Raw genomic sequence first — 144,179 nt, forward strand, 5'->3', positions numbered from 1 at the left:
GAGATTGATACATTTACATGTGGTTCATTACACTCTGGCCACGTGTTAACCTGTATAATTCTTCTACTGTGGAAGAGTAAAGAAATTATCAAACAACTGTACATGATCTAAAAACCAATTTCAGACACCCCAGGCACCCACGTGTGATTCTTTGAAAGAGGCTGAAATATTGCCACAAACAAAACCAGCCCCTCAACTGTAACTACTATACAAAAATAGGCAACAGAGGTTTGAGTGTGGTTGGAAATGGTTTCAGTTAACTGCTGTTTGTATTTTGATGCAGATAATACAAACCCTTTTACACAAATTAGCATAGATAAGCTCAATAGACCAAAATGCAAGAGCTGCCTGGAAAACCACTGTTCTTCAGAATGAAGAAACCATTTACCATTTCCTAATTGAATGCTTTCAAATCAAGAAAAAGCAAATGCCTCCTTTCAAGACCATACTTAAAAATTTTGTCAATAAAGTTCATGTAGTAGTTTTAGATTTTTTTTTTCTATAGCTGATGATCTGCAGTTGTCTAACACTATCTTGATAATATAAAACATTGTACTATTTATAGGCTTTATTGACTCCTGAAAAAACAGGGGGTAATTTTTTTGTTACAAAATTGGAAACAGTTACAGGAGGACAAAAGAAAATTATATGAAAATTTACTTCAGCATCACACTTTATAATAGTTTTTTCTGAGACATTTCATCCCAGATTGGGTGCCTGTAAAATTTTCTGCTTGCTCTGTCCCTCCCAGCATCAGAGACATCCTTGCTCTGAGCTCTTGTCACTGCTTCTGTTAATGATAAAATTGCCTCTCACTCTCCCACATCTTTGTCTTCAAGACTATTTTCGCTGTTCTTTCTGAGCTAAAAAGCCCTTATTCTGGCTTTGAAGATGTACCTGAAAATCTGCCTTTACACTGCAGAACCTACTATCTGCAGTGGGTCTTGCTTAACAAATTCCTCCCACCTTAGGCAATCCTGAAAATCAGTGTCAGACGTGAGCAGACATAGGAAGTCTAAGCGATGCCCTGCAAATGATCAAACAAGAAATGAAAACCCTCAATCATATGAATTACCCTTATAACAAGAGCACAATTTGGTGCCTCTGTAACAGCATACAGACTATCACAGGAATAACCAGTGCTCTAGAGCATGTACTCAAGAAATTTCTCTTCTCCTTCACTGTAATACAGGACAAAGCAGACTTCCAAAACTGTTTTCACCTGAAGTATGGTCAGAGTATGGATGTGATGAAAAACTGTTAGGGTCAAGACATCAACAAAGTTTGAGGAGAGAGTGGTCATTTCTGCAGACGACAGGAACATCCACAGTATCACTCATTACAACTGAGACATTAAGTATTTAAGCAAATTTCAAGTTATTACGACTCAGAATAAGCCTTCAAATGTCTGTGCATTAGCCAAGACCACATAATCCCATTTTTGTCTGACATATAAGACACTAATCATTGCTGGAGACGTGGTATGGGATTAGGTAAGGTTTGGACCTAATCCAAGATGTATTTCCTATATGCCAGCTCAATTTAGTTTTAGCTTTTCTGCTAACCCCCTCCAGGGTGCCCAGAAGCAGAGCAACTATTGCCAGCATTTGTTTTAACTTGCAGCCTTGAGACTAAAATGCTCTCCAAGACACACAAACAACCAGTGCATCATATAAGGGTCAAGAATCCCCAAGGAAGAAACGTATCAAAATATCTCCCAGTTTTCATATTTTTAAGCACTGCAAAAGGAAAACAGAGAAGAGATCAAAACTTTTAGAAGTTCAAATGTGCTGTCTGAACTATACTTACTGATCTGATAATGTTTTCTGAACACTGAGTTTTTCATGCTGGACTTGGATAGAAAGGGCAGAGACCTCTAGCCAACCTTTTGCACCACCAAAAAGGCTGTTTAGAAAGACATCAGGATTTGAGAATCCTGGGGAGATCCAAGACTGTCTTTTCCAAGCATTCCAGTATGATGGGTCAGCATCCCTTCATACACTTAAAATCATAATAATCTTTTTCTTAATAATTTAATAATTTTAATTTACTAATCTGGAATGAAAACATTTACTCAAGCTAATTTTCCAGGTTTAAAAATATCCATAAAGCACTAAATTCCACCATTCAAGGGGTTTTTTTTGTTTTAAGTAATTACAAGATTACAAGGACTGTGTCAGTTCTAATGACACTACAAATGCTTGGCATACCAGTACTTTTTTTCCTCTTCTCTGATCAAGCTGTGAAAAAAAAAATTAAAAACAGAGCAAAGTCCTGATATCAAATAAAAACCTCCTATTTGATCTCCTCCTACTATTTGATCTCCTGGAGCCAGACTTTCATCCCGTGAATTATTATAACATGGCCAGCTATTGTTCAACTAATCCAACACCTCCTTCATAGCAAACCCTTGAGATCCAGCATAAATCAGCACCCAGAACTATGAAAGAATTCCTGGGTAACCTCTAAGTCATCAACTCTGTTAGAAATAAGGAATGTGACTGAAGATAACAAAATATAAGCAAGGCCTCACAATATTGTGCTTTTCTTCCTAGAACTTTCCTTTATCATTCCAAATTAACCAATTGAGACAGTATATTTTTTCCCTTTTGCGTGCCTTGTTCATCTAGCCTGGTTTCTTCACTGCTTCTGAAGCTGCTGAAGCCTTATCTTCACCTTTTTTGATACTTCCCAACTGCTAATATACTTCACACATCTGCTTTCCCAGAGTAACAGATGTTGTTGCTCAATGAAGACAACAGTCTGTATGTTTAGGCTATGAAGTGCAGAAAAAGCATTTACAGCTCGTTTCTGCTTTTTCTCAGTAGATGCTTCAAAAATATAGATTCTGCAAATAAAGTGTATTTCCAGTTCTTGTGCCCAGGGTTTACAAAGCAAATCAAACTGCAGTGGACCTAGATAATTCTTGCTGCTCAAAAGGGCAAAAAAAGCATCTTTCTAATTTATAAAAAAAATTATTGTTTTAGCCCTCGAGTGGCTGATAATTACATGTAATTAAATCCACTACAATTATTTGATTTTGAGCAGGATAATAATTTATGATTGTGTTTGTATATAATTGTATTGATGTGATTCTGCTCTATTCCTTCATGCTCTGGTTTTGGGCCTCCTTGCTCACTAACATAGTGCAAACATTTAGCAACAAAATATCTCCAAACTGAGACGGGGAAAATAGATTTCAGCTGGTGTCTAGCAACCCAGTCAGAGGAGCCCAGAGATTATCATTCTGCTCATGGTTTTTATTTCCTATTTCATGTTATTTTCATGAACTTCTGGGAATCCTGGGCAAATAGGCAGGACAATTAGGCAGGACAAATTTTCAGTGGGCATCAGGGGCATGAGTGCCCATGCCACAGTGCACTGCATCAGTAGGGGAGCCCAGAGACCCCCTGCTTTTGCTGGATGCATCACTCTATATCCCACTCCAGATATATCCTGGCTGCTTCTGGGACCACACCGCAAGTGAAACAGAATAGGAACAGACTATGTATTAACATGATCTACAGACACAGGCCAGCTGTCTCTTAAGTAGAGATATTAAAATAATATAAACAATGGAAATGTAGCACAATGCTCTATAAGACTGTCTTAGAACTCTCTGTGATCCCATAACTTAATTATCTAAATTTTTTAGAACTTTGCTGTTTGCTATTAGAGTTTGCATGTATTTGGAAAAAACTAATGTTTGCCCATTTGGGTTTGCTTAGCAGTTATAATAAGAACTTCCTCAATTTCTGTACTCCTTCTGTGGAAAAGATGTCACAGCACTCAACTGAAAATAAAAATATTTCTAGATGGTTGTGGATGTTTTCCCTTTATAGAAACTTGCTGATTTTCTCATTGTCACATTTTGAAGGCTGCCAGCCTTTTCCTATAATACATTTTGTAAAACTATTCCCCCCATCTATGTCATCTCTAACTCATTCTGCTAAATATCCACTTTTAAGAATATTGTTCCAACTTTACCCCCACCCTTCTCCTTCATTTAGTATTAGCACTTATGTGCTAGTTTCTGCAGATCTGCTGCAGCACTATTAATAATCCATATTTGGGTGAATTCCTTTGAATTCTATTTGTCTATCCCTCCCAGTTTTGATAGGAAGGGATAAAAAGCCTGAGAAAAATACACAAGGATGATCAAAATAATACACAGGTATCATTTTGGCAGAAGCTAACAGAGCTCCAAATACTTGATAATGCTATTTCAAACCAGCTTAGTGCATACAGTTTACACAAGTCTTCAAAGTCAGATTGTAATTAACTAATTCATATTTACTTATGAGAGCTATCATTATTCTAGGAGAGAATTATTTTAAAATATTAAACCAGGTCAATTATTTTTATGGCACAGCCAAAATCAAAATGTATATATGTTGCACCTACATGTTACTTACTAACCTATATTTGAATCTATTACATTTATGAAAAAATCCAAATATCAGACAGTAAATGCATCAAAGTTCACTATGACTTTCTCTGAAAATATATCCTTGCACTTGTAGGAGTGTAGAAGCTGCACCTTTCACATGAAAAATGATAACAAAATGGAAACAAAATACTGACCCCCACCTACACACTCTCACTGCTCTCAGTGGAGCCCAGCACAGATTTCCAGTATAACAAAATGCTGCATTAGCTAAACATTTTTATAAATATGGGTCGGGCCTGTACTATGAAGCACTTCACAGCTGGGATGCACTTGTCTCTAATTCTCTAATGAGGCAAAACTATCAAAGCTGGAAGTTTCTTACAGACAGTTTACCTTTTGTGATGACATTCTCTTGAACCTTAAATGTAGCAGCCTTTCTTTTTTTGTGGGCCTAGAGCTCTCCTCCAGGAATGGAAACATTAGCTACTGATGAAAATATTCATGAACTCTTTGTCATGCTGTTTTTATGGAAGGAAATTCCATCTATATCATGATCATGAACTGACAAGCAAACTAATCTTTGCTCCTATGTATTAGTCATATTTTCCCTTATGTTCTTTGTAGAGGAAGTGGCACACGCGTATTTAATTTAATTCTGTATAAATATTCAACAGGGCCTTTATCATACCACCTTGATAGCTCATTTGGCCTAATAGCAATTAGCCTCAGAGCCAGAAAAACAACCAATTTTTTACACTTAATACAACAGCATGTGACGTTTATCAGCACCCAGCCTGGAAGTGTATTGCTGATTTAAGAGCAACTAATCCTAACTCTGCACGTCTTAAGGAACTGGCCAATGAAAACCAGGATCTCTGCTTTTTTGTTCACTTCCAGTTACAGCATTCATTGATTTCTTTGCAAATTTTACTCATTATTGTGTACAAGCATTATTCAACTCAGCGTTCGAGTGATGATGATGCACTTGAATTCTGCAGTTAGGAAATGAGGTGATTAAATAAACTTAATGTGGTTAAATGTTTAATTGTGAAGAGTATGGAGTTGGAATATATTCTGTGCATGACAGTGATTATTATTTAATATTCAGAACAACTTTGTGACACAAGACAAATAAACAAAATCTCTCTAACATGCCCTCAGAACAGTGCCTGCAGCTTTCTGAAGAGATTTGTGTTTCCAGCGCACCAAAGACCTCTGAGACTGCAGAGAACTTCTCACTCTCATCTTCACCAATAGGACATATTTCTGCACCACTGTGAACATTACATTTGCCATTTGCCATTGCAGGGCAGGCACTTTCACTACATCTAGCTTCATCATTTTCTTAGGAAGTGAGGGAGAGAATCTTCCCACCTATTCTGCCTGTTTTTGGAGGACACACCATCCAGTTCTCTAGCCCTTCAAAACGTCATAGCTAACAGGGGTGGAAGGGAGAAAGCAATGACCATGCTGCTGCACTGACTGTGCATTGGATGGGGCACAGAGAAGCAGCCTTGGAGCTTCAAGCACTATCTTGAAACCTTTGGCTTTGCTCCTGCTTACCATTGCCAATATTACATCACTGCACTAGGACAGCCAGACCAGTTTTCAAGCTGCCATTGAACCAGAGGACAACTGAGTTCATCTTTCCCACCTGTGCTATTTATGTGCGGGATGTTCAGGAAGTGTATGCTGCACACTGCTCTATTTCTGACCAAAACATATGTTTTCAAGGCAGCCTGCAATCACATACAGCCTGACAGGGGGGAAAAAATTCTTACATAAGCTCTGGTATCACTTCCTGCAATACCAATTGGATTTGCCATAAAAGCTAGTGGTAGTGAGCTCAGAGGTATCAAAAGTGGGTTCAACAATCCGAGGAATGTGTCTGAGCAGCCTATTTCCATGATTACCCATTCTGGTCTGCAATGTCTTTCTTACGTGGGAAGATGCTCCAACTGTTTAACTTCATCTCACTGGAATGTGTTTTGCAAATGTTTTAATAAGTTATGACCCTACTTGTCTATGCAATACAGTTCCTCAAATACCTCAGCTGTTTCTTTCAGCTGTTTAAGCTGCAAATTCCATAACGCCCGTGATGTTTAGGAAAAAGGGAAGTTTATATCTTGCTAAATAGGGCTGTTGCTATCCCAGTGACAAAATCGCTGGATGGATTAATATCTGAAAAAGCTTTTTTTTCTTTTTTTTTTCTTTTTTTCTTAATTAGGTATATTTTTTATCTTTCATGGCTTCTAAAAGCCTCTCACACTGTACTGGATGTTTTCCACCTCCCACAGCACGAGTGTCACAGGAGATGTAGCCTGTTTGGAGATCTCAGCACATCTGGCATCTGCAGCAGCTGCAAAGATGTTCAAAGAGGAGGACCACACTACCTCCCACTCAACTGCTCCTTCCCAGAATTGGCATGGTGTTCCACTAAGGCTCAGATCCTAAGGTCTGGGAAGCTTTGGCATTCATTGGTTGTCAAGAAGCCTGTAAACCTGTGTTTAAATGGTTCTTGAATATTACCTATACTATCACAATAATTAGGCAATCATTTACCTAACAAAACCAATCCGAGAGAGACCAAAAGGCTAAATATAGCTTCAAATACAATTAAGGGGAAGAAAACCCAAACAATAAACCCAGTCTATCATGTTAATCATGTTTCAAGAAGGCTAGCATGAAGAGACTGATAATCATTTTGCCACTACATCTAATGGGTCTTGGGGGCAAAATAATTTCCTGGGAGGTTTGTCAGGTGAGCACTGATACTTAGAGTCACTTTTTGTCAGCATTTTTATGTTGTCAGTACTATCAGTTCTAGTTACTGCTTTTGAATACAACAGAGACTAATTTTAAAAATATTACAATTTCTAACATTTCTAAATAAATACTTCAGTATGATGTCTACACATTCAATACAATGAGATCACACCTTCAGCTATTTTCTCCCCTGGCAACAGATGCAGATCTGCTCTAGAGATAGTTTGAAATCCACCTTCAGGATTGGCAGTCAGCTCTGGGACTTGTAGTCATAGAGCTGGAGACTGGGAGCATGGCAAAGCACACACAGCAGACACAGGAACTGGACCACATATCCTTCCTGAGAGAGGGGGAGTCTCTGCCCTTGGAGGTGCATCTGCTTAGAGTAATAGTCTGACTAGGTTTTTCTGAATGTACCTTAGTTTTCCACAGACAGGAAAAACCCCCAAACAAACACAAACCACCACCATTTTACATACTCCAAGAGATCAATCTATGTAAGAAAGTAAAAAAAAAAAATGGAATAAGACACAAAGACCTTCAGGAAGGGAAGATCCTTTCATGCTCAACATAGGATCACTCAGATATTTTTTGAGTGCAACAGGCCCTCCAGGCCCTCTCTAAAATACCCTGGGCCAGTGACCAGCAGAACTAAAACACGAGTTGGAAAATAAGCCACATGCATTGGATTTAGAAGTCAGATCCATTTTTTTTTCTTATATTTAGAAGGTAGGATTAACCAGGGTTACAAATAAAAATGAATTAGTGGGAGCCTTGACATCAAGACTGAATGTCCCTGTGGAAGACAAACTCATGTTTAAAGCTATTTTTATATAGGCAAGTTGAGTTCTGTTCCATCCTAATAGAGAAAAAATATAATGGCCAAACTAACACCAAATTAAGTAACCTAATCAGATTTTTGACTTAAACACTATAAAATTAAAAGTACATAAATAAGTATGAAAATACTCACAAGAACAGCAGCAAGAGAAGTTATCCCTTGCTTTTCTGGCAGATGGAAGAATTCCTCAAGCTAGCTGAAGAGACTTACTCTAAAGCCTTTCCTGAACACTGTAGAAATAGGTCAGTCTAAAGAAAAATTATTATGTTTTTCATGATTTACTTTTTAACACAAGGACTTCTATTGAATTACTAAAAATAAATGGATATTTATCCATAATTGGGACACTTTGTCACCACAAAGATTACTCCAAGGACATAAATTCTAGCTAACATTCACTGCTCAATGGCTGTTTTTGTTTCTGAAGGCATTTCATCTAATTATGTTGTAGTGGAAGACCGTTCCGAAGGGTCAGCTCCCAAAATAGTTATCTAGATGTTTAAGATCATTTTAATGAATGTACACTTGTTTAGTCTCACAACATAATGCCAAGAGATTTTTTCATGACTGTTTTATTTTTCCCAAGATAAATTATCATCAGCTTTTTTCCTCTCTTTTTTTTTTTTTTCCTCTTTCAATACCTTCCTTCAGGTATGAGATGTGCAGGATGATTTTTAAGACTATATTTGATGCAAATTTAAAATTCTTTTTCAGAGATGAGATTAGACTTTTTTTTTTTTTTAATTTTTGAAAAAAACATTAAATTAGGTAAAGCATATAGACAGCTTTAATAAAAATCCAAAAGGCAGACTTTCTCACTAAGAGTATTTCTATTTTAGCACATCTATTTCTTTGTAGATGGTTGTTGCTTCCTTCATTATTTTAAAGATGTTGGAGAAAGGCTGCTGCACCATTTTTCTGACCAAGTTGCATGATCTTGCAACACCTCCCATGGTGTGTTTAATATCCAGGACTGCTTGAATCCTTGCAGAACACTCCATATCAGTTAACAGACATCCTTGTCCGTGGCATTACAGATGTTAGAACAGTCAAAGGTTCATCTCAGCAAGACACTAATAAAAACCATTCTTACTAAAGATAAGGCTTCTCATGAATAATGAAAAAAAAAATCAAAGTCAATTTAATAAGTTGTCTTTTGGCTCATATTTCCTGTCCCAGACAAGCTTTTCCTAATTTGGAAAACAGTATTTCAAAGCAACAGCAGTTTTAATATTAGTTGCATAACTTCATGGGAATTTCTCACTGTTGTGGTTGTGATATTCAGACCTATAAGCATCAAAAAAAAATTGCTTTTCTCACAGATGCCCATCCAGTTGCAACTGACTGCTTTCCCAAAGAATAATCTCTACCCCTTTCTCAGATTAATAAATAAACAGTTGTGTAAATTTACTAACTAATTCCTACTATAAGCAAGAGATTAAAAAAAAAAAAAAAAGTAATTCAATGCTTCCCAAAAATTGACAAAAAACATTCCAAACTCTGAATTGTTAGGATCAGTCTTCTAAATTCAGTTTATAGGTGATGCTTTGCTGTTGCCTGGATTTTTTATTTAAATAGCACTGCCCTGCCATCAGGAGACATTACATTAATTGCATTCAGCACTGGACCTCAAAGTAAGAGAGATGCTCTCCTTCAGCAGGACAGAAGATCTGGCACTTTTAATTCACTTTCTTGTGTGTCTTGAAGCAATTTAATCCTCTGTTTGCCCTTCTCTGAAGATAATCTAATAAGAAAATGAAGGTATCTTATTTGTAAACACTGTTATCATAAAGCACCACCTTTCTCTCTGCATTCATCACGCTACTGTCACAGTGTCAGCTGCTGGCATTCTAAAAAAACAAAGATTGATTGATCCTTTTTTTTTAAACTTTTATCCACTGCATGTTTTCACACTTGAGTGTTAGATGAACTGCAGATGGGTAGGTTCCAAACACAGTTATTCTGGATTTTCCTTTAAACAAATCAGAAAATGGCAAAAAGCACTTGAGCCTAGATCTTTGAAGGCCATGGAAATTTTCTTCCTCCCGTTGCTTTGGGATGAGGAATCCCAAAGGAATCATGTATCTAAGGCTGAATTTCTCTGAAAAGCCCTGTGCTTCATGCTAAAACTGTGACTCATTACAAACATTAGACTATCTTTCATCTGAAGTCCTAGTGATGTTCTCTGTAGTAGGTAACATTGTACCAAAGCCTAAACAAGGATAATGGTACAAGAAATTAAGGGTCAAAGTCTAAGGCAAGGGCGTGTTTTTGCCCACAAACCAGTCAGCATAACACTGATCTTTCCTAAGCCACCAGCCTGGGGTTTTCTTACTTGCCTTAATCTTTATTTTTAACTTGTACAGCAGAACCTTGAGCATTTCTTCAGGATGTCTAGCCAAAGCTGTATATGGAAAGACCTCCTCAAACTTCTGAACAGGTCAGAGACTTCCACATATTATCTTAATGTATCTTTATGTAACATGTGAGGGAATGTCATTCTGCTTTGGAGATACAGCTCTGTACAGCATCAGATGTTTTATTAACTCCTCCATATATTTGTACCTTAGGAACAGTGAGGATTATGGGAATCTTCTTCCATGCTAGAAAACCAGAGACACTGGGAAAATGAGGACCCATTGGAATACTCAGTGAAGCACCTGGGAGCCTTCAGGAAACACCCCTCATCTTCAGCACAGGCAAAAAGCAGCACAGCCTGCACTGAGCAGTGCTACAGCTGTGTACGTGGCTGATATTCCCAGGATGTCATCTTTCCATCTGTGTGGAAGGACACACCAGCAGTGTCACCCAGTCCCCAGAACTCCACTGGCTCACCCTGGGGTCCCACTAACCACTGCCCTCACTTCTCCCAGCAGTCTGTACCCAGCCACCTTCCCCCAATTCTCCTTTTGGCCATGGCAAAATTAATGAGAATTTCCTTCCTCCTTCAAAGTCGAAATATCTAATCTGTGAACTTCCAGGATCATTCTAGAATCTGTTACACATTGGTAATGTTTACTTCAAAAATGAATAGCATCATTTCCACTCTGGTATTACAAGTATTGCAGCTTTTCCAAGTAGTTAATGCCACAAATAATCAATTTTCATTTTTACCTTGAAGGCAACAAACTTCTTTTTGCCTCTTCATAGTTTTAATATCTTCCTGAAATGCAAGCAGCCATTTTCTCCTTAAAATTGCCATCAAAGTGTCACTCAGAGTGTGAAGACTTCAGGTCAGAAGCAAACCATCAGCAGATGACCTCAGCTGCCTGGAAGGGCACTGCTTGTTGTCTTCTTTCACAGTTCAGCACGTTGAGGTAGCAAGTGATACAATTTCTTCAAGGCAAAAAAATCAATATATATCCCCTCACAGAATCAAATAATAGGGATGAGAAATCAGGAGACCAGGGAAAAAAAAATGAAGGCTAAGAAGGTGGAAAAATTCTCAAACTGGAGAGTAGGAAAAATATGCCAAGTAGCTGCAGACTTGTAATGCCTGGTTAATAGGAAAAAGAGACCTGGAGAAGCAACTCAGTTGAGACCCTTATTTCCACTTACCAAAAAGTGATACAGAGGAGTGACTGGAATGATGAGTAACAGCTTTAAGAATTGAAACTACAGTATAGTAAAACTGTACTTATCCTTAAGAAAGTATCCTCTAAGTATACTAATATTGTTATTCTTAGGAAAGTATTTTCTAGTCTGATAGTCAGCAAGTTACCTTATCCACTGTGTGTAGTTCTCCCCTTGAGATTTGCTCAAAAACTCTTATTTCTCAAAAAGCTGTGGGTTTTGCTCCTTCCAAAGCACGAAAATTGTGTAGACCCATTCTTCCCTTATAATTCTTTTTATATAACTTTTAAAATAGAATATATTTTCAATCACAAGTCAAAATTAGAAATTGGTGGAAAGAGAGGAAACAGAGGCTTAACTAATTCCATGCAGGAAATTACTCTCTTTTTATGTCCGTCTTCAACACATGCAACTTTTAAAAGCGGGCCTAGAGGAAGTTGGTCTGATGAAAGGACTAATCTCAAGTCAGACAGAAACAGACGAGGGGAATTATCAGCTTTACATTAAGCACATTCAAAATACAGAGTAACACAGTTATCCATGCAGCACTGCTGTTTTCATGCCACATAATCTATCTAGAAACATATGTTAGAGGCATGGCTCATATTGCCTCAGTCAAAGGATGAAGCACAGAAGGAAGAAAGCAGGCAATTCCATTGAAGGAGATTTCCACATTTTTTCTCCAGTTTTACTGAGCACCAAATCCACCAGAAATTATCTCAAACCCACAAAGTAACTGTTTAACTACCCTGCATACTTTATTGGATGCAGTGCAAGAAAATAGTTTGTTTTTTTAAAATCTGGTTTTAAAAGACGAAAGCATCTAATACAGAATAAAATAAGAAAGCACCTAATTCTATGTATTTAAAAAGAAATTTAAACATTACTTATGTCAAAGAATTGCATGAGAATAATAGCATGCCTTTTTTTTTTTTTTTTTTTTTTTTTTTTCTTTTCGTTGAAGTAGCCCACAGATTTTGTGTTATAAAAAGATTCCTGGATTCTTGGGACACATTTAAAATAGTAACTTACCATAATCCATTTTATGCATTCAAAAATTTAATAATAGACCTCCCTTGAGTTGGAATTTCCTTCCCCCCACATCTAAAAAGGTTTTCAAATGAAAATAACCACTAAATCAACTCCTTCCACTTTCATGTGGAAGCATAATCAAATGCTTGTTTAAAAAGGAGTAACTAAGCATGCAGAAATGAAAGTGCTACCATTGCTCTGTCATTTGTCTAATAACTGTGCTCATAGACTAAAAAAAAATATTCTCTCGGAAAGAACTCAAAGGAGGTTATGCAACAGCGACAGACATCATCCTGTTGAAACTATTCATCTATTTTAGGGAGCTAAAAATGTGGAGAATTCTGGAGGTGTGTTAAGGATATGGAAATGCCACAACCGCAAGTCATTGGAACTGAGTATTTGTGATTGGGAAACATCAGACCTTGTAGAGCAGCCAACTGCATTTTTGAGGGGGCTCATAAGTCTCTACCTCTTACAGCATCATACTTGGTATAAAAGGAGGTGAGCTTTAAACAGTGTCCTGAGTTTACCTTCTTTCAGAACAACATGTACAGAACTGCTTTACCAGTGATCCTACAGAGGACATGGCTTCAGGTTTAACTTCAAGAACTTGTTCAGAAATTACTTTTAGTTCCCCTGGCCAAGGCTCTAAAACGTGTGCTAAAATGTTTTTTCCATTTGGGTACAAATTTCTGTGATTAATGTTAAGAGGAATCACAGACAGATTCTGGCACGGCTATTTTAACCCTGTCCTCTTCTTGATGTCATGTTCCTCATCCCAACATCCAGGGTCAGAACAGTCACAGAAGCCTGGATCAAGGCAAGAAAAGACCTTCAGGAAATCAACACCCTGAAGAACCTGCCTCTGACCCTGTGCTGTGAGTACAATCACAGGCCACTGTCAGCATCAGAGCACTGATCCCCCTGAAGTCCACTGCTCCTGAGCACACATCCAGCACTCCTCCTTTGCATTTACTGACTCAACAAGGTGTGGCCATAAAGGAAAACAACATCCAGCCCATTGCCAAGCAACTTGATTTCTGCAGAAAATCCTCCAAGGAAAAAACCAAAATTCCACCAACCCAGAGAAATAATAAAACAAGTTAAATATAACAAATTTGGAGCAATTGAAAACATAAAAAGCAGGTAAAGGAAGATGATCTAAATTCTGGAGCATTCATGGAATATGATCTAAATTCTGTGGCAAGCAGAAAGCAAAAAGTCACCAGTGAAGATGGTTATAATAAATTCTTAGAGACATTCTCCTCACACTGGTCAACATGAAAAGTTCAGCAAATGAGAAATGTAGCCATTGGCACAACATAGCAGATTTGTCATTTTTCTCACCTCTTCTTTTAAAACAACTTTCCAAGAACATCTACTGGGCAATGACTGAACAATCCCTTCTTTAGATTCCCTTCCTATTTATAGTAATCTATGCTTAGAAGTACAAGACATACTTTACAGATTTATTTTCTTTATAATAAAAATACTTCATAGTGTAATTTTGGTTCTGTGTATCAATATTGAGGATGCTGGAACAAAAATTTCTGTAGTTAGGAAAAAATCAAATTATGCACTCAACACCTGAATAGGTTTATGATTTCATCCTCCATAGCTGTCATAGGAAGCAAGGGAACAAACAATGCCACCTCTAAAATGTTGATTTTTGTCTCAAAATTTGATTGCCAGTGAAATTACAGAATTACTTAAGCTGGGCTGAGAGTCCGTGACATCCCAAGATGTTCCTGCAGAATAAACTGTTGTAGCCTGTTTAAAACAAAGGATATGAGATAACAGATGTATTGATTTCAGCTGCCTGAGAAACACAAAACCAATAAATAAGTCACTGTCTGATGGGTAAAGGAACATAATGTAACAAAATAAAAAAGTAAAAAAGTTTAAAATACACATTTTTTTTTAATAGTTATGGAAAATAAAACCATTTTAACATCCCCTTTCTCATAGTTTCTTAATGTATCCATTAAAACACTTGGTTACAAGGATGTTTTGTAGGCAGGAGACTGGTGCTACCAATGCCGACTAAACAGCTATTCCTCTGCACAGAAAGCTTTGCTATTTTGATGGTTAGTTCTTGCAGTGAAGGAGGAAAAAAAAAAAAAAAAAAGAACCCAAACACTAATACATCTTGGAGAAAGCTATTTAATCAATGGCCCAGCAGTCAGAAGTGAGGTGTCTTCCCTCAAGAGCAGATGGCCCCTTTCAGGCCAGCCCACACTGTGGCATCTCTACTCACAGTACCTTCCACGTACATCTGGAACTTTTCAAGTTCCTAAGAGTTGAGATTTTCCAAAAAAGAACTTTGTACTACACACTAACCAACCAGCTCCAGCACCAGGGCATCAAAGCTTCTGCACAGCTCTTTTTATCTCACCAGTGAATAGGTTAAATTACCTATGTGCAATGGAAAATGTGATTCATCCACACAATGAGACAAACACATTTGCTTCATTTAACCATAGAGGGATACAGAGAATGGACTTGAGTCGTCAGTGGTAAGTTCTTTCTGAACTCACTGAAGAGCTGGGAAAAGGACAAGTGACACTAAAAAAGTAGAAGAAAGATTATGATAGACATTCCAAAGGCATCATGTAAGAATCATGGCTCATCCTGTTTCCTATGCAGTATTGGGTCATAATTTAAATAAAATTTCTCAGGATGATTTCTAGGTGACTATAGGAACAGAAAGTTCCAAGTTGACACTAGTAGCTTAGCAAAGAAGTAATCTGGCAGATGGAGAAGCACCAAGATTGATTTTTATTTTTTTAATACATTATAGAAGTCTAATATAAAGCTGAAAAACACAGAAGATCTCTAGACAGAAATAAAATAGATGTCCACTGAAAATAAATTACTATTTTCAGGTACACAATTGTAAAAAGTCGATCTTTTTGTGTGTTAGGTCTCAGTCAAAGAAAAATAGTAAGTATGTGATTTAACACACACACATTATAACCATGTGTCTTGTATTAATATGGAAAACTGTTTTACAGAGTAAGAACTGACTCACATGGATACCAGCACACAGTTTCCAGAGGTGCCTGAGCATCACAAGTGTCAAACAGGGCAGTGAAACAAGGCTGCAAAATTTACTTGAAGTGTCACATGGCCTTGAATGCACTGCTTTACCTTCTTGTTTACACAATGGAGAGAGCAAAATGGTGAAAGCACAGGATTTGAAGATATAAAACTGCTATGGTCTGAAAGAGCAGCCCAAATATCTCGAGATTGGTCACCCTGGTTGTCAGGTACCAAAAATAATTAAATGACCTGGAGAAACTCAGTTGTTACGTGAGAGATATATAGCAAGTATTCTACTCAGAAACTGCCACCATAAAAAGGACAAGAATGTAATCATATGTTCAAGGCAAGGTTTTAATGCATAACTGAGAACAGATGTGGAAGCACAAGTGCAGGAAAAGAGCACCTAATTAGCTAATTGAAAAGCACATCCCCAGGCATATAAAATTCAAGTTTGACAAGCAGTCATAAGCTGACATTTCTCAATTTTTCAGTGCTTAAAAACTGCCAAAATTGAAGCATATGCCTTCTCAGTATATATACACATACTGCAATCATACAAAGAATTGTGGAATATTCTGGATTGGCAGGGCCTTTCTAAAGGATGTCTAGTCCAAGCCCCACACAATGTGAGTGGACATCTTCAACTAGATCAGGTTGCTCAGACCCCCACCCACTCTGACACTGAATATTTCCAGGGATTAGGCACACACCACCTCTCTGGGCAACCTGATCCAGTGTTCCAACATCTTCATCATACAAAATTGGTTTTATCTGGTTTATCTGGTTAAATCTACCCTCTTTTATTTTAAAACCATTACCACCCTATCCTACACCTAGGTTCAAAAGATCTGGTGTTCCAGAGCAGCAACAACACTGTATATATACTTACATTCTCCTGTTAATTTGGAAATCTTTTTTAAACGCTACAATGTAGTGTTAGAAGGTCAACAGAAGCATATTTAACTGCATGTATCATATCTGGGGCAAATTATTTGAGCTTCCAAAAATTCACTTATAAGAGCTACAAATATAAGGAATAGAAATATTATTAGTATTACATGGTCTAAATTTAAAAGAAAATATTTTACTGCTTAGCTGTTTTGTTGATTAAATACTTTTAAAAGTATTTAATACTTTTACTTCAGTCCAATTCAAGAAATCTTATATACCAAAAAAGGCTATTTCTAGCTTACAGCCTTTTAAAAGCAGACAGTTGGTTTTAGTCAGCTGATTTCAACTGAAAATAAATACCTTTTTTTCTGTATAGTTACATAAAATAAAGGTCTCTTCTGAAGCTTAAAAACCTATCCATTGTCTACAAAATTATCACTTGTTATTTACAGTATTCAGTACTATAATTAATATAAGTGCAACCTTTTTCTACCATTTCAATCATTGTTAAATCATTGCTAAAAATACATCCCACCATTCACAAGAGACATGGCAGACAATTAATGCTGACCAGCATCCCACAAGAAGCATAGCTTAGCAATCTCCTCATTAGCACTTTGATTATATTAGACATTAAGTGCTGACATTTCAACTGCTTAAATTAACAGGCTCAGAGATGGGCTGGTACTTAAAACTGACTGCTACTCTAAAGGATCTAGGATCTTCAGGCCATTTTTTTTGCCCCTCCTTGATAACTGATATATAAACATTATGATGGCCTTGATTATGACTATGCAATGCATCAACTCATAAATGTAAAATATCAACAGAGCAGAATGTTTTGGTAATATGTAGTTCACAGCTCTGTACCTAATCTCCATTAGAAAATAAAAATGAGCATTATTTATTCTATCAATTTTTTCTGCACCTTCAGTACTCTCAGCACAAAACCGCCCAAACTGCTGCTTGTTGCAGTATTTGCTAAAGCTGTGTGTACAAACATGCACTCATGTGTTCAGAACAGGTAGATCTCATGCAGAGATCTGGAGCAGAAACAAGACTTATTAATCTGAGAGTGATGAAAGAAATTTCTTTGTTAACACCCTTTTGCAAACAGTACAAATTTTTGACTATGAGGTAAGAAACTAGCTCTTTTCCACTGCAGAAAAAAAATCTGCTACTTACTAAGTAATTTTGCCTAAAAAGTGAAACACACGGTGAATTTAAGTCCAAGAAGCAAAAGTCAGGAAAGTAAGGATACAACCCATGATTAATTTCAGAAAATTGAGCCAGAAATACGGGATAATTTAAAAATGACTCAAATTAAAAGAGCAGTTTCAATCTGGGCTTTGAGACAAAGGACTAAATAGAATGTTGCAAACAGAAGACCTTTATTAAAAACGTTACAGGAGTCCAGCTCCAGCAGAGAGTTTGGCAAGACAACCTCAGGAGGCTCCTTACAACCTCACCTGTTCTCTAAATCTGATGCTGCTTGAGAGCACCAACAGTGAACTCCATTCTTAGGCAGTATTTGGAGTATTTGGAGCCTGGGGACTAGACTTTCCCATGCTCCTCAGTATTTTATGTGGATGTTGTTAATATGAGTGAGTGCTAAAGGAAGTAACTGTTTACCCTTTATCATTTATCATTTTTGCTTGAGGACTGCTGAATGGCTTTTAAAGTGAGCAAAAGACATCAGTGACTTTAAAATGCAGCACTGAGATAGATCACCAAAGAATAAAAGGCTTGAGAAAGTCAGGGAGTTCTTGTATGAAGAATGATCCATTTCTGGAATTATTAATTAATTAATTCCCTGCATTACAATTTATTAATAAAAAAGATTATAGGAATGAAACAGCACTCCAAATTTTTGCCATAACAAGGATCACTAATCAATTCTTGCCATAGCTGCTTACAGCCAATCTGGCTTCTAGCTAAACTCCACTAAACAAGGGTGCAAATGTAGGTCACAAAGAAAACTAGCGCTGCAAAAAGGCACATAATTTTGCAGAGGGCAGACTTCTCAGTTCTACTATGCAACCAACATAGGTAACTTGGGAAAAAGTGTAAAAATGGTCCTGTTCAGACCATCTTAAGATTCAAATGCAACACAGCTGAATTCTAAACAGCACAAGCTCCTGACAGGAGACCAACTGCAGAGCAGTGCAAAAACTTATATGCTTCTCAGAGCATTCAAATGGATATAGTTTTCCAGGAACATTGGAAAAAATCCCTTTTAAATTATCACATCCCTTCTGTGTTAAGTCTGCAGGACAGCATTTGCTTTCAATCAACTTTCTCTACTATTCATTTTCCTTTCTGTAGTTCAGAAAAATAAGTTTCCTCTCTCTAAAGCCAGACTTTGGAATAAACATGTATTAGCAGTAGCACAAGAGGCTAAGTTTCCAACATGCTGCTCCACAAAAGAATTAGGGAAATTTGAGATAATCAAATTTATCTTCCAACTTCTCCCCCATCCTTCCTGACCATGCTCCTCATCCAAATTATATAGCTATACACAAAGTTTTATTATAGAGCAAGATGAAGCACATAGGTGGTACATAACAAACATACTTTCAAGAACTAGTAAGGCTGTGACATACAAAAAATATGTAAACTACATTTTTCTCAATGACTGTTCAGAATCATTACTGAATATGTTAGGAGTTTGTTTGACAGAATTTCCATTCTGAATATACATAAAGATTATAAAATGAAACACATGACAAATATTCCTAAAACCCAAAGCCACTGCTGTTTATTTATATTTTTAAATATGATGTCATGTAACAATAACAAATACATCCTGGCATTCTTTTAAGTGGCAGATATCAGCAGGGAAGGAGTTTTTCTTCCCTCACAGTTTGCATTACAGCACTTTATTTTAATCAATTTATTTAGGTGCTTCCCAAGTTCACTTTCATATATTGTACATGTGTTTCTGAGTTATATAAACCTCAGTCATGTCTTTTTATCTTAAACTGGAAATCAAGCCAAATTTCATAGTACCATAAATCATCACTGCTACTGTCCATATATAAGTTTAAAAGCATGTATTTTTAATCTAGGCTACAGTAAAACAAGACTAGAAAGTTTAGATGTTTTTATAGACAAGGATGAAGGAATTTCTGAGGATGAGTTTTTTGGCAAGGAGGTTAATTCTCAGCACAAGTTCTCTACTCACCTCACTTCAGCACTATGGGCACTATCTCATAGCCTGCAACAAATGAACTTCATTTTATGTCATCAACACAAAGCAGAAAGCCATACAAGCCTTAGTGATTAATGACTCACCGTATAAGAAAATTGCTTATTTTTGTACGCCCTAAAAGGAGTGCCATTTGTAGATATTCTGTCATGTAGGGCCATCCTCAAACTAGCAGTTTTATCCAACCTTGAAGAACTTGATGCCTTAAACCTTAAACATGTATGCAATGATGCCTTAAGCTTTAATGATGCCTTAAGTTTTAGCTTTCATATTTTCAGATTCTGTGCTTCTTGAGCATAGTTCTGAGCCTCATATTAAGTGCCAGTAAGCTCTCTTCACAGAGTAGGTAGACAAAACAAATCCTTTTCCTGCTGAGGACCAAGGACAACTTTCAGCCCAACAGCATAAACCACAGTGGACTGAAGAGAGAAAACATGGATGAGACCTCACAACCTGAAGCTGTAATTGGACAATTAAACCCCAATATGCAAATAGACCAAAACTTATAAAAATGTAAGATCTCATGACCATTTTGTGACCATTCTTAGTCCACCTAGGGTGTAGCCCTGGTCAGGCTCTTGTCCTGACCAAGGTGGATCTTAGAGTCCTTTCAATAAATACCTACCTTATTCACTTGTTCTGTCCAGTCTCTGTTTCATGTCAGCCTTCCTAAGGCAGATTGACAACACATCCTTTCCTCCACAGAGAAAATTCTAGGCAGTATTTTACTCACCTTTGAAGTAGATTACTCAATAACAAAGAGTGGGGTCCTATGTCACAGCACTAGATTACATCTTGCTACTGCTACTCAAGGAATGACTACCCTCCCAGAAATAGAAGGATTCAGTATCTCTCAGCAAAGCCTGATGGCTTCCAAGAGATAACTAATTGCTGGAAGACTTAAAATATTCACAGCAGTAATATCTGAGGTTGGGAAAGTTTTGTCTATGGGTAAAAGTGTGCAACTTCTTACCACTTGTGACTCAGCTGACTTAAGGAACAGGACTTCACCAAATTGCAGACAGAACTGAATTCCCGTTTTGCTGAAGGTAAAAAATTCAATTATTAAAAACCTCATTGTATCATGTGTTGTTTCTTTGGCTTGTCCTTTTTATGCAATAAACCTGTCCTATAGATCTATGCCATTTACACATTTGACATGGGGCAGTACTCAACTATGGTAATACTGTTCTTGAAGAACAAGGCACATTTGAAAACTAATTTTAAATAGTCAGTACATCAACTAGTAAATTTAACAACCAGGTAAGAAAGCAACTTGATGAAATGACATTCTGTTTGCCACAGATCAATTGTCTCAGATTTATTTAGTCAAAGATATGATACAGTTACAAGCCCATGCATTTCATAAAAATCTGAACTTAAAATTTTTATGGAACAGAATTTTAAATAAAGCATATACAGATGTTTCTGGGTATTCAACTGGGCTGGTTAGAATGGAGAAATATTATTTGCAACATATGAGCAGAAGCATTGAGATTTTCATGTGGTCATTTCTTTATCTCTTCCTCTTCCACTCCACATCTGAGGATAAATCACAGCTGAATAACTCTATGGATTGAATCCTAGGCATAAGGTTATAGCTGAACTCATTTCATTTCCCATTGGCTACATATTTATAGTACATTTTATACCGTTATTAAAAATAAAATAAATAAAACTACATTTTTAAAATGTAGGCAGTATAACTACTAAAAAAAATGTCCTTCATCCATTTAATATGCTGACAAAATTAAAATTTCTGTCTACTTAAACTCATTTTTATGATTACAAGGTAGTTCTTGTAATTCCCAAATGTTTTTGAAAATTATTACCTCTCATAGAAAATTTGGGTATTTCTATGTAACGAAACCACTGGAGAAATCACAGAGAAGATAAAACAGATTAACATGAAATAAATATTAGAGACAGAATTTAAAAGGCACACAAATACTTCAAACACATACAGTTTCAAATCTTTATTGTTTTAAAATTCTACATGTCTTTTACAATTACAATAATTTGTTACTTAAATGACTCTTGTATGGTTAATGTACAATGAGTTTTTTCCTGAAACTCAACCATGAAATACAATTTCATCAATATGATTTTTCTAAATAGATTAATACAAGACTTCTGTTTTGTTGGGAAGAACTAGTGCTTCACCTTGAATAAACGGCACAGGTGTCTTCCCTTCAGAATCTGTGTGATCAATCCATCGAAAGTGCTTTTGAAGATTGCAGATCTAACTGACTGATTTTCAAAATCAGTCCATCAAATTACAAGGGTTTTTTAACATTAAAGAGCATTTTCATGTAATGAAACAAGCTGCAGTAGTTATTTTTATTCATCTACTGAGGCAAACTCATGTTGAAGAAAAATTATATGATTATCTGCATGCAATGAACACCCTCTTTAAATAGTTGATGAATTTTACACATATAAAGAATCTGTTAAAGAGTGCAAGTACTTTGATAATGATTTCACAAAAGGACATATGCTGGTAATAATGGTAACTAACATTTAACATCTAAATACAAGCTAATGTATATTTAACAGGCAATTAACATGGCAAACAAACCATGTTTCATGTGGTTGCCCTTCAAGAAAATGAACTCATTTGGTCCACACTCTTAAAGTTATCTGTGTAAAAAAATCGAAGCAGTTAGGGCCAGAGTTTTTGATGAATTTCTAAAATGTCACCTGTTAAAAAGTAAAAGCAGTACATCAATGACGTATCTTGTCACATGAGCTCAGTATAAAAAGATGGCCTGGGATCTGGAGCAATGAACGAGCACTGAAGGACAAGTCAAAAAAGAATGGAGACAGAATTTAACTAAAACTTTCTTGTGTTATACTTTCTTGTTCCATGGTACTGCTTTCACTCTGTAGAATTTTGTACCCAAAGGAACTTTGAATCTGTTTTGTGCCTAGAGAAAAAGAATAAAAAAAAATTAAAACGTGTAATTATTCTACTGATTTTTGTATTTTCAAGCTCAAACTGATTCCCACTACTCAATATTCAGGAACCCCTTAGGAGTCTGGCAAAGCTCTGGACAGTGTGGATACAAATACCCAACCCACTGCTTGTTCAACTCTTCTGCTTCCCCTACTCTTGACTCAAAAGGAATAGCAGAACTCAGAACAATTTTTATCTAAATTTTTACGCAGAGGGAATTTGTCACGATTGTTAACAATATTAAAATTGATTTTCTTCTCTATCAATCACAGATGATTTCTCATTACTATTTTCTTACCTTTTTTGCCTGGCAATATTCCTTTTCCATCACTTTTCCTAGCACCCAAGGTCTCCTAGATGCACCTGATGCTAAAGAGAAAACATATTTAATATTTTGCATAAGAAACTACAAGTACCAGGATATTACATTATGTTTTCAATAAATGCAGGGTTTTTTTAAAAAAAACTCAGTTTAAATAAATGAACAAACATTAAGTAGGGTCAGGTTTAAATACAACATTTTGGTGGCCCTTAGAACAATATTTTGCAGTACCTAGGCCAACACCAATTTTATCCTATTACAAATACAACTGGTGTTCTGAATTTCATTTTCTCTACTTCCCTGATGCAGGAATAGAATCAAGACAAGGTTTCCTAAATTGATAAGTCTTGATGTTTGTTTGATGTGCAGTTTTCTCAGATTTGAGGTTAACTCTGTCCTGCATTTGGTAAGGACTATAGCAAGCTGATCCATTTGAAAACAGACATGTGAGTGAACTAAGTACTCAGAGTAACGTACAAACCAACATGGCCTTTACTTTATGTATGTAAAAACCAGTAAGAAGAGTCATATTTCACACAGTTATGCATGAACTACTAATGCCAGAGTTCAGAAAATATTACATCTGGAAATAAGACGGGCATTCTCCCCTCATGTTTCACAGATGACACATATCCTTCAGCAAACTCAGAATCCAGTTAGGGCTTAGTGGTCTTCTGGAGACTACACAATTATTCAAAATCTATCATCTTTCATCAAAATAGTGAGTCTACTCAGGGAAATTATTTGACAGCTTGTGACATGCAATAACATAGAAACTTTCACTGATAATTTAGAATAAATACAAATTTTTATTTGATTTACATTCTCAGATGTTTTTACAAAGCTGGGAGCACAGGTGGGCTTAGAACAAACCATGATAGTTTACAGACATTTCCATGAATCCACTCCATGTAGCTCATGGTTTAGTGCAAAGCATTTTGCACATTTTTCCTCATTTAAAAAGATTTCCATTTAGCTAAGTTTAGATAGCTCCCTTGAAAATTAAGGGAGAAAAAAAGTAAATGTGCCATCCACTTGAACATAAAGAAATACAGAAAGTCTTCTCTGAAATTTTATAATAAATACCATTTTAATTTGGTGGAAAAACTACAAGCAAAAATATTGCTTTCAAATTCCCATATACTGTTGTCTACATTTTTTTATTTATTATTTATTCTGAGTAATTAAAGCAGCCTGATGGGAATGTTAACATGCTCTCTGTGTGTACCAAATTGGCATATTCTCCTTCTTTTTTTTTTTTACATCTTACTTTGAAGATGCAGATATCTTCCCCAAGCTTTCCAAGATACTAACACCTACATAAATTTTTAATTTAAAATGTTCTGCTTTGAAAAATATTTTGCATCAGAACAAGCAGCAAAAGCTACAAAGACAGCTGACAACTATTACGTGCTTCTTGTATTTATCACATATATACTTACAAAAATCACTTAGAAAGTTAAGAGGGTTAGAAAGTTAAGAGGGTTATTTGTATGAGGAGATAGTATTAGTTGTAAGAGGAGATAATAATTAGAAAAAAATCTGACACTTACCACACTCACCTGGTTTGAGATCCAATGCTGCAAGGGACTCTGAGTGCAAGAAATACAAGGTTGGACTAACAGTAAACAACACATAGTTGTCATGCCTTTCGTCCAAGATAATGAGAACCAAATCGCCAACCTGAAAACTGGGGAAAAAAATAAAATCACAGAATTTAACTAAAAAAAAAGCACAGAAACTTAAAAATACATTAATTACACCACATTTTCCCCCATGTATTGCACAAGACAGACTAAGTTGAATAGCAGCAAGACATTTCCCCTTGCTACACCAACTCATATACATTTCCTATTTTCTGAAGTCAACAAAAGCAGGCTATCCTTAAAAAATGTTTTTGAAATGTTCTACACTCATTAGCTCAAATTACTTTTCTCAAAAGTACTGTCAGTTTTCCTTTAAAATATAATCAGAAGTACATAACTAAATAGTAGCATTTCAATTTTGTTTTATTTTTATTCACTGGTACTTAAAGTAACTATCACTGTAGCAGTGTTTACAAACATTTTTGTTGTTTTTTTACTGAAGCAAATTCAAACACAGAAAAATACAGCAAAAACGTTCATGCAGCTTTCAATCTTAAAAGTTTAAGCACACAAGACAAAGAAGGGATGAACTGTTCATCTTTGATCAAATGATGAAAAGCCAAAGAAACACTGGGGTGACCGTATGTAAAAAGTTGTAAAACTCTGCTTCTTCCTGACACCAGGGTAACACTAGAAGCCACCAAGTTCTCAGGCCAAGTTTCAGTAACAGAATTCAAAGAACAATTTCTGTCTCCAAACTTCCTGTTCCAGGGTGTAAAGTGTTGCAAGGAAATTATTTACTCATTAATGAAATGAAGTATAAAATAGCTACAAATTAAGCATTAGATCACGAGGGAGCTCTAAGAATAAATATTACTACTTCTCTGATGATGAGGGAGGAAGTGCAAAGAAAGTGAAAAACTTCTCCATAGAAGGACATTACAGATACACAGTCAGTCAATTGATTAAATTCAGAGAAATTTAGGTCATCATCTTTAAAGTTAATTTTTTGATTAAATAAACAATACTCCAAACTTTTCTGCTCAGACTTACTATGAAGACAGGCTATATTGACTTAAAAATATCTCTACTGGACAGATGAATTCTTTTTTCGTATCATTTTCCTCCTCAAAAACTACCAAGACACTTGTGACAATTTTCAGATGCTAGAGGGAAAACAACAATTCTTCACCTGCTGATCTTGTTACAGCAAAAATGGAAATTGGTGTCATTCAGAAAACATTGACAGAAAAATCAGTGCAGCTTTTAATTCTCAAAGGATTTTTTATATTACTCAATTTATAAGCATAATATCAATTAAGAAGTTGTCTGTAGCTTTCACATTTTACAAGAAGACTTTTTTCCTGCAGCAATTCCACATGCAGCTGCTAATAGATTGATAATACTAACAAAATGTTTGAGGTTTCATTCTGTCAGAGCAAGATAAGAACTTCGAAGACTTTAGGAAGGTAAGACTTCTCTCGACATATAACACAGCACTATGTGTATTCAAGATGAATAGATTTCCTTTTTCTTAGCATGACTTCAAGGTTACAGATAAACAAAAAAGTAATCTAAAAAAAGCCTCAGAGAATTCTAAAAATCCCAGGATGAAATACAGAACTCAAGAAAGTCACTGACAGAGAATTCAAAAAGACCATTATATTGTTTATAAAATTTGATTTATGCTCAACTGGGATTGTTCAATAGCTGATGGCTAAATTATAGTGATCTATGCATCTTTTCACCACAGAGCAAGAATAGAAGAATTGTAATGTTAACTATACACTTAATTTACTGAAAGCATATCCATCTCTTTAGATGAAAATTAACATGTACTTACTCTCTAATTGCTATTTTTTCAGAATGTCTTGAGGATACTGATGACATGCTTTGGGACATCTACAAAAGAAAGAAAAGCTATAAAGTACTGGCAAGCTATGATGAAATATACATTGCAGGTAAGAATATGGCAAGATGATTTTTCATTGATTTCAAACAGTGCCTAGTCTTGCAGATTTTATATTCACTCAGAAAACCCACCATACTTTTGTCCTCCTGTTTTATAGTGGGTTTAGTTGTTTGTGATTGGCTTTTGGGTTTGATTAATGTACTCTTGTTTTTTTTAATAGCTACCTTTGATTATAAAAAGTTCCTGCATAACTAACTTCTCCCTCATTATTTAAAACTGGGAAGGGCTTTTCATATCAGTGCCAGTGAAGATTTATTCTGGGCATACACAAGACCTACGATAAAACTGTCCATTCTAACAGAGGAGTCATTGGCACTAGAAAAGGCTGATGGTTGAACACCAGGGATTAAATGTGTTTATTACAATTAAAGTCTAGATGTTGAGCTCAACATAGTCTCTCAGTTTTTCTACAAACTGCCACAAAATCTAAAATTTATTGTAATCAATAGGGGAGCATTCCCTGGAACAACACTGGAGTCAGATTTACTAAGACCAAACAAAGGTTCAATTCTGTAAGGTTTTGGACATCAGAATTATCTTCTATATGTATATTTGCCTTTAATTGTTTAAATCAATAAAATACTGGCAGATGGATCAACTTCAGTAGGAAAAGCTAGATCTAAAAATAAATATAAGTGCACAAAAAGTTTCTACAATAACTGTGATAACATGAAATGACAATGGGTAATTAATGCTACTTCTATCTCCAAAGGAATACCTATCCCACATGCAGGCAAGTAGCTGGGGAAGCTGTTCAGATGTAAATGTATCAGTCCCATTACCCTCTGATAACCTCCTTACAAAAGACAATTCATAATTGCTCCACAGAAATTCTCACTAGAGGTCCTTCAGATTTTCCATCCAACCATCCCTACTTCCTGGACAATCTGCACATGCTATTCAAACCTAGATTGCTCACATTTGAAGTTTAGCACATGATTTTTCAGCTGGAACTCAAATATTGTTCCCTACAGCGAATTTCCTTCCTATTGTCAATCTTGCCCCCTGCCTTCTCCAAAGGCAGCACCAGCCTGTCTCCACATGAGCTTGAAGCCCATTCACAGCTCATTTTCTTCATTTCTTCAAAGAATGGGTCCAAACTGAACGCAGTACATTACAGAAAGCTCTCAAATTCTGATGACATTTTCAGCAGTTTTCTTTACAGGATCCAACTTCAGACATTTTACCTTTCTTTCTTGAAAAGGTTGCAGCTAGCATGAAATTTGTCAAATTTGCTTAGACTGTTCACAAAAGTGTTTGAGAGTTCTCTTCAGATATATAGACCAGATATTTTCTTGCTGTTTTTTAAAACTGGAGTAAGTTTTAAGCGAAAACACAAAATAGCTTGATTTCTGTTTTTTCCCTGAACTTGTAACGTCAAGAAAAACAGGACAAATTAGAATGCTGAGAATAATTACATCAAAACCTAGTAAGGAATGTTTTATGAGTACAATTGTAATAGCCTTTATACAGAAAAAATGGTTCCCTTTCTCAGTAATTCATTTGCTGTAACCAAAATATTGTAATAATATTCTAAGTATTAAAAGGAGTTCCTTTTTGTTCCTGGTAGAAGTAATTCACAAGTTCTTCTGCAAAAGCCAGTGACCTATGAAGATTCTTTTTTTCACAGAGAATGCCTTCTGAGCTCCTTTTCTGAAGTATCTCAACAGAAATAAACATTGGTATTTAAGTGTTGTGATGTACATTTCAATTTTAGAAGTGTATTTGAAAGGAGGGGGAGAGGAAATAAGGATAAAGAGACAAATAATAAACTTATCTATGTAAAAACTCATTTTATAAGTAAGGAATTGAAAAGATATGAAGTTCCTATGCCCATTTAGAAATCGATTTTGAAGTGCTTTAGACACCAATGAACTGCTAATTTATCTTACATGGCTTTGCATTAATCATAATAAGAATTATCTTCTATTTGTCTTGTACAGTGTTTCTTCCATTTTATTTCATTCTAACATGAGAGATCAAGAGTCTGATTGAGGAAATCTGTAGAGAGGTTTAGAAAACTTGTCCAGGTGTATTTTGAGTTGCATTGTAAAAACTACACTTAAATAAATTCTGTGTACTTAACTGACATTCTGAATTAAAAATAATCCTCTAAAAATTATACTTTTTGATGTCTTGCAATTCTTTCTTAGGCCTAGTATGAAGTCTAACTTCCCACTACACAGATAGCAGTTCCTACGAAACCTCTAGGTATCACTTAACACTTAAAAAAAGTGAGATCACCATGGCCAGTCTAACCAAAGGATGTGCCTTTCCTATACACACAGGAAATTGTTTAATACCTCAAATCAAGAGCTGCTAGCAAGGATAAACTGAGAATAAATAAAAGGGTAAAAATTTATAGTACAGGAATCAAGGGCTCTCTGTCTCTAAATCATTTTTCCTTCCATAGGCATTTGCTGTATTTGAGCATTTCATATGGTAGCTGCCTGCATTTCCAGCTGCTAGGGAGAATTACAGTTTCACACCTTACAGAACTGGCAGGCCCAGTTGTCCCAAAACAACCTGTAAGTTATTGTTAACTAACAATTGTGCTTAAAGTGCAGACATATTTATATTCTTGTAAACTGTCCTTCAATCTGCTGCTGCTGAAAACTGAGTCATGGCACCCTGGAAATTAACACTCCCTTATACCCCAACTTTAGATGATCTGTGTTCTTTGGGAAGAAGTCACTCTCCAGTCCTGTGAATCTTTTTCCATGAGAAGACTAAGCTCAAGTACCTCTGGAAGGTTATCAGGTTACCTATTTACCACTTGCCTTTACACTTAAAATATTTTTTAAATGAATAAAAAAAAACATTCTTAGATTTTAATAAACTTAACATTTTTAAGTTTTTCTTATTTTTTCATGAGGCTTAAAAATGGATTGCACAAGTGCTTACCAATCTTTGATTTAATCTCTTATTTTCCTCTTCTTTCAACTGCAAAGTCTAAAAGAAAATCTTAATCTGATTAACTGGATATTATACCTTATACAATACAAACTTTTTTTAGGAAGTTCTGAACTAGAGCCCAACTACTTGTACAATACTACATCTTCCAGTTCTAAAACAATTATTAAAATACCTTTTGAACAAACACATGCAAAAAAATCCTTGAAATCTAGTAATTATCCTACTGCTACAAACCCCATTGCTAAGATTTTACCTCCATACTCATGCTTCTCTTTCAGTTAGAAAAATATGTCAATGACAGAACAGCAAAAAAAAGTAATATATTACTATGTTATAGCTTCTACCCATGACAAATCCCATGTAATCAGATGACAGAAAAAAGTATGTATGTGCTCATAGTCAGAAACATCCAGGCAGTTGCATCATACAGTGTCATAACCCATTAACAGAAAGCATTCCTGTTCTTTTTTTGGTCCCAGATTTTTATCCAAATGAGCCTAGAAAGCTGGAAGCTATTGACACCTTTTTTTAAAACAAAAAAAATCCACCTCAATTTTAAAAAGATAACCAAGATGAAGTTAGAGATGACTGGACAGTTAAAAATTACTAGAATCTGATATACTCCAGTGTTACTACTATGGGTTAATCCCACATTTTACAAAGAATACAGCCTATGAGGAGAAATTACCTGTTTTCATGAGAAACTTGTAAATCAATCTTAAATGCTGTCCAGCTGTTTTGTAAGTCTTAATTATAAAAAGAATTTGTAACTTTTTTCTATAGCAATTCTCTGAATCAATGATCTGACACTCCTAAGAAGAGGTATTACACCTGAATCATTCATACTAAATCTACCTAGACATAACAAGGATAGGCCAAGAGTGATGTTTTAATAGTTATCTTGAATAACTTTAGTGAATTACAGTGATCCAAGAGTGCAATGAAAAAACATTCCCTGAAGAAATATTTATAATCCTTGCAGACACCGTATTGCATCAGAGCATGTAACTGACCACAGCACAACTTCACAGGTACATATTTTTTAATGTACTCAGTCATAACACTTAGCCTCACAAAAAATCTACTCACTCTTTCTAACAACATTATCCTCTGCTTTTCTTCAGACATATGAACATTTTCACTAAAAGAGAAAGAAAATGGACAGGTTAAAAACTAACATTTTCTTCATAACCAAAAGTTGTCTTTTCCACACCCACCTGCCATCTTCACTGTGAAGAGTGTTATATATTTACTAGCACACAGGGAATAGCATAGAAAGAGAGATTAGGAATCAGCATCAATATTACTGGCTGGTGTTTTGGATAATTTTTTCTTTTCTTTAAACCAAGGAGGTTCCTTGTTGCAACAAGCCAGTGAATTTTTCAGCCATTGATTAGTTTATCAAGCTGGATCAGGGCATACCTTGCATGGGGGTATTTTGCATTGTTTTCAAGACAGCAGGATGAAAGATACAGCCCCACATGCTTTGACAGTTAACCCCTGATATTGTAATTATGTCCCATTTTCCTAGTCTACAGCTCAAAGGCTACTGGGGAGTAGCGTGAAGTGCCCTGGTGCTCTCTGGCAGAGACACTAATGTGAACTTGCTACTTGTTGCCATTTATCCCTGGGATAAACTGAGCACTGGGGCATGATAAAATAATACTAACATCCAAGTAATTTCTTAGGAACATAAACAGTAATTCCCAAAACAGTTACAATGTACTTTAAAAGCAGCTCAAATAGGGAAGGAACCATGTAATTTCTGGTCCAAACTGATTTGGTTGAGAAAATGGACAAGTTTTGGGACGAAACATGCTATAAATCCAATCAAAATACTCAGCAAAGCTAACAGATTATAATTAAACCATACTAATCATTACTTCATTTCAGTTACAAAGCTGTTTAGCTCTCATGTAATAGGGAGCAGTCAACAGAAACCTGTAAATGTTTCTGTCTAATCATACATTGAGTCATAATTTCTTCGTTCGCAAGATCACTTTAATTTTTTCTGTATATCTGTTTTAAGAGTGCAGGACTAGAATTGATTACTATAAGCAACAGCTCTTTTTCTAAAGATAGGGTACTTCCTTGTTTTATTATCAGTGCAAGTTTAGTTTGGCAAGGACAAACTGTTTCCATCTTCACTTCCATCAAGCTGTTAAGTGGTCTGGGTGGGTGATTCTGGGTTAAGCAGCATCAGTCGTGACAGATACTGACTTAAGTCAATGTAAGTACATCTAACAATTCTGCTCTTGTTCCTCTGGTAAAAACATTGTTCCTCTTGTGTAGTTCCCAGGCAGGTTTTTCTACTTCTGTGAAAGGTATGAGGGAGAAGCCTGGGGCTCTTTAAAATGCCAGCAGCATGAAAGTGAGACGCTGTTCAAAAGATGTGTCAGTAACAGCAGCCTCTCAGCTCATTCACCATTACAGTTTTCCTTCTGTTTGACTTACATCTGGCATACTTAGGTATATTATTTTATGCCATGATTGTGGGGCCAAGTTTCACCTTGAAGCTGCATACTTCAAAGTCACCAAACCCACACATTCCTAATGACTGTCACACCACAATTGTATGTACATGTATGTTTAAAAGAGTATTTTCAGGAAGAGCATCAAAAGCAGGAGGAGAGTTAATCATGCTCATCTGTACTTCACACCACCCAAGAGCACACATTTCCAGAACGCTTTGTGCATTCCTACTGTAATGCCCCATACTTACTGCACAGCCATCATACTGGTTTCCATCGTGGAGTCCATTCTCCCTTCAGCCCCAAAGTCAGCAACCAACCTCTCTGTGTCAGCGGGCACATCAGCTGCACAGGCTCCGCAAGCTTCTGGTGCTGCTGCCAAGTAGGTTGATGGAGAAAAATTACTACTTCTCAGTTTATTAACTTCTTCTTCAAGCTGCTTCTTCTCTTCGAGTAAGCGAGCTCGATCTTCAGAAAGTGTTTCAATCAAATCTATGCCACAAATAAACAAAATTTCTTTTAATTACAGCAATACTAAGGATCAAAACCAATCTGCAAAGAATGGAACAGTCCTATTAGAAAAGATGAATACTTCTTCAGAACTTTGCTTACCCTTATCTTTTTCTTGCTGTAGTGTAAGCACTTTTAATTTGTCACTAAGATCATTAATTATGTTTTCTTTTTTCATTTTCTCTCTTGCCAGAACAGTGTTAAAGTTGGTCTGAAAACAGAAAAGAATTATTACTGAAATAGTGAATGTACTGTAAAAATGTAATGCAAAATAGTACAAAAGAGAGCATGCATTTCAGTTTTCCACATTATAATTAAACAAGAAATTAAAACTTTTTTACTTATTGCTTTGGTGAAGAGACAAAATGCCTGTACATTTTATTTTTATGTTTATCTGTAAAATTTTTAAAAATTACTTTTGTTTTTAAGTCATTCCCTCAAGCCTGATACATACAAGTAGTACAATAACAAAGAATTAATTTTAAAATATCATAAGCTGTCATTTTTCCATTAAATATAACACTTTATATTCCAGTTAACATAAAATAGTTGAACATTCTATATTTAAAACATTTACTTGGAGGGTTTAAGTTATTAAGCTGAACTGCATCCAGATATGTCATATACAATGGAAAATAAAAAATACCATTATCAGTGCACTATAAACTGAATTAAAAATACATTTCAAATCATGCATTAATTCTTCAGTGAACAATTAACTATTGCAAAAGATACACAGGAGTCCTGTTTAATAGCGTGAAGTAGGTGAACATTAAAAGAGGCCAGTATAGCCTTCAGTACCAGTCTGACAAATCTTTCCACTTCTTCAATCCTTCTACTGACCATTGTGCCATTTTACTCTTGAAGTGCTGCTGATGAGACAGATATACCCTACCATGAACCATCTATTAAAAGGATATTTCTAATTAATTTTAATTTTTCTGTGAATTTGAAGATTGTCTTGATATATGCCTATCAACTCTCAGTCTTAAAATGCAAAGTATTTGGTGGGCTACACACCTTACATAAGGCACAGCAGCTTTTGTTATATGTCTGCATAATCAAACTCCCCTACCACAAGCATAAGTGACACCTCTAAAGAAACTTCACAGAGGAAAGAAAACAAAACCCAAAAAAGACAACGGCAAGGCTAAATACCCAAAATATTCAGTAATCGCTAGAGTCATGAAGTAAACTGTCAGCAGTGACTGATAACACTGTTTTTCTGGGTTTGGGGTATTTGTTTGCTTTGGTTGGGTTTTTTTTTTTGAGGGGGAGGCAGGTTGTTTGCTGTTTTTTAGAAAAGTTCCAGCTTTCCCTGGAATTTGCTATCAATGCCTCAGAACCTTCCCTTCCATGCTCTGCTGCAAAATTGAAGAATGCTATCAGATAATGAGGAAAACGGAATACTAAGGAATATTGTGATGGAGAAATAAATCTAATGATTACCAATGTAGGAAAATTTCCTATTCAATTTATTACGCAAGGCTAACTTCAGTATTAATGCTTGCAGCCCAATTGCAATAATACTCCTTTCTTTATAGCCATCTGCAATTTTGTGTTCCCTGCACCAAGTGATTCATAGCATTCATTCACCAAGCTGGCTGATCACCATCCTTGTCTCTTTGTCCTCATTTGATCCCACCACAGCTACAGTAAGGAGAAGTACTTAAAACAGAAAATCCTTTCTCAGTATTTAAATGCAACAAAGCTGCAGATAATAGCTGTTGCTAACAGATTTAATTTAAGAACTCAAGACTGATCTACAAAAACTAAGAGGCTCAAGGTGTTTTGAAAGGGAAAAAAAAGTATGAACACAAATGTAAAATATTAATCCAGTGCAATGTGATTTTTTTATCAAGATGAGTAAATAGCAGCTTTAAGTTCATTATGTAAAATACAACATACTTTGTTTGAACCTCAGATACAATACATTTATGCTTTGAACTTCAAAACACCACCTTGTCCATGGTAATAAACTTTAAAAGCAGCATTCCAAATCAATTAGTTTTTCAAATAATTAATTTAGTGCTATACACAAATTTTGTAATACCTGGTATCTTTCTACAGTTAAAGAGATGAGTAAATATAAATTTCAAGCGCTTAAGCAAAAGAAGTTACAAAAACTGAATCTAGATTGCCAGTTGTTTGGTAATTGGTTTGGCCTTTTTTTCCCCCCCAGTGTTGGGTTTTTTGTTTGTTTCTTTGTTTTTTTCTTTTAATGCTTAAATGTTTGATTTCATTAACACATCCTATCTTGGATTCAGATAATCACACAAGTTTAGAATGTGGAAGTCTTACAGAGCAAGAGAAAACTGTACTCTAACTTCAAAGAGGTGAAAGAACACAAGTGTTATGGGAGCAAAGATAATTAGAAAGAAGCCAGCTTTACCTGCTGCTCTGCAGTGAGTGATGTTCTGATGTTCTGCATTTCTTCATTCTTTCTTTTCTCTTGCTCTTCAAGTTGCTCTAAGAACTTCATTTTTTCTTCCTGAAGCTTCTCCTGAAGTTCAGCGACTAAGTTTGATTCAGCAGATGATTCCGCAGGAGGACTTAAAAGAAAATATTTAGGCTTTAAATGTGCAGTGTATACCAAGTCCCACAACACATGAAATAAGCACACACAAAAAAAGTCAGATGTTCACTTTGAGACATTATTTCTGAAATATTAATAAATACTATATTACACTTAAATCATTACTAACTTCATTTCTACTTTTTAATCATGAGCATTTCACCAATTCTTACTCTTGGGCATTCTGTGTTTCTAATGTAGCACACTGGCTCCATCTTTTAAATTTTGCTGTGGGGGAGGATTTTTGTTTATACTTTTACTAATGTAACAGAAGGTGTGGAAAGTAGTAAAAAGAACAAACAATTATCAACTTCACAAAGATACTTAGTATGTCAAAATGCAAAGCCTTCAGAAATATCACATAAGGAAAACAATTCAGCAGTAAATCTGATGCTAAGGAATCCAGACGTGAAATTCAAAACTCTGGATTGCAGAATCTGGAGGACAGCAGTAAGGATCATAAAGGAAGGAAACCACCAACAGTCACAATGGCAGGAAGGATAATGACCTCAAATGGCTTTTGAAACAATGTTACATAGGCCAAGTATTTTTCATCACTGAAGCAAAAATTAACTACTCTTCTGTGTTTTGGCTTGAGTTATCAAGAACCTCCCTGAAGAACTTCAGAATAGAGAAACCCCTTTATTGGGCAACAACTGTGAAAAAGTGCAGTATTTTAAATTTTTATTATTCATCTGCATCAGAATCATATTTAAACCATATTGATATTAAAATTAATCATATTTAAACCCAAAGCTCTCAGCTGAACTAAACCAAAGCAGGAATCATCTGCCTATCAGATGGATTGCCTGGACTACTGTTTGCAAATGGCAGCCAAGCAAAGGATATTGTTGTTCTGCAAAGGATGCTAGCACATTACCACTTTTTATACCTCATCACTGTACCAGGCAGTAGGTTTAAATATTTAATCTGAAAAGGTCATATCAACTACAGCAATGGTGACAATGCCTAACTTTATTGTTTTCAAGACATCTAAAGCGCGTATCTTCAGATTGGGGTTTTTTTGCAAGCAAACACTTGCACTGCTCTAAAATGACAAAGGATGTACTTAACAATACTACTACTGATCTACCACGTGGGCATATGCTGAATATACAAACTATTATGCAGCAGCTAATCACTCAAAAGGCCCGTAAGAAGCTTTAAATAAAAGAGCTCTGAAAGCCAACCGAAGTTCTCAGAGTGGCTAAACAGCCTATGACATTCTTGAAGTCAGAAGTAAAATAAGTATAGAAAAGAAGGTCATGAAACACTCAGGCAAATCTTTTTTTGTGCCACTGAGAAAACATTTTTGTGCATGATTAAAGTTCAATTTATTTCTAAATGAAGACTAGCTAAGAGAGAGAGAGAGCGAGCACATGTGCTCTGTGGAGAAGCTTCACTACTTGTGGTGGTCTGATAGAAGTAGCTGGACAATACCAAGACTGGAGGATACCAAAGCAGTAATTCCATCTTCAAAGCAGTTGGGATTCCTATTCTACTTCCAATGCTCTTTACAGTATTATAGATACTTTACCTAACCAAAAAAATGGTTCAAAATGCTTAAAAACAAATCATTAAAGATATTGTGGTTTTCTCTACTGTTTTACACTCCTACATAGTGCAGAAAGATTGCATGGAAATACCTTGGAATGGAATGCCTTGCAGTTTTATTATCTTTCCTAACGAAAATTACTTGATTTTCAGACATACTAAACCACATTAATTTTATACTGTGGCAATGCATGGATAGCAAACATTTTTTTGTTGTCTCTAAACATTTTTGTTAGTTTTCATGAAAGTTCAAAAACTAAAATCCTGACACCAATAATACTCAGATCAAATTTAACAACCCTTCTATCTGTCTCTACCTTCTGAATGGCTAATGTAACATTACTCTTGCAGAAACCACAAACATGCCAAATACAAGTTGTTTCCTACCATTACAAGTTAACTGCTAAACAGTCAGTGAGGATAACAAATCAACTTGAGTTACTGACACAGCCTGAGGTTTTAGGAATTCAAAAATCAAACAATTAAATAGTGAGTTTGAAATATTAGGACAGATTTACTTAACATATATGCCCTTGGGAGATAAAACATGGTATATCTTTATTCCTAGAACAAAAAAACTAACAGCAGAAAAAAGGCATAAAAAAGAAGCCTTAGGAGGCAAAATATATTTCAATGCCACACTAAAAATTAAATTACTTGACAGAACTTGTAACCAACTAACAGCACTTCTTTAGATTGAAGCAGACAATATTTCTTTGAAATACATTATCTGTTTTATCCAGTTTGGATAAGAATATACACAGCTGCACTCAAAAGTTCAAATTTAAGTGTAGGTGGATTTTTAAAAAGTCTGTTGACAGAGCTACATCTTTTTCCTGTTGAGTCAAGTTGTTCAAATTTCTACAATGCATTAATACATAGAAAAAGAAAAGAATGCAGAATTTATCATTTCTCTTCTCGTTTCACCATATTTCATTGAAAGAATATTTTCTGCAATTAAGAAGGGCTGTTCTTAAGTTTCATCATATCCCAGTCTTAGTTCCAAGTAGTAATATTTTCTTCATGCATTCCTTTATACACTGACAAGCAAACACAGGCACTAACACAACACCACGTAATGATGGATTTACTTGCACGTCAAAATCCTGAGGTAGCAGACAACTCTACTGAAGCAGATATTTCCATTTCTCTTGGACTATGCTGTTGGACTCTCCCTTCTCCTACTGTTTCTTTTAACAGTACATTGATACTCAAAATTTAAAAGCTAACTTAAATCTGTACTCATTTTTTTGCAGTATTCTTGTTTTTTATGTCCATTTTATTGATCTTTTCCTATTTCACATACTTGGTATAGCCTAATACCTGGGAAAAAATTCCTCCATGAAGATATTTTACAAACAAGATCTATCTGCTGCACTGATTAACACTACAAGAACATAAATTATAAATACTAGCATTTAAAAAAGAATACTGTTGTTAAGCCTAAGTCACATTGAAAATTTCTACTATTTCCATTCTATAACAACATAATCTAGGCTGCTGGCAGGCATTACAAACTCCTAAGTGCATAAGACACGAGAAGTCAAAGAATAATTTTATGCATTCTTGGCAACAGAAAAATATATTTTTAAAATGGAAAATCTCTGCAGAAATTAATGAAGAAAAATGGTGATGTTAGAATGTTCTTTAAGATTATGTTGCACCTTTCTGTTTCATTATGAAGTTCAAACTGAAGACCTGAAATACGTAAGTGGGGCAGCAAAAGTCAGTGGAAGTCCATGTGGCCAAGGGACAGCTCTCAGTCAATCCTGTAAAAATTCCCACACAAGTTTTCATCCCACCATTATCACCAACCTCGTGTACAGTTAGCCAACAAAGAAAATTATCAGGCTAAGCTAAAAGCCAGACACTGCATGCTCTCACATGTGGACACACTCCTTCAACACAACTGAAATATAAAACCTTCTTTGCGGTCTTGAAATTGTCCTGTATGTATTTTACAATCTTTGAGATTAACTACAGACATGGGAACATAACTACCTATAAAATGGAAGCAACTCAAAATGTGAATATAGAAACCAATACAGATAAACACTATTAAAAATACAACCATTTTAGTTACTGTACAGCCTGTCACGAATATACCATATTGATAAAAATACTAGGAAAACACAGTAACTTAATTCTTACAGTACCTCCGATTCACTTGCATCTCAAGTTGTTGTATTTTTTCCAAAAGCCCTTTTTCAGCAGCTTCCCTCTGTAATTCCAACTCTTTACAAGCAGTTTGTACTGCATCCTCTTTTTCACAATTGAGCTTCTGAATGAGCAACTGCCTGTCTTGTTCTTGGTTAGATACTAACAGTTCTTTCTCTTCCTTTAGCTTACGGATAATAGCTTCATATTTTTCCTGCTGCTCACAGAGAGAGAATTTTTCCGTTTTTTCCTTCTCTAGGGCACTCATTTCCAACTCTAACTTACTTTGCAGCTCTGTTATTTGCTCTGAAAGTCTTTTTTCTGCCTCAGCAGTTTTTTGATGAAGAAGAGTTATTTTATTTAATTCAGTTCTAAGCAAATTTGATTCTTCTTCATATCTATTTACTAGCTCAGAAATACACTGATCTTTCTCAATTGTCATCAGAGTCCTTAGTTCTGATAACCCCACTTGATATTCTTCACTGCTGATTTGTATTTTATTGTTTAATTTATCTATCTCCTTTCTTAAGCTTTCAGTTTCCTTGTCAATCTGAGACTTTAAGGTCTCTTGTTGCTGGTTTCTGCTTTCTTCCAGAAGAACCTTCATTTCATCAGTTTCTGCCTCTTTCAGGGCAAGTTCAACTTCTAGTTTGCACCTCAAATCAGAGAGATCTGAAACCTTGAGTTGTAAGTCTTCTACTTGTTGTTGTTTCTCCTGCATAACCACTTCATGAGATTCCTGCATTTGTTCAAGTTTATGCTGGTTCTCTTTTTTTAATTTATCCAAACAGTCCTTGTGCTCAGCTAGGACCTTCTCAAATTCCTGTAAATGCCTGGCTTGTAGGTTGCTTTCCAGTTCTTTTAAATGGCTTTGCTCTAAACTCTCAAGTTCTGCCCTCAGGAGTTGCAGCTTCTCATTGTTTTCAACATGAAGTTTTTTCAAGTCTTCAAGTACTATCTCACGTGACTGCCTCAGTTCCTTGATTTCAGAACTTTGTGTCTCCATTTGGCATTCCAATTCAAGTAATTTCTGGTCTTTTTCATTCTGAAGGCAAACTACAGCTTCTTTCTCATTCTTTACTATTGCAAATTCATCATTCTTATTCTGAATAACTTCCTCAAGGCCTAACAGGTCACTTTTTAGCTTTGTGATTTTCTTTTGATTTTCTTCACCATCCTCCAATAATTTTTTAATTTTAGTTTCATACTCACTTTTCAAAGACTGTAATTCATTTTGATGTTTATCATTTAGTGCTTTTTCAAGTGAAAGTTTTACCTTTTCAATTGTATTTACTATTTCTAAGGAAGTACATTTTAAAGAATTAGAAAAGTCACATTGTTCTCTTTGTACAAGTGTTCTGAAATGGCAAAGATCTTCTTTTATACCTCTTAAATGTACCTTTGAGTCTTGAGCAATAACCCTACACTTTTCCACACAAACACTGAGAGAAGCATTTTCTACTGAAACATCCTTTACACCAGAACTTGTATCTTGCATACGTCTACTGTCTATTGCATTGATAACTGAAGAATAAAGAGATTCCACCATCATTTCCGGGCTTTGTGGGTCACTTATGACATTAGGAGACACTGGATTTTCTTCTATTACGAATTCATTTACTGCTGACATAAAGTCAGATTCGGGACTCTCTGCTAATGAATCCAAGTCTAACGACCCTTGCTTAAGAGCTTGCTCCAAGTTCGGATGGGCAATTGTTTCGAAGTCGAACGTGTGAGCATCAATGCTGTCTGGAGACAATTCTTCTAATGGAGCTGGGGGACACACAGGAGGACACAGGGGACCCTGAAGACTGAGAGATGGAGGAGTTCTTGAAGAGGTAGCAATTGCGGTTCCTGTAGTACTTTCCATCCTTGGGGTGGTAGCAGATTGTGGCGATGCTTGACTATTGGAGGCCTGCAAGTTATCAAACAAGAAATAAACAAAAACTGATAAGAGGAACTTTTAATATTAAAAATTAATTCAAAACCACCAGGCAAAATGAGAACTTTAAAAAATCAGCCCTATTATTTGTAACAATCCAAAATATGTGCTACTAAAACGTAAGAAAAAATTGCAGAAAGTCAAGGAGATCTTCCATTAAGTTTCAGAAAAGCATCATTTGTAAACACAAAAATACTAAATTTTCACCTAGCCAAAAGTCCTATGTAGAGCATACCCAACTGCATCTTACCAGCCAGAAATACGCTTTGGTGCCTTACAGTCTACTTATTTCAGTTTTCCCAATAATTTTGCTACTAAAATATTTTCATTCTATTATTGCCAATACTGATAACAGAAGTAAAAACTCCTTTAGTACCTTATGCTATTAACTATCATATACAACAGGGAATATGGAAGCCCTAATGCCAGTGATTCAACTGTATGTTCTTAAGACAAAAATATAAACCCTAAACTTCAGCAAGTACAGAACACATTCCAGTGTAAGCCAAAAAACAATGTACAGCCTCAGTATCCACCAAGGATGCATTCCTGAAAAAGTCTGTAATAGGATGGATAGCAAAGCAATTTTTCCTAGGAAAATTACAGTGAAACACACACAGTTAAAATACACAAGGCAAGTAGCTTGACATACAGAATGAAGGGGTTTGCACAAGATCATCAGGATCACAAACTGGAAGAGATGCAAAGTTTCTGAATGTATCCATGCTCTGAAAAATACCAGATGTATTCTCTGTAACATCACAGTTCAACCTTTACCTTGCTCTTCCATCCGTCATCACTAAGAACGTGTTTGATTTTATTCATCTAAGAAATGTGACCACCTTGAAAAGAAATAGTTCCTGAAGAAAAACTCATGGGAATTTTACCAGTAGAAAATTCCCATAAGATGTTCAGTCTCAAGGTGCTGGAAATCTGGTGGTGCTCTTCTTCAAAAAGCCAACACTGCTTCCAGCTGATAATTCTGCAATCCTGCTCATGCATCTTTCCCAAACCATCCACACTTCCTCAATGCACCTAAAATGCATGTCTGGTCTTCTTTATTATGTTAGCTATTATTGAATAAACTTCTGCCATCCACTGAATTCAGCTACTTGACTGGCAACAGTTACTGGAGCTTTGCAATAAATGTTTAGCAACAGAACTCCAAAAATCCCAGAAGTGACAGACATTGATCTGCTGCCGCATAAATAGCTGTTTTTTTGCTTTCTTGATCTTGTACAAATGATTGTTACTCAAAAAGGGATCCTACCCTCCTCTGTACCAAGCAAATGCTCTCTCAGTGGAGATGCAGTATGTTTAACAATTCTCAGTCTTCAATTTAAGAAGAATCTGTTTCCAGTTTCAATGCTTATTATTTAGCAGAGTTGAATTTGCCCCTCAGCTCCCTTAGCTTTTATGAAACTCCCTTAACTTAATGAAACTAAATCATACAAAGATTTTTAAATACATTGGAAAAAAAAAAAAAACAAACTTGTGATCACTGCATACAGAATATTGTATTTACAAAAAGTGAACAGGACATGACACAAAAAAATGAAAAGGAAATTATCCTTTTTTAATTATTTATTAGCCCAGGTTTAAGCATTTGCTTCGGATTTAATTTCAGCTTTTTTATCCAAGAAAGCTTACAAAAATAGATGTTGAAGGGTACTCTGTATGCTGATGGATGCCTGGGTTCAAAGTATGCTTTAAGTGACAAACATCTACCATTAATAAACCAGAGTTTTACAATAACAAAAACTAGCATCACAGATATGAAGCACACACTAAAAAAAGCACTTCAAAGACTTTGAATATGGGAAAGTCCTACAGAAAGCTGCATGCAAAGGAATGATAGTATCTGCTTTTAGCAACCCTGCAGAATCATCCTAGAAAGTAAAGAGTAAGGATACAGCATAGAGAAGAACAAAAAATTGTCACTCTGTGTGGAACAATAATGAACTCAGTTTCCTCATGACCTGGGGCTGTAACACACTACATGCCTCAGCAGTAGATGCTGTGTGCTGCGTGTCTAATGAGAGAACCAGATTACTGCTTAGAGAAGAGTTAAACCTCACATTTTGAGTAGCTGCAACTAAGCAAACTTTGTTTACTGAGAAGCCTGTGCCTGCTATCTAGCCTGTTTACAATCTACAGGCAGCAATGTATGCACATCATAAATTAATTTTTGTAATGACTAAGGAAGAGGAGTGTCCTGGGGTGACTTTTTGATGCTTGTATCCCCAATTGTCTTTTCTGTTTATGTCGTATGTTAAGCTCTGCACCTTTAAAAATAGTTCCAAGAGCAAACGGAGACGAAAAAAAAAGTGTGGAGTTTGTTTTAAGAACAGCATCCACTCCTCTACATTCCTTCTCCGGACTGCGTTCATCTGAAGCACAGACAGGCAGTGGGACAGAAATCTCCTCTGCTTTTAATTAGCTCTAGCTAGCTGAAGCAGAGAAGCTGCCTAGACTGTTTTTTTTCTTTTTTCTTAAGACTGTTTAAACCTGCTCTGAACTGAAAAACCCAAAAGAGCACCAGGAGCTGCACCTGTGGCCCACAGGGGCCTGGATCTTGGCACTTTTCCAGCACCAGAAGAACTAATAAGAGACTGAACGAACTGAGCCACCCACAGCAAAGACTTTCTAAATTTACCATCTCACTTCAGAACAATGAAAGGTTTTATTGTTTCATATTAGTATTTTTTTGTGCTTGTAGGCACTTTGTTTGTTAAAAAATAGTTTTTTCCACTTTTCTCCAAAGAAGTTTTTTCCCAGACCAGTTTAGAAGAGAAGCCGTTTAAATTTGCTTCCCAGAAGACCCTTATTCAGGAGTTTTCTCCCAAATTTGCCCTAAACCAAGACAAGGAGTCAAGAGGAAACAATAAAAAAATAGAGACAGAAAATGAGAATTAATTTCCAAGTTCTCAGGTATTACAGGATTATGTGCTTTGCTCTAATTATGTTCCTACAAAAAACAATAGTCAGGGAATGGTGAAATTCTCAGAAAGATTACAAGAAGTGTTTCAACTCCAAATTCAACTAAAGAAATGGTAGATTTATGATCTGATTTGAAAAGGAAGCTTCTGTTATAAGAAAAACTTTTAATACCAAAGGATTGCATATGTTGATTACCTACTAACTACAGAGAAGATACCTTAATCATCTTGCCCATGAGCATTGTAACTTTTCCTGGACATCTTTAACCCAACTGCTGATCTGCTAAACTTTGTATTATGGAAATAAGAGGACACAGCAATATCTTTGATGTGAGGGTATTAAATAACAAAAAATGAGCAGGAGGTTTTAAAAATGCAAACAGATTTCAAAGTATTAACAAATAGCCACAAAAATGTCCTTTAACTACTCCTATGTAATACTAAAGTAAAAAGTTATCATTAATGTTCTATGAACTTGAAAGCTGAAATAGTTAAGAGTTATGGAGACTCTTGAAAAGAAATAGTATCAACACCCCCAGTAAGGTATTCGATCTCCTGTGACTTGCTCTTTGCTCACTTGCTTGCAGTCACAACTTTTCCCTCCTGCCTAAAGCAACTATTTGAAGACAGTTGCTGTGGGTGATGCAGTAGGATGAACTTCCACTTGACTCAGACTGAATTCAACTGCTGCACTACCAACAATCCAGGGAAATGATCCCAGTCAAATTTGAAGAACAAGGCTTCTCCTGCCAGAAGTATGGCAAGGGAAACACTGGGGTTGAATGTGTCTCCTTGGAAGAGTATGAGAGTAATAATATGGGCAACACTCAACACCTGCACAGTTATTGCCAATTCTGCACCAAGCTGGGACAGTTCACCACCAGAACAAGTGGATAGATGAAGATGCAGGCATCCTCAGGACAATTATTAAATGTTTATTCATCCTTCTGATTATTTACTGTGAATTCCCAGCAATACTAAAGATATAAAAAAGAACATTTTAAAAATTACTTCAGTAATTCTACACAGGCAAAAGTAGTATAACTTAAGAAAAACACTCATATATTATCTGCCCTGCAAAGCAACACAGAAAGATCTTGTGTCTTTCATCAAGTAGTAACAAGAACATTGCCTTTGAAAAGAAAAAAATCTCTGACAAATCTGTTAGCTTCAATTCCAAAACCAGCTCAAATGAATCACTGAAATGACATACAGAGATGGGCATTTTCAAGATTACATCATGAATGGCCCGGCTCTGACTGTGCAATGCAATTTGCTCTAAGGAAAGAGACAATTATCCAAATCTGTCTAAGCACCTGACATTTCTTTGTGAGTGAAGAATCCAAATTAGTCAAACCAAAGTAAAAGAAAAAAGTGTATTTTCCTGATTTGGCAAACATCTTTTCCTGTACAGCCAGATACTGATAATTTTTTTTCAGATAAGCATGTCTGAACAAAGAAAGAGAAACTACAAAGACTTCAATATTTCCTGTTTATGTTTCTGTTACTATGCATATTCTGAATTAAAACCTCAATTTCCCATTCTTCTGACACTGCAAACCTTAGTGAAAAAATTAATTTATCAGAACAACTGTCACTATCCTGGTTTCTTAAGAGATCAGTTTCAGGATGCTCCATATTAGGAGTGAACTTCTACGTTTGAGAGCAAGGTCTGTTGTAAGGGCATGTTCAGAAAATGCCAAGATTGCACAGAATTTCACTTACAGCAATTTCAGTGGCTGTTACAGTGTTCAGGCCCTAATATTCTCATTCTTAATGGCTGTTAATTTGAAAAAATAATCTTCATAAAGCAATTAAATAGCTGGGAAACTGACACATCTTTTCTATATTATAGAGCAAAGAGCAGTCCAGATTTCATATTTTATACAAATAAAAGATTTCCAATAAATCTCCGGTCCAAATCCCAGAGAAATAAAAAGAAAACTTCATGTCACTTGATTTAAGGAGGAAATTGCTATTCAAAATTAAACATGGCCATAGCCTCATTTGTTATATAAGATGCTTCCAGTCAGGCAAGTGCATACAACAATTTATACTGCCGACAATCACACAAACTCTGGAAAAACCTACAGCAAAAGAAACTCAGTTTGAAGAAGTCAGCTTCACAAAAAACCTTAAGCTTTGCTAAATTCACCCAGCATTTCCCTGAGAGAGGCCAGTCAGAAGCTAAAAGAAACCTATTGGGTGTATTATGAAAGTTGGAGGCTGCATACACAGAAGCAGAAGTGATTGGCAGAAACATAGTTTCTAGGGGAAGGAATCTTTTTGACAGGCTGAGTAAAACTAGGAAGAAATCTTTTTACCATCTGTTCATTCTATACTCGAAGAAAAGGACTGTGCAACAGCCAACCAAATCTCCTTAACTGCTTGTGCCAAAAGGACTTAAGAAACAATGCTGAAATCTAGAGAAGTAACAAATTCACTGAATACAAATTAAAGCAATGAAAGCAGAATGCACACATTCTGCAGATAAAAGATTTGAAAATGACAGAAAACGGGAATATAAATAGTGCAATTCTGCTTCTACAACTTCTGTGGAATACAAACATCTGTTACATATTCTCAGAATATTTACTAGTTCATGATTAGAAAGGAAACTTAGGCAGTTAAACTTTATATCAGGAAAAACAAAGATGCATTCTAAAGTGTTTGATAAAACAATATTATGAAAATATTCTACTGTTTTAAATATAATATTCTCTTTTTGATTGATAAAGAAAAGCGAAAATACCTTTTGTTCATTCAGCAGGTCTGTAATGGTTTGTGACATTTCATCCAAACTCTGTGCTGCCTTGACCAGGTTATGTAGAGCACGTACATGCTGGTGAAGAGGTTCAAAGTCACAAAGTATGGGAACCCTTAAAAACAGTACAGGATTACTTTTTCCCACACTGTTAGTTTAATACTACAATCTATTAAATTATTATATGTATATTTCAACAACACTAAGCGTCCCTCTGTATAAGGTCTGTACTTCATTTCATCTATTTTACAGACAAAAAAGTCTACAAGGACTTCCCGGTGTTTTTGTTCAAAATGAAAAACTTGAGCACTTTTAAGGAGTCCATAACAATAAACAGTGATGAGCAAGTATTCCAGTCTTTTCTCCCATGGAAAGCATTTGCCAGTAGTACCTAGAGTTCCAATGACATTAACAGGAGTGATTTGATCTCTAATTGAAGCACTTGTGTTTGCAAATGACTATATTTCGTCTCCAGTTGGATTCTCTCCAATCCAGCTCTTCCTCTGAAGAGGCAATTAATTCTCTACTATTTTATTTTCATTATAGGTAACCTAAATTAAACAACTGATTAATGTGTCGTGATCACATTTCAAGTGTTGCAAGATAAGCTGAAAAGATGAAGCAAGAGTTCATTTAGACTAACAATACAGTAAAAGCAGATTACACTTCATGTACTCCACATTCTCTATTCCATATATAGGGCAAGAGGCATCAAGTATATTTTTGCAGAATTAAGATTTCGATAATTGCTCCAACCCATAATTTCAGAAGATTGAAGCACTGTAAGTAAATCAAAACATCATTTTTATTATGCAGTTGAGAGGTTCAGTGCTGATAGAAAAGGACTTTGTGCTGGGTCTCAGTTAACATGTTAAATGAAAACACCAAAGAAATCACTGCTATCAAGTTTCTTCTGAAGATCAGCATCTACCCAAGGTGTGTGAAAGCTTTTGCCCACTCGAGTTGCAAGTTCACCACTATCCTCTGTATTTTTCACCAAATGCAACCCTGAGCGAAGAAACCAGGAGGAATGACATAATCCCACCTCTATTGCCATCAAGTGGAAAGCTATGTCACTACAATTCAAACTAACATCTTAAAAACATCTTAAGTCAATGTCTGGTTTTCTGACAACAGCAGGGCAAAATTCTTCCTGAACTCAGTATAAACTTCCAGGAAGGCTGTAAAATTCTCACAAATTAAAAATCAGGCAAACATTAGGAATAAGATCCTATTGTTTGTAGGTCTCTTCCACTTTTTTTCCCCACAAAATTGATGAGGAGCACGCCAAGGAGCAGAATAAGAGAAATTAAAAAGGTACATCAGTTATAAAATTACCTGTGGCAAATCCACGGTCAAGCTGACTAAGCTCACTACACTTGCTAACTCCACCAACACCACCATAAAAACAGTCAGGAATTCTGAATCAAAAAGAATGCCATTCCAAAATACAAGTGAAAAAAAGCAGTGAATTCAGCTCCTTATGCACCAGTAACAGGTATTAGGCTGACACTGTTGGTGAACCTGACAGATGGCAGTGAAGCATCCTCCTCTTGCATTGGTCATACTGGTAGATCTCTTCCTAAGCAGAATCTTACACAGAATCTGCTACTGCCCATTTCTGGCACATTACTTTGGTTGGCATTTTTCCACCTTGACTGCTCTGAGTTTGGAAGTTCACACTTACAAGTCATCTTTTTCACAAAGATATCTCCAAGTTCTAGATAGGAACTAATCCTGTAAATTACTTGTGAGACAAACCCGTAGCTTTCCTGTCTACATATGCATGTCTGCCTCATTTTTGGGAAGTAAGAAACATATAATTAGAGCTTCTACTCAAAATTATGGATTTCCATAGACAGTAGAGGCACTTAAGAGAATACACTTTTTAGCAAAATCAGTTTAATAAAATCGGAGGAAAAATAGTATTTGAATATAGAAGATCTCTAAGATTACATGCTGAGCTAAAGACATTTATTTTATTTCCTCCAGAATACCACAGAAGAGCGAGCAAAAGAAAAAAGAATCAAATCTCATTCTGATCTGACAAAACACAGTTATGAGTTTATTTCAGTTTAAAACTGATGGCAACTTTTTTTTGCTTTTCAGCCCTGAGGCAGATCAAAGGAACATCTCAAATCCTTACATCTCAATACAGAATAGCTATGTTCAAAGCATCAGTTTGAGCACATATGTACCTGCATTAAGTCAGTGAAGATCATTGCTTAAAAATGGTAGCAGATCAGAAAATATCCTTGTTTGTTCTTTATGGAAAATGACTTAAGGTGGTGGAAAACTGATGGAAGTGGGATCCCCAGGAAAGCTATTTCCATAGTACACAAAGTGTAAAAAGGTGCCTTACCTGAGTAATGGCTGTACTTCTGAAGGACAGAAAGACTGCAAAAACTGCAAGTCACTCAATGAGATATCTGGAAGCTCACTGTCAAATTTGCGAGGTTTTCGTGTCTGTAAAGAAGATATTAATTCACACAATGCTGTAAAGTATCAGATTACTAAAGAAGGATTAAAAAGAGCTTAATAAATAACACAGAAAAGTTAGCACTAAACTGATCTCTTACTCAAAGGATTTTTAATTTTTAGGAAATCATGTCTGGTTCTGTGCCCCTAAAAAAACCCCTTACACTTGTAATGATTAACTATCCACAGTGCTTGGGAAGCAGTAGAACAGAGTATTCCAGGGAAGGGACAATGCAATGAGCATCTAGTCCAAATTCCTCCCTATTACCAAGCTTCATAAAGATTATGGATGCATTTAGAAGTTAAGGGATAAGAGAAGGCACTGAAGCTTTATTAATTGTGCTGCTACAGATACAAATATTAATTCAGTTCAGTATTTGAAACACTGATGAGTAGCCTTCTTATTTTCCAAGTATCCAATAAAAAAAAGCTGAAAAGGAGAAGTTGAAGAGGTTAAAAAGGCAAAGTGAGATGGCAACATTAGAATTAGGGAGTTAGCTTACTTCAGTTAACCAAACTGTATGAAATCAAAGCTAACAGGCAATGCTTAATTACAGTACCCTCCTGTTATCAACCAATTAAGAGGCAAAAATATTTTTCCACTCATCCAGTGATTACATGGAAACCTTTTACTTGCTTTCACAATCCAATTAATTTTATTGCTCTATTATTCACAAGACAATTCGATGATCAAATTATTCCTCCTGGCTTCTTTTTTCTGACCATTAAGAGTAATTTTTTTTCAATACCACAGACTAAAAAAGGACTGCTAAAAAGGAGAGTTGACATTTCCTCTCCCACTGCACTGTAAGTTACAAACCAATGTTAATACAGGTCACTTGAAATGGCAGAGAACACTAGCTCCCAGCTTTTACATCTGTGTCACAGCAATGCAAAAGGCACATAGCTTCAATGAATTAAGCCCAGGGTTTTAATTTATGAAACTATATAGAAATTAAATAAACCCAAAGATATGAGTACATACACAAAAGGATGGAGGCCAGGAGTCAAGTCCTCTAAACAAACGATTCCTTAGAAAAGATTTCCCTGAAGAAAAAAATCCAAACAAACAACTTATTTAAAAGAAGAAATGCAACATCTCAAGTTGCAACTGAAGTTACTGCGGTTTAACAGCTGAACTACGTTTGGAAGCATCACTACTTATATTGATGGCTACAAAATTGCAAATGACCACAGAACATCAGGCAAAACCCACCATTCAAGGAGAACTCCCTTCACAGAAGCCTTTTTTTGCTTAACATTTACACAGGCAAAACCCTCAACTTATTTTAGAAATTTTACTGTAATCTTCCTCATCTCCTTTCCAAAAAAATTTGATAAACTTCCACTCAGTCGTCTTATTTTAGCTGTTCATTCAGAACATAAGTTGCAGACTTTGAAGGAAAAGTAATCAAAATCTTTTTAATGGAATCTTTATTTTTAATTATTATTTTAAAACTTCTGGTGAAGTTTTAAAAGACATGGGTCTTAGTTCTTGGATTTTTCTGGAGTAGTACAGAGGAAGTCATAGCAGTACCCAAATATTCAGTAAAAGTTTTAGAAGTGTTATTTAAAATAACAAAACTCACAAGGCATGTTTAAGCACAAACTGCATTTAAATGTGATAATGAGAAACCATACCTTTTATAACCATCAATCACAACTTTCATGTTATTTTGGATAATCTATATGAAATTGATTGTTAATATATTTTGATTGTTAATTGATTTGATTAATATAAAATATTTTCTTTGTAATAGGACCAGCATGCACTCCCTATTTAATAAAAGAAAATCTTCAGGTTTTGAAATTAGAATATGATGAAAATTATTTTAACTACGAAGACAAGAGATATACTTTAACACAATTCAACTTCACAGAAGAGAAAGTACTTACTAAAGAGTTTACCAAAAGATTCCCTTTTTGCCTTTTCAGCTTCATATAGATGTTTCCCATCTTTTATTAAAGCACCTGCCCACTATGAAAGGGGAAAATACGTAGTTAGTTGCTAATTTATATGCTGATACAAAGGTTCAGTCTCAAAGTTGTATTTACTTACCTCCCTGTAGTGTTTTATGAACATTTTTCTCCTCACAACCTCAACAACAGCTAAACAGTACATCTGAGGAACAGTGCTGAGAGCCTCTACAACTTTGACCCTTTCTAGGAGCTCTGTTACAAGACGAAGCAGCGCTTGTAGTTTCTCCCCATCTTGGTCAGCATGAAGCATCACAAAACAACACCACCTACAAAAGTAGATTGCACTTTAGAAGACCACATCTTAGCAATGCCTTTTTTTTCATTTAAATTAGATTAGCAACATGTCTGGATGAAATGAACAATGACATAATTTCACATGGGACAACAACAGGCTAACCGAAAGCACCAAGCTATACAGAATTCAGTGGTCAGCCAGCAGTTTCCTATTAATTTCTCACAATAGAGAATATCAACATCAGTGATCAAAAATGAACACCTACCACCATTTCAGTTAAGACATTGCTTTTGACAAGTTCTTAGCATAAATAACCCTAGGAGTAGTAATAATGCAACTTTCTCCAGTAGAATTAAAAAAGCTGATATATTCTGAGCAAAAAAAGGACTAGTTTTGTTTATAAAATACTTATTGAAAAGCTTTAGCAAGAGGTATTAAGTTTGGAATGCTGTCAAAGAAATAGGAACACAACACTGTTTGGGAAGTTCACACAATGCACTCATGCACTACAAGCAAACAGCCCCTGTAAAAAATTCCCACATCTTGTAACCACATCTTCCATTTCCTTAATCATACAATCAAAAGATAAATTTCAAGCACCGACATCAATATAATTAAACCACAGGATAACTACTGAGAAAGTGATGAACTGGTGTGCTTGAGGAGAAACATGACAGCAACTTCACCACCAGAGAAGACTTAAGGTGAAGGTACATCCCACAAGTAATAAAAAACATATAAAATTGTTTTTATTGACAGAAGTGAATCAAAAGTGAAACAACAAATACAAACAAGTTAACATTAAGCAATCAGGAATATATACTAACAGAGCGCAATTAGGAATATATACTAATAGAGACACTACAAGACTCTTTGTGTTTCCATAGTAATGATTTCCTTAAAAGACATATTCCTTAGACAGCCTTACTGCAAGTGGAAGTAATATAAAGTTGAAAAGTTAACTTACTTCAGTCTGACTTGCAGATTATTTGCAAGCTCCTGCTTGGCAGTGGTACATTTCTGTTTAATATCTAACAGTTTTCTGTGATTAGTTAACATAATCATCAGCTGATTTGCATGACTCAAACACAAATCAGGCAGCACAGAAGGATCTTTCAAGTTCTCAGCTCTCTTCTGATTAGCCAAAAATCCCTAGAGGAAGAGAGACATTTGTTACACAAGCTTCCTGACAATCAAAAGGCATGAAAGTGATACATCATCTTTAAGAATGCAAGAATTTTAACACACTTACTGTAACCATTTTAAAGAATAACAGAATGATACATGAAGAAAGTGTCAAAGTTGCTTTCTTTCTATTCTGTAACCCAGTCCAAATCCATCTTGTTCCATATTTCCCTCCCAAATAGTTACCAACACAACCCTAACAGAACATTACACAACTAACCAAAACCAGTCAAAGACCACAAAACTTAATGAAGCAGAAAGATAATTACCAGGATAGAGGGGATCAACCATCATTCTAACTTCTGCTAACAACCATCATCTTAAATTCTGGCATTTGCAAGATTTAACATCAACCTAGATCATGTTCAATACTGCTGTGGACTACAGAACTTACCTTTCTTGCATAAAGAAATTCACATGTGAAACTAATTCTTCTCAAGAGCCAAGATCAAGAGCTACATATTTTATTTGCATGCAGAATGCACCCTTACATCATAAGTAAAAGAAGGGACAATTTATAAAAATAAATGAATGGCAAGGATGAAGACTTGAAAGTTTAAGTCTCTGCCAAGTCTTGAAAAGGCACAAATTCTAAATTTTACAGTAGCATTTAAATAAAGTGACAAATTCTCTTTCCAGCTGACTGCTAGGCTTCTCACTCCAAAGAGGGATTTGCAAACTTGAGGTAAGCTCTAAGTGAAGAAGGAAAAAATAGCTAAAAGCACTACTCACAATATAGGGCAACCAAGCATAGGGATGGGAAGACTAGTTTAGCCATCATGCTAAATTCACTTGAGTTTAGCACTGGCCTACAATATAAACAACCTCAAGACTCTGATTTAGCACCTGCTTGCTTCTAAATTTACTCACTGGATTTATCTAGAGACAGGATCCATTTTTAAACGATGCTGCCAGAAAGACTGGTTGTATCCACCTTCATAAACCAGATCAAAGAGGCAACAGGGAGCATGGTCCTACACAACTCTCAGCCCAGCACTGCCCTCCTCAAAAGGGGCCTCTAACTCCCCTCAAAAATAGGGAGGCAAGATGGTTCATTTATTCCTACTACTAATATATCAGTGTGCAAGCAGGAGTAAGAAACTCATGCCTTCTTTCAGAGTCCCAACTCCAAGGTCACAGTGAAAATCTCAGCGTCATCATGTATTGCCAAATAGACTTTCATTTACTTTCAGTAGCAAAGAACATTAAAGGGAAATTCTAATTATCAATTTTACTGATGCTCTTTACAGAAAGTGTATTTAATGAAATAACTTTCATATGATACTGGAGTGTTTGTTAAAAATAGGAGTTACATATAAAATATGTATTTTAAATATAAAATAGTTTTTAACTAAATTTCTTATCACTTAAAATGACACAGTGCAGTGAAGGCATACTACTTTTTCTCCTTATTACAATACTGATGATCAACCATTAACCTATTCCCTGATCCTGCATCACTGAGGGATAAATTACCAAGGATTCAATATTTCCCTTCAAAATTAAAATTGATCTACTTAACTCTCATTCCATATCTCTAACTAAAGTTCTGATTTTCTAGCTGTAGCTTTAAACCATGTGAAAACATGACAAGAAGATGTAAAAACTGCCAATATTTAAATGTCAAATTATTATGAAATAGCACCTTATTGACCAATCCCAGTGTGATATATTGAAAACTATCCTGCATAAAGACATGCAACTGGTTCATTTTAACAGCAAACACATCAAAAACATACCATCTTCCAGTGTTGCACACACAACTGTGTATTACCTGAGCAAGTTCTTTTTGTTCATTCACCAGTCTGCTGCAGCTTGCTATCATCTGGTCCAATGCATAGAGTCTATCCTCAAGACCTTTAATAGCCTTCATATTCTGATTATCTAGTTTGGCGATAGTTTGGCGACATTCGGCCAGAAAGGGTTGGATGATCCTTGGATCAAGCTAAAAAAAGAAATTTATTAGTAGTTGACACACTGAAAGGTGATTTAAGTCAGCTAAATTAGGTTTTTTTAACCTCAGTATTTTCCTTTTTTTTTAATCTAACATCTATAATCTGTTTCAGAATTCTGAGTAAATGAATCTGTGGATTCTATATCAAAGCATGAATTTTTCTGAAGTGTCTCAACCAGACCATCACAGCAACCAGGATCCTTATAGAGGGAAGGGACACTGGTTGAGAGGACAAGGTGAGGTGCAGGACAAAGAGGCACTTTATAGCTAATGGACAGTCCGACCTGTGACAGAATCCATACAGCTACAATCAAAAACAATCCTGAATGTGGCTCAATGGAAAGTGCAGAAGGGAGGGTAGTGAGAAAAAAAAGCTGCAAGAACCATCAATCTTTTCCCACTAAATTAGTGTTTTAATTGACTGTGTAAAAAAGCAGATAATTTCTAAGCCACTGTAAAAGACCCCATGGAAAAACAGTATATTTGTCATACTTTTAGCCAGAGGTTTTTTTTCCTAACGGAAATACATTTTAGAAGTTAATTTCTTAATATTCCATCACACACCATTATCCACAAAAAAAGTATTTGAAACATTAAGAGTCTACCAATGCCCACAGATACTAGGGGTGACTCTTCAAGCTTCACTATAAGAGTAGTAAATTAAAATATGAATTCTAGAAACAACATAGGTAATTGCTACTTGTTACAAAGGTAACAAGTAAATCTGAGATATAGGAGTTAAAAACATAGTAAAAATCATTAGGTGATAGCAGAAGATGAACAAATTTGCCCAAATTTATCCAAAATGGTTATGGTATGCCATCTCTTATCCAGTAAAAAGGATATTATTTGTGAAGTCACACTGGCTGTCACAGTACCGGCTTCCTTCATTAACATGCAGGGTTTATGCCACTTACAGAGCACAGCAATCAACCCCCACCCTCAAAAAAAAGCATTTATTTGATGCAATAGTAACATAAGTAAAAGTGTATTTTCCCCCCAATCTACTATTTAACTAAGTTTTCACACACAGCAGTTCCTTCTGGAAACAACCTTCTTGGGGGCATAGAGAAAAGAATCTGGAGAGGAGAAACACTAAAAATTAAGGAGCAACTTTAAAGAATAAGTCTTCCATTTACTTCAACCAGAAAAACAAACCAAAACAAACAAACAAAGAAAACCTCCACAAAAATAAACAAAAAACCCCAAAACAACAACAAACCACCACCAGCCAACCAAAAACTCACGGGAAAGTAACAAGGCCTAGTAATTAGCCCAGAACTCCTTCAAATAAACAATTAGTGCTGTTATTAATGTGACAAAATACATCTAAATTCTCTGAAAACAAAGGTTAATTTTTCATATGTGATGTCTTATGAATCTTGGTCTTTTCTCAAGTCACTTGTCCATCTTCAAGAAATGGTTACAGAAGCATTTAACCAGACTGATTTTACAGAATCATCATCACTGCCATCCTATTCAGGATTACTCCCCAAGACATTATGAATTAGTCCACTACAGACTAATCCAGAATCCAGAAGATTTTCTTAACAAACTGCCTTTGGTTGCAATTTGTAACCAAAAATATTTATTCTATTTTTCCATCTGTTGAAACCAGTTGGGGAGGTGTTTTCTTTATCTCTTCTACAACCCATCCCTCAGAATTCCAAGGGGGAGGGGAGGAGGTGCCTTCTGCTAATAGGCCAGCCATTAAAACCAGGTGGAACAATGTTCCTTATCTCTTCCACAGCCCATCCTCCCCCCAGGGGAATATCTTTTGTTAATGGGCCATTAAGGCTCACCACATGACATGACACATGACATCATCCCATTGCAAGATGCTCCATCCAGTGTGGGGAGCCAACCATTCCTACCTAAATAAAAACTGAGACTCGGAAACACCCGGCAGCTCGTTTTCCACTGGATTCCGGAGGAAGACTGGACCCATCTCACCACCACTGGACCATCTTTCTACAGGACCATCTCTACTCCAACAGAACCACCTCTGTCACTCCAGGACATAACTGGACTGCTACCAACACCCTGACCAACAGGATGTTAGGTCGTATCTCTAACTCTGTCAGGGTTTCTAGGATTCTTGTTTGTTTCTCTGCTTGGGGTTTTTTTGTACAACTACATTTGTATTTTTAAAATTCCTAGTAAAGAATTGTTATTCCTACTCCCATATCTTTGCCTGAAAGCCCCTAATCGCAAAATTATAATAATTTGGAGGGAGGGGATTTACATTTTCCATTCTAACGGGAGCTCCAGCCTTCCCTAGCAGATATCTGTCTTTCCAAACCTGGACACAAACAAAATACTAAAGAACAAGACGGTAAGGTTTTTCCTCTTTTTAACTTCTTAAACTAATGGTGTTTTATCTCTTTTTACAAAGAATGGCTATTCCTCTCATTCTTTTCTTAGTTATTTCCTCTATTCACTGTTTTCATCCCATCTTTAACCTAACTGCATTTGTAGGATCCAGCTCAACTTTCACTTGTAGATAATACTGCTCTTTTCATGTTTTAAAAGTATCTTCCATTTCTAGCCTCTTATTTAAGTGGCTACAACAGCACTTAACAAAAACATCTAGTTAGCTCCTCCTTACCCAGTGCTTTTACTGCAGCCAAGTTTTCTGTAATTAAAAGTGCTGTTTCGTGGAAGCATCTAGAGGCTAGAATCATCAGAAAACGTGGCACCACTCAGTGCAACACCAGTTATGTTAAGACTACCAGTACCAAATGTATAAAGCTCTTACTCTGGTGCTTTAAGCTTTCAGGAAAATCTTTCCTGAATTCAGTTTTTGAAATAGGAATTGTAATCACAAACCACTTGTATGGTTCATATTTCCAAGAAGCAAAGTGAATGGGGGAGAACGCAGGCAAAACAATTTTTAAAAGTTAGTGCCATTTTATTCTATTATTCTAATTCTTTTTATTTTAAAGTCTCACCTGAAAGGAATATTAAAAGAAAAAAATAATGTTGCAAGATATTTATTTAGGATTTTATTTTCCTTTTCAGCTGCAGACCACTTCTGTTTTCAACTAATTCTAAATCAATGGTAAGCAAAGATTCAATCCTTTGCCTTGTGCTCCTATCAAAGGAGAGTAAATTAATGTTTTCTTAAGGAGAATCAGAAAAGCATTACTTCAAAGCTTTGTGGGTTTTTTGTGAACCAAAATGGATCAGGATCGATCAATCACAACTGCTCTGGTGGTAGCCAGAATACTTTAACTGAAGCATTTGCCCTACCTGCCAATTCTGCTTATGCCAAGAATACAAAAAGCAACTGCATTTTTTGCAGGTTTGCAGGTTCAATCACAATTTTTTTCCCATTTGACTGCAGTTCAAAACAATTACAATAGTCAAAATAAAGGATTTCTGCCTAATCTTAAATAAGACAAGGACAGAAAAGACAAGTATAAGACAGAGCCTATAAATACATGATATATGTCAGGTAAGACTACAAGCTGATCAAAAAAAGTAGGGTATCAAAAAAAGAATACTTTAACCAAAGTATTCTTTGCATTTTTGTGTCTTTTGGATCTCTATAATTTATTTGGAAGAAATTGTTTAACATCTATCTCTTCAAATACTGATTTTTAAACATATTACATTTGTGTTCTGTTAATATTACATAGAAATTGAATTTATTACCTCACAACCCATCTAGTGGCTTGTGTTGCTCTTGTTTTAAAATAGTAGAAAGTACCTTATAGTGTTACTGAACAAACAGGACAGAGGACTGTCTCAGATTTCAGCCAATAGGAAGTCTTTTACACAAAAAAAAAAAAAAAAAAAAAAAAAAATCAATTCTTGTGTTTTAGTAAAGAAAAAAAATCCTTGTCATGTCCAGTCTTTTCCTTAGCCTTTCCTGCACTACTAAAATCTTAGAGAGCCCTTAAAAATTAATCCAAATTCTCCAATTAATTTAAAGATAAGAATCAAAATATCAATGTATAGAATCAATCACACCATGATATTCCCTACAACAGATGGGTTTTAGAAATCACTGATTCATTCTTCCAGTCCTACTTTACAGAGGAAATAAAGTGTCAAAGACAACAGAAATTGTTTTCTTTGATCAAGGTATGTTGTGTTGTAATACTATATTATACCTATGCAAACGAGGTTAGACAATGTAGAAATATCAGCTACAGTGAAAGCAAAGAGAAAAGGAAAATTATTGGCAAAAGAATTTTAAAAGGTTATAATGCTCACTGATTAAAATATTAATTTTGAAAATAAAGTGAGCACTGTGGTATTCTTCCAGCAGCAGAAATACAAACTGACTGACTGGGTCCTTCTGAGCACCTCTGTATCAGCTAATAAAGAATGCAGAGATACAGAATATAAATTTATCCTAATTAACCATATATTTTTCCCTATATTTTAGTAAAGGCTTAACTGTTTTGAACTCAACATTAGTTTTGATCCAGGAAAATCTTTATCTTTATTATAAATGTAGTTATTATAAAAATGGCAAAGAAATAATAGTAGCATTATTTTGCTTATACGCAACAAGAAGCTTTTGGCTTTCAAAAGAAATGGCTATTTGAAAAATAAGCAAGATAACAAGCATTCATAAAATTATACATCTTCCTAAAGATCAAATTCTTAACATTCAAACTCATAAAACACTTTCCCCACACTTATCCCTTCCCAGTCTCTGCTTTGCCTTTCATTCAGAAAATTATCCGAGAAACAAGTTACAGAAGAGTTGACTCAGTCACTTCAAAAGCACCTGCATCTGAAAAAAAAAAAAAGCAGCAGCATTCAATGCAATTTGATTTTAAAACAAATTATTAACTTACCCTGCTCATGGAATCAAAACATTTTCTGACCAGGGATTCAACATCATTAGGTCTATCTTGAACATTTATCCAGTCTAACAAAGACACATTGAAGGAAGGCTGATCATCATCTTTCAATTCTACTGACATTTCATTGTCCTGAACAGCAGCATTTTGACCAGATTCCTTATCATCTTTTACATTTTCAGCATCTGTGCCTTCCAAAGCTGAATGTTCAACTGACTTGCAAAATGACGCTAACATTGATTTACTGTTCACTTTAGATACATCAGGAGAAAGCACCAATTCAGCAGATTTCCCATCCTCTGTTTCTTCACTTTCTGCTCCTCCATATTCAGGTGAAGACTCCAGCCTTCCTAAACACTCTCTGTAACTATGTCTTGTTAGGCACTCCAGCAGTGGTATCTTGGCCATGATAGAAACAGCAGAACCCAAGCTTTTTTAAAAAAAGTGAAAAGAAAAAAATCCATCAGTATCTAGAAGCCAAGATGACACAAAATCCTAGATAAAAATCACCCACATGCTATTCATTTTAGAATTGAAAATTCTATTCAATTGAAAAATGCTATTCAGTTTAGAATTGAAGCAGATTTTAAAATTATTTTGCAACTACCCTCTAAAACTTCCGTGTTGAATACCAATATCATGGAAAGATGGCTAAAGTAGTCAGAACTTTTGCTCTCTTTCACTGCTGAATATGACATCTACAGTTCCAAGCTTATACTGAATGAAAAAAAAAGGACAATCTGATAAACTGAGAGACACCCACTTACTTCTTTGTTTAAACACACAACTGGGACTTATGTATCCTATCTGCCTGGATATCAATGCTTATTATCAGAGCTTTGAGCATCCTCTGTCTGACAACTTTTGCAGAGTTTGAATAGTTTCTATTTGGCAAAAGCTATGAAGCTCAACTTCTTTATTTTAAAGACAAAACGTATTTATGGTTAACTTTTTTCAGGGTCCAATCTCCATTTATATTCTATTAAGCAAAGCACTCACAGAAGTACCATAATAATACAGTGGCTACAAAAATGTAAAAGATTTTCTTTGAAGTAACACCCAGAGTTTGGAGGACACAAGTACAGACACATATATATATATATACACACAAATATATATATATATATAAGTATATACACATACCTGGCCCCTATCCCTTTCAAAGGTATACAAATTCATTCAAAGTTTGTGCTATGACTTCATAATTTCAACACAGATTGTAATTCTAAATATCAGTTCAAGTTATTAAAAACCAGTTAATTCAAAAGTGTAAATAGGTATTTTAAAATGTTCATGTCTAAATTTGTTATCCAGCTTTTTGCAGGGCACATTTGGAATGACTCCAGCTCTTATGCAGCTGTTCATTAACTAGCTTATCTTCCACATAACTCAATACAGGTTTCTTTGTGCTGACAAATACAAGGAAAAATATCAGTTAAAAAAAGTAACTAGCATAGAACAAAAAGAATGTTCTCCATGACACAGAATCAAACAAATACATGCTTGGTTAGGCAGAATAAGCATCAGACACAAAACATTTAAAAAAACTAAGTTTAAAATAGAGTAAATTTGGAGATTAAGAATGAATTTAATTGCAAACTTACTGTGTAAGTTTCAATTTGATATCATCTATGGACTGCAAATAGCTTGAATACACATTTTCAAACTTGTAAAGCAGCTTTTGGTAAGAGTATGTACAATCTTCTAAGTTGGCCATTATGGCAGCCCAGCCTTGATGCTGAAGATGTTCATCATGTACAAGACCTTCACAAAAGGAGCAAAGCTTCTTGGCAACCTCATACATTTCCTGAAAAAGCAATCAACAAAATACAAATCAGGCTATTGTTGTAACTTTATTGAAGATATTAACGTGAAAGTATGAAATTCCGACAGCTAAAAAGGTGTACACCTGAAAACTTCATTAAAAATAACATGTTTTTTAAAGTTTAAGAATAAAGGAAGTTAACTAGATGACAAAAAAAGTATGCACTATTTACTGGGAAGTATCTTCATAACAGAGAGGTGAAAATTGTAGCTCCAAAACCACCCTATAAAATTAATTAAACACTGATTACATAAAATATTCAGGGCACACGCACATAAATAATAACCCTTGTACTAATAACATGATAGAAAAAACTAGAGATCAAGGTCCAATAAGGAGAACACTTTTGATGAGCCAAGCAGAAGCTCAGAAGAAGACAATAAAATGCACAATCAGTCAGCAAAAAGCACAGGTGGATCAGGTGCAAGAAGAGATGCACGAGGAAACTGCATGGCAAATGATTTCAGTCTTTCATTGATTAATAAACCAGATGCAACATGACAAGCAGCAGTACAGTGTCCCCAAAACTCTAAAACATACCCTGAAACTTGCCATCTGCAAACCAATGTAGAAGTTTTTCTGTTCCAGTACTGGATGACACAGGCATTTTATGGCCTTAAGAGTTTGCCACCCCACTTGACAAAGTTGAAACAGAGATCCACATATGGCAATTACCAGATCTTAATAAAAGTGTACTAACAGCAATGTCCATTATAATCAATTCCAAAGTTTCAACTAGTAGGAAGAGAAACTCTTTTTAAGTTTAGGAATTTAAGAAAAAGGCTCTTCCCCTCAAAGGGCCTACTAAAAACATCAGAAAGTAATAAAAAAGTCATACAATAAATCCTGCAGCTCAAAACATTACCAGTCACAGTCTCACTGGAAAACACCTTCCTGCACACAGCTTTACTTTAGGTTTTAGTATCTACCTAACCTACATGAAAAAGGTCTTTTCACTGTTTGTAGGTTGAGCATGCTGTTAAACCAGGACTGAACACAAACTCTTCTGTGCTATCATACATGTGAGAAAACTATGCATGGAAAAACAAGTTATACAAAATACAATGAAAAAGTAGTGTTAAAAACCTAACACATCTGTATATTTCAGAATGCATTCGTTGCTGAACACATGGTTAGCAGTGCATATGCACACAAAAAAATTTAGGGACCAACAATACTTACATTCTGAAATAAACCACAAAACTGTACAGCACTTTAAACAAATATTTCACTATTGGTATTGACAAAACCTGAAAGTTATGACCATCCTCCCCGTTTCAGAAGTTCAACTCTTGTTTCAAGCAGCATGACAAAATTCTACTGTCCTCCAAATCATTGATAGCTAAGCCATCAGCAGATGAACAATGAATATTCAAAATAGTTATATATGCAACTCCAATGAAATCCAAAGTTGTCATTACAAATTCCTACCACTTTGTAGCAAAGATGGTATTTCTCTTATTGTTTTTTTGAACTTTGGCAGCTTCCTGTACATGCGAGAATGATGATTTCTGGTTTGAAAAGAATGGCTATTTTAATTGCTGTAGGAACCCTTGCTTCCTAAGTCAAAAATCAACCAATAACACAATTGGAATGGTATCCAGACAATGCTGAAATCTGCAAGTTGTTTTCTCCAGACTATCCCCAGTTTGGCTATACAATTTAAATGTACATAAGCTGACTAATGCAACATTAACTGGAACATTTAAACATTTTTTTTACTAACTTAAATTCACTTTGTATACAAGTTATTCAAAAGCAAATTGCACAGCATATAAAAAAAGCAGAATTACTGTTTCCTCAGTTATCAAATTAAGAGCCAAAAGAACAAGCTGTTGTACCCTAAGATACACATGAAGCTGAAAAGGTAACTGAATGTCTCTGCTGCATTCTAATGTACATCCTGGAAACATACACAAACATTTTACTTTCAACTCACAAAAATTATTCTCTCTCAAAGTTCAACCTTCCTCCAAATGAGGAGCCATACGACTCCAAACCACTACAAGCCATAGTCCCAGAAGTGAAAGCACATACAAAAACACACATTGGTTTCAAGCAGTTTAAAACAATGTAAGCCATCTACAAAATCAAAACTAAACATAAAGTCTTTTTATGAATTTCCTCCAAGTGAGGAAATGCAGGCAAATTAAAGACTGGAATCAGCTGTTTCTTTAAATGCCCTGAGTAGAGGTTTTTGCCAGTTCTATTTTCCTTTGGACACACTCACTCAGCACAGCACAGCTCAAATGTTTAACACATTAAAGTATGTACCAGGCTTCATATGACCAAACTTTCCACCCTGAGCCATTCTTAACTAGTGGGCAATGTTTGCTTTTTCAGCTAGATGTATTTATTGTGTTCACAAATAGAAGTCAAAAGTTACAAGTTAGAGTTGCCCTATGAAGCTTTATTATATGTCACTTTTGATACTCCTTTCAGAACCTAAGTGTTGCTAATTTAAGATTTTGGTTTTAACAAGCTTGTTTCCTCAGCAAAACACTTTCAAACACAAAAAAAAAGTTACAAGAAGAAAAAAAACAAAAAAAAAAACACCTCACAATTGAGGTTGCTTGTTACACAACTGAAAACCAGCACTGACACACTGTATCTAAGAGTATAACCTGTGGCAATTTACTCAAATTTAAACAAACCAGGAGCGCCTATCCCAGCAGTCCGGCTCCTAGAAAAGCAAGAGTGAACAGCACTTCCCAGGGTAGCAAATTAATATTTGTTAATTTTTCACAAACTTTGTAACACAAGGACATTCTAAATGTCAGAATCTCTCATATAAACAGATACATACCCATACCCTATTATATAAAAACACCCAACACAGAAGTAGTCAACCAGGAATTCATTGTCAGATGAGCTGCAGCTTCTTCATGTATACACAGGAGATGTGGACATTAAAATAAAAATCCCCTTATGAAAGCCATCATAAATATTGCTCATAAATCACCTCAATCATAAGCATTGAGACATACTGTGTTCTCTCACAGACTAAAGATTTTTTTTCTGAGCTAACTCTGAGACCAAAATTTATTAGCTAAGTTTCTTTCAAGTAACGTGTTTTCAAAGTTACCCATACGCTAACAGACTGCAATACCAATCAGATTGTACAAACAGACATGTTTCAGGGCACATGCAATGTATTACAACAGCATCCCATATTAACATCCTCTCAAAGTTATTTTTCACATGTGCCAAAGAAATTCTGTCTAGGTAGTGGGAGGCAAACAGGAGAATTCTGTCAGCATGGATGAGCCTGAATGCAATTAGAATCCACAGAAACACAGTACTGCTTTTGATGCTGGTTTCTTAAGCCATATCATGAAATAAGCTCATTACATTAAAATAGTAAAGAGTATTACTCTGAATTCAGGAGGTTCAAAACAGATGGATGTTTGGACCGTCTAATGAAGGTCAAACCACACGCAGTAACTATTTGTCCACATGCCAGAACTCTTTCAGTCTTAGACTATACTAAGCAGATATTAGTGCATACTAGAACACTATGTTAAACCAGTATTTTATTTGTTTTGTTTTAGTCAATCCTGCTTTCAAAATGTGAAAACACGCAGCAAGAAAACAAAGCAAAAAAGTTGTTTTGCTTTCTTTGGAGTATCCATGTTTATATAAAGTATAATTTTAACTATTTTCTTTAAAGTTATGAAATTAAAAGCTACACAAATGTACCTTTTTTATCTTGCCATCACTTCTGAAGTAAACCTTCAGGTGATGTGGCCTGTTTTTCCTATGTGCTGTCTACCTCCAAAGTCAACATTTTTGTGAGAGACTCAGGCTACTTTAGAAGGATCTAGATCAATTTATTTTATATAACTGCATGGCTCTATGCAAGAAAGAATTAAGCAGCTCTCTGCTAAAGTCTAAAAACTCAATTATATCAGGCACAGAAGGAAAGGCCTGCAATCCAACATATGTTTTAATGCTTCCCAGTAAGGCTGCCAGCTCCAGCACAGAAAATGAAGCCTGCCTAACAACAGGCTTGCTTTTGTCATTGACTCTTCACAGACGCTCTCAAGTCTTACTGGCAGACACCCAACAGTTCACAGAGCACAAAAGTTAACTTCAGTTGCCTTGTAGGGCTACATTCATCCCACTGGGCTACAGCAGCATACCTAGAACTAGCAGACCAACAGCCTCACTGCACCACTGCAATGAGGATCTAAAAGAGCACCACTACCAGAACATGAGTACTGAGCCCCAGACTAATCCCCATGTGCTGTTATGTTGAAGAGTAAATAATATCTTCACTGCCCAACCTCTCATGAAATCCACAGAGCCACCAGAATGTATTTAATCTTTGGCTAGGTGTTGTAACAGAGTGTTTAGTTGAATTACTTCCTTTGAGAATTGCAACTTAAATTTAGGTGATTCTTCTGATTATAATGAATTCTGATTTCTAGGTTTCAACCAAGAATCAGTAGAAGCAACAAAGTATGTTTTATCTAAAGCAGAAATTAACTGGTGAAGTGTTTAGGATCAATTTCAAGACTGTCTCTGCATCCTACTGTCATAATTCTGCTCATCTGAATGAGCAAAATCTGACAAAGGTCTTTTGTGTCTTAAGTGGTCTTTGGAATTACCTCTAAAGAACAAAGTTCTCAGGAAATGGAGGGTTCTTTCCATTCTCTAAAACCCCATGGTAGAAGGAAGTAAGTCATCAAAGTCCTCTATTGCCATGTGTCTGAAACCCTGTAAAAGGGACTCCTTACAGGTTTCAATCACCATAAATCAACCTCAGACCAATAAAAATGATCCTTGAAAGTAAAATTCCACAAACTCATACACTGTAACAGCAGATAAATGCTTTCACAACAAGAAACTGTTACCTTGTTTACCAAAATTAGTGACCAAGACCATTACGTCTCATACATACACAGCTATAACATCAGTGAACCTACTAGATTAAGACACACTTCAAGATTTCAGTTTTTAAAACCTGTAATTGGAGCAGTTAGCTTCACTGTAAGGGAGACTGATATTTCATGGCAATTCCTTTCAGTAGAGAGCTGATTATTCCATTCTCCTTTAATATTGGTTATTTTTTGGGACTGCATCCTTTGGACATCTGTCCACACAGTCCACTTACTTCCTATTCAGAAAGTACTTATTTCACCAGCATAGCACAGTAAAAGTTATTTTGTAAATCACAGATTAATGACTTTCTTCAATATTGCTTTCACTAGTTCTCTCTGATATTATAAGCAGGTTTGAAGATGCCAAGGGACAGAATTTACTATCAAAAAACATACTGAGAAGTGGTATAAACCACTACAGTCAGGGAGTCAAACCATGGTACAAGGCAAGGGTTAAACTTCCACTAGCTGGATTCCAAGTCACCCAATTCTTTTCCTTCTGATCAATTTCTGAAAAGCTTGATCTAAAGTTTTGGTTACAAAGGTTAAAAAAAAAAAAAAAAAAAAAGCTACAGAAGCATTCAGAAAGATCTACCTTAGAGTAAATCTTCCGTTATACCTTAGGATAAACTAAAATCCATTCTACCTCATCCTGCTCAATGACTTTAAAAGACTGAGACTGATCACTAATCTGAGTTACAGAGAAATCTGGATTTCTCAGGAGGAGCCAGAAGTACGTCTAACTATTAGACTAACAATTTAGCCAAAATTAATTTGGCCACACAATTATTTCACACACTACACACCTTGAAGAGCATTAATATTTTAAAGTAATTCTTTCCAGAGAGTCTCAAAGCAACTTTCTAGTAGAAAAGAGCATTTCTCTAAACAGTAGATCCATGGCTTTCAGGAAGCGTGACTATACTTCTTGGCTGAAATATCTGAAGTGTCTGAAACTAAACTGAGAACAATCTATGACTATGTACTATGACTACAGCTGCGGTTTTACGCACCAAAATGAAATGACCACATAGTTTCTCATCCTCATTTCCAGTTCTCAAAGAAGAACTGACAGGAATTGACAGTTTGATCATGACAGCAGCAGCATCCCATGAAATGTGAAACATACCCAACCACAAAAAGTTCAATATCCTTCTCAGAAAAATGACATGGGAACTTCAGTTAGACCACTAAAAAAAAAAAAAAAAATCCTTTCCTAAAGGCAAAGCGACCAGAAATTATTTTAAGCAGTGATGTTAAAAGACCACAAGATTGACACAACACAGTCTATTTCACAACATGCTCTGTAGAGAACAGCTTGTCTTCTCAGCACCTTATTGTCCACATACTGCAGCTCAAGGCAAGAAGTGCTCAACTGCAAGAAAGGCAGGAGACCAGACTAGTTGTAAAAAAGGCAACCTGGAACCTTTCAGGCAGAGATATCCCAAACAGAAGTTTTTAGACCAGGAGAAACCAGAATGCCAAGACATAAAATGAAAAAAGGCTTAGAAAGTTGATTTAACTTTCTGAAATTGAGCTTTTTAAAAAAACATAAATAAAGACATCATATTGCAAATTACAAAACCCGTGACAAGAATTTCAGTTCAAATGGTAAAGGAAAAGTTAAGGGAACAGATGCAGCTTCTTTAAAGCTACCTAATTTTCATGCTGTGAATTCTACATAATGAGATCACGGGTAGTGAACAGGAACTTAATAAAATCTGTAATAGATGTCAAAATCATGAAAACAGAAAGAAACAGAAAATGGATGTATCTTGACATGACAAATACAGTGCCATGGAAAACCAAATGCAAGGTAAGTTCTCCACAGGAATAATTTTGGCTTAGGACTTATGAAATCTAAAAAAAATGCTACATGTAACTCAGAGAAATTAGTGTTAATGAGGGAGGAAAATGGCTGCTTTTACAAATATTTATATCCTACAAATATATATGCAACAGGCTGTAAGAATGCCAAGACCTCCACTATGAACTAAAATAAGACTTCTAGTTATACCTGAGTAGTATTAATAGATTATGGAAAAAAAAAGAAGCAGAAAGCAAAAGCATAATTTAAGTCAACAATGGTCAATTACAGACATAGAAAAAATTATGCAGAGGCCTTAATAGCATGGACTCATAAAAATACTTGTTAAAGGAGACTCCAGAACTACTTTTATTGAGAGGAAAAAAAATTAGAGGCCATATATCACTGTCTGTTTGCAACTTCCTATCAAGCCTGATTTTAAAGATAATATCCTAGAGTCTCTGGGCCCAGCAGATACCAGATTAAATAGAAACAACTAGCTATCAAATATTCTCCCCTTCTTTTAATATCACTGCTTCCTGTTGTTGACAAGAACAGGTAAGACTTTTTCATAAGCAATAATTTAGAATGTAACCTCTATTTTTCTACTACACACTATATTGTCATCATGTATTAGCACCTGTATTAGTAATAAATATTAATCAATCAAATTTAATTAATTAAAATGGTCTAAATTACAACAGGCAAAAACCTCTCCATCATCAAGTACAACCATTCTGCTCTTCTGGTAAAGCAGGCTACCACTTCTCCAGAATTAATAAAAACAACAAAGCTTGATTTTTCATGCCTATTTTCCAGGAACTCTCCCATACAGTACCCTCAGTGTGGCTTTGGGTGCATCAATCACAACAACCATAGAGGTTCAGAACCTTTTTACCTCTCCCCAGATCTTAATCAATTTCAAGAAGGATTAATATCCCACGTTCCTTCTTCCTCCCAGGCAAGAGGCTTATGGTGAACCCTAGAGAAGATTAATGCTCTAACCACAGTCCCAGTTCTCCCTCACTTTCTTCTGAATTACTCTTCAATATTTTTCAAGAAGACACCATGAAAAACTACTTCAGTACAATACTGCAATACTTCTTTATACAGTTTTTGCACCTTGGTACATCTAAAAATCACAACAGATTATTTACTAATTTTCTATCACACGTGATGTATTTGTCAGTCCTCTGACACACCAGAGAAGTACTCAATTCATTTTCGAAGTCTAACACAGAATCTATGGCTTTAGAACATTTAAAATCTTGGATAAATTTAACTGTGGATCTAAAGGTAAATCAGATTTAAGAATATTACTACCTAGTTAATCTTCAAATAAATTTCCAAGTTTTTAATGAGAAAACGAATACCATCACTATAACCCTTTTATAAGCAGGGAAGAACCGTCAGAAGTGGGGAACAAATAATAATCTTCCTGAAAATAAATCTGCAGGGTAAAAATAACACTTCCATTCTACTTGGATCCATGTTTAAAGACAATTCCTCCCCCCAATCCTGCAATACTACTAATAGACGACACCAAGTATGGAAAGATTTTTTTTTCCCTTGCAAAGCACCTCACAATCACTCTCTCTATATAAAATATCCAGTCTGTAGCTAAGTATTAATAGTATTATAGACCTGCCACCAGAATGAGCCAGTAAAGACTTAAGTAACATATTTAAAGGCATAAACACTGCAATAAAATTGCATGCCCTGCATATTAATGCAATCTTCAGAAGCACAGGGGGAAGATTAGGCAGCATCAACAATTCTTTTCAAGTCTAAATAGGAGTATTTTTTATAAAACCTTGGAATAAAAATAGTTTACTTCAGAGGGACTAAACATGTTCCATCATTGTATAGTAATTTTACCAAAATGAAAGCCAAATTAAGAACCTAAGAGGAGAAAACAGGGCATAGCATAGAGAAACCAGATAAAACATCAGTGAGAAACATGAGACTGAGGATCATCACCTTTCACTTCCACTACTCACAACAAAACACAAACACTGTACAAATTGCTACAGCCTCCCTTCATATCAAATCATGTTAAGTATTTAGAAGCTATCAGTCTTGCTTACTTTATAACCTCCCCTTAATACTTTACAAAAAATGATTTTAAAACACTTTCAGTTTCAGCTGGTAAAACCAGAACCACCCCACCCCTCTCTTCACAGAGCACAACTGAAAACCTCCTACTCCTTAGCTGAATTCACATTGATATCCACTCTCCTTTATGACAGTCATATGACTCACAGATACCTAAAAACTCAAGGTCCTATTTACAAAGGCAGCTCTGTCAACAGGTCAGGGAGAAAGAAAAAGTTTACTGGACTCAATCCTTGCCTTAAATCAGACAGTATGTCAAGGTCACATTATTCAGGAGAACTTTCCCCCTCCTGAAAGGCCAGGATGCCAAGGGGGAAACTGAAATCCCTATTCTACAAGGAACATTTAACACTTTTGTCTAAATTCTAATGTATAGTATTAAACCCCAGCCACTTCAAGTGCTAAATGTTCTTCTCAACTGTATTAAAGTTGTCATTAAAATGAAGAAATTTTATAACCAAGACAAAAAACACATCACTGTTCATTTTGTGCGAAGTGCTCCACATACCTATTCTCCTGCTGCCAGCCACTGGAAACTTAAATATTCTTTAGAGATATGAAAAATATTTAATCCATTTAAAGGTAAAATTTGTTAAGAAAGTGAGGTCAATTTTTCTTACGAAAACATAATCAGTCCAGCTACTGAAGGCAATGTGTCAGTGTCTTGAGCATGCAGCTTGTTTTTACTGCCTGCACACTTGGTATCTTACTGACCGTGTTGCAGGGAGCGACTTTTCCCTATCAAAACAACACAGAACAAATCAAATTGGACTTCTGACCAATTTGCAAGTAAATATATGCAATATGCAAGTCAGAGTACTCAATAATAAACCTGAATTTTGGGAAAAAGCTTAATTTTATGAATTCCTCATCAGCTGTTAGACATAAAACACATAACAGAAGCTTGGAAAGATGCTTTTAAAAATTGCCGTGTTAATTTTCTACTTGAGCTAACAATGCTTCCAAAGTTACTGTTCTCATTTCAGGTTCAGGCAGACTGAAGACACTGAAAATAAGGCAGTGCACTAAGGCATGGTCCAAAGCAACTGGATCGCTTTTATTTGGCAAAAACTACAAATGTACACATCCAAAAGGTGTCTTACACTACAGTTTTGAAAGAAGCTCTGAATGTGCTGAAGAAGCAAGCAGATTTCAAAACTTACCTTGAAACTCTGAGACAAAAGCTCTGAAGAGTACACATCACTAATACACTATACGTACTGCCTTTTGAAGAAACTACTTCATATTTTACATTGAGCTTTCCCTCTGACATATTTTCCTTTGGTGTGCAAATCCAGTAACAATCTACTTACCACAGCAAGCTGTGTTCGTGATGCTACTGTATGAAACACTGCAGGCATCATAAGAGATTCTTCTACTTTCAATTCCATCTCATTCTCTGCTGAAAATGTAGTTTTGGGGATAGCTGGTGGACGTTCACACAAGATCATTTCTTTGTTGAATAAAAAAATTGGGTTGGTGTCCTACACTCAAAAAGGAAACAAAACCAAACACTGAGTTAAGGCAATTTACTGTTGAATCATCAATTATTTCCTCTCGTGGGTAACGTGTCTTGACAACAATTTAAAGTCTACATTTAGAAACTGAATGCATAAACACCTGTTGCTAAAATCAAAGAAATCCAGCAAACAACACATTATGGGAAAATACTTAAAAATCCCTTAGGAATCAATCTTTTTCTTCCCCTATAAATGGAAGTTTAGGCTAAAAATGCAGCATGCACTTACTGTTCCAGCACTGTAACTACACACTCTTCTGTCTGGTGCCATACACTCTCCTCCATTGACAACCAATACTTGGTGCTGAATGGCAATCTTATACTTTGTTTGAATTGCATGTTTCAAATCAGCCACACTGAAAAAAAAATGGGAAGAGAAGATGATGCTATCAGATTACTTATGTCTAATTTCGTGTATTTCTCTAAGAGACTCAGGTGACTTGTCTGTGTCAAAGCAGAACATTTTTAAAAGAAATATTTTTATTCTGCACAATTACATATCTCTAAGTTTTATAAGTGCTGTGATGTGTGGCATTCTGGGTATCCAGTTAATAAGCTATCAGCTAAAAGAAAACAGCTTCTGCATTGCCGATAAGTCACTAGCAATATTTTTTCCAAGATCTGTTAGCATGCTGAAATTCTGGATTAGGCCACACCAAGCATTTAGAGTAACAACTGTAAAAGTCATAATTGTTTTCCTTGAATTTATACTTTATGACCAAACAGCTGACTTGTTAAAGCCCTATATGTCAAGACTATCAACACTTCATTATTCACAACCTAACCACAATTCCACCTAATAAACTCTCACTGATTCACTGTATATGAAGTACCATAAAGCATTTAACAATAACAGGATATTCAACAATCAATATATATACAGCAAATTAATATAAACATCACAGACTTTAACGCAGAAACAGCATATCAGTAGACCATTTCAGGTTTTCATTCACCAGCCTCACACACTTAATTCTAGCTGATGACATCTTAACATTACTACATATTTTAGATAGTTCTAGACATTGTCATTAAGACACTTGTAAACAGCAAAGTAAACAAGAATTTACTAATCTGATACAATTACTGACCCCAGCTAACATAACATACTGTGACAGCACCTGTGCAAAGGTATAAAAAAGCTTCAAAGTCTGAGGTCAATAATGTAAGCATCAATAGTTTTGATATAACTGGCAGGAAACATAACAGTGTTACTGTTACTTGAAAAAGATCATAAAGATCTGTTATTTAAAACAACCATGATTCATCATGACATCATAAATTCATTACAAACCTCTCATGAGCACAAGCTTGTACTTGCTAGCTGTGTTACAGTAACCATTCACCTATCACCTCCATGGTCTTTGGGAAGAGAACTTGGCCTGTCCATGTACAAGGAGGCAGGCGGAGAACCCAAGAAAGTTAGTCTTACTAGAAAGAGCAAGTCTATACATGCAGATATACAGAATAAGCAGTTACAATGTTCAGCCGAAAAGTCTTTGATTTTGTGTGGTTCAGCTGTTGGAAAACTTTCTCAAAGAGCAAAAAGTGGGCCCATAACAAATGGTTAAGAGCTTGGCACAGCAGCTTAGATACTGCACCTCACTCACCATGATTCAGAAATGTAATGTCTAAATGTATGAGCCAGCTTACAGGGGTGTGGGCACATCTGTAAATGACCCGGTAGAAACAGAATGGCTGAAACACTATTTCATGTTCAGTAATAGCCTGACTGACAGTTGGTTTCAGAGAAGAGCACACAAAAACAGTCTAGACAGTCTTTTTTCAGTCATGAAAATCACAAATAAGAATTCAAGAGAAAGGAAACAATGAATTAGAGAAAAAAAAAAAAAAAACACACGGTAGAAATCTTTCTTGCCTAATTACTTGCAACACATTCATCACTGACAGAATATGAAGAGAGTAGGTGAGCTTGGCTTTTGCTATCCCCAAGGTGTCTTGCACATGAGAACAATGAAAAAGCGCATAATACAAATGTCTCTAAAAAGCATCTAACATTTGCAAGATGCTTTTAGTATGCAGTGGAAAAAAACCACAAACAGTAAATTTGTTGGGATTAACAATGATCCTCTAATAGTGCTCAGGCTTCAGGCAGCTGGGCATTCAGAAGTTCATGGTTTACATATCAGAAGATCATGGTTTACATATAAAATCACATAAAATAGTTTGGAGCCTTACAGCATAGCAAAAAACCAACTTTTACTCATCTAGCCATGAGACAAAAACCTTCATGGCAGTTCTTTAGCATCCAATCTAAAATCATTCCAGAGCACACATTTTCTTCAGAATGAGTGCACTGACAAGAGAAAGAACAACCTGCAGAACTCTCCTTATGATGACAGATGGTAAAAAAATAAGCCTTTTATAGAGAAATCACAAATAAAAATACTATTCAAAAAAAGATCAGAAGTCATTCTGACAGTTTTTTCAACATCGTGCTCAGTGAGGAGCAGGTCATTCTCTGCCACTATCCCAGAAAGTAAATAACTTCTCAACTCTTTCATGGAATCACACACATAGGCAAGGCATTGGAAATGCTAATCAGAAAAAAAACAAGGTAGAAAAAAAACCACCAAAATTCACTCAAATACCAGAAAACCTACAATGACATACTAAAAAACCCAATCTTCATCTGTCAAATACTTAGTATATAACAGTATACATACTTTTTAATTTAAAACAAACAATACACAATTAATTCACTCTCTTACTTTTGTACAGCAAGTTCAGTGTCAAATGTAAGGGTAGTTCCAGTGTTGACCAAAAACACATATAGCTTCATGATGATTTCTTTGGGTCTCTGAAGTTTATAACTTCCACCGCTAAAATCATTTAGAAACTGAAACAAAAATGTCACGTGTTAGTTTCACAGGAATTATGAAAAAGACAGACAGACGCTTTCAAAAACACTCTTTAAATATACAGTGTGTGAATGCACCAGTGCTCACATTCCACAGTTCTTTGTTCATTACCAAAGACAGAGATGCTGTTCCTCTAGCCATAAACATGGCTAAGTCTGTGCATATATAGAGAGTTTGGAGAACACACGAGAATATACACTGAGAAGAATAAAAGAAACTAAATTAGAAAAGAAAAAAAAGAGAAAATATGACTTTCAATTGCAGAAACCATCATCCCAAACCACTACCTGGCTTTTCTCAATTATGAAACACCTTTTTAAAGCCCCAGACAGTAACTTCCAGACATCTTCTCCAGATTTTACAAACAACAGCACAATTTAGTAATTCCTCAACTTACAACTACTAAGTCTGTCTGCTCACTGCTATCCCTATCCATACTTTTCCCCTCAGAAACTGAAGACCTGGCAAAAACAAGAAAAAAGAGGGAAAAATTCCCTTTCGTATTTCTCTACAATAAGTAATAGCTTTAAAAATACATTTTCTTCTGTTATCAGCATTAGCTAAATCTGTAGCTTCTTTCTTTGTTACTAATAACAAACATTCAAGCAAGAATGTGCAGGTCAACACACATTTTCAGTCCTGTGTCTGACAAGAACCTGGACGAGTAACTCTATGCACATGGTTTTTCCAGTGTATGAAAAACTTCAACCTGCCTTATAAAACACTTAGATTTAATCTGAGATTCTATAACTTAAATACTTTAAACTTCTGAGCCTTTTTCTCTTCTCCTTAGGAGTTAGGAAGCTTATGAGTAATTTCCACCATACTACCAAAGCTGCTGCAAAAATACAAGTACTGCAGTCACTAATGACCTGAGATTTTTATGTGGAAGGAATTAGAAAAAGTTAAGCTGTAACTTTTAGCCACTAAGCAATATTTTTATATCATTATAAAAATGACTTTTTGGATTAAATTACTGCACAGGTAATACAAGTCATCCCTTTTTCCTTGCAGTATTGATAGGACACACATACAGGGTCCACACAGCTAATCATATTACTCAAAAATTAGTCTGAATTTGCATTTATCTCTTTGCCCACATATAAAAAAATTGACAAACCACAGAGAAAAATAACAAACATGCCATTAATATGAAGAGGAGGGAAAGGTTTTATCAGAATATTTATTCCAGAGAGTCAAGAGTTTGCTTAGAAGACAGCAGCTATCCTCACACTTTCCAAGCATTAATTATAGTCCTAGTTAAAACACGCATTTTCATTTCTGAAAGGCTTCAGAAACAGAAGCACATAAAATGAAAAAGGACCAGTCCAATAATTTGATCTGAAGAGAGTTTTGTTGTCCTTACACCTGAACTCTACTGTACTCAGTGGCAGCAGCTTCATTTTGAATCAGAAAAAGAACAATATACTCTATAAATTAAGTTATTAGGCAGGTAAAAACTGCTGAACACCAAGAACAAGCTAAAAGTTCCTTATTTTATTAATAAATTCTTTGGACCATGTTTCAGAATTCATCAGTCTCATACACATCCCCTTTTTTTTCCCCAGAGAGTATTAGTGACTGTGATCCAGGTAGAATTAGAAACAAGCATTAAATTATACAATATTTCAAGCAAGCACCGAAGACCATACAGCGAAATAAACCTCCAAAAAATAAAACAACAAAAAAGCCCCTCTTTTCCATCTAAGCATAGTAAAAGGCTTGTATAGTACCTAGTTTTCATATGAACATTACTACCCAAGGTAAAGCAATATTTAAGAGAGAATGTGTCCAAGACGGATACAAAGCAAAACTTTAATCAAGCATTTACCCATCCACACCATAATACTAAACTAACTAAAACATAGAAAGAAGAAATATTAAGATCAACAATATTTATGACAGCATTTGCCTTACATCAGGAGTCTCTAACTTTTTAACTTCAGACAAAGAAAGAATTACCTTCAGGCATTATACAGAGCTACAGCCTTCAAATTCAAGAGGAGAGTAACTGCACACACTCGCTTTACTTGATTTTTGGCAACAGAGTAGCATGGCTGTTCAAAGCCAGAGATCTGCAAAGAAAAGATTCAGAATGCAATTACTACTAAAATGTCACGATTTTATGATCATAATTGCAACTAACAAAGAAATCAGTCTATGTTAATGCCAGAAGAATAATTATGTGGTAGTTGTTTGGGGTTTTGTTAATAAACAATGCTATCTATCCAGTCACAAGTCTGCCCAGATCTGCTACATATCTGAATACTTCTGCCCATCATTTTTGTTTAAAATAACTGTTACTCATACTTCTGAGTACTTACAAGGAGGGAAATTTAGTTCATCATAAAGAACTGCTTGCATTTCCATTAACTGAAATTATTTTTCAGAACTAATGCAGAATGTTGATACAGTGATGCTGAGAGCAATAGAGAAAGTCTTAACAGTGCAATTTATCTAAGAAAATCCAGCATTAAAAGGTATACAAACTACTGCTGTTGAATGAACAGCCTTATCCAGCAGCTGTCTCCCACAGATTCCTCCAGGAACCAGCATCACCTTCCTTACTTGAAAAGTAACCTATTTTGCTAAGCCATTCACCTACTTTCAAAACATGTATAATATTTATTTTTTCTATATTTTTTTTAAATAAATTGAAGATGCTACCACTCCCAGCTGCTTGTCACTGCATCTTTGCCAACAGCTTCCTCTCCCAGAACCACTTTTTAAACTGCAATAGAAACTACAACCACCAAAATGAGCCAGATCAGCAAAGGTGACCTTTTTAGGCTACCCCAGTCCATTTTAACTCTCTTCAGTTAATGAGCAGTGTCAAAGGAGAACGAGCCTTGGCAAAAAACCTGTGGATGAGCTGTTGGACTCTGGGCAGTGAAGCAAGTGCACAAACTCCAAACTGCAAGCAAACATTATTTCTATCATGCTAATGCTCTAGCAAGCTTTCTGAGAAGATGATCAGGCACTATAAAGGGTGATAATCCATTACTAAAAATAGGCTTGCTGAAGCCTGAAAACCATTAGAACATGTAAACCATTTTATACAACCTATGCTACTACAGATAAATTTAAAACACTCCATCCCACAATTGAAAACCCTAACAAATGAAAAAATTATTTAATGGTCATGGAACAAAAGAATTCTCTTCCTCCCTTTTGTCCACTCGCTCTTCACTTCTATGCAAAATGCACACATGACATTTTATCAGAACCAAAGGTACAATACAAGGGAAATAAACAGTGTGCTTAAGTGCTACCATTAAAAAAATTGTAATTGAAGTGTCCTCCTCTCATTTAGCTATCAGCTGTCAGTAGCTGTACTAGAGCAAAATGAATTTATGAATACTTGCTTTAGGTTAAAGTAATGCACATTAACATGAAACTACTGAAATACTTCTGCCACAAACTAGGACACAACACAATCTCTGGTCTTATAATTCCTTTGCTACCACTAATATAAAAAAAACAAATGCTGTTTCTTCACCCAACATTTCATCAGACACTGCTGGGGGAAAAGAACTACATTAATGCAGGTAGGACAAATTTGTATGAAGTTACTCTTAAAAAAAAAATAAAATAAGGTAGAAGTCACAACATTCCACAGAATTCACCCACTCTCAAGGTTGTTACAAGTTTCAGTGAATACTTTCAGGAAGAGGAAAATGACATAAAGCAAGGCTCCAGAGAATACATGCCTTAAACAAAAACCTCTTGCAGATTCACCAATGTCCAACAAAGACACACTGCAGCCCTTCCTCCCTTCAGCAGGAACTATGTCAAATGCCTCTCTCCAGCTGCCTGTCCTCACAACATTGGAAGAAAATTAATTTTGAGAGCTCTCTCTAGTCTTGCATCTCTGGACAACATCTGCCTGATTGTTTTCAAAGTTACAGAGGGTATGAGTAAAAACCTACCCCAGCTGCCTAAGTTTCTCTTCTTTCAAAGGCCAGGTTATTGCAGATTATTACAGGCAAGGTCAGCTACATATCACAAATTAGCCTTTAAGATTGTTCCCAACATTCCAGAATATTGTAATCATCCAGCAGTAACACAAGTTCTTAATATAATCTTGGAGTGCAATTCACACCATCAAGCTTCAACAGAATATATCCATAGACATTTTGTTCTTCTTCTGTTTGCATTAACACAACAGCCACTAGGAGAATATCAGGCTTTATTTATTTTTAGCTTTAAACTTTTACCTAGTGTTACAAGTTTGAAGGCTTTTAGTGTTATGTTGCTGAAATTATTTTCATTTGTTTTAATAGAAGTTCAACAACTACACAATTTGACAGCTACTGAAGACAGAGCAGCTACCTATGTAATCAAACAAAACCCCAAATTACTAATCCATCCAGATGATTTGTTAAAACTGTGTGACTTGCAGCATTAGACTCATGCTATCATATAAACTAGATCCCTCACACTATGAGATAGAAGTCTGTGTGACCAACTGCCATGAATTATCACTAATACCATTAAAAAACAGCTGAGCATTTGAAATTTTCTGTAACAGCTGCCAGATCAGACAGAATATGGTAGGAATAAATAAAAGAAAATAAATAAGATTACAAAAATGTAAGAATGGAAAAAAGTATAAAAAGTTCCTATAATTAATTGAAAATATGTATATTGTCACATTAGGTAATGAAACAGCAAAACCGGCCATGAATACACAGTGCTGGTTATAACATATTTCACTGCTTTACACTCTATTTACATTGCAATGCAATTACTGCAGTCTTTTCCTATATAATATAAACTCTTCAACAACCAACTACTTCTGAAGTTGGTGTTGATCAATACTTTCAACACATGCTCTTTACAATTATCGAGATGTATCTCAGTTCAGAACTTGCTCATTGTTACATCTCTAAAATCAAACTAATGTCTGTTTACAGACTCCTTTTGTCATTACAGCACAGGCATCACAGGTTCCAGAGCACCCTACAAATAATCCTATGGCTACATTAACCATCCATTTCTGCTCTTAAATGCAGAATTTCTGCTTCTAATTACCCAATGCTGACTGTTCCATTGTTTCATGGTACAGTTCTTTCCAACTTCACAAACTCGAATACTGAATCATGGCATTCAGAGCAGAATAAAGACAGAGATCAACATTTATGCTGTTTGGGTTTAATGGGACATTAATCAACTACACTTTAGCCATTAAGTTCCCTCTGTATTATCTTAATTGTTCACGCTTATGCTTCTGACATCTCATTTCCCATACTTTTTTTATAATCTGGATTACAAACCAAACTTGAGCAAACAGAGGTACTGATAAATTTTTCCTTAACACCATAAAATTTAAGCTGAGCTATGCGAAAGTAATGGCTTTCCTTTAAACCCAATCCACATTCCATCCACTACAGCAACACACAAGCAGTATATAGCATCTTGTTTTTCGTTCCCAGGGAAGAGCAGGGAAGCTGCTCCACATCTGTATGCCAAGTGTGGTACTTATCTGCCAGGTCAGATAGAACCAAAAGGCCCAAGCTCTTTTCCCCCTGTGTGTATCTCCAGGTCAAAATGGGCTCAAGCCTGAAAGCAGACAGAACTAGCTGGATTACCTGATTGAGGCAAGACTGTTCACACAGTGCCTGCATTCCCACACTGCTATTAGACATTCACATACTTCTGTGTGATCACCACCTGTGTGCTGCTGATAAGGAAGTTTCACTTCCCTTACTGCAGAAGTGCTGAGGCTACACTACAGGCAGCAGTGTCTCCTCTACGAGACATAAATGTTACCCCCAATTACCAGGTCAGGAGTCTCATGGGACACCACCACAGAATTTCTGCCTGTCAAAAGGGCAATTCATCTGAGGCAAAGGCTGACAAGTCTGTGACATGGCTAAAAGGACTCAAGTGCTACTCCTCATTCAGTAAATATCTTATCTGGGTAATATCTCCCCTCAAGGCCAATATACCTTTATTGCCTCTCAAGATAGAGTCAACTTTGGAGCACATTAGCATGTTATTAAATTGTGCTTCATTTCCATACCACAAATCTTAAGGTTTGCCTCTCAGATGCTACAGTTCCTGAGATTTCACTTTTCAGAGCATGATTTCCTGCTTCAGCTTGACTTAAGCAACTCTGTAATAGACCAAGGCATAAGACCAGTGCAGAATAATCTTTACAATTCATTTTGTTTTCTTCTATAATCCTGCTTTCTACCTCCACTTCATGTTTTTTAAGTGCCCTTCTCAAAAAATGCTCTATTGCTCCAACTTCCAGACCCCAGAAGCAGAGTAGTTTATAGCACATAAATCAAAGGAAAATGAAAATAGAAACTGAAGCTAAATTTAATGCAATTAACACCTTACTTAATGTCAGTTGTAAGATCCTGTCTAAAAGTAGGTTCCAAGGATCTTTCTTCAATACTGCAACTTTCTTCAATACAATAATCAGAAATACCTTAATTTTGCAGAACATTACTAGTACCACCACCAGAAGAATAGAAAGAATGACCTTAATGTGAGGGCACATTCTTTAGTAATGCTTTATGCAATGGAAATGACTGTGTTTCTAAAATACAGTGCAAACACAAACCATTTTCTGGATAGCCAACTGTTGAAAGGAAATATGCTTTAAAAGATGCTGAAAAAACTCAAAAGAAAAACTAAAAAAATAAAAAAAAAAAATAAAAAAAAAACAACCCTAAGCTCTGTGATAAGTAGTAGGGCTCCTCCTGACCCAGCTGCAGAGACTAATTCTCCTACTCCTCCAAAATAAATTTAACTAGAAGACCACATTTAATCACCGAGATATATATTGCTGAAGGTGGAGAGCCTATCTCCCATTACCACCTTATATCAAAGCCTATAAACCTCATGTTCAAGCCACACTGCAGACTTAAAGAAAGGCTGTCAATCCCTGACATCTGTAAGGTGCCATCTGGAGCTCTATTTATATGTTGGGATGTGCATCAGGCACAGAGGCGGTTACTTAATTACAGCATCTCCAACAGTCCCTGTGCTCTCAACAGCTCAAACTCAGCTGCTGGTCAGCAAAGGAAGAAGTTCTGAGTTCTTTCACACTCAACCCAAGAGCCAAGCTGCAATCCTGCAGAGCAGCCAGGACACACTCCTAAACCCCTACTTCTCAATTCACTAAAGAGGAATTTCAAAAGTCAGTAATTCAGTATTTCATAGTCTAAGAGGCTCCATCCCCCCTTCCCTCCTTTAAGATGAATCATTTTATATTTTACTGACCCAATAATTCAGTTACATATGGCCATCATATTTAGAGTTGCTCCTACAGCTCTGAATTACATGGAAGCTCCTCCTTCAGCTAAGTAGGTGCTCCAATGCCTTCAGAGGTCCTCAACAACATCAAGGGTGAAAGAGCAGATCAAAAGCAAATCTGGGCAGGCAAGAAAACACTGTGCATTAAAGAGTGGCTTTGAAATTGGCGTGGCCCAAAACAAGGCAGCTCCTCACAAGTTCAGACAAAACTTACACTGGGAATTCTAGGAACACAATAATTTCAAACATGCTCATAAGGCAACAAGCCCATTATCAGGCACTGTGTCATGATTCCATATGGATGTGATTATAAAGCTTCAAATCTGATGGTTAGCATCCATTTACACTGCTGTTTTCACGGAGTTGAGGAGCTGCCAAAGCACAGTCCATGTAACAGCTCAGACAAAAGTTCTCCTCTTCCAACAGTAAATACAATTTTACCCCATTTTTCAAAACCTCACATCTGTTACATGATAGAAAATGAAACTTCTGTGCCTCAGTTAACAGGTACAAGCCAGAAAACAAACCTAGGATTTCTGACAGTCTTATTGCTAGGAAACAGCCCACAGCCTGTAGAAGTATCCCTTTTCTTTATTTCCTTTTTTTGTTTTTAATTGATGGAAACAAGTCTTTCCACAGCTGTCTGCGCCTTAGTTTTTGACAAATTTAACTGAAGGTTTTGTCAGATTTTTCTTTTTTTAATGTATAATTTTGCCATTTGAAAGTATTTGTGGAGTACAAGCCTCCCTGGAATTACAGAGATTAGTATGTTCTATTTGCAAAGATTGGTACTTGGGTGCATGGAGCTTCAGGTGGTTTTGCTAAGTTAGCGACTGACTCCATAGTGGTGGGAAGGTTCTTCCTGTAGGTACGTACTCTTTAAAATAATTAGCATGTAAAATCTTGCAATGTTTGCAAACAATTCTGCAAGAAACAGACAACAAGGATTCCATTCTTTCTTATACCCAACTCAGACAAGTCAGCACAAATGCTTCTTCCACTAACACCCTTCTCTGATCAACCAAGACCACAAACTCTGGCAACAGCAAGAGCACCAGACTTATGAATCCCTTTCCTTAGCCAGTTCTCCTGGTCCTTTCCCAGCACCAACTTTTAATGGTGCAACCACTCATATTTCTGTGGAATAAACTGCATGACTTTGCTGTACTAAGTTAGAAACAGCATAATTCTCCAGGATACTGCTAGCTCAAATTGGTACCCTGATCTGGCTCATTACATAACTCCAAAAACTTCACTTCCACTGAAGCTGGAAAGAGGCCAATGAATACAAAGGATACTCAACATCAGAATTATCATTCAAGAAGAAGTGAAAATTTTCAGAAGGCGTCATTCACATTTCTAACTGCCCGTGCCATCCTCAGTTACTAACAGATCACTTCTAGGAAACCTAGTAAAAAAAACCAAACCAGCACCCTCTTAAAAGCAGGCCAAAGTAACTTAATAATTTGCAATTATTACAGATGCAAGCAAGGACAGAGTTTCTCAAAATATAGTCTAGGAGGCCATTTCCCCTGTTATTCCCTCCTTGGATACAACATCCTAATGCTACAACTTTTTATTTTCTTTTATATGGAAAAGAGAAAAATCTTGGCCAGAACTATTTAAAAGATGAAAACACAGAACATAAGACTGATCAAATGCCATTTACTTCACAGGAATGAAAACACTACAGATGGAAAAGAAAGTCAAAGATTGACAATAATGAAATGTAAGGCAAGTAAAGATCATTCTGATTTTGTCTGACTGCCTACACAAAAATCACAGGTTCTTTCTTAATTTCTATTCCTAAGCAATCAGATTAAAAAAAAAAAAAAAAAAAAAAAAAAAATTAAGTTTTCTAGTAATAAGGAAATCCACTACCATCTTGGGAAACTGTTTAATTGGTTTGCAACTGTCAAACTTGTTTCCAATTTTTCTTATCCTATATTAATTATAAAATTAGTATTTGAACTTTCATGATCTAAAGATAGAATTTATCAAATTTCTCTTTTTTAAGTTACTTTTAACTCACATGTCACCTACCAACCTCCTCCTATTCATCAACCTTCTTGTATTTTCAGTGGTATCTGAAAGCAAATAACCATCAGCAAGATGCAGAGCTGATATAACCCCCAGTCTCCCCAGGAATACATATTCAGTAATCTCTAGATTCTTCTCAAATCAGTTTAACTCTTCTTGCATATCACATATTTAAAAATCACCTTTGTATCTCTACTGGCAACAGTGTGAAAGAAGATAACAGCAACGTGGAAACAAAAATTGGAAAAAAGTTTGACAGTTGCAAACCAATTAAACAGTTTCCCAAGATGGTAGTGGATTTCCTTATTACTAGAAAACTTAAGGGGTTTTTTATTATTATTTTTTTTTTAATCTGATTGCTGAGGAATAGAAATTAAGAAAGAACCTGTGACTTTTATGTAGGCAGTCAGACAAAATCAGAATGATCTTTACTTGCCTTAAATGAGAAAAGTTGCAGGACAGTTTGCAGAGTATTAAATTGTCTCTAATCTCAAGAAGGTTTTTTCTAATTTTCATCTGCCCTTCTTTACCTTTCTGGAATATAAATCTTTGGTAGCTCATAACAGCTAACAACGTGCACTGATAAATCCTTTTATGCAGTTTTACCAACTTAAAGAACTATACAACCACTAAAGGAACCCCAAGAAAACCAAAGAAAAACACAACTTATAACGACTGAGGTATTACAACTATACTCCTGCCTTATTGAACCCTGGTTGTGCTGTTTAGAGCCACAACGTGCATGTCAAAATGTTGTCACAATACATTTGCTTTTTGAAATGTATAGCTATTTTACCACCAAGCCTTTAACATAAAAAGGAAAGTTTACACACTACCCCTCCCCCCCTTCACTCACACAGAACTGAGAATTTTGAGTCACATTTTCAAACCATTCACTGGGTGAGAAAGTCTCTTTCAATCAGTAGACAACACAAGGACTTGTAAAGAATATTTTTAAATAGAGAAGTCAGCTTGAATTTACTAGTAGAACACTTACAATATAGCATAAGCACAATGTATTAGAAGACAGCTTCTAGTCCTGTTACACAATATATTCTTATGTAAGAATCTTGACTTCATCTGAATTTAATAAAGATGCACACTGTGCAGGATGGAAGAAAAGCTGTATAAATAAAAGCAACATTTTGTCAGTATGAACTGTTTATCTAAGCAAATTACAATAAATAAGGGTCAAATTTTCACACTTTTGTGAAAGCCAGCCCAGCTACTTGGCATCAACAAACTCAAAGTAAAGTTTGAGATAAACCATGGACATTGAAAGTCCCTGCAATATCAGGAAAAAAACCCACCACTCCAATGATAAAGAGGAAAAAGTACTGCAGCTATAACTACAAAACAAAAGAGCATAACATGATCAATCACAGAACTAAATCAAAATAGAATTTGGGAACTCAGAAACAGCTACCTCAAACATTCAAAAATCAGACCTCAGCAAAGAGCCATTCTTACAGAATTTGTATTTTTACTTTGCTAAAGGTGGTATGATTTTTTGAATCCACAATGTAAGTAAAACCCTCCCTATAATTAGTTCTTCAATACTGCATTCTACCTCTAAAATACATATCACTTTCAATCTGTTCAAAATGAAAACAGCATACTGGCCTGTCAAACACATCTTCAAGAAAAATAATGAAGATTGATGTATCATTCAGATACTAATTCCACCTAATCCCTCCAAATAAAAGCAACATGCAGTCAAAGTACGGAACACACTATCTCACTATTGCTACCACAGCTCTCCTACTCTCCTGAAAAAAACAAAAATACTGTTCTAAAAGCAAGTCCTAAGAGGTAAGAAAACATGAGCTATTTTATAAAGAGAAAATAATTCCATGTTCTGAAGTCAGTTAAAAACCCATTAGAACAGTACTTAGGCAGAGCTGCTTTCAAATATTCACACACAATTCTTCTCATTGATCCTACAGCATTACACAGCAAGACAGATGCAGGACATTTGGAACCCAATCAGTCAACAAAGCAGTTTTATATCTTACTTTCCATTAACACGGGTCAGAAAAAAAATTCATACAGTACTCAAACAAGTCTTTCTTGTACTTATTTGTACTAATTCATAGAAAACAGCCTACCACACCTTATTTTCTAGATGCACAAACTATTAGAGCTTTATATACAGCACACCTAATTGTTTCACTTTGATGCAATAAAGACAGCAGGCCCAGCTGCAAAATCTGTTTCCAAAAGAAACTGTCAACATCTTGGATGGTCATAAAAAGCTACACTGAGCTGTAGCTTGAGCTCAGAACCCTGCTGAACCATGGACTGCAAACCTGAACAACAAAAGGAAAATACACACCTGGAGATGGACAGAAAAGAACCAAGAATTGCCCTGACAGCCCTCAATCTGTGAATGTAAATGTGGTATCAATAAATTTGGTTTGATATTTCTATTGACAACTTCCAATAACTAGTATTGAAATATTATTCATGTATTATTATCAATACAGTTATATTTGAATCTTATTAGAAAACACAAAGTATATCAACTTCCAACTCCGCTTACAAATAGAAAAGATAAAGAGCTGGTATATGGCTATGATGTCTTCCAACTGAGCTACATAAAAAAACCCCTGAAATTTAAATTAAAACTAACTAAAGAGTGGATCTGAAGTATGAACTAACTCATAAATAGACAAGTGACTTTCTCAGTAACCACAGAATGTTAATTAACCCCACAAAAATAATTGCTAGCAATTTCTTTATCGCCATTAATTGTGCTATAGGCTTTTACAACACACAATTCGTGAAGATCTTTCAACTTGTACACCAAAATCATTAGTCTGGCAAATCAGCTAGAAGGCAGACATTCTGTAATTCTTGTAATTGGATTAGTAATTTACATATTAATGATATTTTTTCGCCTGTTTGGTATCACTGCATTCAATCACATCCTGCAGTATAATACAATATTATTATGTAAGTTTGCATCTTGTAATCAAGTGTTTGCTACTCAGTAATACTGATTAACAACTTTGATTCAGAATGCTAACTATTAATAGGCTCCTTGAAAGCAGTAAGATATTATTTTTTTTGTCCCCTCCTCATCTTCAGAAATTGTTCATATAATGTCATTGAGCTGTGATCCAAAAATCAGGAGCACAACTTTCTTGAGCAATATTGCAAATGCAGAAAGACACACATGACTGCTTGGGCCCCATCCAAATGACTGAAGTGGCTCATGTAACAACTGGCTAACACACTATAGTTTTTCATTATAACTTCTTTTCACTTTACCTCAACATGCTAATGAACCTTTCCTGTGCAATTTAAGTCTCAAGACCCTCACACCACTCTAAGACAATCTTTCAAAGAAAGTAACTGCCAGTTCAAAAGCAAATAAAGACTTAAGGACACACTGATAACACAGAAAAATTCTTTCCAGTGATTCCAGTGTAACAGCCACTCTTATCAAAAACAAATCAACACGTGCTACTCCCTTATCCCCCAACATACACTCAGTCCCCTACTAAACCAAAATAACTGAAGTTCAGTTTAGAAATTATGTTCCCCACCATCGTTTCTGCAAGGCTACATAACAGCTGTGTTCAGGCAACATGCAGGGACACACCGTTTTTTAAACAGACACCACAAAAGACCTCGAAATAACCCTTGCCCTCTTCTCCAGCGAGAGCGCAAGTCTGCTGCATACACTTCTAATTATAAATATAGTAACCTGACATGGGGAGAGAGACAGCCCCTTGAACATGATCTCAGAAACTACTAACCCAAATCTGTACTGAGCACAAGCCCAGAGCAACACAACTGCAGCTAAGACAGATTGCTGTTTTACAATCTACAAAACACAAGCTACTCGCACCGAGTGGACAACAATAACGCACTTCCAAAGCACAATTAGGTCTATCTTACAATAATCCATCATCCCAAAAGATCCCGTTGGTATTTCCAGCTCTAAAACTGACACAACTGAAGTCCCTTACCATGTGTTCTTCAGCAAGTAATTTTCTTTACTACTCTAAACATAATAAAGTCATTTTGAGTCCCAGGCAGCATTTAGCGTAAGCACAAACATATCCTCTGCACACTTCAATCTAAACTTAATGATGTTAGAACATCTAAATTCTTTCTTGTTAATATTTGCTCCTTGGCACAAAAGTTTCTATTAGACTGCTAGATAAGAGTAAGATTGTTTCTTCATGTGCTTCCTCTTTTAAAAATTCCCCAAGATACTGCATACTAAATATTCTTAAAATTCACAACTATACCATAATAGTGCATGTTTTCATTATTATTACGTAGAACTTCCATGATGTATAGAGATGAACTTTTTAGAAGAGTATGCATGGGAGAAGACAAGGAACAATAACTTTAAATTGAAAGAGTGTAAGTTTAGATTGGATATAAGGAAGAAATTCCTTACTATGAAGATGGTGAGACACTAGAACACCAGAGAAGCTGTGGATGTCCCATCCCTGGAAGTGTTCAGGAACAGGTTGGAGGGGGTTTTGAGCAACCAGGGAGGGTGTCCCTGCCCATGGCACAGAGGTTGGAACTACATGATCTTTAAGGTGCCTTCCCACGTAGGCCATTCTACAATTCTGATTCTATTTATAGTGTTATTCCTCACAGTACTTCTCAACTGTATAAAATTCAACTGTCTGAAACACGTTTTTCCATTCTTGTTATTTCTCCAGGATTGCTGAGGTACCTTTTACCATACAGTTAAGCACACACCTCCAAAGTGTCCCTTCATAAACCCAACAGCACAAACTACTTCTGACATACATATATGTGAATACAAGGGGAAAATAAACAAACAAAAACCAAAACCAAACCTCAACCTCCTCATCCTTTCCCATAAAGAAATAAAGGTGAAAGCTTAAAATATGAACCACAAGAAATGGCTCATGGCCAGGACATACCAGGTAATTACTTCAGACAAAAACAAATGACACAAGAGGAAAAAAGCTATGGTCATATGAGGTCTAAACTAACATAGAAATGTTATGGGTTTCTCAGGACCAAACATAACTTTTTATTTCATGTCTAGATGATGATAAGAAACATAAGCATTACAAAGGTCAACTCATTTAATTCTCTCAGCATTTGTATTAATATTTCTATCTCTGGATCACTGGCAGCCAGTACTTTTGGGGGTCAACGAGAAAGAAAAGTGAGCACAGATCAACAGAACAGCCTGAAAGTCTACTAAAGAGCCGTAAGGAAACACCGAAGAGAAAATTCATTTCAGGACACATGCTTCCTTAGGAGCAGGACCGAGTAAACAACCAAAGGAGAGGCAGAAGAACGTTTGTAAACACACGACGCTTCTGCACGGCGCTCGCCCGACCGCCGCCGAGGGCGAGCACGGAGGCGCTGCCAGGCTGAGTCATTCCTTGTAGTAACTTCTCCGCGAATCCCTCGCCCCGGCAGCGGAGCCCTGGGCAGGCAGGGAGCCCCCCGGCCCGCCCGCCCGGCGCTGCTCCCCTCCCAGGGCTGGCAGCCACCGCCTCCCCGCAGCAGCAGCTGCGCCGGGGTCACCCCGCCGAGCCCAGCCCCGGGACCGGCTCCGGCCGCGGGATCCCGGCGCTCCTCGCCCCCCGCTCCGCCGTCTCCCGGCTCCTTGGCGCCCGCCCCGCGCCGGGACCGCCGCCCCCCGCCAAGGCCGCCCTCCCGGTACCGGAGTCCCCGCCTTCCCCGCGGCTGGGAGGGGCTGAGCGGGGCGGCGGGGGCAGCCCGCACATCCCCGGGCAGCGCTCGGCACTCACCCCCGGCTCCCGGGCGGGCGGCGCCGCTCATCCCGCGGCGGTGGCGGCGCGTCCCCCCCGCGCCGCGCGGCCGGGCCCGGCGGCTCCGCGGGAGCGCGCAGCGCCTCGGCGGGGCCCGCGGGCGAGCGCGGAGAGCAGGCGGGCCGGGAGAGGCGGCTCGGCGGGGCGGGCCGGGGGCGGCGGGGACCGGGGGAGCCCTGGCTGGCGCGGCCGCCGCCGCCGCCGGTGTTTGTTGTTGTCGTCAGCCGCTTCCGGCGCGAGGGCTGCCGGGAGGGGGCGGCCCGCGGGAGGGACCGCGCGGCGGAAGCGGCGGCGGCGCCAGGGCCCGGCGGGGGCGCGCGGCCCGGGAGGGACCGGGGTCGGGGGCGCGCCCGGGGCCCGCCGGGGCCAGACCCCGCTGGGCCAGCACGCCACTGCACCGGATTGCTCAGGGCGCGATCCACCCTGGCACTGGATACTTCAGGGAGGTGTTCAGGATCTTCCCACCTTACCTCTGGGCAGCCAGATCATTGAATTTTTTCCTATTATCTAATCTAAACCTACTCTTTTTCAATTTAAACACATTCACCCTGTCCCTGCATGCCCTTATAAATAGTCTCGACCCGTGTTTTCTCCACGTGAAGATACTGGAAGGCCACAATCGGGTCACCCCCGTAGCCTTCTCTTTTCCCAGCTGAACGATCCCAATCCATCCAGGAATTCCCCACAGGAGCCGTGCCCGCCCTTCTGGTCAGCCCGGCCTGCTCTGGGCTCGCTGACACAGGCCCGTGTTCTCCCTTTGGTGGGACCCAGGGCTGAATGCAGCACTGCAGGTGGGGCCCAGCAGAGCAGAGGGGCACAATCCTCTCCCTGGCCCTGCTTTTCATCCAGCCCAGGACAGGATTTGGCTTTTAGAAGTCCAAGGTCCTTGGCCTTACCCAAACAGGAGGTTTATTCGATTTCGTTTTAATCTGAGATGACAAGAGATCAAAAGTTTAGGAAATCTACGGAGAGGTTTAGATATCTGTCCAGCATGTTTTGAGTTTTACTGTAAAGAACTATACTGGAATGACTTATGTGCTTCATTGGCATTCAGAATTATAAAAAGAAATCTTAAAACCAGATTAGATGACTTGCAAAGCTTTCTTACACTCTGCACAAACAGAAAAATGTCAGTTTCTACTAGAGAAACTTACCAAATACTTAAAACTACAGGGATACCGGTTCCTACCAAACTTCTGGGTATCACCTGTCACTTAAAGTAAGTGAGATCACCACGGCCAGTCCAACCAAAGGATGTGTCTATTTCCCAAACACACAAGAATTTTTTTTTAAGACTAAAAGTTGAGACCTGCTAGCAAGGATAAACTGGAAAGAAATAAAAAGAGAAGGGTTCATAGCAAGGGAATCAATGGCTCTCTGCCACTATATTCTTTTTCCTGCCATAGGCATTGACTATTATTTCAGCATTTAAGATGATGGCTGTCTGTATTTCCAGTTGCTAAGCAGAATTTTCTAAATGTTCAAGTCATCCCTGTGCCAGCAAGTGAGGGTGGCCCTGGGTGCACTCGCTGTCAAGGCTGGGCTCCCATCCACCAGGGTCGGGCCCTCAAAGAGCTTTTGACATAAAGCTGCCCTTGACCCCTGTTCCTGTCTGAGAAAGCAAAAGTAAACCTCACACATGTCACTTTTTGATTGTGATGAAGGACTAACCTTTAGTGTGAAAAGCAATGGTACCCAGATAGAACTTGACAGAACAAGTGGCATGCATGCTATCATCAGAAGTCAAAGGAAAAAAAGACTTTGAGGTTTGGTAAGCCTCATGCACACATAACTCTCATTAAAATTCTCCTGAGAAGAAACTACTGAGAGTGACCTCCTGAAGTTTGAGAAGCTGAGACATTGGCAAGAGAAGCAGCAGCATCTCTTCAAACACTGAAGCAGCCGTGCCGACAGAGCTTGTAGTTTTCTGGCAAAACATCTCTGCCAGTCAGGCTTTCAACAATTGCATAAAATGAGGCTTCAGGCACTTAAGCATGGTTCTGGTTTTTACAGCACGTGTGAGACAACTGTTGATTGATTTGAGAAGCAACTCAGGCAGGACTGAAGCAGGAACTTCAGTTCTGGGGAGTAAGCAAAGTGCTGCTAGCAGAGCAGGTTGTTCTGGCTTGTTCTTGTAACATTTCATTATGTTGCTTCCTCTCAAAGTGTTCCAGAGACATTTCATGCCAAACAACTAATTACAGGTTTTTTTCATGAGCCTGTCTGAACAAAACCTAAAATTTAATATTATATCTAGCACTTCTATCCTAAAAAAAGCAGCTTTTTCTGAAGAAGTTTTGCTCTAGGATATACAAAAAGAAAGCATTGAATCAGGGTTACTGAGAATTCATATTTTCAAAGTGCTGCACAATATGTAGGTTATTATTCTTTAAAGGTACTGTTTAGGATCCACCTATTTTTTTCACATTCTGTAAAATAACCAAGAAGGTTGAAGGAGCTTTTCACTGTGTGCTTTTAATTTTGGGTGCTAAATTTGGCATACCAAAGAATGTGTCTTTTAAACTACATATTTATGCAGCTGTACTCAGAGAGCAAAAGGAGTGGGCTACTCTTTAAGGGGAAGCAAACTGGGAGCCAAGGCTGGCAGCAAGGGGCACTGTCATGGACAAGGGGCACAGTATCAGTGAGGTCTGGTGACATTTCTTCTGTACAATTGTTATCTGCGTGCTGATAACAGACCAATACTGTCAGTGTTTATTTAGTACCAAATGTACTTCAAAACCCACATCTTCCTATTTTGTTTAGCTTTACTGGCCAGAAATTTTACCCTGTGTACTTCTGCTTCCCTTACTACTGTGTCTTGGTTTAACCCCAGCAGCCACCAAGTACCACAAAGCTGCTTGCTCACACAGCTCCCCCTCTGCAGTGAGATGTGGAGAAGCAGGAAATAATTATAAAACGCATGAGTTGAGATAGAAACAGTTTAATAATTCAAATAAAACAATATAATAATAATCGAGACAGCAAGAAGAAAAATAAACGAAAGCTGAAACAGACAAGTGATGCCTAAATCAGTTCCTCACCACCCACTGATAGATGCCCAGCCCTATCTTGAGCAGTGATCAGCCCCTCCCAGCCTCAACTTCCCCTAGTTCATACCCTGAGTATGACCCTATGATATGGAACATCCCTTGGGCCAGTTCAGGTCAGCTGTCCTGGCCATTCTCCCTCCTGGTTTCTTTTGCACCTGCTCACTGGCAGAGCATGGGAAACTGGAAAGTCCTTGGCTTGGGGTAAGCCTTGCTTAGCAGCACCTAAACCATCAGTGTGTTATCAACATTATTCTCACACTAAATTAAAAAAAAAAAAAAAAAAACAAAAAACAAAAAAAAAAAACCAAACACAAAACCACAGCACTGTACCAAATATTAAGAGGAAAATTAACCCTGCCCCAGTCAAAACCAAACACATTGCTATCTTCAATTCCCTTGATTTTTTTTTTTTTTTTTTTTTTTTTTTTTTTTTTTGTTTTGTTTTGTTGGGGTTTTCTTTTGGGCTTTTTTGTTTATTTTTTCTTTTTCCCCTTTATTAAATACTGGAAACAGCTCTATTCATTCACCTGCTAGGTCAGGCTGATGCTTGACCCAAGTTCCTTCCTTCTCTGTTGATGCTTTGTGGCATCCTGCAAAGTAATCTTCAACAAGTACTTGTTTTCAATTTAAGTCTTCCTCCAACTAAACAACCATTTCAGAAACGAATATTTCTTAAAGGATAAAAAAGATCTCTTTAAAGGACAAAATGTTCTGACCTGGAATATGCAAAGTGAACACCAGTCTCCAACAACACAAGTGCTCCTGCATGTTTTGAGAGAGACTTCAAGAACTTCAATTTTCCTTTAACGTAGCCTGGCAGTCCACAGCAAACACCAAGTCCTATCTCCTCTCTTGCTTCTTTTCAAGAGCACTGACTGGTCCATAAGCAATCACTAATTTGTTTTTGAATGGTCAGTGACTCAAGAACAGCTGATGACATTTTGAAAGCCTGCCACTCCCTCTGACCTCGTTATGGATCATTCCTAACCTGTGATTTTAACATTGTGTGGCTTCCCAATGTTTCAATAGTTCTGACTACACAAGTTTTGAATGCATAAGTGATTTTTCTTGTTTGCTGCCAGAGTTCCTTGCAGGAAGGGAATAGTTAGGTACAATTTAACATCTAGGTCATGAGATCAGTTCTTAGTCCTGTGCAGAAATATGCAAAGGACATTTAAATCTCAGATTAAAAAGTCAGAATGGACATACCCTCAGAAGTGGTTAAGGACAGACACTCTCAAGAGAAAACACACATCCTGAATAATCCTGTAAAAATCCTTTGTTGTACATTTTCATTTAAGAGGCTCCATTTGTGTAAGGGACCTTCCAACACCATCACTTCTCCTCAGCACTCAGCTGATGAGTACAACAAGGTCAAACAAGCATTACAGTGCAGACTGCATAGAACAACAGTAATATTGTCAGTAGTATTTATAGAAAGTTATAGCTGTGTAAGCATTACTGAATATTTAGTGTTACCGAGAATAGAATTCCCATTCTTTACTGTCCATCAGCTTTGGTTTTTTATATTAAAGCACTGAAGTCATGTTCAGAGAATCACAGAATGGTTTTGATTGGAAGGGACTTAAAGATCACTTACTTCCAACCCTCCTGCCGTGGGCAAGGATTCCTTCAACCTGACCAGGTTACTCAGAGCTCCATCCAACCTGGCTTTGAATGTTTCCAGGGATAGGGCACCCACCACCTCTCAGGCAGGCTATTCCATCATTTTAAAACCTTCACTGTAAAAAACTTACTTCTTATATCTTAGAGCTTGACTTCTGACTGGTGTTGGGGAGGCACTAGCGAGCAAATTGGTATTAGTCATAGGCCTGTATTCCATTTTCCCCCTTTTAAAGGGATTTGATCCCTCTTTTCCAGTCAGTGGGAACTTCACTGGACTGCCATGACTTCTCAAATATGATGGAAAGTAGCTCAGCCACTTTCTGTGCAAGTTCCCTCAAGACTCATGGATGCAACTTATCAGGACTTGTGTACCTTCAGGTTCCTTAGATGGTCTCAAACCTGCTCTTCTGCTACAGCTGGCAGTTCTTCATTCTTCCAGTCCTTGCCTTTACCTTCTGCAATTCAGGTGGTGTGGCTGGAGCACTTGCCAGTGAAGACTGAGGCAAAAAAAGTCATGGAGTACCTCAACCTTCTCCATATCCTCGGTAACCAGCTTCCCCGTTCCCTTCTGGAGAGGACCCACATTTTCCCTAGTCTTCCTTTTACTACTTATGTACCTAAAGAAGCTTTTACTGTTGTCCTTGAGATCCCTAGGCAGGTTTAATTCTTTCAGGGCTTTAGTTAACCTGATCCCTGGTTGCTGGGACCATTTGCCAGTATTCCCTCCACGTTACCTCACTTCCACCCTCTGTAGGCTTCCCTTTTCTGTTTTTATCCAGGAGCTCCTTGTTAATCCATGCAGCTCTCCTTGTTCACAGATGAAATCATACTTTTAAAATTTAATTCATGATAACAAAAAATTTATTACATAATCACATATTTCAATTGAAGAAGTTATACCAGGAATTTATTTGGCCTTGTACTTCTAGAAACTTGATGTATTTTTCTCTTTACAGTCATGAAAAAAAAAAAAAAAGATACTATCTCCATTTAGAAAACAGCATTCTAATGATCTTTCTGTTCACAGATGACATGTTCTGATCCTCTCATCATTTCTATCACTCACTCTCCTGGTTTGGTAACCATAAAGACAGAATCTGTAAACCAAGGGATACAAGCTTCACCTTCTCCCTTAGCCCTGCCCGCAAGTGAATTTGTCTCTCACTCTAACCTCTGGGACAGTATGGGAATCCAGATCCAAATGGCAGTTCTGTGCCAGGAGCGGGGAATTTTTAGGCATCTCCAGCTGAAACCACAGGCCACAAGCCAGCCAGCACCACAGCAGCTGGCCTGGAAATGTACAGCATCAGGCACTCCAGAGAGTTAAACTCAAATGCTTCTAGACTATGTCCACTCCTTCTATATTTAGCTTTTAATGTCCAGTCTATTTTTAGAGGCTAGAAAAGTATGGTTACATTTAATCCGAGTCACTAATTTAGCCATTTGGGGGTTTTACATTTTGTTAATAAGTACTAATTGCCTTTTTTAAATAAGCATCTAAATTCCCCTCTCCTTCCCAACCTTTCTAGTAACACAAACTAGAAATTCATTATGCTAAAAATCTTTGTTTAATATATTTTATTAATATATTTAAATTAATATATTTAAAGTTTATTAATATATTTAAACTACAAAGAGCCTTAAATCAAATAAATAAAGCCCACTGTGTACCTACATAAAAATGAATTGCTGACTGAAAATATCGTCTGTTAACATATTGAATATTATTTGTCCTTTGTTCTGCTAACTTATAGTATTCAGTCCTTTTTCTTTCAGTTTTATTTCTGAATGGAATAGAAACAAAACCATCTTCCTTTTTTTACAGCTCCCAGGGTCTCAATTCAAAAAATTAGTCATTGACCTCAATTAACGGAGTAAACTGAAATGAGGAACTAAGTACAATGAAATGGTAATTCTTTGCATTTCCAGAAGAGACTATACCTTTCAAATACTCCTAAATTCCCAGCTACATTCTTTTAAAAGATACTGTAGGAGTGGACTAATTTAAAATAGGTTTTAAATCTTTTTTTTTTTTTTTTTTTTTTTTTTTTTTTTTTTTTTTTTAAGAAAAAAAAAAAGAAGACTGACTATTCTGAGAGCACTTGCATTCATTACTCATTCTTAGGACCTTTTTTATATTCATTGATGAGATCAGGCGTGGGTGCTGGTAGAGTTCTCTTTCAGAGCTTTGCAGCTTTGGAATCTGCTCTTCACTTGAGTTTTCCAATACAGCAGCTCAGATGGCTGCTGCTTTTACTGCATCATTTATGTTTCCTATGCATTTTTAAAGCATGTATAGATCATTCCAAATCTGTGGAGAGAGGGAATTCTTTAGATAGATGGAGATTGTTGTAGGCTATTTTGCAGTTAGAAATACCAAGGTTCTTAAATTAATGTCTTTCCAAAATAAATTTCTAAAATTATCTCGTTTAGTACATTTTTATGCTAGTGTATGAAGGACAACCAAATAGAAACTGATGCATGCAAATCTCTTGTAATTACAAATTACTCTCTTCTACTGAAGTAAGCAAGTTAGAGGTAATAGAGGTCAATTCCTACCTAGTTATTTGAGCACAGGAAATAAAGAAAAATTGTGTCAAAACTATAATGCCAAGTGTGGCTTGCTGGAGGGCCTGGTGATGTACATTTATAGGGTGACTGCTGTGATGTTGGCTGGCTTGTGGCTTGAGGTTTCAGCTAGAGATGCCCAAAATCCCTGCTCCTGGCACAACATTCCTGCTTCCTTGAAGACTGGTTTGGGGTTTTGATTTTTATTTTTTTTTACACTCTAGGTACAAAATCAGATTTGTACATAAATCTTAGCATTGTTTCTTATTTAACAAGGAAAAAATTAACTTCAGTAAGCAGTCTGTGCTTTACTCAAATACATAATTACAGTCAACTGAAATTTACTGGTTGGAGTCCATTTTCACAAAACCTTTCTGAGCAACATTTACTGTTCTTAATCCTTCTGTCTCTATTAACTGAATTGCACCATTGGCATCATAAAGAAAAAGTGTGTTGCAGGCATCAAATCAGACTATAGCCTAAGCAATTTTATCTATTTGCCCTTTTTGAACATTGCCCTAACATAAATACTTCCAATCTTCTGAAGCTTCCCTGATTTTCACATTTTTTATTAATACTGCCTTTAGTGGACCGCAGCATAAAACCCCAAGTTAGCTCAACTTACTTAAATTCCATCTCTGTCCAGTCACTTTCCTAATTAGCAGCACATAATTTTCATGTCATTAATAGTTTCAGCACTTTGTTGTAGGCTCAATGTTTAGTTCTAGGACTCTGGGGAAAAAAAAGAGTTATTGACCCCTGCCTTGATTGGCTATGGACCATGTTTCATAGCTTTGAGTTCACATTATTGCGATCAGTTTCTCTTTTCCTCTGTTTTGTTACATAATACTGATTAGTTTTATTACTGCTGTTGTTTAATTTTGAACTGTATTTTTATACAAGTGGTGAATCTGGGAAAGCTCTTGGCAGTAGCTCTCTCTAGATTATGAAATTTGGGGGGTTTATCTGCTTATTAAATCCTTTTTAAGATACTCAATTTTTATCTGCATTTTAATTTGTATGTGTGTTTTCAATTAATTTTTCTCAGTACTTTTATCTCTGGAAAGTTAGTCAAAAGTAATTGCCAAGTTTAGGTATGTCCCTTAATCTTAACAAAATATATCTCTTTTGAATATAAAATAAAAACTGTTGGTGGTCACTGAACAGTCACAAAGGCTCAGTTAATCTAGATTTCTTTAAAGAAGAAATTTTTGGTGGTTTTTTTTCCAGCTTAGTTATGAGGTTATTCTTAAAGACAGTGCTGGGGAAGCTGTCATAAAAAAATTTGTTTATTATTTCTCTACATGCTAACTCAATTTATAGGTTTGTTTAGGATGCAGAAGAGGAGATACCTTGGTCTGTCCCAAATGCTTCTTATAATCTGAGCCTGTCTAAATTTGGGGTTGCATTATGCTCTCCAATGCCATATAGAAATTCAAGGATTTCATGCAATTATCTGTAACTCAGAAATTCTACAGAGTACCATCTCAAAAAGCTTTTTTTAAGGTCATTGTGCCTATCAACTTTTTTGTGAAGTATATTCTAGCACGAAGGGGGCTGTTTTGTGATTTTACTGCAGGCAGCTAATCTAAGGATGAGCACATACTGCTAGTGCTCTGTATGGGATCTCAGACCATCAAAGCAGAGGGGAACTTGATTTACACGAGTGAAGTTTAACAAGTCCAAGTGCCAAGTCCTGCACTTTGGCCACAATAACCCCCTGCAGTGTTATAGGCTGGGGCTGGTGTGGCTGGACAGTGCCCAGGCAGAAAGGGACCTGGGGGTGCTGGTGACAGCAGCTGAACAGGAGCCAGCAGTGTGCCCTGGTGGCCAAGAGTGCCAATGGTATCCTGGCCTGGATCAGGAATGGTGTGGCCAGCAGGAGCAGGGAGGTCATTCTTCCCCTGTCCTGGGCACTGGTGAGGGCACACCTGGAGTGCTGTGTCCAGTTCTGGGCCCTCAGTTTAGGGAGGATGTTGAGACACTTGAGCACGTCCAGAGGAGGCAACGAGGCTGGTGAGGGGCTTGAAACACAAACCCTGTGAGGAACCACTGACGGAGCTGGGGCTGTTTAGCCTGGAGAAGAGAAGACTCAGAGGTGACCTTGTCACTCTCTACAACTCCCTGAAAGGTGGCTGCAGTCAGGTGGGGGTTGGTCTCTTTCTTCAGGCAGCAACTGACAGAACAAGAGGACACAGCCTTAAGCTGTGCCAAGGGAAATATAAGCTGGATATTAGGAAAAAGTTTTTTACAGGAAGGGTAATAAAGTATTGGAATGGTCTACCTGTGGAGGTGGTGGATTCACCACCTCTGGATTGTGTTTAAAAAAAGACTGGATGTGGCACTTAGTGCCATGGTTTAGCTGAGGTTGGGGTTGGGTTGAACTTGATGGTCTTGGAGGTCTTGTCCAACCAAGTGATTGTGTGATTCTGTAGGAAACATTGTGTGGCTCAGGCAAGGCTGGAATCCACAATGGGCCAACCCAGCCTGAGCTCCGTGTTTTTGCAGCTATGGCAGCACAGTGCTGCTACCAATTTACAGCTAGCAGAGTCAAACCTGTGGCAGGAGGTTTTATGGTGTCTAACTAGAGGATTACGTTTCTGAAAGTCTGTGATAAAAATAATCTCAAATTGTAGGTAAAGATTGGCTAGAGTATTGCCAGGTGTACTCTGAATAAACCAACATATCCACATTGATATAGAAAGTAGCAGTAAAATTGAGGCTTTTAAACAAAACCAAAGTGGTAAAGAGGACATGAAAACTCTTACTGGAAAGAACAACTCAGCAGTGTCTTTAACATTGTTGTTAGAGAGAAAAAAAGAAGTAAATATTAAGAAAGAAAAAAATGAGGCACAAGTGAGAGTAAGCAAGATCCAAAAGTGGAATTAGACACAGAAACACTACTCTCTTCAGTGCTTGGTGATGTGAGGAAGCCCTGGAAAACCTCAGAAGATCACTTTGTAATTTCAGTTCAGCTGTGTTTGGGAAGCACCCCTCAATTTTCAGATTACCCGCACAAGGATTTCACAGCGAATTTCATATGATCTTTTTAACCTTTTAAATTCTGCCACGACAATTTGTCCCTAAAGACAGTCCCCAAACAGTAAACTACTTTTTTTTTTTTTTTAATCTGGAGAAACAGCAAAGTATTTCTCCTGCTGTTGGCTTTAGGTAACAGCCAAAACATTTTCTCTTCTTTAAAAGATCTTCTTGTGTGCTGCACTAATAACTGAATAATGCAGTCTAAAATTCCGTGGATGCTCCAAGGATGCTGCGGTTTATTTCTAGGAATAGTGTTTTGCAGTACTGAAAGCACGACACTAGAGGTCATTGCTAGTCTTTACATTTTTGATCTCTCTGAAAGCAAGTGTTGAGAGCTCTCAGTCTGGTGATAGGAGTCACTTTGTAAAATTCTTTAAACATGCATGGTGTGGAGTATGTCTGGGATGAATATCCACTCTTGATGTAAGTTTTCACACATCCTTTTGGATTTTTTAAAGAAATATTTTTCAAATTGTTCCTTTATTTTACTTTTTTTTTTAGCAGCAAGATAGCCATCCCAGAAGAGACAAGAAGATTTATACATTAAAAAGCAACCTGTGTGCCAGTCCTGTGCGATTTATTTATTTCTCTCTAATTAGTTCTTAAGTATTTTTCCAAACTCTCATTTAGCAAGGAAGGATTTAGGATTTGATATTTTTCATTTAAGGACAATATTAGGAATATCTACTGAATTCCAATGCATATCATATGTAGAATCCTTTGTGAGGCTAGGAGAGTTTTCAGAAATTTATTTTAACTTTGCTCTATTTCTTTTACAGTGAAATTACAAGGGTTGTCTTGTCTGAAAGTCTTTTACTATTTCTGAAAGTTATATTCTTGAATATTTCTATTGCACTAATAAACAGCAAGCAGAAATTTAGAGGTCCAATGCAGTGTGACATCAAATGTTCAAGTACTGATAAAGAGATATTTTGCTAGATACATATACTTAATTTCACAAAGCGTTGAAGTTGTTTGAAGTGCTTAATGGCTTTCAAGTTATGTTCTAATTGAAAATTACCATGTTTATAATTCAAAGATAACCATAGCTAAAAAAATGCAAGGAAATGACATTTCAAACTCATAGTTCTTTAGAGAGAATGAGTTAAAATACTTTCAGGAACTTGGGCTAATGAAATTTTTGCTTTCTTGCTACTTTATGTAGAAAAGATGAACAATTCATGGGAACATATGAAATCTACTTAATGCATCTTCTTGTTGAGACATTAAATTTTTAGTTATTGTGGAGGGGTTGGGGGTTTTATTTAGCAATATATTCATCTGGTTTTCTTTACTAGATACTTATTTCTTCTGTTCAAATTGACAGACGTATTTTGACAGTACTTTCTTGTAGCCCTTAAAGCCCCGATACAACTGAGACCTGAAATCCCTGCTCTGCTATGTTCTGTAATGGTATTAGTCTTTAAGGCTTTGTTTTTCCTCCTCATTTCATATTTCATTGCTGGCCATGCCTATTCAGCAGTTTAGACTTTTCAAGACTGAGTAACTAGATTGACAGAAGTAAACCTTAGGAATTACTTTCTGATTAAAAGTTTTTAAATTAAGTTGGGAAAAATTAGTGTTTCATTCTTCAGTGCATTCTTGCATTCTTCTTCTTCACCAAGCACTTGCAGAAAGTATTTTTGTACACTAGATGACAGTGAAAGATAGTTATTGCAAACAAGATTTTGATAACTGATTATTGGAGACACATTCTGTAAGGTTATCTACTGTGATCATTGATGTTATTTATGGTGTGAGATGTTTTGCATGTAAAAGGGAATATTATCGATATTGTCAGTTTTGCTTAAATATGTTTTTGTTTTAGTATTTTGAATACTAATGACCTAATTTTATTTGTTTTCTTAGAAAGTGGTGACACATTTAATTCAAAGATAAATGGGATTACTGGTTTTGTGACACAGCGAAGAGCTGAACTTGTACAACAGAAGGACAGGACCCATACTGCACTGTCATTTCATATTAGACTTGAAAGAAGAGGTTGATAGCAGAAAAAAAAAAAAGTAATTGGATGGACAATAAAGAAACATTCTTTTTATTTCTAATTACCATATCTTGATAAGGCCAAAGATTTTTTTGTTATACTCTGCGACTATTTCTGAAAATCACAGCTTCTGGGTAAAGTGAGCTTGTGCTTTGCCTCACCATCATTTTAAAACTAGATATCTGTCTCTAAAAATAATCCAGCATCTGAAATCCTAGATGTTGAATGCCTACATCAACACCTGTTAAGGCACTATTCCATCATTTCCAATTTCCTTTTCCCTGTATCCAGCTCACAGCCAGAGTTAAGGGAGCCAGACAAATGTTAAGTCTGGTAAAAGGTCTGCTTTTGAATTCTTGATTTGGTCAAAAAAGTGTTCCATTCTGTATGTAGGGAAAGAAAACAAAATATTGCATCACTGACAGTCTCATCATTAACAACTTGGAAAACTAGATTAAAACAGGTGCTTTATCTATGAATTCAAATGCAGCAAAACTCTGTAGTCTGAAAAGGCATTCATCTGAATTTTTCTTGCCTTGAAGTATTTCTGCTATCAATAATAAATCCAGTGTAATAATAGATGAATAAAAGCACACATTTTAATAATCATCTTTGGAAGCAGGAAAATAAAAACAGTAGTAATAGTTAAACGTGTGGCAAAGCCAAGGAACTGGCAACATATTTCTGTTTCAAAGGAAAACAAGAAAAAGAAATAGGGCAGACTTAAAGAAAAATGCTGTTCACAATAAAAGATGGAAAAGTTATATGAATCTGTGAGAATGGGACGCTGCATTTTTGATGGAAGAGATAGCCTACTAGAACTTAATTTAGAAATCATGTTGCCTTTTGGTAAAGAGAAGACACTATGTTTTGGGAAGTTAAATTGAAAATACTAGTTAACAATCTTTGTTACAAACATATAGTTGGCACTGAAAAAAACAGCCTTCTCCAGGGATTGGATCTCAAAATCTTTTCCAGATCTCAGAAGACTTTGGAGTGTTTCGATAAGAGATCCAGACTGCCTCTTGAGAGGCAGATCTAGACTGTAGAGAGGAAACTAGAAAAGACTATTTCCTCTCCTATTAAAAAGTGACAAATTTACACTCAAGATATATTTCAAACATATTGAGGTTTTTAGGAGACATGGTCTAGAGCAAATGACAAACAGAATTATCTTAGATTTATCCAGTGAATCTAAATCAACATGTGAATGAAAGTATGTCTTTTTTTTTAACATACTACATGATTTAAATTGGTTTCAGGATACTGGAGTAGTATATTGAGTACAATAGAGCAATATGGGTTGTCTTGATAGTACAGAGCTCCTCATATCTGGCAAGCAGTCCTTATTATAGCACAACAAATAATCCAAAAGCGATGGGTGAATTGCTTCATTACTGTCACAATCAGGTAAGATTAATGGGAAATGCTGGTAAAAATGCTTATTCAAAAAGGCAGCTAAAAAAATGTACTGAAGAGAGGACTGGTTATTTTTAGTAAAGGCAACTTTAAGGCAGAATGAAATATGCTAAACCAGTGTTGCCCCACATTTTTGTCTCAGAAAAGTAAGTGAAAGTAAACAAACACTGACTATTTTGTAAGTCAGTGAGGACTCCTTACAAAAGTCCCCTTAAAGATTGTCAAAAGTCTTTCTGTGTTCAGAGGTAACCTGAAAATGGTGAAATGACATTGCTCCAGGGCTACAAACAGCCACAGTCACTGTCTGGATAGCGAATAGTATGTGTCAGGGATTTTTGCCTGGGAATAATTACCTTTTGCTCAAGTTTTATTTCACAGACTTAAAAAAGAAAAAAACTGTTAAACAGAGTCATGCTTTGGGCCAGGAAGTACTCCTGGGAAATGAAAATACAGTCCAGCTGGTTTGTGTCATCATTTGGAAAAGATTCAAATTGAAGGCATTCCTAACATAATGCTGTTGTAGGTGTAGAAGCAAGTTAGATACAGAAAAAGAAATGTTTCATAGATAATGCATAAAATAATACTAAACTCAAAAAAATTTATGCAACCTTTATAAAGCGTAAAGTATCTTTTGACAGAACAGGAAACTTATTATTGCAAGGACATAAACCTTTAATTTCTACACTTTTGAGGTAAATACCAGAGCTTTCTGACTTCTGTGATCAGTAATCCTGTCTCCAGAGGCATTTTTTATTGCATATATTCTCAGAGAGACATTCTGAGGGTGATTTATAAAACTGCTGCAGTAACTATTGGTGAATGAGTGACTGGGAAAAGCATCACTCATTCCTTATTTTAGGTGTTGGAAAAAATTGTAGGTGTTTCTTTCCAGATTCTTCCCCATACACCATTTCCATGAAGAGGGACCAGGGTGCATTCCTTACTACAACTAGTGGGGATTAACCCTCCTTTCAATAAGGTCAAGATTACATTTTACATTTTTATAAAGACCTATATTCATGAATATAAATGTAATGCAGTACAGTGCATGTGTCATAGTTTTAAAAAGATAGAAGATACACAAACCCCTTCATCTCTGAGGCAGACTAATTGTAAGCTTAGTAGGTGGAGTGCTGATGAGATAATAGAGATGTTCAGGGAAGATTCACTAAACAAAGTAAGTTTCAGCTCTGCAGTTAACACATTTATCTGATAAATCATCACTGCCAAAATGTGTCACTGGACAATGAGTGGCAAAGAGTAGACAGATTGTGATAGCTCTGTTGAGTTAGCTGAAGGCAGTGCTTAATTCATTTTCAGCAGTTCTAGGGAGGCACTTACTGCTTTCACTGACTTTATCAGAGTGACTAAATATAGCCATTTGTTACTTTCCTGGGAAAGTAACAAATCTCTGCTTAACTTGACCTTAGAATCACAGAATATTTTTGCCCAGAAGGGATTTCTTGCCTTGGCCAGTCATCTTTTAGATATCTGCAAGGATGGAGATTTCACATCTTTGGTTAACATATTCCACTGCTTCAACACTCTCATTTTTATTTTTTGTTTTCCTTGTACCTGCATTTATGTAGCTGAAGACTAGTTACACTTTTAGTCTTTTCTTCTCCAGTCTGAAATAAGCCTCCTTTTTTAGTGTCTCCTCATTTGTTAAACTACAGCACCCCAGCCATGTTAGAACCTTTCTGCTGGACTTTTTCCAGTGTCTCAGACTCTTATACTGGGAAAGTGGAGGACACAGAAGAGGACAGACTTACCCTTGCAAATACTGCCTAAAAAGGAGTAATCACTTCCCCTGAATTCTTGATGCACTCTTGCTAATGCAGCCACGCCATCACTACAGGGGAATGCTGAAACCTCACCTAAATTCTTGTCTACCATCATCCCAGGCTATTTTTTGCAGGGCTGATCTCCAGCCAGCCAGAGCCAAACCTCTACTTCTGACTTATTTGGGACTGGACATCCTTTATTACAGAGGTAATAAAGCACACTAATTAATTAAGAAATAAGATCATTTAAAAAATTATATTTGTTTAAGTAAGTCAGCTCTAATTGAGATTCTGAAATACTATCTCATTCTTGTACTGAGACTTTATCAAATAATTTCCTGGTTAATAGAAGAGCAAATCAGATTTTTCTCCAGATTATATATATGAAAATTCTCTAATTTTAATTTCAGTGTCTTGACAGATCATGAAGATCAATGACAGTAGGAAGTTCTGTTACAGAAAAGTTATATCTTGTTAACTAAATTTCATAAATACAGCTTATTTTTCATGAGAATAGAAATTGCACTATTTAAATCAAAACTTGGAGTTTTAGTTCAGCAAATGTGTTAAGGCAGATTTTGGAAGCTGTAGATTGTCTTGTAAACCTTTTATTTGAACCAAACCATGTGTTTGTAGCTTAGCTTGTAAAACCTCAATTTGTATCAGGCCAGCTGCTCAGCAACAAGGCCGTGCCATCAGTTGGGTTGGTATAGCAACTGGTGTTTGGGAACCTGAATAATCTTCCATTCAAACAGCAGCACCTTGGAACTGTGTCAGCGAGAAAAAGCCGCTTTTCTGCAGGAGATGAGACCATGGTAATGGAAAACCAAACAATGTAATGTGCATATATAAAGAAAAGACACTTCCACTGATTGGATCCATAATTTTGACTTGGAAAAATGTGTGAAAGTTGAAAATTTTGCTTGAGTTACTGAAACACCGAATATTTGGACAAGGAACAGCAATAGTTTTTGTGCTAGAGCAAATTCACTAGAAATTCTTCCTAGGGGTATCAAGCCGATAAATACACTCAAGCTCATAGCTAATTCTTTCCAAATTGATGCCTGTATGGAAGCACCTAACACGAGCCAGCAGGTTCAAATGCAGCCACATAACGAGAAATGAAAAAGTTGTACTGTAACTGTAACAACTTGTTATCTTCATAATTCCATCCCTGAGTACAAAATCTATTTAAAAGTGTGTTTTTCCTACCCTCCAGAAATTCAGCCTGCTGCTAGTAAAGGTGAATGAAGTTCAACCCAGTGAAAAATAACTTCTTAGTATGGAAAGTCATGTTCAAGTTGATTTAAAGATGTCAAAATAAGGGATATTTGAAAAATAGTTGTCTAAAAAAATTTTTGTTTTCCCATGTACATAATGGGAATCAGACAGGATACAGACAAAAAATATTAAAAGGGAGAAAATTAATTTTTAAAAAAATCTTTCTTTGATGATTCTAACTAACAGATAAAATTATTTGCATAGCTTCTTCTCCCAAATTTCTTAAGGGATTTATTACAAGATATAATTACAAATATTTATTTAAATATCTCTAAATATTAAAAATAAATTACTGAAAACTGTAATTATACTCCTTGAAATTCCAGGCTTAAAGAAGTGCTCTGAAACAGTAATTTCAAATCCACTCTTCAAAAACAAAACAAAACAAACACTTTAATTGAAGATAATTTTTGAGAAACAAGGGGAATATACTGTAGCAACATAGAGTTTGCAGAAAGGAGCACAAACAGGAGTGACAAATGTGGAAGAAACAGCATTACTCTGTACAGCTGGGGCTGAAATAAAACTGAGTTTGCATCACTTTCACAAGCCATCACTAAATAGAGGTTTATAGTCACATACATTTTGTATGAGCAAAGCAGACCTCTTGCTCACAAAACTAATTATTCAACCAAAACCAATTAAAATCTGTGGTCCTACTTCTGCGTGCATTTGATCTAAAAGAGCTAAAAACCTGACCATTTACCTAAATTTAAATTTTACAACAAAAAGTCAGTTGAATTAACTTTTTGAGTTACAAATGAGTGCTGAAAAGAGAAGTTTATTTTATCCATTTACAAGTAGAACACATTTTCGCAGTGGCAGTATTTAAGGATTCCTTTAGGTAACAGCATTTACATTATTTAATAAGAAATATGTCTTCATAACAGAAATATATGCTACATGATTTTAGTGAGTTATTCACATGGTTTGTCAGTATCTGGTGAATATGTTCAGTGAATGTTTCATTACTGGCTTGAGAGGACCTTAGAGCTGCATGTGAATGTGAGTAGAAAGAAACCATCCTAGACTGTTTGTCCATCTTTTACTTGGTGCCAGGAGATTACTGCTATTTTGAGATGTTCAGTCTTCAAGACAATTCAATAATCATATCAAACAGCAGGAAAAATGAAAGGTGCAGAAAAGCTGAGGAGACTAAACCAAAGAAAAACTTTAAGCAAGATAAAAGATTGCTGTTAGGAGTTAGTTCTGAAAAGTAAAGATGGCACAATATCTACTCAATATCAATCTTTGCACAAAAATATGCTGAGGGAAGAAGACAGCAGGAAGCAATATTAATATCCATTTCACCATATAAATGTATTTAGGAAAGTCATAGTTGCAGTTGTTCAGTTACAGATACATCCACAAAGTCTGGAAAGAAATGGAGTGAGGGAACAGGATCCTAAGCATTTTTCGGTAATTTTGTTGAGCATTTTATGTACATTTGGTTTCCAAATATTTGAAATGGAAATGCAGAATCAGGAGAGGATCCTATTAGCTGGTTCCTTTTGCTAGGATGATCAGTGACAAAGCAATGTGCAGTGAGAACCTTAGCAGCTTTAAATTTCAGAGTTGGTATTTCATTAAAATTATTTCACAGTTCACAGCTCTCAAAAGATAATTTTATAAGGGGAAAGAAGACTCACAGTCACTTCTACCCAGCTCATCATGACAAAGGAAAATCATGAGTTTATACTTATATTTCTTTGAACAGTCATGTTAGCTATTGGTCCAGTTCATTGCTTCATTTGCCTCATTGTAATTGTTTGTGGAGCTGTTTGATAGGCAAGGAACAGGAACAAGCTAAAAATAGCCTGTTTTCACTACTGGTTTAATTTTCAGCCATGAATTTCCCCTTCCAGTTGATCACAATATATTAATAAGACAGTGGGACAGAAGCAGCGATCAGGGCAGGAAGCAGCCTATTCTTTTATTGTAAGAAATAACTTCATATGCTGGTAACTCTACTTGGAGGTTTGGCACAATTTAGCATCTGGAATTTACAAGACATGAAAATCCCCGTTTGAAACACAGCTTCAATTCTTCTGCTTGGGAACCTGGTTAAAATGTTTTCAGTTTGCTAGTTTTCTCCACTAGTATTTTCCATACCTTGAGATCTGTCTGTGCAACTTGATCACATTATTTATCCTCTCAGGACATGACCAGGGAGCATTATGGAGGAGACAATGACTGGGTTTATAGACCTGAGACATTACAGCATTGCTTTAATTTTAAATTTAAGGGTCATTATATGAGGATGCAATAAGTGTCTCTTAACTAACCCTTCTTTAGCACCTACTGAAGTCAAAGAAAAAGTCAGAAGTTCTGACTTATCTTCAGGTAAATCTGATGCTTTGGATGTTGTCTAAGCCAATCCTCCTAAGCTGTACATAATATGGCCAACCACGTTTTTAAAGGTTTTTTACCATATGATGCACAGTATCAGAAATAAAAGCAAATGCATAAATGCAATTTTTTAAGCCTGAGTTAAGCCTACATTTCTCAAATCACCGGTTAAGTTTTTACTAACAGTGGCCTGAAAACAAACAAAAAAAGTCTCTTAATCCTGAGCAACAAAATCTAAGGAAAACGGAAGGAAACACATATTGCAGGAATCAAATTATTTAGTTCGAATATTTTTTCCCCCTAAAAAGATCGATAAAAAACAGATATAAGATTTGTCAGATTTTGTGGGGTTTTTTTCCTTTTTTTTTTTTTTTTAGCTATGGTATCATTGAAAACCATATGACACAGCATCCCATCTCCACTTTTCTGTTAGTCATTGATAAATCAGCCTCCAGTTGATCTATCAGTGTTTTAAAAGATCAGTTTGAAAAGCATTCCCACAAACACTAGTGACCTAATAATTAAAAACTTTTAAAAGTATTTTATGTATCACCTCTTTTGGTGATCATCAATTCCATAAAATAAATATTTTTCATTTTACTTTTGAAAGTTTTGTTTTTCTCAGTCCACTTTAGTCACTTGGCAAAAAAAAAAAAAAAAAAAAAAAAAAAAAAAAAAAAAAAATCAAACAATTTTGTTGAATTCTGTAGGATTTAAAGGTTTCCGACTACATTTTGTCAGTGATCTGGCTGTTTCTATAAAAGGCTCTCTTTTTTTTTTTTTTTTTCTTTCTTTGAAATATCAGTCCCCATATGAAAACTAAGCCCTTGGCCGGCTGTCCTACTTTTCATCATGTTAGGCAGGGTATCTTGGATAGTGCTCTTGCTCCAAGTTCGTTCCACAGATGCAAGTGAAATAGTTTGTTTTATAGATTTCCTGGACCCCTCAGAGTCCTTCTCTGCTTCTGCTCCAACTAAATTCTTGTTTTTCCACTTAAACAACTCTTGGTCATCTTCTTACTCCATTAAAATATATCCTTTTGTGTCATACTGGTCTGTGGTGCAGTTTGCAGCTGAAGAGCTAATATAGTGAAGCACTGAATTACATCCCTGAGAAAAAAAATACTAAAATAAAATGTATGGTTTGCATAAATTCTCACCTGTAAAGAAAAAGGAAATTAGCTAATCAAGCAAACAACAGTTACAGATTACTGCCATAATGCAGTACTTTAATTTACTTAATGCTCATTTGATTTAAATACCTCATTGTACACTGCCTAAGTATTTGCACTTTCACATTTCAGGGAATATTACATATCAATGTTGGATTAAATGTTTCACACACAAAAAAAAAAAAAAAAAAAAAAAAAAAAAAAAAAAAAAAAAAAAATCCATACATGCTTCAGACTCTCTTCTATTCAGAAGAGCAGTCAGATGGGGTACTTTTACTTCTATCTGCTTTTTGAAATAGAAGTAAATTTGTAAATACTCAGGAGAGATTCATGGTGTATGCAGCTTTCAGGCTCCACATTAGAACAGGTTGCAAGGCTGTGATGAATTACAAAGATTTTTAGTAGCTCCATTTTGGCACTGCACAAATGTAATCCACAAAATCCATGTCCTTACACTGAAAAACCCAGCTGGGATATGTTTCAAAGTCTGTGGATATTGTGGTGGATAACAGCAACCTCAACAAACCTCTGTTTATTTAATGGACATTCTAGATATCACAGCCATCATCTTGCTAAAAGTTCACTGATTGATTCAATATACGTATAATCAATACAAAATTACACACACAGACACAAAAAGGAAAATTTTAAAAATTTATTTGGATGGAGGAGAACAAGTTCTGCCAGATTTTTGCAATCTAGTCTTGGCCAATTTTTTTCTCCATCATTTGAAAGCAAAAAATGATTTTAAAAATTTCCAAGAATATCTCAAGCAGAATGAAGTAAATGAAAAATATGGACATTGTGTTTAAATATGATCCAGTCCCATGCAGCTGACCAGAGTTTCACATCTGTGATGTGAAACAAGTAACTCTGAAGAGTTACCTGAATTTACCAGCAATGGGCTAAAAAGACTAAGCTAAGTCAATTGATGTGAATTGAAAGTCCAGACAGTATTTTAGAGACTGTGGTTCTAACCTCCCCATTAGGCTAGAAATTTTGGTTCATTTCTTTCTAGTTTTCAGAAATTTAATGCTTTCTGGTGAGGTATTTGATGCTTCACAGGGTTTTTCCCTTCTCAAGAAGTCCTGCTGTTTTGTTATAGTATTTTCATAAAAAACCAACAGCACATAATGCATAATGCAATTAATTTAATTTTCACTAATGATAGTTTTCCACATTCACCAGTACCCAGCCCTTTTATTTTATGCAGTCCTGCTGTGCTGTGAAATATGCTATGTATGTGTGTAAGAAATAGACCGATAAAACAGGAAATTGAATTTCCATAAATATCCATAAAATTATTTCCATAATTATCTGTTCCATAAATATTTTCCACAAAAATCCATAATTAGGATTTCAAATAAAACATATGCTATATTACAATGGCACTTATTTGATGGATATATGAGTAATTTAAAAAAACAAACTTCTAAAAAGACTTATTGTGTAAATCTGTAATTGAAATAACAGCAGTGAAAGAAGATTTTTCTCTGGTTCAGAATGCAGTACTTGAAAGCAAGAGAAGCTTGGGGTCTTAATGTGTGTCTAAATAACAGGCTTGCAGCTGCTTTTGAATAAAATAAAGTTTTTTTTCTTGATTTTACTCTTCTTGTTGTGAAGAAAACCAAGAGTCTGAACGTCACTTTTTTTATTTAAACCAGGATTCTACTTTTCTGAGAAGATGATTTGAAAGTGGGTTTGGAAGTTGTTTTGCATATTGAAAAACTTTTCAAAATTTAATTTCAAATTATCAAGTTAATAAGACATTAGATTCTATCAAATATACCTAAACCCAGCCAAAATTTATCCAAAATCAATTATTTTCTTTTCCTTCCTTCCTCCTGCCACATTGTATTGAAACTTCTTTTCAGCCTGAATCAAAATATTTTGTAAAATCATGGTAATGAATGTTTTGAGTTAGGGACTTCAGTGATCATCTTGTTTCAACTCCCCTGCTATGGAGAGTGATGTCACTAAACCAGGTTGCTTAAAGCCCCGTCCACTTGAACATTTCCAGGGCTGGGGCATCCACAGCTTCTCTGAGCAACCTGTGCCAGTGTTTCAGAACGCTCACAGTACAGAATTTCTTCCAAACATGTAATCTAAATCTCTCCTCTTTGCAGGTTTCCATCGTTCTGCTATTTCCATACTTTCTGTTTGACTGCTGCTCTACAGTTTCCATTCTTTTCATCCTATATAACAGCGGCAAAGTAGAAAAAAAAAATCCATTTAAATGACGTGCTCTTCTACTATGAATAAAGAAGAATACTTGACAAGAGGAGTGTTTTATGTATTTCCTCTCACACACACTGAGATTTCAGGACAATCATATCAATCAGCTCTTTATCTTAGCTCACCTCCAGCCCATTGCCTGATAGGATAGTGCATAACAAAAGGCACCACTCACTGTAACTGAGCTATCACAGTCTGCACCCAGGGGTTTGAACAAATCTCACCCTGAAGCCTTCACTTTCTTAGACCTCATTGTGACTCTCACCTATCGCTTTGGTCTGCAGGTCTTCACATCCTCTTCCCTAACAAAGGCTCTTAACCCTGTCTAGAAAACAGCAGGAAAGGACTCATACATTTGAATCCTTCAGTTCAGACCTGATACACTAACAGGAAGACTCATTCCTTCCTTCAGTACTAATATCCCTTTACTTTTAAGAGAGCCAGACAAAATTTTTACTAGTTGATTCTTTTTCTTATTCTGCACACACATACGTGATTCAAAATATCCTTCAGCAACTCAGAAATTACAACAACCCTTTCTGTTCCCATCCCTGAGGAAATATCCTTGTAGTGATACAAGAAGCGGGAACATATGCTTCTACCTTGCTTCCCTAGCTGATGGCTCAGCAGCTTCGTGTCATTCACCTTCACCAGTGGCCAATCTAATTGAGCAGGCATTTAAATGGTGCAGTGAGATGAGGGATCACAAATCATTCAGGTGACCTGTAGTTTGCCCAGTGCAGCAGGGTCAGCTGGGTGCTCAGCCACACATTTCTCATGGCCCTTAGAAAATGTCAGAAGATTATCTCTGAGCAAATCAGCTGGAGTGTTAAGCAGCACTGTAGCAATTAACAGGTCATTCTAATTACCCATTAATTTGGTTTATCGGCTATTTTCAATTTTCTTTTAAAGGGCAGAAAAGAACAACTTTACAAATGATAATGTTGCCATCTACCTGCCTGTATTTCAGCAGCCAGCTCAAATTAAAAATGCACTGAAAGTGAGAGGGGGTGACTTAATTTTCTCCCTGAATCCAAAACTAACCCCAGAAACCCCCATCCAGCTGCTATCTCACCCTGGGGTGTCTCTGATTCCATAAAAAATAAGCTGAAAGTGGGGATGAAGGTCTACCTCCTAAATTCAGCAGATATTTCTCTGCTATATGTCCAGAATTATCAACCAATAACATTGCTGAACAAGTAACTAGCATATTTAAACAAGTTAGAGAGCCACAAAAGTATCCTTTCTGTACCAGAAGGGCTAGAATAGCCTGCCTCAAGCTGTAACATATTTATTGGAGCACTAATCCAAAAAAAGTCTATTTATCTCCTCTGCTTGGTTACTGCTACACCTCCCAGATTCCCAGCACACACAAAAACAAAGTGGTTACACAGTGCGTTGTTTCTCTAAAAACACAGCACTAATCTTTCTCCATCTGTGGAACTTTGAAGAAAGAAACTGAACATTCTTTATAAGCTTTGGGTTTAAGGATCCACCTGTGGCACTGAGCATCCTGCCCTGACTGGCCTGGCTTTGAACTGGGGGCTGGACTGTTGTTTCCAGAGCTGCCTCCCAACCTCAGCCAGTTGGGTCTTGCAAAGTAGAGATGACCTGGATTCATGCTTCTGGTTTGAAGATTATCTTCATATTTTGCAGTAGGAAGATGTGGTTTTAACTTCTACGTAAAGACCCATCTGCCATGACTTGGTATCAGAAATAATAAGGAGGCTTGTTAGTAAATGTACCTCCAGATCACCAAACTTTTTTAGGGTCAATGTTAAAGTGAATCAAAATTTTTCTTCTTTTCTGTAGCAATCTCACCTGTATTGTCTTCATAGGGTTAGCATGAAAATAAGTGTTTGAAAATACAAACATCATTTGTGTTTGGCTCTCTAAATTACTTCCTGTTATTTAGTCTACAATCAATGTATTACATTAATTTTATTTCAGACACATCCATTTTTTCAAGATGCCAACTGATTAGTTTAAGTTTAATTTGCAACAGCAAGCAGATGATAAATTTACTGTGGGCTACACTAGGCTCTGTATTCATGACTCATTTTCCAGCAAAGTGGGTCTCAGTGCGAATGGAGGATTTTCTCCTGTGTGTCCCTTTAAAAGGACACAGTAAGCATTAGCTTGTGCTTTTGGGGCACAGAGAGAGGGAACAAAGTTTTCTAACCCTTATTCTGAAAATGACAACCAAAAAATAAAGGCAGTATTTCAGTATATTCATTAAAACATATTTCTAACACAACATTATGAAGCTGATGAAACACAATTCAGCTATTTCCTTACTATGTCCATGAGCCTTGGCATTTTGTTACATATTTTTCTTCTTTATTGCCATTTTCTACTTCCTCCTTTACTCATTGCTACTGAATTTCCAAGTGTCATGTCTTCTCTTTGCACATGTGTGTATGCATAGTGGGAAGGAAAAAACTTTCAAAAAGAATTAAAAACTTTTCCATTTTCCTTGAGAGATATCATAAGTAAAATGGAAATCTTGAGGTCAGCAGTTCAGTTTCTCACATCTGTCATGTTTTCTTCTATATTGCCTCCACAAAAGAGTTTTTGGAAAACTTCCTTTGTTGGTCAATTCCTTCACATAATACAGGTTTCTTTAGAGTTAGTGACCTTTTTCCACCTTCTGCTCATCCCAAGAAAGCTTCTGTGGGATACAAAGAAAGAATTGCTGACATATTTTATTCTATTCTTATTATTTACTCAATCTATTTTAGTCTACTAAACCTATTTTTTTGTTTCTAGAATTGGTCTCAAAGAACAAAAATACTTTAAAAATAAAAAAGGCAGTCCTTTAAAGGTTCTTGAGGTGTGGCAAGTTCTTACACTTTACTGCATATTTTCTCAAGACAAAACAAAGTTCACAACTTTTAACTAAATTATTCACATCTTTAAGATGTGTACCTCTAAATGTTGCCTGACATCTAACTTATTCTAATTTTATTATCTAACCTGGTTTGAAAATTGAGACAAGTTCATCCCTATGGCCGATTTCATTCCTCAACAGATTTCATTTACCAGTGTCATGGGAAGTGTATATTGTCACAAATGATCAGTGTGGGCAATATTTCCAAGTACTCCCACACCTGCCCTTTAATGAGATATAATTACCTCCTGTTTATTTAGACCCTCAATATTTAAGAAAAGTATTTCTTATTGAGTCATTTATATTCATGGTGGTGCAGTTTCTTCTGTCTAGGATGTACCATCTTGATGCATTTATTGATTTCCCCTTGATGATTTGATTAGTAAATCACTTATTTCCTCACTTCAGCCTTTCTTAATTTTCTGTCTCCCCCAATAAGTGCTTAATTAAAGCTAATATTTCCATTTCCTTGCTACCCATTAAATTATCATCTTCATTTCCTCTTTCTTATTCCATGTTCATTTGCTCCCCTAATTTAAATTTTTGGCCCCTGTAAGCTAGGAGATCTATTTTAGTCCTCAAACTTCCCACCTCTCCCCTCCAGAAAAAATCTTCATCCTACTGAATACCTGTTGTACTTTTTAGGATCCTGCTAACTTATTTCACCATGGTAGCTACTAAATTTAAGGGAAATAAAATTATTCTTCCCCTAATTCTGAATGTGCATTACCTGCTCAGCATAGAAACCTTTTCTTGGAGCATAAAAATTAGTGCCAGGAGCTACAAATGTATACCAGGCTGGCTTTCAGTACCTCTTCTAGGTGTCTCAAGTCTAAAAGAGCAGGAAGCTATCTATAAACATTCTGTAAACCCTTGTGTTGCATCAGCCCTCTTGTTAAAGCGTAGAAATAAGCCAAGACACAAACTTCCTGTTTATCACAGCATAAAGAAGGTCCTGGTTTATTCCTCTTTACAGCTCAGCCATCCTGACTCCAACTATTCACTGACTCTGGCTGCAGCGAGCTTCTACTGTAGGTTTGTTTCCCTTGCAGCCTCCGACTGCTGGTTATTTCCTGCTAAACTAGGACTGCATATATTAGTTTGCAGACTGAATGCAGCTTTTACCCTGCTAAACTGTTACTGCAGGTTTCAACAGCAGGCTCTAACTGCAGACCCAGACTGACCTTACAGCAGTGATATTCTCTGCCCAGGATTCTTCTTCTTCATGAGTCTCTCATTCCCTCTTCCTCAAGGTTTCTCCTCCACCATGAATCCCCCTTAGGGGCTAACCTACTCCCTTTTATCACACTTATCTTCATTGGCTGTAGCTGTGACTCATCAGGGACTAGGCTGTATTGGTAATTAACACAGATGTTACTTATGAGGGGACAAGGTCACCTGTATTCTCTTCTACACCCTTGAATTTCTAGTGGCTTCTTCCATCATCAGGGATTCACCATAGAATCTCTTCACATGGCAGTACTCCCACCACAAAGAAGCTGTATATAGGATACAGGATTAAATGCAGGATATTTTAGCTCCTCTAAGCAAGAACATGCCCCTGTTCTCCCTTAAGGCCCTTAGAAGTTTCATTAAGTAGTTATCTATATGCTTTGGTGTTTGCAAAGAACACGGGACAAGCAAATATTAGTAATCTATTTCCACTTCTGGAATTAGACAATAAAGTTACAAAGGTTTAATGAATGGATTCATAGCTATAAAACAAGCTGCAAGTTTTCATTGGTATTAGTGTCAGACCTTTCCCTTCTTGTCATCTACCAGTTATCTCCCTTGTAATCTAACCACAAGCTCAGCTGTGTGTCTGCTCTTACATAAACCCTAGGTCTGACACACTAGAAGGGTTAAGCAACCTGAGTGTACAGATAAATTCTAAACCTAAATCTCTCCTTTAATTTTTTTCAGACTTGTCACTTTTCACAGCATCAAGATTTCCAAGAGCAGAAATCAGTCAAGACTTTGAATTTAGCTTTTTCCTTGGGTAAACTTCCTCACACACATGTAAATTAAGAAAACATTGCTATCTAAGTGAAGCCATCTCTTACCAGATACAAGCAGTTCTTCAGTTTTCTGAGAAAAAAAATGTTCTTTCCCTCCTGTCAGAGAGAGTTTGAGATCTCAGGACAAAAGCAGAAAATTTTCCACCAATCTATTTATAAATTTTAAGTCTATGTTACATACATATATATGTATATATATATTTATGAGATTGTGTGTGTACTTTTTAATTGAGCTATGGACAATAGTAATGAAGTGCATTTTTTGGTTACTGAATTCCAGACCCTGGTTTAAAGGCTACTGTGGCAGAGACCTCACATTTTCCTACACCCAGTATCTAGTCTGTTTCACTTCACTGTCTATGGCCAGAGAAGCAACACTTATTATCCTCTCATTGGACAATGGGTTGCTGCTGAAGGAGGGTTTCTCTAACCACCTTTCTTGTTAGTTAAATCATAGAATATTCAAGATGGAGGGGACCTGGAAGGATCATCACATCCTACTCCTAAGTGATAGGCACATACAGGGATGAAACCCATGATCCTGGTGTTATTTCTGTGCTCCAACCAACCGAGTTAATCTCATGGTGTATTTACTCATACCTGCCTGTTTCTGTCCATTTGCAGGGCCCAAAACTTCTATTGTGTACTTAGAAATCTGCCTTCTTTCTGGTACCAAACACAAGTCATTCATAAGCAGTGAGAAAAGAAAATATTTCTCAGCCTTCTCTTAGAGAATCAGCCACTGTAAATATCAGTGGTGCCAAGAACTCCTGCCAACCAGAGATGAGTGAAATGATTTATATGAAAAATAACTGGTAGCTATAACCCATGACAACAGGAGAATTTTCTGCTACTCCAGCTGTCATCCCAAATGAGGATTTCATTTATTACCTATCCATCTTCTTTATTTTTTAACTTCCCAACTGCAATAAGAAAACTGAAAGTAGTTACAAACAATTACTATTACTTTACTTGATTCTAAAAGTTTGGTTACACTTGCCAGTTTAATCTGCACATAAACTGATGGCCTGGCAAAATTGGCCTTTAAAAAAAAAAAAGCATATGGTAGAGTTAATCACTGTGAAATCATCAAGGCTTTGCAAATCATTGGAAAAGCATCCAAGCAAGCTGCTCAGCAACATTAAATCTTAGCAGCTATGTGTTAGGTACCAAAGTCATGTCTCAATATTTTATATTACCTTAAGCTAAAAATCATCTGTCGCTGATATTGAAAAAACATTATTCTCTATTATTCTGTATTTGAATTACTGTCAAGTCCTTTTATTTGTTATGAATAATAAATCAGCTTATAGGGAATTGTTTCTGAATATTTATTCACAAATAAGTATTTATCTTTATATATAAATTGTTTGCTATAAAATTATTGCTTACTGAATTTCTTAGGGTATTTCTGTAGTGACTAATTTTTCTCTTGATAATTATGGTAAAGATAAAGAATGTATGTAAGGCCTCTTGCACTGCATATGAACACAAACATGTCTATGTAGATACTGGACTGAACTGGTTCTTCTGAATCGTCTGCAAAACACTCATAAAAACCTAAGACAAACTGTTGCCAGGTCTATACTAATAACAATGTCATGTGAAACCTTCTCCTAAGATTCATTTTCTTAGAGTAATAGCAGATTTCTTATCCCAACCTCTTGTTCCTTTTATCACCACCTAAGAGAGGAATGTTGGATGCTTACAATTTAAGCATTAATCATAAAAGCAGAAGTTGCAGGTATTAACAGTCTATTTTTTAAGGTGGGATGAATTCTATTTTGCAGCTCCTTAAGGACTGAACAACCCATGATTGAACAACTCAGACTCCAGGTCTAAAAATTCAGCTTTTTCATAATCCTTCTGAAGCTTCACTGCATCACCTCACAGAGATGATATGAAATCCATGCACAACCTACATTTTCTCACTTCTCACAAATCAGATAATTGCAGTTTGAAAACACAGCTACTGAGTTAACTTTCTTTTTAAGGAGTTCTCTGCTGGCCACTGGAATTGGAATTAAATAAAGAGGAAAAAATAGTCTGAGTAGGTTTTGGCCATTTTCATAAACAGCATCCAAAAGCCAAAAACTTATGTTGGCTAGTAACCAGGTAATTTGCTTTCCCAATGATGGGTCTAGAGGTAACGGACACAAACTGAAACTCAGGACGCTCCTTCTGAACAACAAAACCCACTTTTTGATTGTGAGGATGACCAAGGATAGTCACAGGTTGATCAGGGAGGTTTTGGAGATTTCAGCCCTGGAGAGAATCAAAAGCTGATTGGACACAGCCCTAATTCTACATCTCCTTGCTTGAGTCAGAGATTGGATCAGATGCTCTTTAGCAGTCTGTTCCAGACTCATCCATTCTGTGACTGTGGGATCCATCAAAGAATTAAATACAATTTTACCTAGCCTGTGGTCATTCTCCCATTTCTAAACTCTGCATGAAATGTCTCAGTCTAGATTTCTCCTGAAAGTCCTGAACTCTCCTTGTTTTTATTTTCTAAAGGCAACTGGGAAATTTGTACCTGTCACACAACCAGAATTATGTTTTGAAAGTTACATGTTTTCCTACATCTGCAACTCAGAACACAAAACCTTCAAACAGAAAGGAAGCTAATGACCAAAGCTATAGCCGGCTAACAAGATTTTTAGAGAAAATAACTATTCACATATTCTGAAAAGTCATTGTTCAGCTCACTGTGTCAGAAAAAGTTCCTAGAACACATTTCAGTTCCTTGTCCAGTTCAGTGTAATAACTGAATATTGCTTCCATTAGTCAGTGAATTTTTATACAGTTTGATAGACCTTACCATTAAGCTTTTTTTCTAGCATTCAGCCTAGATTACTCTGCTCCACTTCATTCCATCAGTTTTAATTATAAGCCTTTATAGCCACCAATGGTTTTCTTCCTTCCTGGTGCACACAGTCCTTTAATAACTATATAATGATTTGGGCTCATTTGCATAATGCTCAGTAAGATTTTGCTCTATCAGAAATCCCACTGACTTCAACAGGCTGTAATTATTGAACCAAATCTTCCATCATGACATTCCCTCTTAATACCAAAACATTCAGGGACTGCATTTAAATCATGGGAATTAATTCAGAGTGGCTCATTTTGGGATCAAATCTGCAGGAGTTTCATCTTGTAGCTGAATGAAGGTGTACCAAGCAGGGAAGATGGGAAGAATAAGGTGGACACCTTGCAGAAGAGAGAGCTGAAATGCCACATTTATCTTCTAAGTAAACAGCATGATGTTTGGTAGTCCTTGATAAACTGCTACTGCATGGAGCAGTTCTCCATCTTGGAGTCCTGAAGCAGATTTAAGTTTTGTGTCAAGTGCTGCTACTGCTACTCAATTAACCTGGTGTGCAAATAATGGTTGCTATCCAACAGTTGGGTTTTATGACTTTAACACTCACAATAGCTGGGGAAAATATTTTAAGCAATCCAATTAACATAATTTAATTGACACTCCAAATGCTAAAGTCTAAACAATTGAAGATTCAACATCAGTTTAATCAGGCCTCAGACCTGTTGTGCATATCTGTAATTACATTCTGAATTTAACAGACGTTTTTTATATCAGGTGCTACTTAAAACTCATGAAATCTTTGGACTTTTGAGTTGATTTTGAGTCAATTGAAGTTTAAAACCATTTTATGAAGTGTATAAAAGACAACAATAACCATTTTATTTGTTAAAATATTCACATTGAGGACAGTAAAGGAAATCCCTCAAGCATCACAGAACGTTTAATCACTTAAAAAGAAAAAAAAAAGACAAAAATCATTTTTAAAAAATGCACTCTTCAAATCCTACAGATAGAATTATGAGAAACTATAGTAGGACTTGCCATGCACAGAAAGAAAATTAAAATTTAACAACACATTTAACATTTAAACACATCAACAACATTTAAACAGCATCTCTAAAAGGCAACTCAATAAATTATTTTTTGTCTGTTTCCTGAGAAAACACTCACAGGGTAATAAATCTCATCTATCTGATGAGCAGTGAGCCTATAGGCTGAAATTACCTACAAGATGACATGAACTATTTTACGCCATAAGAATGGCACTTCCATCTAATAAGAAAGTATGGAGAAATTTATAAAATCAAAATTTCATCATTAGTAATCTTAATGAGTGCTGAGATTTTTTTCTGAGCTATAGCCGAAGTCAAATTGAATTTCCAGACAAATCATTTCTAGCAAGTCAGTATTTAAGGAATAACTATGCTACCAAGGCAGCAGAGCAAAATGGAAGTAATTATCCTTCACAAGTAGGGGTCCCAATAGTGCTTACTCAGTATTCAAGAAAGCAAACAATTAGATGTGTATGGCATGAAATGTTTACTCACGACACAGTTTTCCACTTGAAAGACACTCTTCTGATGAAGAAATCCCATCCATGTAGTAGATTTTAGGGAAGGAAGCTTAAGAATTGTTTACTTGCCTTAAAAAAACAGAGAAGCTGAAAGACTTGCAACTTTCTAAGAGAATTGTGTTCTAGATGAAATTTTACAGAAATACTGCAAATAAAAAAAAAAGAGATTTCTCTAAGTTTTCTTCAAAACCCTGTCCTGAAATTCAGTTCTCACATTGGCAGCAGTTGTAATAGATGCTATCAAAAAAAAAAAAAAAAAAAGCCAAGTGATCAATATTTGGGACCAACTCTATTCAAAAGATTGGTCCACATTTCAAAGATTGTAATCAATATGGAATCACTTTTGTGCGCCACATCTGCAATAGTCATTTGACAACTTTACAGAAAAAAAAAAAAAAAAATGCCACTGAGAGTCTAATTGTCAGAAAAGAGGTGTCTGAAGTAAAAATATAGATCTGATTTTAGCCTGTAAGCCAGAGTTTGGTTATCACATAGTCAGAGACAGCCTGGCTCAGACTTTCCATTCAAAACTTCAAATCATGTGTATTTTTTTATCTTATTACATTCTTACTCTCACATCTCATTTTACTTTCATCAACCAACCTCCTCTTCTTTAATCAAGCTCCTTAATTCCTCTGGAATTCGATGTCTAGCAAAATGGTTTTGCATTTTTAAACAGACACATGGAAAAATGTTAAATCTTCCTTCTGGCATTTTATTCAATAAATATTAAAGGATATCACAGCTTTCTTCATGCCTTCTCTACTTTTCTCAGTAAAAGCAAGCTGTGCTAGACTGACAAGTCATAGATAGTGCCTTTATAAGTGATCTACTGTAGCAAGCATAAAAATACAATTAGAATAAAATATTTGAACACATTCCTTCATCTAAGAATTACAAACTGCAATATCTCTCCATCTGTCCTGTAGACATCTATATCTCCCACATGGTTGTATCTGAAAATTATTTCCATCAAGATTAATCTGACTACACTACACATTGCTTAGACTCAAACCTTTAAACTTGATTCTGTGCTGCAAAGCATAAAGTAAATGTTGTCCTTTAGACATTATATGTTGTAGTCAGATATCGAGAGATGAGTTCATCTCCGAGCAGATGAGTCTTCTCATAGAATTCCTGAACATTTTTTTTCCACCAAGCAGGCCCCTTAACCACCTCTCAGTTTTCTGTTGATTACAGCATTATGCCACTTTTCACAAGTAATTTATTTTATTCTGTCAATATTTACCTGTGACACCATTCAAGCTTTCCAGTATTTACTCAAGATCAGAACTTTTCTGGGAACAGAGACAGAATGTTTACTAGCTCAAAATCTTTGACGTAGTTTACTAATCAAAATAAACGTATGTTAAAAAAATGAAAGAGTAATATTTACCTTTGGTGTCAAAATGAATGCAAGACTTCTCTCATTTAAGCTTATTTCAAAGGGTTACGTGCATTTTCAAAGTTCCAAAAGGTGTAGTGACTTAATAGTAATAACAGGAGCCAACTGGAAAACCATGTCCTTCTTTCCAATGGAAAATGTTTGTTTTATTTGTTTTCTGGAGGAGAATACATATTTTAAATGAAAAATGGATTTTCCTAAAGAAAAAGAAAGACAATAAAATGTGGAAGAAATGTAAAATTTGTAGGAAACCAGCAAAAGTATGGATTGGTAATGGCTGGTAATTAAAGGTGAATTATTTGGTGGGATGAAGGAGAACACTGGAAAGAAAGATGTTTGCCTGTAGAGACTTGCCTACCAGAATTCCTGAAGGGTGGGAATTGGGATGCATCTGATTATTTTCCTCTGTATTTTTTTGTACAAGGCATGCACCATGTTATTTTGATGTCACTGATATTTGCTGATAAACCTATACTAGAAGCACTGTCAATACAGATGGAAATATTCTATCGGTAACATTAGGTGCACTTGATACTTAATTACATTTTTGTTACTGCTATAAATGCCCACAAGTTTGAGGTAACTGAGAATGACCTGGATATGGCAGACAATTTCCAACCACAAATCAGTATTATGAGCAATCTGTGAAAAAAGACAGACGTTATTCCAAGTTGCTTCCAAAGAGTCAGAGACTCATGAAGTTCAACATCTCATTTACATTCAAATTACTATGTAGAATGTGATCATATAAATCCAAATTATTGGATTAATTAAAATTTTAAAAATACAATCAGACCTATTAAAAGCCACAAAAACTCTCACTATTTTTTGTGGCCAAATGATGAGAAATGAAAACTGCCAAATGTAGAGTGAGGAGCTAGTATACTGAAGATACTATTTCTAATACATACTGCCAGAAAAATTTTGGAAACACTTCTGAGGAAAAACTTCCATTTATAGTTCAGGCTACCACTGAATAGGATTAAGCTGAAAAATAAAAAAGAATCCCAAGCAAAGTAAAGCTGGATTTTTCCAGGAGAATTTTTTATTTATTGGTGGGAGAGAGGGGATTGTTGTTTGAAAGCAGAGACTGCAGCAAAAATGAAGTGCAGGGGTTTTGTGTCAGCTAAGAAACCAATTCCTAAGATCAGTTACTATACTGAACATTACACGTTGGGATTTTATTGCTGTCCACAGTACTGCAAAATTACATTCTCTGGAACATACTGACTTATTTGGAGTTATACGAGAAAACAAAACTAAGGTATTGCACGTTTTCTGAACAATGGTATGTTATAGAAATTTTTTGCCTTTCGGAAACATTCAATCAGATTTTTTCTAATATTCCATAATATCAGGTGGGGAACAAAGCCTTTGAGGGAGGAATGAATTTGAGCTCAGAGCTACACGGTGAAAATCAAGAAAATGGGTTTCACTGTATAATGGCTTCACTGAGCCATCATAATACAAAGTTTCCCAGATATCATCTAATCCAACACAGGCTCTCTATTCCCATCATTTTAAAATAAGCAAAGCAAACTCATTAAAGCAAAATCAATTTGATTATAAGCATTTGATTCATCTCTTTCACAAGAATATGAGGTGGAACAGTTTTGCAACAGATTTGAACTTCGCAATTTGCCCAGTTCTGACATAAAGTTCTGGACGTCTAATGTCATCCCAGAATAGGTGGGATGTACCTCAGACGCCAGAGAAAGTACTAGACAATATTTACTCCAGCTGTTACACACTAACCTAGTTTATATTCTTGGGCTCCTTTCCTTCACTACTCTCATTTCACCATGATCACTTTAAAATCTGTGCCTCTCAGATAAACATTAAGCACTAGTTCAGTCAAATCCTTTGTTTTATTTTGTTTCTCTGTAGTGCTTGAATTCCCAAGTCTATCTCAGTTTAAACATAGTCCTGTGGGACTTCTGACGGTATCGAAGGTAAAGAAAAGGTGTTCATGAAGTTTAGTGGCAGACTTCAGCTTTGAAGACATTTTTCTGAAACTACAAATAGTTCTAAATATACCTGCTTACAAATGGCTTATTGATTTCTTTAATACTCCCGTGTAATTTTTCAGGCAATTTAAGTTAATTACTTATTTCCAAGGAAGCTGAACCTATATTCAATATATGAGACTGAAAAAAATTGTCCTTTTCTTGCCTTTCACATTTCTTCTTTTTTATGTGTCTAGGAACAATCTTTTCAAAGTATTTTCTTTTACCATAGTCTGATCAACAGAAAACCAAGGCAGTAAGTCTACAATTTTTAGATGAGCTGACTCCACTTCAAACTAGTTTTTTCAGCTTTAAGAAACCAAGTGTCTTACCTTGTAGTATCTCACTGTAACCAAAGCAGCATTGAAATGTAATTTTGTCATCTTCTGGTCATCCAGAAAGAAGAATAAAGGATCTTCTATCACCATTATGGACAACACCTCACTGGAGAGGATAGAGAAAAAAAGAGATATTTATGTTGAGTTGGAGCAGACAGTGCAAGACCTTGGGACAGGGGAGTAAGGTCTCAAAACTTGATGAGAAAAAGGAAGATTTCAAAGACTCTAGAAAGCTTTACTAGTTTATGCTCAAACAATAGCAAAGTATCAGAGACATATTTACTCTCCTAGATGTAATCTGGTTTAGATTAATCCCACTGACTATTTAATCCAAGCTTGTTCCAGGCCCATATACTTCAACAGAAAGTGCAACACTGTACAATAGGGCCACAGTATAATTCAGCCGCTTTTAGGTGAGTTAGTAATTTATTACCATTTCTTTTAAGTTTTTTATTTTCTGCAGCAATAAATTCAGGAGAAAGAAATTCCTTTTAGCAACTAAAAAAATTACTATATTTCCAGTGTCACTTATGTCCTTTTTGCATCCTGCTATTGCTTTCTGAAAACAAATAAAATTGTTGTGCTTTAGCTTTTAAAATTGATTCATTGCCATAGTGCCACTTCCCACCACCACCAGGATGCTTTGACTAAGGACATTAGAAAGGAGAACAGCTGAGAACAGGAGACACCTGCAGTTCTAAACATTTGTAACATGCCCATTGAAATAATTTTGAGAAATATTATGTAAGAAGATACTGTTGTGAAAAACAGTGATCTTCTGAAAGAAATGGTTGTTGTGTGGACATAATCTCACTATCTCTAATAGAAAGGTTAAAGAGACAGAGAATTCTGAAAAGAAAAAATCTTTCAAGAAAAATCAACAATAAGATGGTTAAATAACATATTTGGTGATTATAACTACTAGCATTAGGAAGCCTTGCTCTTTGTTAATGGCACACGGCAAAGAGTACTGAAAGGTGATAGAGTAGTTTTCTGAGATCTACTCAATATCTTTTGCTTCCTTTTTGCAGCTTTGTACCTCTGCTTAAGAGATAGAATTGTCCCCTCAAATACCAAGTAAAATGTGCTTGAGGGCTAAGGTAGAATAATGCACAAGTATTTACTTTAATATGGAATGGAAAATGAGTAACAAAGTGAATCAGTGCAGGGTAACACACAGGCAAAGCTGGAAATTTTACTTATAATGTACAGACTGTGACCTGGTTCATCCTTTACTGAATACATTGCACTTTCAGACAATATTTATTCCTTCACAGAATCACTAAAATTTCTTTTCTTCTTCTATAGAAATTGTAAAATTGACACAGCTGAAATAAATCATATGTATGTTAATAACAGCTGTGGGCAACAGTAAGGATATCTTCAAAATATTTCTTCTGATATTGTCCTAACAAATGCTTTGGATAAACAAACAAAAGAGAAAAATAAAGTTAGTTAAATTTGTGATTTTCTGTGTCTGAAGCCATCTCTACTTCTGGACAAAGTACACACAGAATGAGAGCCTACTTGTTTTATTTAGGTGACAGATTATTATAGTAACAAATGTAAAAACTGGCTGGAAATGTCTGAAGATGGCATAAGCTGATGGAGCTGTAGCACAGGGACTTGTTTCCTTGTTTGTAACAAAGCACATCAAAAGTCAATGAGAGAAAAGGCGAAGAGCATTGTCCAAAGTGTTGAAATACATCACACCTTCTACAAAAATGTTGCCTACCTCTACATCCTTCAGCATTTCCATTTCTTATGACTATATATGTCCTTATCTGTTTCCTTATCTGTATGCAGTAACAAAATTCAATGGCTTCCTTTATGCTGAGTCTCCTTTTTAACCAGTTCTTCTGCTTACACTCCTAGGAGAAGCTCTCAAAATCTTACTTTATAAAGATTAGACAGTCTTTTGTGTATTCCAGATTTTTTTTTTCCCATTTCTCCCTCATCTGAACTCCCTCTCTTCAAATGTGTTTGATTAGCCTTCTAAAATACCATTATCCCTACTTCTCCTGGAAATAATCCTTCTCCCTGGATATGGTCCTACTCTGAGGCTCAGATCCATGACTGATTGCCTGAACAGCTGGCTTACACAACAGGAAAAGTAAAAGCTCACATTTTCTTCTGCACTGTGTACCTCCTCCCATGAGGGAGAAGAGAAAAAAGAGAGGGGCAAAATCAAAAACAAATAGTTTTGTAATTTGTTCAGATGCAGAGAAATTCTCTCTCAGGAAGAGAACTCAGAAAACATTTTTTTAATCAACATAATAAAGCTTGGCCTCATTATTCTGCCTCTATGAATTCAATGCTATTGGTATATTGGCATTGTTGCTATGGCACCTGCAGCTTAAGAGGATGAATTATAGATCAGCTATTTAAAAACATGAGAGTTCACAGGATCTGTCTGGTTTTTCCTCAATACATTCCTATATTTTCCATTTTAAAAATTATTATGCTAATTATCACTTGGACAAAGCATTGAAAGAAATTATTTTTTCCATTATACAGTTGTTCCCCAAACAGTAGGTGAGAGTTGCAGTCCTGCTTGTTTTTACCATGGAGCCCTCTCTGGTTTATGGGGATTTCAATCTGCAAGGAAACTGCATAAAAGTCAAAGTTATTATCCTCTAGCAAAAAAAGATTATTCAAAGGCAATTATGCTATTTTTGCTGTTAATGATCTTAATTCAAGGTTTTCATCAACACTTATTATAGTGTAGATACAAAATTCTTCCTATGGGCTCTCCAGTGGCCTTTTTGGAAGCTAAAGAACTTTGTAAACACTCCAGGGATGTACTTTGCTTCAAAGTTACAGTCAAAACTAAAGAAAAGTAATTAGCAATTTTTTACTATCTGTAAGGGCTTTACATATTCTGACCTGAGCCACAAGAGATGACCAAGTCTATTTGCCATTATCATTTTGTCTAAATCTGTCTGCAGTTCTCACTGTCTCCAGATTAATGCCTTGGATTTATCAAGTATTAGCTGTCCTCAATAGATTGCAATGTACTTGTCTTAGAATTTAGTTAATTAACTCAGGGTGGACGGGATGGGGAAATGAAAGAAGCAAAGCCAAAGCAACAAACAAACAAACAAAAAAAAAAAATACCCAACCAAAAAAACCTTCTGAGAACTTGTGAGAACCCTATATTTTATAGCACATCATATACACACTATATACACACTATATATACACACTATATATATAGTATATATATGTATATATATGTATATATACACACTATATATATATATATGCTTTATACATATTTTCCATTTTCAGTTATGTTCTTGATTCTGTCTTCATACTATAATTTTTCTGTAAACAAAGTCCTGCCAGTATAATGAAGATTCTCAATTGCTACTAAAAGAAGGTTGAGTTATATGCTTGAATAGTGCTGTGGGAGAAAGAATCAGTATTTAAGGTCAAAGAGTTGTCTGGTTTATTCAGGGTGAAGCCCAGGGTGTGAGAGCGTAGTGAAGATTTGAGCTCTTACCTCCCCCTAAGTACAAGGGCGTTACTGTTGGAAATGAGGGGGAGTGACTTAGGTACTCTGGGCATTGACATGGCCACTTTGGGGCAAAACTGGTGGGGGGATACCTGAAGCCTTGGCTGAACCACCTGGCTCTGCCACAGCCATCAAGTACCAGGGTGTGTCAATGGATAAGATACAATGGGAGATGCAATAGACTGGGAAAGGGCTATTAAGGGTATAACGACAGGGACTGGGGAAAGAGGGGTGGGGTAGGAATGAACTATTACAGAAACTCAATAACAAAAATCATACAGAACTTTAGAAAACTCAAAATGCACTGCAACAAATGAGCATGCCATTTTCTACAAAGCTTCTCCATAATTTATTCTATTCTTCCAAACTTTCTGCAGAACGGTGAGTTTTAATGCAGAAGTTGATCATGTTTTTAAAGAAAAATAAGGATTTCACTAGAACTCCTCATTTGAAACAGTGGTAACAAAATCAAACTTCCAGTTTGTATCAGGTTGCTCAGGGCCATGTCCAAACAAATTTGAGCATCCCAAAGGATGAAGGTTGTACAATCTCTCTGGTCACCTGCTCCAGTGATTGACCTCTCTCATTGCCAAAATATTTTTCTTGCAAACACCAGAAATTTTTGTTGCTAAAAATGGTGATTGAAGAGACTGAAATTTCTGATGTCCCAGCTTCAAAAATCCTTCAGGGCATTCTGCTTTACTGCTGCTAAACTTAAGGCATCAATAACAGTTGAGAAAGGTTTTAATAAAAACCAAGATAAAAAAGCCAGAGAACTGGTTTGGGGTCACAGATGATAAATGTGTGTTTCCTCTTTTGCTCCCTGGTGGGATCATACACACACAGTTGAGTAGCTACCAACGAGACATGTGAGTTGAAATAGACTTTTCAATTGTTGACTGTTTGACTCTAGAGAGATTATGGTATCTTTTTACCATGGCATTTTGTGTACTCCAGCAGACTGTGGAGCCCAGGAGAAGACAAAGGTTCCAAGATGCCCCTCTAACCTCCCTAAGTTTTAACGTGGTGAAGTAATTCCTTGAGATGTATTAAAAGAGGGTTTTTTGCTGTGACACTGATTTCACAGACTAGTATACAACCAATGATGCAGCATTGATCAGTGAGAATTAATCCTTGGTTCCCAATGTCCAACCACAGAAATGAGGTCCCAAGAAATTTGGGATATATGCCTAGAAAACATGCAAACTAACACATTCAAAATTTCAGATTTTAAGGGAAAGGACAATAAAGCTATATTGTATCTATAGTTTAGATCCAAAGATCACTAGTTAATGTACAGTCCCAAAGTATTTATTGTGTTATGTATGACTATATTATGTACAAAGACACAATACTGTAAGAAAATTAAAATTACATTAGTGTGAGTTGTACAGATTTATTGTATTTTAATTTTTACTAAATTGGAAAAAAATTAAATGGAAATAATGAAAAAGTAATTCCAACATTTGTCCGACATTCCAACATTAGATACACTGTATTTCTTATTCTGTGATTTTAATATTGACATATAATGAAGGAAAGTTATTTCCCAATGTGATTATCTAATGCCACTACACCTACAATGTCCCCAAAGTAGTTGAGGTTCATGAAAATTATGTATCTAGTTCTATTTCTTGTTTCAGAATAAGAAACACTCCAGAACTTTCAAAATACTGATAAAAATTTGCTACATTATTCACAAACACTTCTTTCAAGCCACCAGCTCAATTTATGCCAATTTATATCATAGTGCCATTTCAAAACAGTGCAAGCTTCTCTATAGTGACACTCCAGTCCCAGAAGGGAGAAAGGCAAGAAGTGTAAATATTTAAAGCTGAGCGGAGTTTATGCTTTGCAGGGGCACAGGATTTAGAAAACAATATCAAACTCTGGTAACAAATCTGTTTGCCTTTGACTGTTTGACTGAATCTTTTGAATTATTGAAAGATAAAAACATGGTAAATCACTGCCTGTAGGCAGTAACTTTATTGACCTATGGAGCAGGAGATGGTGCAGCTGTGCTGTGCATCCTTACTGTGATGGCTGGGGGCTCTGGTGGAATTAAACTAAATGATGGTTTGGTGCCTGAGCTATGAGTGCTGAGATGAGCCCTTCACAGTAATTTTCAGGTTAGCTGAGGGGAGAATAGTCTCAGCACAGCACACAATGATGCTTTTCACCAGAACCTTTAAATTTGTCCCATGAACTATTTTTGTTTCTAATTAGAGAATTCATTTTTCCTCAAACAACATAGTACAACCTGTTCCTGGAAGTCATGTTAAAAAATCTGTTTATAGGAATTGTTCCACAGCAAGGGCGGAATGTCTATGAGAGTCCCTGCTACAGTGAGGTGTTCTGTTTCACAGGAACTCCCTTTAAATTTCATTTTTGATACAAAGAAAAAGTTTAAATATAAAGATTTATAGCTGAACAATAAATAGAATAGAAAGACACAGTAGTAATTATTACAGTAGTAAGTAAATCTAAGTAAGTGTATCTAAGTAGATTGTGATGCCATATCCTTGCCACAGCCAAAAATACTGCAGGTATTTTATCCTGAAAAGCTTAGGTGATCCCTTGAGAAAAGCAGTGTTAACATTCAAAGGAACTCCTGCTTTGGTGATGGATATTCACTGAGAACTGACATCCAGGAGGATGTCCTTGAACTATCCCAGCTTAAAAAAATCAGCATTGGTTTATTGACTGGTTCTGTGCATGAGGACACATAGAAGCTGAAGACACACGAACTGAAGAAAAAATTCAGCATCTTCCTGCTAGCAAACACCTGGTACTGGTCTCATTTTAATTACTATTGAAAACTGCTCTATTTCATTTCCAGCATCATCTGTAGTTTGGAAGAATACAATAGCAAAAAGTATAGCCATATCTTTATTTCCTCTTCATCCACTTATGTAAAACTGACAATTTCTCATTAAGTAGTAATAATAATAATAATAATAATAGAAATAGAAATACCTATTCTACATTCCCCTTTTTAGAATTCTTCAAAGTTGCAGCATAAACTACTTTCTTCTACTCAAATTCTAATCATTATCTTATTTTCTTTCTATTTTTGGTTATATAATAAAGAGTGAGAAAATATAAAAATGGTTTTTCCTTGCTTGAAAATACATAAACTTCACAACGACCAACTATCATCTTTTTAGATCTTCATGCTATGAACCCATAGGTAAACATCAGTATATGATTAATGAATGAAATATGAGTAGGGTTATGTAATTCTGAAGCATACCTCATTTCCATTGCTTTGCTGGAGATACCTTCATTCGCATAACTGGATATTTAAGGAACAAGGAGAGGCTGGTAGTAGCCTCTCCTCAGCCATGGCCATAGTGTCGAGCTCTAGCTGTAGTTCCTAGCCAGAAATTAGAGGACTAATCTCTTTAGCAGGAGAGTCAGACAAATGAACTCACACAAGTCCATACAGCACATTCTGTTGAGTTTACCCTCTCCTCACCCTTCAGGACACAGAGTCCCTCCTCAGTCTACCTCAGTCTAAGCATCTAACTCAGGAAGCTTCAGTGTTGGTGCCAAGGTGTAAGTGGCAAGTTCTTTCAGCCCCATGCAATTCATTACGGCAAAAAGAGTTTCTTTATTCCTCCCTTTATTTCACTAATCAAACCCAAAGACTTCTCTGTATGACATGGAGAGAGGCCATCAAGGTTTCAGCTGCTGAACATCTTCTCTGTCTTTTAATACTGTGTGTGAGAGTTAAGATGATAAATAAAAGTTGCAGTACAAAAATGAGGTCTTGTGGTTCTCACACAACAAAAAAAGAGAAGTTTTAAATAACTTTTTCATTAATTTAATTCCAATAGAGCAACAACATTCATGTGGACTTGAAAGACGGATTCAGCTCGGTCATCTTCAGGATTTTGCAACCACTCCTCAGCTAAAAGGAGGAAACTGCAGATACTCATATGGCTATTCCTTAATCCTGTGCAGACTGTGATATTCAGTCTTGGCAGATCTCCTAGTTTTTAATTTTTAATTTCTTAATTTTAAATAAAGAAGAAAAAAAGCACAAATGAAGATGTCAGTAAATTACCTCTCCTTATATAATGTTATAAATGCAATGGCAAATATCGGATAAATAAAAGACAATTTATTAATAACAAAATATCGAGCACAAGAAAAATGAGAAAGCCACAAAAATAGGAAATGGTCAGCGCCGCGCTGGGTGGATAGGGTTCCGCACCGGGGTACAAGACTCCCAAATCCACACCGATGCAGCTTTCAGTCCAGCATTTTATAGGGTTTTTCTGCCCTTAGGCAGTCCAGGTGTCCAGGATGGGCTGAATAGTCCGAATTTCTTTTCGATGGCCTTCCCAGATCTCGTCAGGTCTCATTGTCTCATTCCGGGAAAAACTCTTTCTTATGTCAATTTCATGTGTTAGTCTTATGCTGATTTCATTTTGCTTGTTTCGCCGGAGAGTTGATGAGATCGCCAGTGGGTTGATGAGATTGGCATCGTTGTCATGAAGGAATTTCTTCCTTGCATTGGCAAGGAAGTGATTCTTATCGAGGTTGGCCAGTGTCTTTGTCTAGCTTGATGATGTTCATCCTGTCTTTGCAACTGAGACTGGCAGGCTGGGGGGGAAACGATTAGCCCTATACTGGATTTCACAATTTTATTAACCTTATTCCCTATTACACATCAGGTTATTATTTTATACCTGAATTTTTACCCAAAATTTATCACATATAATATCTTGCAATATCTTGTTTTCATTTAGAATGAAAATATGTTATCAATAACATATTTCTATTGAAGGTGTTGGTTTGACAGAGATGAGTTTAACTAATTTAGCAAGTAATTTATAACCTTGTTCTAACATCTTACAGTTTATCTTATCTTATGCAGAAATTAGCCAATAGTCAAAATAGTGAGTCATTATTTTACTTTCTTTGAAGTTAAAACTGAGAACAAAAGATGGTAAATTGCTGATCACCATGGATACCTGCTCCTTTTATAATACAGGTACTTTTATTATGCTTACTTTGACAAAAAAGTGTAAATTATCTAACAAGATATTGTTCTTTGAGGGGAAAAAACCCAAAATTTTTACTTCTCCCTAAGCCTCAAGAAATCAAGAGTAAACTAATTTTCACAACATGATAATTGCCAAAACTCTCAGATGTATGGGGCAGATGGGTAGAATTTCAAGGTTTTTTAATCATTTGACTTCTTTTCAGATTAAAAATTTCCATTTCGCAAAATTATCATTACTATGAGTTTGCAGGCATTTACAAAAATATCCATTGTTGCAGTGTGATTTGCAAAATCTCAGCATAAACCAGGTGACTTCCTAGTACAAGCCCGTGACACCAGCAGGGGATCTGATTACATCTCAGCAATGCTTTTCTGTTCCAGATGATACAGTGGCTCTGTATTTGAAGCTGCTGTACCTAAAGTGAGTGAGAAAGCAAGTCTGAAACATTGCTGCCAATAGAAGCTTAGACTCTTCAATCAATGTTTCTCTTTTTCTGATATCTGAACAACTTCTCTTGTGAGCTCTTTGCACTCATGAGAACAGGAACTTTTTCTCTCTGTTAATGCCAACCACAATTTATTGGTTGGTTGGTTGGTTTGGGTTTTTGTTTTGTTTTTGGTGGTTTGGTTTGGTTTAGTTTGGGGTTTTTTGGGAGGGGGGTATTGTGTGTGTGTTTTTGTTGTTTTTCTGTTTTGCTTTGTTTGGTTTTTTGTTTTGTTTTTGGAGGGTCTTAACCTAAGGATCAAAACTACCAGAATGTCATGCCCTGAGTTGAAGCAGGTATCTTTCACAAAGAACTGAACCTCCAGCAAATATGATAATGTTATATTTGACTACCTTTAGTAGCCACTCCATACACTCACAAGCTGATCCCTCTGTTAAGATTATTCTATACTTATCAAAAGCTATCTCCAAAAATTGTGAATCCATTTTTTCATCCCTGTACTCATTGCTGGCTCTATCCAATTATCATGCTAAGTGTTGCTCCATTTGGGTAAAGTCAATCTAGATGTTCTAGAAACAGAAATACTTCCTATGAAGACCTCTAGATTTTCCCATAGTGTCGTATTTTATATTTAAAAAGGTGATTTTATGTTAAAATAGTTGGACATGAGAGATAGAAATTTTTCAGCAGGAAAAAAAATACAAAAGGAAAAAAGTAAACCTGGCCATGTCCCGTCCAACACTAAATAGTTATGGATTATTTTGCTTCTTGCTAAAAAATAATGCTGGCTTTAGGCCCTGACAGTTACCTTTGCAATCTTTTTAGGACAAGATAATTATTTATTTCTAGGATAAATTATCCAACTGAAAAAGTACAACCTGTTATTGATGAGCAAACAGCACTGTGTTTGGGCATGATTCATGCCACGATTCTCTCCTTGTTATATTCATAAAAGGGGAAAAAAATGGGTGTATGAAAGATAAGAGGAGGTGCAACAAACACACTATAAAGTAAATTTTTAAATGTTGGTCTCATACTGCCTTGGGCCAAAGGCAAGTTTTGCAGTGTGCTTCTACACACAGTGACTTAGCCAATTTCAGGTCTTTTGCTGTTTCCAGTCCTGGAAATATGAATCCCAGCATGGTTAACTGTGGCATTCAAACAGATGTACACCTTTGTGGAGGTGTGTTGGCAGCTTCACACGTTAAAGTTCACAGTTAGTTAAAATTTATATTATTACAATTGTTCAAAATGGCCTCCCCTCTCCTTAAGCTTTCCCGCGTTTTCCTTTGTTGCTAAGCAACCCCAACCCATAATAGTTGTTTATCACTTTTCTGTTAAATGTCAATCTTTGAGTTATATAATTTCCCCTCCCTCTAGTTATGTAATCCCTCCTCCTTATGTTGTACACAATTGGTTGATAAGTTGATTGTCAGCAATGTAGCCACACCCTTGTTGCGTCCGATTGGTCCACTCTTCACCCACCCCGTGTAACCACCCCCAGGATAAAAGATCTGTGCAACCGCTCTTCGGAGTCTCTTCGGAGCCTCTCCAGAGCGGGAATAAACCTCCTCTGTTGTTGCCCACCAAAGAGTCCCGTCCTTCATTCCCCTGTGTCATAGTAGCGACTCCACTTACGTGGCAACAAGAACCCTCCGTGTTGCGGCGGAGACAGGGCTGTCCTGTGCCGGAGCACTTGGGCGACAGCCACCCCTTCAGAGAAGGGACTAGCCGGGAGTGACCGCACACCTTATCTGCTTTACCAGCTGTATGCAGTCTTTTACATCACAGTGCATTCCAAGGCAGGCAAACTTCATGTCCATCACATTTGGTGTAGAAAAGAGACTGTACTTGGGCAGCATCTGTGCAAGGTGTATGAGACATAAATGGGGGAAAGTCTGAAATCCACCCAAAAAAGTGTCACTCTGGTTCTCTGTATCTAAGGCTAGCCCTCTTCAAGACCCACTGAAACCCTTAAAGTCTCCATCATTGTTTATTTCTCTCTGCAGAAGACAAACATCAAGGAGCATAAATAAAAATGTTAATTAATAAATCAGAGTGGAGAACAATAAAAAACCCACAGAAAATCAAATTGCAGAATATTAAAAAGGGCTTGGTATTGTGGTAAACAAACGTCATTATCAATCACTTGACATGAAGGACATTGCATCTGACTGTTCTCATCCTAGATTAATAGTGTACTGAGAGGAAACTGTGGAAACACTCCATCAGTCCATTTGCAAGGTGATAAGGATGGACAATGACACAGTGCTCACAGTGACTGCACAAGGTATTTTTAAAATAGTTTTTCCTTTGAAGATGTTAAGGTTTGCTTTTTAAAAAAAATTTGTTAAGAAATGAAAATCAATATGTTCAGAACTAGTAAGAAATGCGTAATTGGTCGACAGAACATCGAGCTTCAGAAGAGATGTAGTTTTGCTAATGAAGCTAAAGGGGTCTGATGTCTTCCTTCACAATTTTACTGACAGGATCCAGCATGGTACAGTGTATGCTAGTTTCCTGCTGTAGAAATATTTGCACAACTGCACAGTTATTCTCATATTTCCTGAAATCTCATGGATTTTCTAGTCCAAATTAAATGTGCTCACCACCCAGTGCAGTTAGGGTTATTTTAGTAGTATTATAATTTTTATCATTATCATTATCATCCTTAACCTTAGGAACTGGTATTGTTTAAGAGAAACAAGAACTGCATCCTGGGGCTTTTCAGCACTGCAGTCCATTCCCCTTCCCCCAAGCATGAAATGATGCTGATGAAAGTGGGGGTTCACAGCACATATCTTATTCCTACTTGCCTCACTTTTTTTCCCCCTGAGCACTAAAATTTATGACTTGCAGAATGCAAAAATTGACATGGAAACAAAACTGATTTGATATAAGCAGTTCATAATCATTGTGTCTGCAGAAGAAAAATTAACTGTTATATGGAATTAGTGCAATATCTGAAACTGACAACCAGTGTACGGACCCACAGTTTAATATTTCTACCTGTAAAACACTCTAAGCCAGAGAAATCACAGCTTCAACAGTTCCATCTCAAAAGACATTTTATTGTATTATAAACAAAGATCAATATATTTGTGTGGATTTATTTCTTAGTCACTGTCTTGCTGCATTTCATAGTATTACTTAATCAAAATCATAAGACAAGAGAATGTCAAGGTTTGACCACCAGTCAATAATCCCACAAGTATTAAAGGCTACATCCTTTTTCCCCTTGCCTGAAGATTGTATAAGTCCATTCTAGTATTTATTCCTAAAGGTTAGCAAGCATGAGGATGGGTTCTTGAGAAAGGTAAGAATAGATTTAGGGTAAACTTTATAAACAACTTTGAACTATTGCAGTCTATTAAGACTAAGCTGCTAAAGATGTTATTAATCATTTTATGTGAAGGCATATAAGCCAGTGCTCCTTAATATTTTTTCAGCAGTTTATGGTTTTATTCTTATCAGATATATGATTGTTATTGTTATCATTGTTATAATTATCATCATTGTTATCATTATTGATAATTTATTATAAAGATGTCCTCTAGAATAATCTGTGTTGGCCCTAAAGTCACTGCCAGCCTATGTTGGAAACCCTGGTTTGGTTGATAGATTAAACAAATAATGAATTTTCCCAGTTGCTGAAGCTCAGAGAAAATACTTTTACCTACTCATCTGTGCCTCACTGAAGTCACAGACACTAGTAATTTCTTTTCGTTAGGCTAAATTAAAGCATAACTTTTTTTCTCCCTACCTTCACACACTCCAAATGAGCTAAAATTTAAGATGCAATGGACACAGCCAAGAAAAATGATTATTCACTGGTATTCTCATTCTGCAGCTGGCAAATGTGAACATATGAAATGTGTAGTGGCTGATAATGGTAGTAATGGAACAGATGTCTTTTCATATTGAATCTGCCAAAAAGTTAAAAAAAAAAAAACCAAACTGCATTTTTTAACCTGCTTCTGTGTGATACTCTTGATGCTCTAGTGGACATCTTAAATAGCAATACTTTTTGAAGATTCCTTGAGAACTGGCATACTGACCATGGCAAAAAGCCATAATCTTGGAATGAAAAAAACTCTTGGCATTTACCATCTTAGCCTAATTTACCCCTTCTAATACCTAATTTATTCTAAAAGCAAGTCCCCAGCTTCAGCTAAATGGAACACATTCCCCATTTTCCCTCCATGCCTTAACCCAAGTCCTCTGCCTTCACTTCCTTGAGTTCACAGCATCCCAGCTGATGAGTAGCTCTGTGGGACAGGCACTTGGTGTCAGCACCTGTGCAAAGCCACAGTCTTGTCTGTCCTGCTGAATTGGGCAGACCACATCCTGCAGCATCAGAGCACTGACATTCCCTGTATTGGGCACCAGCCAGGCCAACACAGCAATCCTTCTGGGCAGGGTACTGTTTCCATGCCTCCAAACCTACATAGCAACAAAGGGCTTCTTTATGAATTTTCACATCACATCCCATCAGAATTGAAAGCTGTGCATGCTTGTGAAACTCTGGCTTGTTGGAAATGTGGATGAAAAGTGGCAGAAATAAAGTAATTATTTTTTTAAATATTGTTTAAGATATAGTATATCCCTTCACTTGTGCTGAGACAAATCTCAGAAGTCTGCAGGGTTCTCTTCTGCTCCTGGTGAAGTTCCAAAGACTGTAAATGTATCTTACTGGTCAGAATTAGCAGCCAGAGAAAATGAGAAGTTTCTTATGGGAATGTTGAGGGTGTGGAGTAGGAAATAACCTCCTTAGAATCATTTAGAGAGGGCTGAAGCCAAGTTTTTGAAATTATGTAAAAACTTGAGACTCAGTAACACAGAATACAGAAAACACATTTTAAAAAAAAAAAAAAAAGTGCTAAAATGAGAATCAGAAAGGAAGATAACCAGATTTCCAGGACTATCAGACTAAATGGAACATTCCCACAATTCACAGGGAAACAGCTTACTCTTCCCACTGACTTTTGATCTAAGTTTTATACAGCAGGTGAAAAAGGTGAGACCAAGAACAGCCATGAACATGGTGGAGAGGAGGACCTGGAGTAAATACTCCCTCCTGCTCAGTCATACTCCTTCCTACTCCTTCATGAACACTCCTTCCTCCCTGGCCTATATCCCCACCTCCCACACTGAGACACTCAGGCTCCTTTTCTGCCTTCAACTTGCTTCATTTCCACAAAAAAAAAAAAAAAAGTGCAAACAGATGCTTTTGGCATGAGAAATTTTCCAGACCACCTCTTCCACAATCCCAACTGCTTCCCACACTGTGATCACCCTGGTTCTTCAGAGTTCAAGCTGCTCCCATTAACTACTCCCTGCACAATTTTCAAGGTGTTTTTGAACTGTTCTCACAAGCATTCTCAAGTAACCTCGAAAAAACTTCTGCTACTACAGTTGACTAAACAGTGCACCACTGACGACCTCTAGAGTAATATAATATTATGCTGTTCATTAGAGAAAAGGAAAGAAAAGTTAATGTTACCTACTTTACAATGCTCAAATATGACGTGGACATATTCCAGGCATACAAGAATCCCACTTCCTGTGACAAATAAATGAGAGATCAGTATTTGCAAGGAAAAGATACTGCTGGCAAAGAGACAGAACTGTCAGATTTCTCAGTTGGGTTCATTGCTGAGAGACACTGACTCCAGACCAATGGCTTCACACACATGTACACATGTAAGATAAACAGCACCCAGGAAAACAGTAATCTCACCAAAATTAATTATTCCTTTTAGAAGGTGAAATAGTTCCACCAAAGAAATTTTTTTTTTTTTTCAGTCTGAACTTTCCCTGATGTGTTGTCCACTTGGGCCAGCCACTTTTCCAAAACAATTCCCTGGCACTGCTCAAGAGAGGCCGAGGACCATTCTTAGTGGGCAGCACCCCTCAAACCAGTGATTTGGGGACAGGATTGAGCACTAAGGATGCTCACTGTTCATTCCTACCAGCCTCAGTGTCTGAAAAGTAATAAATAACTCCAGATAGCAGTTCATTGTCCTCATGCAGACACAAAAATTACACACTCCATATCTCAAATTAGTTTTTCTTGCATGCCAATTACAGCATTTTTTTAATTTAAAGTTTGATATTTTAGCACTTAAGGGGGAAAAAGGAGTAATCAACACCTGAGTATTCAATGTGAGGCAAAAATAGCTGGATTCTTTCTTTCTTTCTTTCTTTCTTTCTTTCTTTCTTTCTTTCTTTCTTTCTTTCTTTCTTTCTTTCTTTCTTTCTTTCTTTCTTTCTTTCCCCCTTTTTTTTCTTTCTCTCTTCTTTCTGTGTTTTACTACAAGTCAGAATTGTTAATGATTTACCCATTTTTTGCAGTCCTGGCCATAAGCCTGTCTTTTTTGCCTCTTTATACTAACTTGCATCATTATGGGTCCTAGGGACAGAAATAAATCAATTCTTTGCTTGCTAGCCTGAGATATTCTTTTCAGGAGAATCTCTGGCTGCCTGGTGCTATCCAGACTGAGTTTAGGATGTCACAAATTTCTCTTTTTTTTTCTTAACTAAGAAAAAAGAAAGAAACAACCTATTTTGGGAAACTCCATCTGTGTTAGTGCTACCATGATTAGAGATGGAAATGCTTAAACTGTCTTATTCCTCATCTTATAAAAAGAGCTATCAGCAGAAAGGGCAATACACAGGCTGAACATACTCCTGTTTCTGTATCAGGGGGTTGACTGGGGCACTGAGGCAGGTCCTTCTCTTCAAGCTGTCTGTGAGAAATGTTAATGGTCTGAATCTACTTCTATGGCTCTCTACATTATTTTAGCTTTCACAATCAACTGCAAGCCTCTCCAGTCTACCTTGAAAATTATTAAGTTTTATTTAAGCATTAAAACAAATGACATAAGAAGAAACATAACTTAAAATTAACCACAGAATCATAGAATGGTTTGTACTGGAAGAGACCTTAAAGATCATCTTGTTCCAATCCCCTTGTTATTGGCAGGGGCACCTTCCATATTGCTTAAATGACAGGACAGGTAATGTCCCAGGACAGAGGGGATAGAAGGATTCCTAGACCAGGGCAGTCCAGCTGGCAATTGAGGTATATCAGTCCATCAGCAGGTATATTGCTCCGTGTTTACACATGGTGGGAGTAACAGCAAGTTGGAATGACGTATCCCGTATAAACCACAGTTTGCCTTTGTCATGCACACAAGGCTGCATTGGCCTAGCCCCCAGCAGCTGAGAATGGCAATATTCCTGTGAATATATAGCAAACTGAAGAATAACAGTTTATGTCTAGATTTGGAATAGAGCTAGAACTGGTTAAAGAGGTAAAAACTATTGTGGGCCTAGTTACAAAGTACCCTCAGGTCACAAATACATGGGTCACTTACCATAGCAATCAAACTGCCTGGCTGAAGCCACAGACCAAAAACTGAAATAATTACAGTCAAGAGGCAATGAACAATTTTCAGTCAAGGGCACTCATCACAAAATAAGTAATAGTATTCCAAAACTCCCATGTCTTGGAAATGCAGGTAATCAACAGGTCATGCACAAGCAAAGCGTGGAACAAGTACTGTGCTTGCTATTTGTGTGGCACAAAGTTTAAAGGTAACATGAAGAGTCTAGAAGAAGTTATTTTAGTTTTCTGAGTGAAGTGCCAGTAAGTTCTTGAATTTCAGCTCACATACAGAAATCATTCACTAGCCAGCATCTAAGCAGTAAGCTAGGGAGGAAATGGGGAGTATATCTGTATATAAGACCCCCTATGTATGTATCAAAGCAGCATGGTTTCCTTCCTTGTTTATTTTCCTATTTTACATTTATGGAAGATGTAGGTGCTGCTTCTTCATTTATTTCACTCATTTAAATGATTTCTTAGTAAGTGTCTTGTACAAGATCTACCTTCTGTCTTTCCCACCCCACAGAAATCAGACTGTATGTGATAACTTACTTTCATAGACCTCTTTTCTTCCTTTTTTTTTTTTTTTTTTTTTTTTTTTTTTTTTTTTTTTTCTTTTTTTTTTTTTTTTTTTTTTCAGTCCTCTTTACCTTTGAATTGGGCTTTTGGGGGAGGTTTTCTGGGGTTTTTTTGTTGTTGCTGTTTGTTTGTTTGAGGGAATTTTTAAAAATTTTATTTTACTTTGGGAGGTGGTCCACAAAAGAAATCTCTGGATTGCTTTTAAGCATCTCTGAGGTTGGTTTTCTAGATAAAAGGCTACAAGAGCTTTTTTGTCTTCTGTCCCTACACTGTATTGCCAGGGCATTGCCTTAGAAGTACACGAATTTGTTCTTCATGATTTGTGATGCTTTGAATAGCATGGGCTTTCTGACAATGTTCTTCATTCTGGGAAAGCTTTTTGCAGCCTGAATGTGGTGATAAACACATCATGGTTAAGGGAGATGAAAGCTAAGCAGCCACCCCAAGACCAGAGTTGGCTTTTCCCCAGCATAGATGACTGTCTTTGCCTCTGGAAAGGGAACAAAACAAGTCACAAAGTGCCAGATGTTGGCTCAGAGACTAAAAAAAAGGCTTGGAAGCATTTTATTTGAAAACTTAACCAAAGGGAGAGCAATGGGGCAGAAAAGGTATGAAGGAAAACCTGACTCTCTGAGACTGATAATTTGGCCTGATGAATATTGTAAAGAAAAAAAACTCACACCATGTTGTTTCATCATTATATCCAATAATAAATATTTGCTACTTTGCTCAGCTCCCTGATTTTTATTTCAACAAGTTTTTCTACAGCAGATAGCTTTTCTTCACCTTCAGCCCCAAGCAGTTCCATTGATGGAACTTCCATTTTTTTCCATTTAAATCTCCTTGTTATGAATATATTTAAAAGATATTATTAATTATTTGCACTATTTCTTAAATAAATGTCTGTAATGACAAAATTGTTCGCCTGCAAAATTACCTATTGAGATATGAAGTACTAGTGTCTTCCTACTCCTATGTCATGTTTAATGCAGTGAGTCAATGCTTAAGAGCAAAGGCTCACCAACAGCTCTGCTCTGTGTGCAGTTGGACCCCACAGCTGCCAAGGGCTTAATTTAGGTGTTTTACCCTTAAAGATGATGTAGCTCGGTAGGTGGGAACCTGTGGGAAACTTCACTTGAAAACCCAAAGATAAAGCTTAGGACTGTATGGACATCAATGCAATTTAGATGGATTATTTAGACACTTATGGGTAGTTTCTAGACAGTTTGAATGAAGGCCTTTCCTCATAGGCAGCTGTGTACTTGTTCCACAGGAAACCAAGGTTTAGATATCCTGCTTGGAAATGCAAACAAACCCTGAGAGAGGATGTAAGCTGGCACCTACTGGACTACTTGGGGAGTCATCAAGAAAATAGACATTAAATGCAGTAAGGACAGAAATATGGAGCTTACATAGGTGATAAACCTGTCAAAATGATTGTTCCCAAAATACAAGGGCAAGCTCAGTAATTCCAGCCAAATTTGTTCTTCGCTCCATAACATGTCATGGTTTAGGAATTGCAAAGTATAAGTGGCACTTATATATTAATTCAGTCCTATAATCTGAGAGCTTTAACAGTGAGCTAAGAAAACCAGCAGCAGATAAGAAACAGTTTAAGAGTGTGAGCTTGCATGTCATGTCAAATCTGACAGAAGGAAAAAGCAAAATAAATTAATAAATTGACTGTATTTCCATCAGGTAGGAGGAGGAATGATGCACCATGATGGACTAGGTATATAAGAAGAAACTTCATTCTTCATAGAGAAGATAAAAAGCAGACATTTTTATTTCAGCATTTGTAGGCTGAGGGGTACTCAAGCCTTTCAGAAGTTTTGATCAAGTTTGGACAGCTGAATTTTGTATTTGCAGTTATTTCTGTTTTGTTGCTAATTTTTTGTCTTGCAAGTGGATTCCTTTTCCCTAATAATTGAAATGTCTTTCCAATTCTCATGTTAGAATAACAAAGTAAACGAGGAATTTATGGAATTAATTCCCAATATAGCAAGCACAGAGTCTAATGTAAGACCAAAACATTTGCAAGAACCTACTGAAATTAATGGATTTAAATGCATTGCTAAGTTCATCAGACTGATGAAGCTGGACAGTCTCTTTCACAAATGGAAACAAAAGACCAAGAAATCTGATGAATACATTGAAGTTCAGTGAATTTTTATTGCTAAAAACCCCAAACCCCAAAGACAACAAAAACATGCACGTAGGGTTTGTTGTTGGAATTTTTATTTATTTATTTATTATTCTGCTACTGCTGTTTCTTCTCATCCATTACTCTTGTTATACTTCACTCATAGTGTACTGATTAACTTCACAAATATATATAAACTTTGGTTTAGAGCAAGCTGTCTAGTTTTCTTTTGTTTTAAAAAAGCTCCTGGTACCAATCATATTTTAAAAAAGCTTAGAATTGATTTCTAAGGCCTGCATGATGCAGCAGCTG

The 144,179-nt window shown here is 36.4% G+C and overlaps 1 protein-coding gene across 3 annotated transcripts; it reads right to left on the reverse strand.

The window, feature by feature from the left end:
• Window positions 1-21,707: 21,707 nt before the first annotated feature.
• On the reverse strand, window positions 21,708-76,168 carry RB1CC1 (RB1 inducible coiled-coil 1). Of its 3 annotated transcripts, none has more exons than XM_083862936.1 (23): window positions 76,056-76,168; window positions 73,944-74,071; window positions 71,441-71,567; window positions 71,006-71,176; window positions 60,667-60,869; window positions 59,057-59,492; window positions 54,063-54,233; window positions 52,071-52,255; window positions 50,948-51,134; window positions 50,785-50,866; window positions 49,874-49,935; window positions 48,773-48,876; window positions 46,399-46,525; window positions 38,765-40,680; window positions 34,872-35,031; window positions 32,582-32,690; window positions 32,221-32,461; window positions 30,588-30,639; window positions 29,487-29,534; window positions 26,454-26,512; window positions 24,587-24,714; window positions 23,001-23,071; window positions 21,708-22,673 (listed from the first exon to the last, which is right to left on the reverse strand). In XM_083862936.1, the coding sequence occupies exons 2-23, from the start codon at window positions 74,012-74,014 to the stop codon at window positions 22,596-22,598; spliced, it is 4,788 nt and encodes a 1,595-aa protein (XP_083719062.1). In that variant the 5' UTR covers window positions 74,015-74,071; window positions 76,056-76,168; the 3' UTR covers window positions 21,708-22,595. The 3 variants fall into 3 exon arrangements, with proteins under 3 accessions (XP_083719062.1, XP_083719061.1, XP_083719063.1); XM_083862935.1 differs by having other exon boundaries at window positions 24,578-24,714; XM_083862937.1 differs by lacking the exon at window positions 29,487-29,534 and having other exon boundaries at window positions 21,708-22,675; window positions 23,002-23,071; window positions 24,578-24,714.
• Window positions 76,169-144,179: the final 68,011 nt, after the last annotated feature.

This window comes from Zosterops lateralis, assembly GCF_965231275.1.
Source record: "Zosterops lateralis genome assembly, chromosome: 1".
Classification (NCBI taxonomy): Eukaryota; Metazoa; Chordata; class Aves; order Passeriformes; family Zosteropidae; genus Zosterops; species Zosterops lateralis.

Coding starts and splice junctions, on each gene's coding strand:
- RB1CC1 (XM_083862935.1), bottom strand. CDS start 74,014: ATGAAGCTATATGTGTTTTTGGTCAACACTGGAACTACCCTTACATTT. Junction 60,870..71,005: donor CACGAACACAGCTTGCTGTG/GTAAGTAGATTG, acceptor TTGCTTTTTCAG/GAAATGTATGAGGTTGCCAA. Junction 48,877..49,873: donor CCTGGCCTCCATCCTTTTGT/GTATGTACTCAT, acceptor TCTTCTTTACAG/ACACGAAAACCTCGCAAATT.